Source organism: Procambarus clarkii, chromosome 14, assembly GCF_040958095.1.
Source record: "Procambarus clarkii isolate CNS0578487 chromosome 14, FALCON_Pclarkii_2.0, whole genome shotgun sequence".
Classification (NCBI taxonomy): domain Eukaryota; kingdom Metazoa; phylum Arthropoda; class Malacostraca; order Decapoda; family Cambaridae; genus Procambarus; species Procambarus clarkii.
Window position 1 is genome coordinate 35,514,304 of NC_091163.1, and position 144,179 is coordinate 35,658,482.

The 144,179-nt window shown below is 47.2% G+C and overlaps 5 protein-coding genes across 7 annotated transcripts in view; 2 read left to right on the forward strand and 3 right to left on the reverse strand.

Moving 5' to 3' along the window:
• Positions 1 to 5,512: 5,512 nt before the first annotated feature.
• U2A (small nuclear ribonucleoprotein polypeptide A'-like U2A) lies at positions 5,513 to 21,554 on the reverse strand. Its single transcript, XM_045761991.2, has 6 exons — positions 21,346 to 21,554; positions 19,511 to 19,658; positions 16,517 to 16,709; positions 14,124 to 14,283; positions 11,768 to 11,902; positions 5,513 to 5,922 (listed from the first exon to the last, which is right to left on the reverse strand). Exons 1-6 carry the CDS (start codon positions 21,425 to 21,427, stop codon positions 5,894 to 5,896), a joined length of 747 nt encoding a protein of 248 aa, XP_045617947.1. The 5' UTR covers positions 21,428 to 21,554; the 3' UTR covers positions 5,513 to 5,893.
• Positions 21,555 to 22,823: 1,269 nt separating this feature from the next.
• On the forward strand, positions 22,824 to 59,902 carry VhaSFD (V-type proton ATPase subunit VhaSFD). Of its 2 annotated transcripts, XM_045761958.2 has the most exons (12): positions 22,834 to 22,958; positions 23,729 to 23,854; positions 29,649 to 29,730; positions 33,395 to 33,581; positions 36,122 to 36,340; positions 40,080 to 40,187; positions 42,845 to 42,945; positions 47,507 to 47,660; positions 48,052 to 48,161; positions 56,078 to 56,305; positions 57,255 to 57,368; positions 58,957 to 59,902. In XM_045761958.2, exons 1-12 carry the CDS (start codon positions 22,901 to 22,903, stop codon positions 59,012 to 59,014), a joined length of 1,545 nt encoding a protein of 514 aa, XP_045617914.1. In that variant the 5' UTR covers positions 22,834 to 22,900; the 3' UTR covers positions 59,015 to 59,902. The 2 variants fall into 2 exon arrangements, with proteins under 2 accessions (XP_045617923.1, XP_045617914.1); XM_045761967.2 differs by lacking the exon at positions 23,729 to 23,854 and having other exon boundaries at positions 22,824 to 22,958.
• Positions 59,903 to 61,012: 1,110 nt separating this feature from the next.
• On the reverse strand, positions 61,013 to 70,035 carry LOC123770277 (astakine). 2 transcript variants are annotated; one of them, XM_069324464.1, is made up of 5 exons: positions 69,880 to 70,035; positions 63,651 to 63,805; positions 63,554 to 63,604; positions 62,479 to 62,591; positions 61,013 to 61,925 (listed from the first exon to the last, which is right to left on the reverse strand). In XM_069324464.1, exons 2-5 carry the CDS (start codon positions 63,799 to 63,801, stop codon positions 61,794 to 61,796), a joined length of 447 nt encoding a protein of 148 aa, XP_069180565.1. In that variant the 5' UTR covers positions 63,802 to 63,805; positions 69,880 to 70,035; the 3' UTR covers positions 61,013 to 61,793. The 2 variants fall into 2 exon arrangements, with proteins under 2 accessions (XP_069180565.1, XP_045617935.1); XM_045761979.2 differs by lacking the exon at positions 63,554 to 63,604 and having other exon boundaries at positions 63,690 to 63,805.
• Positions 70,036 to 93,366: 23,331 nt separating this feature from the next.
• Positions 93,367 to 94,246, reverse strand: LOC138364790 (uncharacterized). The gene is made up of 2 exons (XM_069324764.1): positions 94,165 to 94,246; positions 93,367 to 93,947 (listed from the first exon to the last, which is right to left on the reverse strand). The coding sequence occupies exons 1-2, from the start codon at positions 94,244 to 94,246 to the stop codon at positions 93,367 to 93,369; spliced, it is 663 nt and encodes a 220-aa protein (XP_069180865.1).
• Positions 94,247 to 123,188: 28,942 nt separating this feature from the next.
• LOC138364603 (WD repeat-containing protein 35-like) overlaps positions 123,189 to 144,179 on the forward strand; it is a 57,095-nt gene continuing 36,104 nt past the window's right edge. Inside the window, 10 exon segments of the mRNA XM_069324465.1 lie at positions 123,189 to 123,318; positions 124,473 to 124,584; positions 127,573 to 127,739; positions 129,914 to 130,016; positions 132,553 to 132,713; positions 133,426 to 133,591; positions 135,474 to 135,622; positions 137,181 to 137,399; positions 140,344 to 140,479; positions 142,059 to 142,187. Coding sequence (XP_069180566.1) covers positions 123,295 to 123,318; positions 124,473 to 124,584; positions 127,573 to 127,739; positions 129,914 to 130,016; positions 132,553 to 132,713; positions 133,426 to 133,591; positions 135,474 to 135,622; positions 137,181 to 137,399; positions 140,344 to 140,479; positions 142,059 to 142,187 — 1,366 coding nt within the window. The 5' untranslated portion in view covers positions 123,189 to 123,294.

A 144,179-nucleotide genomic window follows, 5' to 3' on the forward strand; every position in this document is an offset into this window, starting at 1 on the left:
GCACAGGCAGTTAACAACCAGTTAGACCAGTTTAATCCCCAGGCAGAACGAGACATTTGACACGTTTTCTTAGGTGTTTGCGTTTATATTGATGACCAAACCACACACCAGAAGATGAAGAGATGACGTTTCAGTCCGTCGTGGACCATTATCACGTCGATGGTGACAATGGTCCGGGAGGGACCTAAATGTGGTCGTCTCCTCACCTCTTGGTGTGTGGTTTGGTCATCGTGGCTTCAACAACGTTATTGTGACTCATTGTCTGCGTTTATATTATACTGTTAAGATTATGCGTCAAGGAAAACAATGGAAAAAGAATACAATATTAAATAATATAACAGCATATTATGAGACAGCTAACTCTTAATTAAAAGTTAATTGCACATTCACATATACATAGAAGAGCGACCTAGTTTATTCATCATTGGCAACATTTAAAAGCAGATTCCATACATTAGCCTTTGCAAGTCTTTATGATGTGGATTTTCTGGAGGATGGGGGGACCTTGCTCTCTTATTAACCCACTGTAGTTTTGTTCGTGCCCTTTAGGGTATGTCCCCATATGGATATGTTCTCATACCACTTCTTATCTCCCATGCAGCTGCATTTGTGAGTCTTGGTTCATGAACTGGGTTCCTCCCCCTCTGCACAGATTTGTCTCATCATGCCTTCTGTCATGTTTGGCTCAAAAGCATCTTCAACTGCAAACAAGTTGCACTTGGCCTTGTAGTGGGCCACAAGCCCCATGCCCATTTAGTGGAGGTTCTCCATTTGTGTGCGATTCAGGAGACATTCTCAGAGCAGTGCCAGGTTGGTCTCGGTTCTTCGTCTGAGGCCTATAACTACTGTACGTGGTCGTCTGCTGTTGCCCCCACAGATGCCATTCCCAAGTTGTGCTCTTGCAGTATGCTGTGACAGACTCCTATATTTCTTTCCATTCCAGCCCGCTGGTCACCTTTGATTCTTGCCAAGAATCACTTCGTTGCTTTCTGTCGTTTTCTTCCTCATTTTTTCCATATCCTAGCTGAGGTAGGGGGGCCTGCGGGGCGCTCCAAGCAACAGCCTGTTGGAGCAAGTTATCACACGGGAAGTAGAAGAACTCCCGAAACACTCTCCAGGTAGGGATTTTGGGGTTCTGGTTGCTGAGGTGCAGTGTGATCTGCATTGTGACTCAGATACTGCAGTGTTCTTGGCATTGCTCAGGGGTGGCCATTGGTAGGGAGTTCCTCTCCTCAGCCTCTACATGGTATGCCTGGACATACTTGTGGTATCTCGAGCTCATCAGGCTAGTGTTCACCCACGACAATATCACGAGGAGCTACTCCACTGTATGCTCTTCTACTCTGCAGCTTTACTCACGATTAATTGGATAAGGTATGTTGGCAGACACCCCATCCTTGCAAATGATATCCCTCTTTCATGTCCTAAGAGATTTTCATGTACTTTCATGTACCTTGGATCTCTCCTTTATTTGGTACTTTCTGTACTCGACCGATACATTCCTTGTCTCACATGTCAATGTCCACCATATCCAGGTTCACCAGATGGCTTTGAGTGAAGTCAGGGTTAGGGGGCATGGGTAAACTGAGTAAAGATGGAGGGAAGGGAGCGGGAGGGCAGACCAGAGGCGGACGTGCAGGGACAGGAGGAGGGGGAGGGGGGTGGACAACCGAGGGTCAAGGACAGCAGCAACCGAGGGGAAAGCGGGGAGACCAAAGAAACGTCCATAGCAGGAACAGGGGGCGCAACCACCGACATGGGAGGGGATGGAGCAAGAATGTCAAGAGGTAGGGGGCGAGGAAGAAAGGGAAGCCTTCTTACCCGCCAGGGAGGAGGAAGGAGAGGAGCCAGGCTTTCGCTTCTGATTCAAAGAGACAGGCGTCCCAGCAACAATGTACTGGGTAACAGATTCAAGTATCTCAACAGGAGAAGCAGATCGAGAGCAAACACGATGGCCGTTGGGAGAGCGATGAACATCAGCCCGCACTGACAGGCGGTGTGGAGAGCTAAGAGATGGAGGAAAAGGATGGGAAGGAGGATCGGAGGGAGAAGACACAGGAGACATGACAGACTGGGTAGAAAGAAGGGGAACCCCAGACAGAGAGCCATGAGGAGAACCCTTCGGGACAGAACTCAAAGGAACAGAGGAGGAGGCAGTGGGCGTGTCTGGGTCTGAGGTCTGGAAACGGTTGTGAGTCTGAGGAAGGTGGGAAGAAGAGGAAGAGCGCAACACGCGAGCATAAGAATGGGAGACTGCGAACGTGGCACCTCGCTTCAGGAAAAGACAATTGTCCCGGTGCTTCAAATTGAGGATGGCTGCCTCAAGCTTGTAATGTATACACACGCGGGAGAAGGTAGGGTGGGCCTCACCGCAATTGAGGCAGCGAGCCTGGGGAGAAGTGCACTCCGACTTAGAGTGACCTTCATCCCCACACACAGGACAGAGAGAGACAGTACCAGAGCAGCGGGGAGCTCCATGCCCAAACCTCCAACACTTATTACAGAGCCGAGGAGAAGGAATGTACTCCTGGACGGAGCACCTGGCACCAGCAAGAATGATAGGGTGGAAGGGTCCTACTATCAAAGGTAATCTTCACAACCCGAAGGGGTTGACAGTGACGACCACGAGGGGGACGAGTAAACGAGTCTACCTGGAGGACAGAATGGCCCTGAGCGTCTTTGAGCTTTGATGTCCAAAGGGTTTGGAAAGGATGGGGGAGATGAAATTCAGGAAGAGGATGCGGGTGTAGAGAGAGGTTTGAAAGTTCGATGGCCTGTCCACCATGGGTTGACGTGCGTGTGTCATTTGTTTGCATGTGTGTTATGTTGGGATGTCAGTACATTGGCTGGGGGGGGCTGGTGTTTGTGACCTAACTGGTGTCTGGAAGCCCTAGAGCCGATGGACTTGGCTGAAGGAGATTAATCTTAGCAAGATCAGGATAGTTACACTTCTGGTAGCACAAAAAAAAGGGTTTTGTGTTTATTTTTTAGTCATTTTATTTATTTTTTATTTATCAATTTATTTATTTATTTTATTTATTCTTCATTAAGTGTAGATCGGGTCCGGGATGGGCCACTCATGTGGGTCGTCTGGCAGGCCACTTAGTATTTGAGGTCTTGGAAAGGCCTGATCATGGATGTGTCTGATCACTTACTGTTGGAGTATGATTCTTGTGGTTGTGTGTGGTGGTTGATGGATCTCGTAGTCGCTGGTGGTGTTTACTGTTTCGTGGGGATCTTCGGGATCTGGGACATACATGTGCTTCATGCGGTACAGCTGCCTTCTGGCCAGGTAGTTGAGCCTGGGCGTCGAGGATATGCCGAATATCTTTGTGGCAGCCCTTTAGATTCTGAACACCGGTTGCAACATAGTGCGGGAGGAGAAAAGTGCCAACACTGGCATTCAGCCGAGCGATCTTGGAGACCCGAACAGTCTCGCCAAGGCAGGATAAGGCGGCCAAGCAGGAGGCTGCATCCTGAGGAGCAGCAGCAATGGCACGTGTAACGAGATGAGTGGGGTTGAAGGTAACAGAGGCATCTACTGAATCAACAAGGTGTCTATGGAGGGAGAAATCGTCAGGTGTAGAATCAAGAGGGAGGAGATCTATTTGTAAAGGAAAGTATTTGGCCCATGAAACGGGACCAAACAAGGCTTGATATGCATCAGTACGGGAAGGAATCGAGCGAGTGCGGCAGTGGCAAGGACGGCATTGAGAACCCCCAGAAAGAGAGAGAGCGATTAAAAGGCGCAGTAGTCACAACTAAAGACTGAGCTGTGCCAGGGGACGAGGTGGTCACCACTGGGGGCTTGGCGCTTGACCTAACCACAGGGAAGGGAGGGAAGCCGAGGGGAGTAGTCAGGAGTCAAAGGAGGAGCAAGGTCGGGGCCCAATGCAGCAGGGGCTATAGAGCCTGGTCTTCCAGCACAGGCCGATTCGGGGGCTTGGTCGCCCACCCCACGAGCCCGAGAAGGTATAAGAGGAAGATTAATTGACATACAAACGAGGAAAGACTTTCATTCACAAATGTGCCCCCGCACCCACCACGGAGCCACAATTAGAGGCAGGACACCCAACAAGAGACTTATTGCCGATCTTGCCAGGGCCCCCCCAGGGGTGTGTTGTGAGTATATGCTCCACAAATGCCACCTTAAGAACCGTCAGTCCGTCGAGATCGGGTTCAGTGATGAAAGGAGGATTGACAATAAAAGGTTCCCCTCGCTCGAGATGTTGGATACTACAGTACTACGGGTGCAAGAGTATGTCTCCTCAAACACCCGGGCATCAAAATAAAAGAGGACCAAAAGAATGATCAAAACAGGCAAAAGGTCGGCGGGAAATGACAATTTGAAAGGAGAAAAGGGGAGAGAAAAATTAAACACGAGGAAAAGGAAAAGATGTCTGGCACAATTGGTAAAGACAGCAGCAGGAGTATAAGGCTGCAAAAGGACAGAGGACTGACCCATGGAGCATCACACTCCAGCAGCCGCCCACTAAGCCCCACTCATGGTGACAATGGGCCAGACAGGGAGGGGGGATTTCTTTTTAAAGTCATGGATGGAATTAGCTTCAACAAACTCTTCAATACATTCCACTTGCTGACTACCATTACAAGGAATGAGAACGTCCTTACATCTCTTTGACTTAATTGCATGTCCAGCTTTCACTTAGGTCCCTTTGTCCTACCTCTAATTTAAATAGGCTTCCTTTGTCCACTTTGTCTATTTTCCAAAGATCTTGTATGTAGTTATCATATCCCATTTCTTCTCTCGTCTTAAGGTTCTCTCAACCTGTCTTCATAGCTGAGGCATCTCAATTCAGGGACTAATCTAGTTGCAAACTTCTGAATATTCTACTGTTTCTGTTTATGCTTCACATGGTATGGATTCTATGCTGGTGCTGCATACTCATGTAATGGACTCACGCAGGTGGTGTGTATGGACTTAAAAACCTTACTGTTTAAATTCTTAAATGAGTTTCTGATGATAGTGATGAGATTATGTCTATTCCCAAGTCTTTTTTCTCTAATTTTTCTTGTAAATGCTTTTCTCTTATGGTGTACATAAATACGGGTCACCTATCTCCCTTACCTATTCTCATTACTTTACACATATTTGGAATCAATTCCAGGAGCCATTTATCCCCCAACTTCTGATATTAGTCAGAATCTTCTTGCTGCACTCTCCAGCCCTCCTCTGTTTTTAGTCTCGAATCATCTGTGAACGCCGACATGTACGAGCTCACTCACTCTGGTAGGTTATTGACATGAATAATAAGGCAGACGTCCTCTAAAGGTTCCCAATGTCAAGAAAACGGAACAGTACGTCACTGTCACAAGCCGCTTCCATTTTCTAGGTCAGTACGACAATGTCTGGCCTTATGTAACGCATGCGAACGCAAAGCGATGTTCTTTGTAGCAGGACAGGTTGAATAAAGCCCAAAGGTCCTAAGACCGAACTCTTCCCAATTAAACTTACTCTGAGTTACCATTAAAGGATACAAAAATATCAGCAGCAGGTTCGTTTTGTTTTTATTTTTTGTAATAATTTATGAATATGAAAATCGTTTGCACTTCACTTCTCAACCATTTAATTTGAAACAAAAAAATTATCTAGAATTTACTCTTGAAAGATGCATACAAACTGTATTAATACAAACAAGGAGTCAATAAATACAGCAATTACCAGTATCTGTTCTTATCATTGCGTGTATCATTGATATCGGCCCATTATTGCAGTATTATATTGAAGAAAACAAGTGTACTTACCACATTAACTAGTCAAACATAGAAAAAAAAATAGCTGAAATATTTATATTCTTAAGTTTAAGACAAACAGATGAAAATCTTTCAAATGCTGAAAATACTTTTATTTTCTTGTACTGATGAAAATGGTTCAGTTGTCATCCTCCTCGTCATTGTGCCCTGAAACAGAGAAGCTATGAGTTTTCAAACCATTTTTATATTGCATTAAAAAGATCATATTTGCTCTCAGTAACTGTGCTAGATTATCCTACATAACCCATTGCTTTTACACTCGAGAGATTTTCAACCTATTTAAGCAAACGACTTAATAAGATAGAAATGAAGTACAGAATAGAAATAAATAACCCAATCAACAAATTAAATTAAATATCATTACTTTTAAGCGCCCAGGACAGACCAAAATGTCATCACTTTCATGGATGATTTGTTGTAGACACTTTACTGTGATGTATTTTCTGCCAGATATAGAGAGCCACAGAGAGAAGTGTCAGGTCTGACCTCCAGTACTGCTGAATTCTGAGTAACTGTATTTCATAATTGCTTAAAAGAGCAAGGTTGAGAGTGAGATGAGCATCCACAAGAGTGCAGCAAGAAGTATAGTTTTCCTGAGTTAATCATGAGTGGTCTACAACAGGTTTGTTCATCACTTAAGACACCCAAAGGTTACTGTCACATGACCAATACAGCATTTGAAAAAGGAACACAGAAACAGCATTAACGAAATGAAATTGTGCAAGGATATTTTGAAGAGATCTGACAAAAGTGAAGCCAGAGTATGTCTTTCAAGATCAGAATTGAGTATCAATCACACAGTCCTAATGCAACACAAAAGCTCAATATATGAGGCATGAAAACAGTGATTTTCCTCAGCTGTTGCTTGTTTTCTGATCCCCACCTCACAGAAAAATCACATTATCGTGATATATCAACGAGAAAATCCACTCATTCAACGTTGACCAACGACATTGAAACACTCGACGTGTGCAGCTTCTACCCTCACAATGAGAAAATGAGCGAGATATTCTCATATCTCCCACCTGAGTGTTTTGGTTTCCAGTAGAGACGCGTGGGTCTAGAAAGATATCGTGTCTCCCAAGGCCTGATTACTCATACCACTCAACACCTCACAGAAACAAATAAAATCACAATTTCACAATATAGAAAATTCTGCCTGTCAGTTGATCACCAGATGTATAAATCAAATACTGTACTAACTTTTTGTAACCTTGGCAATTATCAGTACGTGTACTATTGTTAGAGGGATCTTACCTGGAGGGTTTTGAGAGTTGTTCTACTCCCCGAGCGCAGCCTGGGGCCAGGGGGGAGGATGGGATATTTAATTCATTAACAAAGGTAATTGCATATTTACTGGAAGAATCTAATTTGGGTTAATTGTTTCAAGAATGGGTTATAAACTAAATTATACTGAGACTTTAATTTTTGTCTTTGGTCCATTACAAAATATCAGTGGCTATTCACAATTAAGCACGGAACTCGGCTAAGGATAGTTTAAACTATCCTCAATGTAACTCAAAGCATCAAAGCGATAAGGCAAATGTCATGAATCTGGTGAATATCGTCAAACTTTCTAGCAAAAGGATCAAGTGCGTTCTGCCCGAACTGAGTTAATAAACCTCAAACATTGACTGTATAGTACATATCTTTTTTTTTAATATTTATGATTCAATACATGTTTTGTCCTAAAACTCATTCTATTGTTCTCACCACATCTTTAATCAAGAAGTAAAATATTCACTTTTGCACAGTGACTCCAGTAATGACAGGGAGCACACCTTCCACATACACCACATTGATGACTATGTTGTTATTGTTTGTGTCACCGAGAAGAAGACTACAATTTCTATTCTAATTAGTAATATACAGTACATGGAAGAGGACGATGCAGGTCAGAACTCGGTCAAAACTGTAGATGTGAATATCTCACTTCAGCCTCACGTTAGTATAACCTGCTTGTCATTTGTGCTCAATAAGGAGGTAAAATGTACACCCTCATGGAGAACACGAAGTATACTCAATTCAGTATACTTACTATATGGTGAGTAAACTGTATACAGAACACAAGAAGAAAGGAAATTGCAGTAGGCCTGTTGACCTATGCAAGGCAACTCCTATTTATTCCAAAACAAACTCACTCGACTATCTGTTTAACCTTTGCTTGGAACAAGAGCATGCTCTTACGTCTATTATGTTACCCAGTAATTTGCTCCATACATCTACATATCTCTTCCCACCTCACTATCACAAGAATTTTCCCACATTCAAATTTATAAGTCATATGACACATTTAAAACAAAACAAAATCCTAAAATACTGTATTCACCCAGCCAGCCTCTCAATGTAACATTGTTTGGCCTAACCAGAAGCGCATGAACCCAAATAACCCATTTAACCCATTGAGACCGATGCACAGAATAAGTAAATATTACGACTGTTTAGTTTTTACGAATAGGTCACTTTTTAACAAATTGGTAAATTCCATTAAAACAGCCATCTATTAGGTGAGAGGATGGGTTATGTATTAAGATTATTGTATCACAATACCTGGGCCAAATGTATTCTTCTCCATATCTTTCAACAGTACTGTACCTTCATTAACCCTTAAACTGGGCATGGCGTATATATACGCATATGGCCCAATAGCATCATAAGTTAAATTTTTCAAACTTGTTCTAACGCTTTCAAATTTTTTGTGCATAATTTACTAAGCAAACACTCCAACTTTGTCTAAATGATTATCAACATAACTTGAAAAATAAGGAAATTAAAAATAATTATAAAGTTTAATATTGAAAATTTCAGATTTTCAGATCAGCTGCAAAAATATTAAATATCTGCAATTGTTCATTAAGTGTTATTATGCTCTCAGAATAGTATATGATCTTCATTTTAAGAAATTTACAATATAGATTTTCAGTTTAGTTTACTGTAAAAAAAATCGTTAAGATGGCATTTGAAATATGCACCAAATTCAGACAACAAAATTATAACTCAAAATGTTTAGTGTTTATGAAAAATCCATCCAAATAGGACTGTAGAACAGAGAGCGGTGAACACTATATGTAAAAATGGTAAGAATCGGTCAGAAAATTAATTTTTTGAAGCTGGCTCAATGTTGAAACTCTAGTTTTAGAGATAATTGAAGTTGAAGTTATCGACAATGTATAAGGTAGTTAATTCATTAATTTACTTGTATGTTTTAATAAACATTGTTTGGCATTCGTACTCGAATATGTGAAAGTTGTAGGTCAATATGTGTTGAAATGAAGTCAAGAAAAAATAACCCCCCCCCCAAATAAAATATAGGGATAATTATAATGATTTAGGGGATATATTTAGGGTATACTTTATATAATTCAAAAAGTCCTAATCTGGTCCCGAATCATCAAAATCTAAAACAAGGAAAATAGAGTTTGAAATCTGTGAAAAAATCAGCCAAAAAAAATTCAAAGTCCCAAGTTCTGCCAGTTATGACTGTTTTATTTGTTGACCAATTTAATTCTTTCTTAACATAGGAATGGAAAAGTATACATTCTCCCTGTTGTAGAGGTTACAACAAAATCAGATAATAAAGAAGAAAAAAAAAATTCCCCTAAAAAAAAAATTTGTGGACATTGGTGAAAGTATTACTATTGAACAATGTATTTGTATGATATATAACAAAATAAAGCATAATAACATACTCACTCATTATTATTTGTGTTATTATGTATTACTCAGCAATGTTATGAAAGCACCAGCTGCATATCCACTTTGTGGACACTTCAACCTACTATTCTGCTTCTTTGTGCATCGGACAGGTGCTTGCATCTCCTTATTACTCCCTTGTCCCTCGGTTCCACTTAAAAGGAGCTGTTCTCCTTATCGACAAAACATTCTTCTTTAACCCTTTAACTGCGCGGCCTATAAATATGACTTCCCCCCAGTGCGCAGGATATGAAACCTTGGGAAAAAATTATTTTTTCCTCGGAAAGTGTCAAAAACCCCTCCCTGTACTGTATATTCGTATAGCAACGCAAGTTCGAAATTGTACTTACTTTGGCTGCTATGGGGTCCGAAAGGTGGGCTGTGACGTCATAATTCCCCGTGCGCCAGAGCAGTATGCACCCGGGGCCGGTGGGGCGCCCAAGGCGGGGCGCGCGAGTTGCCGCAAATATATTTTTGCACATTTTTTGCGCACAGTTCAAAATACATTTTATTTGTTTTTACATGCTAATCCTATGTATAATGAACACGTACACTATATTATGGCAGTAAAACATCCGTACTGTCCGAAGACACTGTGTTACGTGCATGACACTTGTGTACACATATGTTGCACATATTTACCATGTATCATGCTAATTTATGTATATATACAATCTATGTACAGACTATACACTGTCACACACTATATACATTCACCATCAACACATTCAGAACACCGCGAGTGTGAGCAGCCACACCCAGCCAGCCCTCCCTCACTCCTCCAACTCGCCAACATTGCTCCTCCAAATCATACAGTTATTCACACCAATGTTTCATGTTCATTTATGTATATTTACAACATATGTACACACGCTACACTGTCACACACTATATACATTCACCATCAACACACTCAGAACACCGCGAGTGTGAGCAGCCACACCCAGCCAGCCCTCCCTCACTCCAACATCTTACTCGCCAACATTGCTCCTCCCACCATACTGTTATTGTATTTATTACACAATTTACACATGTTATATATACCTATCTACATGTTTTATTTACCAGAACTATGCAAGTAAGCCGGTATTGTGTCCAAACAGTATAGTGGCCACCATACACTGCATGACAAATCACACAGCAGACAGCAGACGACGCCACGATTACGTCACCTCCCTCACCAAAATAGCTCCTCACAACATATTCCTGGTGCTGTTATTACACTATTCCACACACACTGTATATACCCATGTATATGTGTGTTCCCCATAGCGAACCACAAAGCTAGTATGGTGAGCAAAACAAGAGTGGCTGCCACACAGTGAGGCTACCTCAATTCTCTTCCTTCCTCCCTCCCTCACCAAAATTTCTCCTTCCTCCGCACAACGCTCATTATAACCACACTGGTCACTAATATCTGTAAATGAATAATTGACCACAAGTTTATTTTGAAAAGGAACCTAAAAAGTCGTTTGAAGATTCCTAGATGGACGAAATAATGCTGTGGTGCTGTGGCTAACGCTGTGAACATCGTGAACAGCATTGAATCACTGATATTTGAACATTGTACCCAGTCATTATCACACTCGGGCTCTTCTATAATACTATCATGGCTAAATAAAACAGATTATATATATATTTTAACAATATTAGGCAATGCTGTGGTCACACGCTGAACAGCAGTGCTGTGCGCTCATGCTGCGAGCGCCAGTCTTGGTTGCTCACTCACTACTGAGGCTCTGACACCCGGCAATGTGGACCATGATTTGTTTTTAAGATGGCGTCTGTTTACAAGAGCCCTGAGGAAGCTGATGTGAACCCCATGTAGCCGCGGGAGTTTTGAATGGAACGTGAAAAATAAAAACACCCAGAGGCGCGTTGCGCACCCGAAGCCTGGGCCTGCAAGCGCGTTGCGCAGTTAAAGGGTTAAAAAAAAAATTGTCTAAAATCCATTTCTAAAAATATTGGGATGAAACTTTCACGACACTGAAGCCAAAAAGTTTGAGATTTGTTAAACATTTAATATTAATTTTCACATACTTAATTAAAATATATTTTCACCCAGCCCAGGCTTATAACCCCATTTACAGCCTAAGGTGTAGAAGTGTAAGGGTTAATGTGACTATTGAAAATAAATAATTCATTCAAATTATTTGCTGACAAAAAGTAATTAATGCTCTGAAGTTAAAATCTGAAGACAAAAATGACAGACTATATATAATACATGAAGTGGAAGATTAATTACATTGTAATTAATTTTACAAATTTTAAAAACAGCAGTCGGTACAGTGTCACTTACGGCGCTTTCCAGCTTGTGATCGGCTCGGTATGTTGCCAGTGCGAAGCATGTGCTGAAGCCTCTCCACTTCCTCCATTGAGCGAGCATTAGCTATAGCTTGACGGATGGCAGCTTGATCCTCTGCTGTCATTTGACCTGTCCAGACACAAACACAACTTTATACAAGATATTTTTATATATTGTACAGTACTGTACATGCAAATCGTACAAAATGTAGTCAAAATATGACACCTATATATAAATTTGGAGAATATGTAGCCTCCAATTGATTTTTATATAATCAAGCATTGAATGTGATGAAATGCCTTTTCCGATAGGCCCTCAGTATCTCCCGAAGCTAAGCACTCGTACCGCCATGACTTGTGAAGATGCTCAAGGTCTTTGACAAACACACTCACCTTCAGGATGCCAGGACCAAAATTATGCTGGCTCTTTAAAATGTGAAGGCAGCACAGAGATCACAGATCATCTCAAAACTGAAGAAAAGCACAAGTGCAAGAAAACAAGCAACTGCTTGAAGAAAATGAGGTAGCCTGGTGTATCAAGGCCAATGAACGTGCTGGTGGATAAATATCATAACGTTGATGCACCCGACTACCATCGGGTAGCCGCCCAGGTCAACCAGGCCTCCAGCACACTAATGAGCCAACTTAACCAAATCCTTCCACAATGGGTGGAAGGGAACAACACCGGGAAGAAACAAGGGACCACTAGAAAATGAGGACTGAGGGACCACTAAAAAATGGCACTTCATTACATGCACCGTGATGTTGACCAAACCACACACCAGAAGATGAGGAGACAACGACGTTTCAGTCCGTCCTGGACCGTTATCTTCTGGCGTGTGGTTTGGTCATCGTATCTTCAGCCACGTTATTGTGACTCATCGTCTGCATTTAAGGTGATATCTGGAGAGGCCTAGACAAGGAAAACCTCAGAGCCAGGACAAAACCCACCCAGCACCAAAGCAAACAATCCAGCAACTCTCAGCAAATCACCCAAGACCACAGATCGGAAACAACACTGCACTCAGCCAGGGAATGTTAGGACACATAGCTGGGCATAGCTGTGGTACAAAGTACCACTTTATAAGTAATAATCAATCAAAGGAGAGCTAAAAAAAATCACCTGCTGGAGATCTGGAAGCATCTGAAAGATATAAAGACAGGAAAGAAGAGTGCAGAAACCCCAGGATTGAACATCCACCAGAAAAACAAAATCCTATTGCCTGCAAAGTAGGGCATAAGAGGCAAAAATTCCACCTTCCCTGTTCAGAGATTGCCCAGACAATTTAGCTAAATCAGCCTCCACAAGACTGGCATATTAAGAGGGTGCCAAGAGGAAAAGGGTGTCCTACTGGCTCCACTGAGACTACAGTGGTGGCCTAATTGCCATCAGGTCAGTGGCTAGTTTCCTCACCAGTTACAGAACAATAACTGGCAATTAAGTCACAGAGGTGTTATTGAGAGATCGTTGGTGTAACAAGTAATGGCCTCTTTCCAAGTTAAATTTAGAGAACTCTCCACTTGCTTCCCTCTCCAATTATGTGAAAAGAATGTTTACAAAGTCCCTTGTCACAGTAAGGCAAAGGTCACCAAGAGACTGCTATCTTAGCAGTATTCTGGCTGTTGGCTCCAGGGTAATCATGAGGACTTTGATCAATAAAAAAATGTTCAGTGGTGCAATTCTAAAGGAACAAAAAACCAATGATCTTCAACTTAAATATATTATATGATACAGTATATGCTAAAGACCTTGCCATTAGTACTATGACTTACACAGGGAGGAACATGACTGCTAATTACTCGACTGAGATAAGTTGCAGCCCATCTACGGTGAACTACAAGGAGCAAAAACTTGGTTTCACAGCATCATCATGAACTTATTTTGGCTCACTATTTCTTGACTGTACATACTGATCCATATGTTTATGGTTCACATACATATCACCAAAGGCAGACAAGCTGGGATCACCCAAAAGTGGAGCAGCCAGATGGGAAGGTTGAGAGCATCCGTTGAGCAAAGAATACACATCCCTAGGAAACAGACCACAGGCCTGTAGTATGAAGGCTGAGGGCATATCTATATACCATACGTATATTGTGGTGAAACCAGTATGGTTTCACCACTCTTTTTTTGAAGAGTGGTGAGTTGTTTCAATGCCTTCCTAATAGGTGACTGACAAATCATACAAAATGACTGACAAGAATAGACTGCCAACAAAATAAAGATTCAGTAAGTGGTATTTTATGACTCCCCTTAGATGACAGAACTGGTGACATAGCAGGCAGGAAAAATTAAAAGTTAAAATTGTATATATACATTAGCTTCTTGATAGAAACAAACAAAATCTAACCCAAAGTAGGCCGGGAGTCCAAGATGCCACCAGCACCAGGCAGAAACGTTCTGGCTTTCTTCGCTTCCTTTTGGATCTCCTTCCCAAGTTTGCTTTTGAAAAGCTTTTTGGCCATTTCTCTTTCCCGGAGCCGCACCCGGCGGAAGTCAACCACACGAACCTGAAATAAGACAATAAAGCACTGTTCACTCTGAGACCATAACTAGCCATCAAAGCCAATTTAAGATCAGCACAATGATTAAAATGAACTTACCTAATAAATACTAAGATAATAATCAGCAAGCCATTTGCCATCCATAGCAGCACTATCATAAGAAAAGTTAGTTTAAAATAATTTCTTGAGAAAGGGTTACTGTGAAGTTATCTTATCTTGAGGTAGTTCTGAGGATCATTGTCTTCATGGCCCAGTCTCCACCCAGGCCTTCTGCTAGGTGGTCTGGTCAACCAGGTTGTTAGATGCCGCTGGTTGAAGTCTCGTGTATCAATTACAGCCCGGTTGATCAGGTATCCTTTGAAGGTGTTTTTACATTTATCAAGTGAAAAGTTCATTTTTTTTTAATGTTGAAGGATTTCCCCATTTTGTTCTAAACTGTTCTGTAACAAGTGTAGAGTTCCTTCTCAAGTTTGGGTGACTTCCCTCAATGTGATCTTGCTACTTTTACATCCAATTTTCCTGCCTTCCCAAATGCATTTGTTTGCTAAGGTAAATGCCTTCACTTCAACATACTGTATCTGTATGCTTGTTAGGGTATTTGCAACAAAAAATCCCTGTATTTCAACACATGCTTACTAAGGAAAATCCCTGTATTTCAACACATGCTTACTAAGGGAAATCCCTGTATTTCAACACATGCTTACTAAGGAAAATCCCTGTATTTCAACACATGCTTACTAAGGGAAATCCCTGTATTTCAACACATGCTTACTAAAGAAAATCCCTATATTTCAACACATTCTTACTAAGGAAAATCCCTGTATTTTGTACCCATTCAAAATGTGTGCGCGGTTGGTTGTGTACGAAATGGACTCTTAGGACCTCCAGTGAGAGGCAACCATCTTGGAAAAAATTCCCAGAATGCCTTAGGGCTACTGGCTGGGTTAGTACTGAGTGAGCAACCATAGGTGGTGCACGCACCCCTGCGCCCAAACACCTGTCCGACGCGGTGTTCAAAGATCGTGCTCTGTCGGTGAAATTCAAACCTTATTGTTTGAAGAACATAAGGGTCATGATATTGGTGAAGCTAGGCGCAATAAGGACCTAACACAAAGGTCGGATGCAAGTGATACAGCACCTATGAGGACGATACAGCAGGCGTATCCAGTTGGAGCTCTGAGCGCCACCCTTGCCCACCTATGCCATCTCCAATTTATACAGACGATACATAGATGAATTATTTTCTCCGTTCAGTGATGATGCATCTGATACAAGTAGCATAGATGAACAGCGTTAGCGGCTTCCACGGTGGTGTTTTCCATAGATATTTTCAAGAATACCTGAATCTCTTCTAGATTGACTGACACTCTTCAAGGGTGGCTGAATTTCTTCCTGTGTGGGACCTTACAAAGCGATCTTTTCAAGAATACCTTACAAACTGATCTTTTCCTATAATTCTTTCAATACTACCTTATGCTTTACAAACTTGGCCACATACCACCTACAAGTACTAAAGCCAAGGAAGTATGCGAGTGTGTTATTTGCAAGCACACAGAACGAAGAAACAGTAAGCAAAAATCTATCTGTACCTGGTGCAACGAGAGCGAAGTCGCGCTGTGCACCATGGACTACTTCACTGATTATTACTCACTTCCGAAGTACTGAGTGTGTAATACAGTGTGTTACTGTGTAAATAGTGTGTGAAACTGTACATATTGTAATTTTAGTGAAATTTTAACAAGTAATATTGCGACAATAAACATTTATTGTGGACACATTACTGACACATGTATCACAGTTCCATGGAACATTATGAACGTTCTACTGTATACATATTGTAAAGGACACAAATATGCATCATTTACGATAAAAAAAAATTCATTGGAAATACATAGAACAAATAATTTAAAATATATTTGTGGTAACTCGCGGTGCTTGAATGGCCCGCGCAACCGTGTCTGGGAGCTTCATGCACGGGCGACCAGCCCCTCATGACGTCACAGTGCACATTGTCCATGTCCTCACGGCCAAAGTAAGTGGAATTTGACATTTATTTTTACACAGACATGTTCAGGGAAGGGAATTCATCATTTTAATAAGAAAAAATAATTTGTTGGGAACACTTGATTTCATGCGCACGGGGAATTTCACAATAAACTCGGCGCATCACAGTGGTTAACACATGATGCAACAAAAGCATCATATACCAGTATTACAAATTTTTTGTTAAATGGGTTACCTGTGGAAGCTTGTTGATGACATAGAGACGGTAGTGGTCACGAGTGGTTACGGGGTTACCCAGCAGGGACAAGAACTCCAGTCTCTTCAGTCCTGCCAAGTTGTCCAGATCTGCCAACTCCTGTACCAGATTATTAGTCAGGTACACACACTGGAGGTTAGGCACTGTCTCTGCTAGTGTTTCTGAAATTCGACTAAAAAGGAATATAAATTAACACTCAAACATGTACATTATTTACAACATGTAGCAGGGCACTCCCTGAGAACCATCTACAAGCACAAGAGAAAACAAAGATTCATAACAATTACTGTACAAAGTTCATAATACATCAACCTCCCATCCTCACCCAGTTTTTCGTTTCTTTCACGTGGGGTGAAGGGGCTCAAATTGGGCGGCTCTCGAGTAAGGGGGTGTGCCGACTCGGGCAACGGGTAACCTGGGCTACCCGGCAATGGACAAGCACATCACGGTTAGGGTATTTACGCTGCCACAATGATGGTTTGCCTTGTTACAAAACAATCACTAATTTTCTGTAAGCAGTGGCCTCTCTTCTTGCGATTATGCTTGAGGTGGAATTATGGTGGTTTTTTCTTAGTTTCTCAGATGCCTACACTTCCCTCATCTCGTACAGAGAACTAGATCGTCATCCAGGCTCCTGAGAGGCAAGGGTTATTCTCAGAGGTCTGGTGCTCCTCCCTAGGGATTGACTAGACCAGTGCTTATCTTGAGGAGCAACTGAGGGAGCTCTCTAGACAAGGGTGTTTCATTGCATTTAACATTTCGCTTATAGCTCTTCATTTAATTTTGTTCTTCTAATTCATTATACTGATACAAAGGACCACATGGTTTGCGAACTTGAGTTATCCAAAAGTTCCAGTTTCCCAATTGGGGTTGGGGAGTCACACTACAGGAGCTAAGTTCGGGTAGGAAGCGGTCCTGCGCTCGCTGGCTGAGCTGGGCTGGGCTGGGCTGGGCTGGGCTGGGCTGGGCTGGGCTGGGCTGGGCTGGGCCGGGCCGGGCTCACTCTGATAAGCCTATCACACTGGACCCCATTAGCCAGATTTGTGTCTTAAATTCTGGATGTACATGATCATATATATTTTTGTTTACAGATTTTGTTTAGTAATATTATTAGGATAATAAAAAGTTATAAAAATACTTGTTTCATGAATGCTTTATTGTATTAGATGGAGATTCTCTGGCTGGCAATCTACCAAGCTAGCCACCTGGGGGGAGGAGGGCAGCAGTAAGGGGTTGAGTTCTTGCTCTTTGGTACCACCTCTCCTGAGGGAGAAGTGGATCAGGACTTCTCTTATTGGTGAGTGCAAACAAAATACTGTCTCACTTATGCTATGAACCTGTCTATTTTACCCCTTAGATTTTTTATTTTTGTATTATTTTTTCTCTCCATTTCTTGTTTACGAACTTACACGATAACCGACGAGTCTCGTCCCCAAAACAGAAACCAAGTGGTGCTCTGTATATCTTTTATATAAAAAAAAAATTCCTCACTGTAATACAATCAGCCACATGCTTTACAAATGCCATTTTTCCAAAAATGCCTGTTATCCAATTTGGGTTAGTTCAAATAACTGGTGGGCCAGCAGTGTGAATAAAAATGAGCAATAAAGATGGTGGTAGTTTACCCATTGACCGTACACAGCACCACTTGGTCATACACTAATGGATGGCTCAGAAGCTTTCAACTCTGCCATGGCATTAGGTATATTAGAGTACATAGTAAAAGTCTGAGGTTACCTCAGCACCATTAATCTCCACTTCAGTCAACCCAACACTATCAGCATCCAACACCACATTTTCAATGTAAATAACAATGCTCCATCATTCCTCCATCTTCAAGTTAACAAGCGGATCGCAACTTTGGTGTTGGTGAATACAAACAAAACACCGCCGAATTTCTGCAAAAAAAAATTGTCAATTTTTTCCTCTATCTTTTCAGAATGATGAACCACTTAACCGAACACAACAGGTCATCCATTCAGTCTCGGTCCCGAGGGGTTCGGAAAGCATGTGGCTGAAAGCATGTATCTTTCACTCACAGGTAATCCTCTTGATTACCTGTGGACTATTTCAAGTTCTTCTATTTCAGTCTTTCCTGGTCTGTGAGCTTGACCGCAGGCTTGGTCTGTGAGCTTGACCGCAGGCTTGGTCTGTGAGCTTGACCGCAGGCTTGGTCTGTGAGCTTGACCGCAGGCTTGGTCTGTGAGCTTGACCGCAGGCTTGGTCTGTGAGCTTGACCGCAGGCTTGGTCTGTGAGCTTGACCGCAGGCTTGGTCTGTGAGCTTGACCGCAGGCTTGGTCTGCGAGCTTGACCGCAGGCTTGGTCTGCGAGCTTGACCGCAGGCTTGGTCTGCGAGCTTGACCGCAGGCTTGGTCTGCGAGCTTGACCGCAGGCTTGGTCTGCGAGCTTGACCGCAGGCTTGGTCTGTGAGCTTGACCGCAGGCTTGGTCTGCGAGCTTGACCGCAGGCTTGGTCTGTGAGCTTGACCACAGGCTTGGTCTGTGAGCTTGACCACAGGCTTGGTCTGTGAGCTTGACCACAGGCTTGGTCTGTGAGCTCGACCACAGGCTTGGTCTGTGAGCATGTTCGTCTTGGTTATACATACTTCCACACAGCCAGATTGATCTGGTAACTTTAGTAATTAAATAGTCTTGAAACCTTCCACTGTTGTTCCAGTACAGTAACTGTATATTTGTTGACAATGTCGAAAATCAGCTGGAACCATGAGGAGGATTCAAACCTGCAGCCTGCATCAGGTTGATGCCTCAGGACCCCTAGAGGATTCAGGTGAATCCCAGGTTACATTACTTCAGCATATCTTGGTCCAGTGGTTGATGGCGTGTGCACGAGTGTGTCCAGGAGTAGAGGTTTGAATCCTCCTCACGGCCCCTACTGATTTTCTCAAATTTGTATTATTAATATTGAACAAAATTACTTCCATATATCAGCTGGATAAATAAAGACATACTCACACAATTCTGTTATTATTTAGAAGCAAAGTTTTGAGTCTCTTTAAGAGCGGAAAACCGTCAAGCTTCCTGATATCATTGTCACTGAAGTCAATGGTATCAAACTGATCCAGCGTCGCACCAAGATTCTCAATAACAGGAATTTTATAGCCTGCAAAAAAAAAATGGAAACCATGAGTAAAGAAATTAAATTCAAAAAGAAAAGATAATTATGGAAGGCACATGTGGCCATGCAGCCAGGATAGGTTGCCAGAGTGTAGGAACCGTGCCTAACCACTTGGACCATTGGGGATTGAAAGCTCATCCTGCAAGATTCAGGACCTTTGTTATACACCAACTAACTCTTGAAATCTAAAAAAATCTGAAATTCTCAATAATGTAATGAGTTTATGTAAAGTATCATTTTGAGCAAATAATTCTGCCACCTCGTGACGTACACAAGTTTCCAACTTGTGATGGGGACGCATTCCTAATTTTCAATTAAAAGTTGACAGGTTTGAACTTGGACCACAATTTTCCATAAGCATAATACTACATATGAGAGAGTCATTTCTAAAGTACCAATGTTTGGTATGTATAGAGTACATACCATTTCATTCAACTGGGCCCCTCAGAGTCTCGAACCACTGACCACAATAGCAGGTAACTAACCACCACACCACTGAACACCCACAATAAAGGAGGATCTCAAAGACACACACAACTAGTATCCAACTGAGACTTGAGGTCTCCCCTGGGGGTGCCACTTCAGCATGAAGGTTTACATGTGACATGTAAAGGTGACATGATAGAGGTTTACAAGTGGATGAATGGACACAACAAAGGGAATATTAATAGGGTATTAAAAGTATCAACACAAGACAGAACACGAAACAATGGGTATAAATTGGATAAATTTAGATTTAGGAAAGACTTGGGTAAATATTGGTTTGGTAACAGGGTTGTTGATTTGTGGAACCAATTACCGTGTACCATGGTGGAGGTGGGGTCCCTCGATTGTTTCAAGCGCGGGTTGGACATGTATATGAGTGGGATTGGGTGGTTATAGATAGGAGCTGCCTCGTATGGGCCAATAGGCCTTCTGCAGTTACCTTTGTTCTTATGTTCTTATTGTTTGGAACATAAAACAATAATGGAGAGTATTCAGATATCTCGCATGCTATTTATATCCCACCACCCTGATAATGACAGGGTGGACAAAGACAAATTATTTAGCATGGGTGGAACAGAAACAAGGGGACACAGGTGGAAACTGAGTACCTAAATGAGGCACAGAGACATTAGGAATATTTTTTTCATTGTCAGGGTAATTAATTAAATGGAATGTATTAGGCAATGATGTGGCGGAGGCTGACTCCATACACAGTTTCAAATGTAGATATGAGAGAGCCCAGTAGGCTCAGGAGCCTGTACACCAGTTGATTGACAGTTGAGAGGCGGGACCAAAGAGCCAGAGCTCAAACTCCTGCAGGCACAACTAGGCAAGTACACTGTGGGAACAAGCATAGAGAGAAGGCCCAAGAAATTCACAAAAGCACATAAAGCCAGTGGGGACTCATGAGCATGAAGCCACAAGAGCAGAGGGGATACCCGCTGGACGAGCCTCTGGCCTCAGGCTGAGTCAGGGAGTAGAACAACCCACAAAACCCTCTCCAGGTATGCTCCAGATATGAACAATGCCTAGCCCCCAGTCCTGAGAAAATTCTGCGAGGAAAGGCACATTCAGGCGAAGATCTGATTTCCAATCCATACTTCCATCCCTAAAATAGAACAACAGGTAAACCCACCCATTTGTACAATACCCGACGACAGTAATGTTGGCTGTTGATGTTTGTTACCTCTGAGGATAAGTTCTCTATCCCGGAGTGGGTTGATGTGTTGCGCCGACTGGATAATGAGCTCAGGTGTGAGTTTCACCATTGTGTATGACTTGTATAGAGAGCACAAGTGAATAACTTCAAGTAATGTGCAGGTGTGTTGGAGACCAGACAGCAGCAGCAGCAGGCGCGTCGCACCACCTCGCTCCACCAACGTTAGTTTACATCCTGGAGTGAACCTGTCTGATGGTTCCATTTATTACCTCAAACATAAAATCATATAATTTCAAATTAGCTTCTTAACTGGAAGGCATTATATACATATATAATATTTAGTCATAATATTTTATATAGCACTCATAATATTAATAAATAATAATAATGTGTCCCGGTAGTACAGTCGGGTTCGTTCCCAACTCATAATAGACAATACCAGAGTTCGAATCCCGAGCGGAACAGAAATGGTTGGGCGCGTGTCCTATCGCCTAAGACACCTGTTCACCTAGCAGTGAATAGGTAGGAGTTAGTCCGCTTGAGCAATTATAGGGGGGAGGGAGGGAACTATGAGGGGAAAGCGCCAAGCCATTACGACTATATAGCACTGGGAAGGGGTCAGGATAAGCTTGCGGGCTATTCATGCCCGTGCCACCTCTTTGGTGGCTTAATCTTTATTAGTCATAATCAGGATAAGGATTTGGGATGGGACGGGGGAAAGGATTGGTGCCCAACCACTTGGACGGTCGGGGATTGAACGCCGACCTGCATGACACGAGCCTATCATGTATGAATACACTGGCTGCCTGTCCCCCGACACAATGAATTATTTTAATATAATAAACAAAAATCGTGGCTCAAGCGCCTCATAGGAAATGTATATGTTTATCTCTCAGAATGTTCGGTAATAAGTTTATTGCTTGTGATGTGTGTCTATGTATGTATTAACACGATGTACTGAACGGGGTGATAATAGCTTGAGCTACCTCATCCCTTTGTGTGTATTTTACCTCAATAAACTTATTTCAATTTCAATTTCAATTTTTCAAAGCGCCTCGTGACTGTCATTTGAATTTAGTTACTTGTGGGAGATCAGCAGACTGGTCGTCTGCACCACAACAATATGTCCGATTCCCTTAACATAGATATAAACACTATTTAATTGTACATTTTGCCACCATTTACAAGTATTTACATATGCACCGTGATTGAGTAGAAATATATAAATATTTTTATTTTAATCTTGTCGAGAAAGGAATTCTGAAATAAACTGAAATCTTACAAAGAAAATTCTTATTTAACAGTTCCGGACAAAGGCTAATCTATGACAGACAAAATTACCAACATTACAGAAAAGTAACTAAAAATATATTTGTTTAACTTGGAATAGTTAATTTTTTCTTCACCATAAGTATGCTTATAAATAATATATTTTCATATATAATTTATACAGTATAGTGTAGTAAGCAAAAAGCTGCATATTAGATTTATACATTTATATGAAGGGTTGGCAGCCATAAGGAGGTGCATCCCGTGACTTCAGTAGACATCCGCCACAGGTGATCGCTGCTGCTACGACAACATGTCCAAGGTTCCCACCCCCATGGCAATGCCCACCCTCCCGGAGGACATAGACAGAGGTAGGGGGCGGTGTGACTGAGGTTAAGCTGTCACTGGTGAACCTTAAGATAAACAGGCGGTACTCAGGTGGGTGTCGGGGTTTGCTCGACTTAGGGCACTGTTGCCCCAATTTCAACTTTCTTTATATCTAATTAACTAACCTAGCCTTAACTAACAATATTAACCTATTGGCAACTCGTCGTAATGATGTGTAAAACTCGCCAAGAAGGTAACATGGTACAACAGATTTTCTCTGCTTGATAATGATAATTCGTAATCAGTCTCCGTGGTGCAGTGGTAAGACACTCGCCTGGCGTTCTGCGAGCGCTTTGTCCTGGGTTCGTATCCTGGCCGGGGAGGATTTACTGGGCGCAATTCCTTAACTGTAGCCTCTGTTTAACGCAACAGTAAAATGTGTACTTGGTTGTAACAACGATTCTTCGCGGCGGGGATCGTATTCCAGGGACCTGCCCCTAGACGCTACGCATACTAGTGGCTCTACAACAATGTAACAACTCTTGTATATATCTATAAAAAAAAAAAAAAAAAAAAAAAACTCACATTCACCTCCTCTGCCCTCCACCCTCCTCCACCCCCCTTAAAAGTAAAAAACAAAAATTCACTTTTACTGCCATTCCCATTGTTCAGCATGAAAGGGGGAAACATTCTTACTATAGTTACACTCCTTATGGTTGCCCACTAAGAGACAGGTAACCAGTTAGACTTACCAAGGTCCCCCATAGCCTTCTCCACAACACTTGCCTAACTCCAGGTACCTATTTACTGCTAGGTGAGCATAAGCATCATGGGAAAGGAAAAAAGTCCAAACATCTCGTCACAACCAGGAATCTATCTGGGGTCCAGTCAGTTGTGGGCCAACTGATAGTCACTGCGCTGCAGGTCACTGATGTATACGGTAACATAGCATCTTCTTTTATGTGTGTGTGTGTGTATATATATAATGGAAACATGTATATACCATGTACAGTATGACATCTAGTTTGGCTCATAAAGATGGGTCTAATCATGGGGTGTATTTCTCTGCTATGTATTTGGGTTCTTTAAAAGTATCGTCAATATGAAAGCTTTTCACCACCTTATGTCTTCACGACTTTCTGAGTAACCCTAATTTAACCCTAAATCAACCTAACCTAATCCCAACCTTAAACCCAACCTTAAACCCAACCTTAAACCCATCCCTAAACCCATCCCTAAACCCATCCCTAAACCCATCCCTAAACCCAACCTTAAACCCATCCCTAAACCCATCCCTAAACCCAACCTTAAACCCATCCCTAAACCCATCCTTAAACCCATCCCTAAACCCATCCCTAAACCCAACCCTAAACCCAACCCTAAACCCATCCCTAAACCCATCCCTAAACCCATCCCTAAACCCATCCCTAAACCCATCCCTAAACCCAACCCTAAACCCAACCTTAAACCCAACCTTAAACTCATCCCTAAACCCAACCTTAAACCCATCCCTAAACCCAACCTTAAACCCATCCCTAAACCCAACCCTAAACCCAACCCTAAACCCAACCCTAAACCCAACCTTAAACCCAACTTTAAACCCATCCCTAAACCCATCCCTAAACCCATCCCTAAACCCATCCCTAAACCCAACCTTAAACCTGTCCCTAAACCAACCCGTTCTCGCACTTTCGTATAGTCAATATTGACTTATTAAATACGTGCATATGTGACATACTAAACATACTAGTTTACCTTGAAAAGCTTCATAGAAAATACCGACCTTACCTAACCTTCTTAGTATGTTAAGATAAGCATCTTATTGCTTCGTAATTACAATTATTACTTGACCTATTATAGGTATAGGTTAAGTAATAATTGTAATTACTAGTAATAATTGTAACCTATTATAGGTATAGGTTAAGTAATAATTGTAATTACAAAGCAATAAGATGCTTATCTTAACATACTAAGAAGGTTAGGTAAGGTCGGTGCTTTCTATGAAGCTTTTCAAGGTAAACTAGTATGTTTAGTATGTCACATATGCACGTATTTAATAAGTCAATATTGACTGTAAGAAAGTGCGAGAACGGGTTGCCCTAAACCTATCCCCAAACCCAACCCTAAACCCAACCTTAAACCCAACCCTAAACCCAACCTTAAACCCAACCTTAAACCCAACCCTAAACCCAACCTTAAACCCAACCCTAAACCCAACCTTAAACCCAACCTTAAACCCAACCTTAAACCCATCCCTAAACCCATCCCTAAACCCATCCCTAAACCCAACCTTAAACCCAACCTTAAACCCATCCCTAAACCCATCCCTAAACCCATCCCTAAACCCAACCTTAAACCCATCCCTAAACCCAACCTTAAACCCATCCCTAAACCCAACCTTAAACCCATCCCTAAACCCAACCCTAAACCCAACCCTAAATTCAACCCTAAACCCAATCCTAAACCCAATCCTAAAACCAATCCTAAACCCAACCCTAAACCCAATCCTAAACCCAACCCTAAACCCAACCCCAACCCTAACCCCAGGGTTGCTTTTTGGTCTTACCAACATTGTAAGTGGTTTCATGAATATATATATCATATTATAAGCATTAGTAACAGTTAATGCAACACATAAAACCTTCAGAACTGAAGGGCAAGAGCTACGAAGAGAGATTAGAGGCATTAAATATGTCAAAACTAGAAGATAGAAGAAAAAAAGAGGTGATATGATCACTATGTACAAAATAGTAACAGAAATTGATGAAATTGATAGGGAAGATTTCCTGAGACCTGGAACTTGAAGAACAAGAGGTCATAGATTTACACTAACTAAACAAAGATGCCGAAGAAATTATAATGTACGATTACGTTACGTTGTTGGGTAGATTAGATACACATTGTTTAGTGAGTTTTCATATTTATTTAGTAGTCTTGATTACAGCAGTCAGTTGGTGGCATTGTCGTAAACGTTCAGACGGAGTTTGGAGCAGAGCAGAGAGCTGAGTGAGGCCGGAGTCGCGGAGCTCTATGTGGGAGTGTGGTGGCTCAATTGGGAATTGTGAGTGTCTGAACTTGGGGAACGAGAGTGTGGCGGCTCGGTTGGGAATTGCGAGTGTCTGAACTCGGGGAGCGAGAGCATTGTAGCTCGATGCGGTTGTAGTCTGCTGTCTACTCTGTGTCGAAGCTGTAGCGTCTTGGGTCAATTAGAACTGTACATGCCGAGTGCTACATTGTTGACTGTGGGAATTGTACTGTCCGCTATTCCGATTGATGAAGATTAAGCCACCCAAAAGGTGGCACGGGCATGAATAGCCCGTAAGTGGTTGCCCTTTTGAGCCATTACCAGTATCATTAGCTGATACTGGAGATCTGTGGAGGTGCGACTGCACCCTGCGTGACGGGAGATGTCTCCCGTCACGCTATTCCTCATATCGCTTGCTTATATGGTGACTACACCTCAGCTCCCTCCAACAAGATGAGAATAATATTATCTGTAATTGGGGAAAGGATTGTAGCTTCTGTAATTAGTGCTAATTAGTTATGCTATTAAGATAATGAGTTAATGGAGCGAGTATAAGGGTTACTCGCTACAAAATATAAGAAAATTCACTTTCGCAAAAAGAGTTGTAGACGGTTGGAACAAGTTAGGTGAGAAGGTGGTGGAGGCCAAAACCGTCAGTAGTTTCAAAGCGTTATATGACAAAGAGTGCTGGGAAGACGGGACACCACGAGCGTAGCTCTCATCCTGTAACTACACTTAGGTAATTACATGATCGATGTGCACCAAAATTTTAGAATTATCTCGGCTGACTGATGTGATGTAATGTAATGTAATGTTCCAACAACAGCCACTCTCCAACTTTTGGTTGGATAATCATCTGCCACAGATGTCAGGGAAACACTCCATCAGATCACTTTTTGTATCTGAAGAGAGTTCCTGACATTCATGAATTTCAACTACATTATTACAGTTTTACTTTACCGTTGCTTGAAAACCATTCAAATTACAAACAAAATTTTAAATAACATACAGTACTTCTAAAATCTGTATTAACAAAACCCGTTTTAACTTGTATATACAATATATAAATAAACTTAAGTATATGAATGAAAACTATTTCCAGCCCATACACTCCCAGTACGCCTAAAATTGCTTCAATTTGTATTGTCTGTATTGCTTTTGTTTGTGTACCTGTCTTGTAATGTTCAGAACTGTGGGTATTAAACTAGCTGTAATCAGGGTTATGTTGAACATGTAGTGAAATATTAGAATATAAATTCTCTCTGTCCAGCTCCTCCCATATGTCATTGGACCAGGGAGAGTGGCCTTTAGCCGGTGTCCTTCTGTGTTAATGTAATGAATGTTTAGACCACTCGTACACGCTTTGTCAGGGAAGCCATCCTTCAGAAACGAGTGTACGCCATTCATAAATTATGTTGTTTCTTAAATAGTTTGGTATAGCCTATTGCCTATGTAGTTTTTAAAAATTAATTTTGGTTGTGTATCAATGCATTAACATCACTGTGTATGTATAAATGAGTATTTTATAAGAGGCTGTACATGATCGAATTGGTTATGAAGATGATTGTGTTTGCTGTGTTTGGGGTTATCTAATCCAGCACTGTTGACAGAAGTGGGAAAGTGGGGTAAGAAATTTGAAGTGGAACAGACCATAATGCATTTGTATTCATATAGTGTGAGGTTTCCAGCCATAAAGCAAAAAGTATTCCATTATATCCTCCTGGCCCGGGCACCATTAGCAGAATGGGGAGTCTGGTAGCTGTAGACAATATTCACCTAGTCGTATTCGCCTAGTTGTGCTTGCGGGGGGTTGAGCTCTCCTCTTTTGTCCCGCCTCTCAACTGTCAATCAGTCAACTGTTACTAACTACAGCTAACTTTTTTTTCTCCACTCACACGCCCAGGAAGCAGCCCATAACAGCTGTCTAACTCCCAGGTACCTATTTTACTACTAGGTAACAGGGGCATCAGGGTGAAATAAACTGCCCATTTTGTTTCTGCCATCACTGGGAATCGAACCCGGACTCTAGGATTACGAGTCCAGAAAGCTGTCCACTTGGCTATCAGGCCCCTGATGTTAGTGAAGATGTTCTGCTGGTATTGTATGCTCGGTTCTTGGCTAATTAATAATAATAATAATTTTTATTCAGGTAAAAGTACATACATACAAAATGAGTTACAAAACAGAATGTTGGAGTTCTAGATAGAGCTACAGTACATACTATGCCTAAAGGCACAATATGCACAGCATTTTAGGCAAACACATTAACAGTAGTGTTCAGCCACTGATCCTGATGTCATGCCCGTGGCAGGAAAAAGCATCAGTGCCCATTGTGGCCGGTTGAGCGGTCAAAACTGCTGGAGCAAGCTCCTCCCTCCATAACATTATGTTCCATGTTAATTACTATTGCCAATGGAAAACATATAAATAATGTTACTGATAAAAACCTCTGAAATGAATTGTAACAATCTGCTGTACTGTATATGATGATGGCAGAGTGTTGTGTAGATAAAACACCTGCGAAGGTATGAACCAAAGTTTGGTGATGACTGGAATTATGTCTTGTGGTGAGCATCCAGCCCGAGCAGGGTCAACATCTGGCCAGGAGTTATGGTTTATGAGATTTACCATAGTTGGAGAGAGAGAACCTGTTAGGCTTATCAAGGTACCCCAAGACCAACTACTGACCTTCTCCAGGATGCAACCCAACACAGTTGCCTAACACCCAGGTACCTATTTGCAGCTAGGTGAACAGTGGCATTAGGTGAACGAAAATATGACCAATTATATCTGTACTACCTGGGGATCAAATCCGAGACCCTCACTTGTGAGTCGAGGATGTAGACCACTGGTTTACACTCATGTTTAAAGTTTCACATCATAAATATGTGGAACATGTTTCTAATACAGTATAACAAGGTTATAGACATGAACAGGAATTTAGCAAAATATTAACTGCCTGAAGAATGCAACTACACTAGAATCTGGTGTCAAGCTACTTGTACTCAGTCACAGACTGTACATTAACGACTGGATATTCTTAAGAGTTGTCTTAAAGTTCAACAGTTGCGAATATTTCTGGGAGCACTCTGCCCAAGCACTTGGGCTGGTCGGTAGAGCGAGGGTCTCGCTTCATGCAGGTCGGCATTCAATCTCCGACTGTCCAAGTGGTTGGGCACCATTCCTTTCCCCCGTCCTGTCCCAAATCCTTATCCTGATCCCATCCAAGCACTGTATAGCTTGGTGCTTTCCCTGATAATTCCCTTCCCTCTCAGTAACTCTTGTGATGCTCAACATTGATCAAGCCAAGCCTTAGAGAAACGCCGCTACAAGTCTCAGAGACCCCTCCTTAACTGCTGGGAGTCAGGACCAGAATATAGCTCTCTTCATGAAGTAAGACGTCTTGGGGACCAGAGACGTACCCAAAACTGAGAACTCCCCCACAAGAGAGTACTGTACAAGTACAACACAACGAGTAACTATTGAAAGAAATGTAACAAGGCAAATGATCATTGTCTTGATTATGGATATGATGAAAAGCATGTCAGATGTGCATAGTTTGTGGAATATAGAAGGTTCTCTTGTGTTGTATTTTGATCTTTAAAGAGAATGAAAAATTTGGTCTCTTTTTTTTTTTTTTTTTTTTTTTTTTTTTTTTTTTCTCTCTTTATTAATCCTCTAAACTTAACTTGTCCTAATTATTATGCAGGTGTGGCAGGGGCAACAAGCGTGTTGGTGCAGCGAGCCAATGAGATCCGCCAGCAGAAGGTCAATTGGCCCTCATACCTCCAGTAAGTGATGATTATAACTACTTTCTCCCAGGTCATCCTGTACTAGCCAGCCCCATGAATTCTGGTACAGTATCTCTGTATCTTGTATTGTTTCTCTATGCCTTGCCCAACTTGGTGAAACATTTATCACATAACCTGTCCTCTCGATAGGTTGTGTTTTTTACGTTACTGATACGATAATGACATTACAAATGTATCCTATAATGAAAAGTAATGGGTCTGTTAAGTCTGACCTCGGGCCAAGCTTGGGGAGTAGAAGAACCCCCGAAACCCTCTCCAGGTATGCTCCGGGTAATAGCTTACAAATACAGTACAGTACTGTATCCTTCCAAGTACGAATCCCTCCAGGGGCATGTGATTCTCCTGGCTCCATGGTGGCTGGCCCAGCCTTGGTTTCAGGCATTGCTTGCTCAGTGTCTGAACCCGAGAATTTTTCCACGGGTCCACTTCTTTCAGCAGGTCGGGGCAGTGAGGTACCATGCTGGTTTGCCCTACTCATCCGCTCTTTGCGTTTGGTGTTTTTGATGCGAGTGTATCACCATTTATATGGTGATCAGGTGACTTCTCTGATGATGTCCCACCTGTGGTCTTCCTTTCGGCGACAGTATGAAGTCTCGTGGCATTCCTTTTGCCATTCCCTTTCTCATCGTAGGTTGTCTTCCATTTCTGATTGTGTTTTTTGTTCTTTCTCTCCTGGCTTTTTCAGGACCGGCCTCTTATGCCGAATACTGTCGCATCTTATCGTGCGGTGCTGGCAGAGCTGCTTCAGATTGCGTTCGGAGTAGATGTCACTTCTGCTTCGTTCCGCAAGCTCTCTCGTACATTTTTTCATCTCCGGTCTGCTCATGCACCGCCTGAGCCATGCTGGTCTTTGGAGTGCATGCTCTCTATTCTCTCTTCTCCTCTGTTTGTTGTGGCCCCTTCGGTTCAAGATTGCTTTGGAAGGCTTTGTTTTTGTTGGCTTTGGCTTCTGGGGGTTGGGTTGTGGAGCTTCATGCTCTCCTCCAGCACAGGGGTTTCTGCTCTTTTGATTCTGGTGATCGTTTTGTACGTTTGCAGCCATTTCCTTCTTTTCTGATGAAGAGTGAGACAGCGGGCTTCTGTAGTGGTCTGTGGGTTATTGACGCTTGGTTAGTCAGGCAGGGGGTCCTTCGTGTTTTGTGTCTGGTTGCGGCTCTCCACCATTATCTGCACACCGTGGGTTCTGTGTCCGGGGACGCGCTTTGAGTAGATCCAGTGTCCCTCGTTCCTTGTTCCAGGGCTCGGGTCTTTAGTCTCCATGGTATAGTGGTAAGACACTCGCCTGGCGTTCCACGAGCGCTTTGTCATGGGTTCGTATCCTGGCCGGGGAGGATTTACTGGGCGCAAATCCTTAAGTGTAGCCTCTGTTTAATGCAACAGTAAAATGTGTACTTGGTTGTAACAACGATTCTTCGCGGTGGGGATCGTATTCCAGCGACCTGCCCGAAATGCTACGCGTACTTGTGGCTGTACAAGAATGTAACTCCTCTTGTATATATCTAAAAAAAAATAAGGTTGTCCGCAGGGTTATCAAGTCTAGCCAGCATTCGGTCTAACCTCGTGCTCGTAATGTGCGCAAGTTTGCGGCTCTTGCTTTCATTTTTGGTAATATGTGGGGCTGACATTTGGGCACGGGGGTTTTGGAGGCCGAACAGGGTCCTGGCCGCTTGTTATCTTGTGAACATTCTAGGTCCTCTGTGGCCTTATGTGGCCTTGGGCCATCAGTTGCAGCCGGTTGTCCCATGTTTGTGGGACAGCAGCACCGCATGAGGCATGCGGTGCTGCTGCCTCCCCGGGCAAGTTTCCTTTTTTCTTCTCTGTGGGTAGATAGCTTCAGGGAGCCGTAGGGGTTTTCCCCAGAAAACCAGCATTGAATGTAATGAAATGCCATTATCTGGGTTGAGCCACGGAGGCTCCCTGACACCCTCCCTCCCTCCCTCCGGTTGGCATTTATATTTTCATTTATTTTCAGTCTCCAAACAGCACTTGGTCACCCAGGGCGGTGCCCCCCCCCCCCCCCCCCCCGGGCGCTGGCTTAGTGGATGTTTCCTTATTTGTTGTTTCTTCTTGGGGGGGGGGGGGGAGTTCTTGGACTGTTTGGTCTTGGGTTGCAATGTTTTACCAGTTGGTGTTTGTAATGGTCCTCCTACCTTTCTGTGTGATACCTCTGGTCAATGGCAGACATAACTAGACACTCACAAAGTGGAGTGTTTCATAAGCCATTGCTCCCATCACCTCTCTGAGAGAACCAGGTTCTGGCTCGTGGTTCCCGGTAGGCTCAAAACTCTAATTAACTGATGCTCTAGACTACTATAATGGATATCAGTCAGTTAGCTTCAGGGAGCCGTAGGGGCTCAACTCAGAAAATGGCATTTCATTACATTCAACGCTGGATTTTTTGCATACAAATGTACAATTCTAAAAGTTTTCCCCTATTGGACAGGTGAGGTGACAATTTTGGTGATAGCTCAATTTTGAGGGTTAATACATGCCTCTTGTCCTGCATGCCTCTTCAGCAAATGTTGAACAAGATAGAGCTTGACATAGCTTGGGCCTCGTAGCCTGGTGGATAGCGCGCAGGACTCGTAATTCTGTGGCGCGGGTTCGATTCCTGCACGAGGCAGAAACAAATGGGCAAAGTTTCTTTCACCCTGAATGCCCCTGTTACCTAGCAGTAAATAGGTACCTGGGAGTTAGTCAGCTGTCACGGGCTGCTTCCTGGGGGTGGAGGCCTGGTCGAGGACCGGGCCGCGGGGACACTAAAGCCCCGAAATCATCTCAAGATAACCTCAAGATAGCAGTGATGTCACGAGATACGACAATGGTTTTTCATGTCATGTGATCTAGGCTGGTGGTGATGGAACTTCACAAGGATTGCATTCTGGTAGTTCATTATCTCATCAGATGTAGTTCCAATCATCCTATTCCATTTGAAGACACTGGATAATCTTGTTTCTGATGTCTATATATATTCACCTAGTTGTGCTTGCGCGGTGTTGAGTTCTGGCTCTTTGGTCCCGCCTCTTAACTGTCAATCAACTGGTGTACAGATTCCAGAGCCTACTGGGCTCTATCAAAGCAACATTTGAAACTGTGTATGGAGTCTGGCTCCACCACATCACTACTTCCATCTGTTAACTACTGACTCTGAAAAAATTCTTTCTAATATTTCTGTGGCTCATTTGGTTACTAAGTTTCCACCTGTGTCCCCCTTGTTTGTGTTCCATCCATGCTAAAGAGTTTGCTTTTGTCCACCCTGTCAATTCCCCTGAGAATTTTGTAGGTGGTTATCGTCTCCCCTTACTCTTTTGTTTTCCAGGGATGTGAGGCTCAGCTCCTTTAGCCTTTCCTCGTAGCTCATTCCTCTCAGTTCCGGGACTAGTCTGATGGCATACAGTACCTCCGAATCTTCTTCTAACTTTGTCTTGTGTTTAACTAGGTATGGACAGTATGGACAGCTTAACTAGATGTGTATTTAGTCCTCTGTGCAGTCCTTTTGCGGAGAGACAAAAAAAATGGGGCCTTAAATTTCTCCTTGTAGTTTAGCCATTGTTGCTGCTGTTCACGGATATTATACCATGTATATTTAGCTATAAAGAATTATATAGCAGGATCTGAATATGACTTTACATATTTATCACAGGTCCCAAATGATCACCCAGGAAGATTATGAGGTCATTATCGCAGTAGAAGTGCCTGGTCAAAATCGGCAGGTTCGTCTGAACACACAGCGTTACCAAGTGGCCCGCACCTTCATGAACCTACTGGGTCACATCAGTAAAGACCAGACCATCCAGTACATCCTCATTCTCGTTGATGACATTCTCTCCGTGAGTACTGTATTAGGCTCTCCTTTTGCATGTTATACATAACAGGCAAAACTTTGGGGATATTCTTTCTGGAAGTATTAGGCCTTTCTTTGGATGTTGTTTTATAGAGAGCAAGACTTTCAGGCTTACTAAGGTTTCAAAATTATTTAAATAGAATTGGTCATTTGTCAGAGAAGATGACAGGTAATGTGTGTTAAAATATTCTATATATATATAAAAATATAATTAATTATACTCTTGTAACTTCTGAAATTTTCATTATTGGGACAGAAAGCTTAAATTTATGCTTAGTGAGTTTGCCTGTAAACCAATACAGTACAGACATTTTCCAGGATGCTACCTAACATACAGTTGCATACCTTGCATACAGTTGCATGACTCCTAGATATCTACCTCTGTTTACTGCTAGATGAAGAGGCATTAGGTGAAAAGAAACATGCCAAACCATTTGTCCTACCTGGGGATCAAACCCGACTCCCTCAGTTGAGCCAAGAACGTAGATCACAACGCTACAGGACCCATATTTATTGGGTTTGACTGTGTGCAATCAAACAATACCCAAGCAGTGCAGCTTGGGTATTGTTTATGTACTTCCCAAAAATTGTACATTTTTTACTTTGTTTTTTCTTTTTACATTGACTAGTTTGCAGCTTTGCTTCTCCCCTAGGTAATTTGTTAGTACAGTAATAGCAACTGAAGCTACATACAGCCACTGTTGTATGTGTTTCCTCATTGTGCAGTAACCAGATCATCCTGCATTAGACTTGCCTTTTTGACCAAAGGATGTAGATTACATAACTCAAGCTACCCATGACCTGACTGATTTATAATGTACCTTGAGGTGCTTCCGGGGCTTAGCGTCCCCGCGGCCCGGTCGTCGATCAGGGCTCCTGGTTGCTGGACTGATCAACCAGGCTGTTGGACGCGGCTGCTCGCAGCCTGACGTATGAGTCACAGCCTGGTTGATCAGGTATCCTTTGGAGGTGCTTATCCAGTTCTCTCTTGAACACTGTGAGGGGTTTGCCAGTTATGCCCCTTATGTGTAGCGGAAGCATGTTGAACAGTCTCGGGCCTCTGATGTTGATAGAGTTCTCTCTCAGAGTACCTGTTGCACCTCTGCTTTTCAACGGGGGTATTCTGCACATCCTGCCATGTCTTCTGGTCTCATGTGATGTTATTTCTGTGTACAGGTTTGGGACCAGCCCCTCTAATATTTTCCACGTGTAAATTATTACAGTGTAGATTAATTATTGTAGATTATTATTATTAATGTAGATGAATATCATACATATTTATGAGAGTTTGGCCAATTGGGTGCCTACACAGATGGCATTCATTTCATTCGCTTGGACCATCAGAGATTCAGACTCGGACCTGTTGTCCCATCAACCACACGGATGCTCACAGTAAGGAAGGATCTCGGAAGTAACTAACTGGTCTCCAATGGAGACGTTAAACCTTCCCAGGAGCATCAGTAAGGTATTTGGAGGTAATCCACCCTTTCATCCATGTCATGCAAGATGCAAGCCACAATAGTGTGGGTAATAACATAGCATTTATTATACCCCCAGCTTAACTAGTTGGTCACTCGTGTATATGTAGAGTTTCCACAGCTGAATGCTGAAAGTTGTTTGGTAGTAATTGTTCTTGAAGTTGCAATTTTCAAGAAGTCTTCTTTGTCAATTTTGTAAATTCCTTTTAGGTATATCACAGTCAGGAACTTTTTCCCCATAGCAACTTAGGGGAGGCATAGTTTACTTCAAGCTTTATTTGTTGCATCGATGCGTTCTGGTGAGTTTTCCCCAGTTTAATTATGAATCATTGATCCCCCTGCATCTGTCATCTCGTATTGTGGTCCTGGCTCCCGGTTGCAGCGGGTGAGTCTCGGAGGCCTGGTGTGTTGGGCTAAGCCTTGGTGGTACCGGAGATAAGCTCAGGGAGCTACTATGGGGGTTCCACAAAAAAGGGCATTTGCACTACACTTAATGCTTCATTTGTTTAGGGGGGGGGAGTGGATAATTTGGGATTTCATTGTACTGTACTTTAAACATTTATGTAAAAAAGAGCCTAGATTAAGTGCTTGCCATCTGTGTATGCACCCAATTGGCCAAACACTCATAAATTTAATGATTATAATTTGTTATTCTCTTTATAAAGACCGTAAATCACCTGTATATTATTTGGTCGATCTAGCGATTTGGGAGACTGAAAGTCAGAAAATTTGAGTGCACTATTTACCAGAGGAAAGTGGTCTATGTCCTCGGATCACAACTGAAGAATTCAAATACAATATCCAAGCAGGACACACATGGTTGACATGTTTCCTTTCAACTGATTCATCTGTTCATTTAGCAGTTGAATATGTACCCAAGAGTTAGGTAATTATTGAGGGTTTCATCCTGGGTAAGGTCAGCAGTTGGCATATGGGGGCTTCAATAAAGTTAAGTTCAGGCTTCCTGTCTCTGACAACAATGCTGTAATTATTTTGCATTGTTACATCTTATTCCAATCTTGTAATTTTTTTCCATTTTGTTTTCCAGGAAGAGAAGTCTCGTGTTGAAATTTTTAAAGAGTGTGCACGTAAGAATCGGGAGAGTATGTGGAGTCCTTTTCTTAACCTGCTGACACGACCTGACACATTCATAATCAACATGACTGCTCGCATCATTGCCAAGTTGGCGTGTTGGTCCCGTGAGCCCATGGATGGTTCAGACCTTACCTTCTACCTGACCTGGCTTAAAGATCAGCTCCGCACACCTGTACGTTCAATCTGATTTGTCCTTTTTGCTCTATTGAAGTGTTTGTCCAGTCACTTAGCCTGATTGGTACAATGAAGGCTTTGTTTCTTGCAGGCTAGCATTTGATTCCCAATGGTCTAAATAAGTTTGTCAACCTTTGTATCCTTACAATAATTGTCATGTTTTAGATAAAAACAGGACTTCAGTGTCAACTGAAAGGAGACAGATTCTTTCTTTGCTCATGATGCTTTCTAAATGAGAATAATTAAACAAGATTTAATAAAAAACTCACTTGCATGTGAGGGGGGAAAATAAAGGGGGCAGGAAATTAGTTTTTCAAACTTGCTCAAGCACTTTCAAAATTTTTATACATAATCTATTGGGCACATGCTCCAAATTTGTCTAAATGATCATCAACGTAACTTGAAAAACAAGAAAATTAAAAATAATTATATAATTAAATATTAAAAATTTCAGATTTTCAAATGAGCTTCAAAAATAAAAAATATCACATTGTTAAGTTTGTGTTATTATGATCTCAGAATAGCATATGATCTTCATTTTCCTAAGTTATAATTATAGGATTCAGTATAGTTTAGTGTAAAAAAAATTGTCAATATGGCATTTAAAATATGCATCAGATTTAGATCAAAAGAATCATAACTCCAAAAGTTTAGAGTTTATGAAAAAACAAGCCTACAAAATTGTAGAACAGACAGCTGTGCACATTATATGTAAAAATGGTGAGAATCGGTCTAAAAATGGATTTTTGCAACTGACTCAAAGTTGTAATTCTAGTTATAGAGATAATTGCAATTGTAGTTATCGACAATGAATAAGGTACTGTAATTCTAGTTCATTAATTTACTTGTATGTTTTAATTAACATGGTTTGGCATTTGTACTCGAATATATGAAAGTTGTAGGTCAATGTGTGTTGAAATGAAGTCAAGATAAAATAACCCCCACAAACTAACAATATATACTATTAATTATAATGATTTAGGGGATCTATATGTAGACTTTATGTAAGTAATAAAGCCCTAATCTGGTCCTAGTCATCAAAACAACCAAAAGAGAATAGAGTTTGAAATCTGTGAGAAAATCACCCCAAACAATTCAAAGTCCCAAGTTCAGCCAGTTGTGACTGATTTATTTGTTGACCAATTTCATTGTATCTTAACATAGTTAGGGAAGAGTATGCACTCTACAGGTCGTAAAGGTTACAACAAAATTAGATAATAAACAAAGGAGAAAAAATTGCCTATTTTTTTTTTTTTTTTTGCGGGGGGGGGGGGGGGGACATTGATGAAAGTAACAAATATTAACATTGGACAATGTATTTATATGATATATAACAAAATAGAGGCTAATAACATACTCATTATTATTTGTGTTATTATGTATTACTCAGCAATGTTATAAAGGCACCAACTGTATATCCACTTTGTGGACACTTCTTACTACTGTTGTTATTCTTCTTTAAGTGTCGGACAGGTGCTTGCATCTCTTTATCACTACATTATTCCTTAGTTCCAGTTAATAACAGCTGTTCTCCTTATCAACAAAACTTTTTTTTTTTTTTTAAATGGTCTAAAATCCATTTCTGAAAATATTGGGATGAAACTTTCATGATGCTGAAGCGAATAAGTTGGAGATTTGTTTAACATTTACTAGTAATTTTCACATAATTCAAATATTTTTTCTTTTCCCGCCTCCTTAACACTTTCGCCCAGCGACGACTCAGCATTGAGTCCTCCGTAAAACGGGCAAGTCTAGCGAGGACTCAGCATAGTCCTCCATGCGGCAACAGTAGCGGCATTTTCGGGAAGATTTTTTCCAGTTTTGGATATTATATGCATATACTCTTGTAGGGAATTTCATTGCGAATACATTGATATGAAAATGAAAGACCTAGGACCAGAATTGAGGTAACAAAGTTGAAAACAGAATTCCCATTTTATTGCTCTTTATTAGCACTCATGGGGGTAACACTCTGTCACTTTCTTTGTTTGCTGTAGGTAACCCCAGGCTTTTGGACTTTATATTTGCATATACTCCTGTAGAGAATTCTATTGCAAACTCAATGATACCAAAATGAAAGACCTAGGATGGGAATTGAAATGTCCAAAGTGAAGAAAGTGAAGTGCAGAGAGAGCTCTTGCCCGCTCCCGGGTAAGAAACTCACTTTCTCGCCGGGCTTTTGGGACTTATATTCATTTAGTCCTGTAAAGAATTCTATTGCGAACACATTGATACCAAATTGAAAAACCTAGGATGAGAATTGAGATGACAAAGTTGAAAAAAGTATACACTTTTCAGAATTACCACGCCCTCTAATGTAATGAGAGGAGCTTGGGGTGGCGTGGCGCTCTCTTTCTGGTAACCGCGGCCTGTTTTCATCATGTCGGCGGGTGGAGATCGCTGTTGTTTTGATATTATATGCATATAGGCCTGTTGGGAATTCTATTGCAAACACATTGATACCAAAATGAAAGACCTAGGATGAGAATTGAGGTGACAAAACTGAAAAAAAGAGTGTAAACATTTTATCACTCTTGTGCGCTCCCGGCGGGCAACTTTCTCTCACTTTCTCTGTTAGTTGCGAATGGTAAGCTGGGCTTTTGGAGTTTATATGCATTTAGTCCTGTAGAGAATTCTATTGCGAACACATTGATACCAAATTGAATATCTTAGGATGAGAATTGAGCTGACAAAGTTGTAAAGATTATACACTTTTCAGAATTTTCCGCGCTCTCCCTCGCGTTCTCGCAGAATGCCCAAAATGCCCTAGGGTAGTAGGGAGGTCCCGCGCCCGGTGAGCGAAAGTGTTAAGTTATTTATCAGTATCTCTAGCGGAACCCCAGTTAGAAAGGCTAGTCTAAATGGTTGGGCGCCTTTCCTTTCCTTTGACCTCAAATCTTAGTTTCTTGTCATAAGCCTTTCAAGTGCTATAAGTCATACTGGCTTAGTGCTCCCCATGTTACTGACAACACACAGTGTGTGTGTTGTCAATTTTCAATGAACATGAATTTTTAGTCATAATACAATGCTCCATTTACAGAGCATGTCTCTCGTGTGTATGGCGTTTAGAGAACCATGTGCTTGCTTATATGTACATTGGGTGAGATACAGCTCTCTGACCTACCTTGCATTGACCTAACTTGCGCTGATTTCGGGGATCAACGTCCCAGTGGCTCGTGCTCTTGACCATGCCTCCTAGTGCTTTTATTCATGGAACACTTTACAGTATGTCACGACATTCAAGTTGTGATATATTTTGTTTCTTAAAGTTGTGGATACAAGGGGTTTTGACAGCCTCCTCTTTTAGTACATTCCCCCTTGCCACCAACCAATGTCCTCTTCTCCATGAAATGTGGTGTCCAGTTTCATTCATTCTTATATTGTTATGCTGAGTATAGATAGGAGCTGCCTTGCGTAGGCCAATAGTTCTTCTACAGACAAGCCAAAGAACAAGTTTGTCTGTTGATAACTTGATCAGTCAGCCTATTGAATGCCACAGTCCACATGCCCACATGATCATTACAACCTGGCTGATCCAGCACTTCCTGCAGGAATTTATTCCTTTGACTACTGTATGTTTTACTGTAAAAAAACATTTAATTATTTATGTTTTTCCAAACTTTCATTATGCTTGGAGACCATTAATATATTAATCAAAAGTGTTCAATTTTATGATATTAAATAGTCTGAGGTGAGTAAGAGGAGCTTGAAGATTAACACGAGCAAAATATTCCCAGAACAACGAGTACATACAGTCAGTGGGCCGTTGTCTGCAGATGATGCTGCGAGTGGAGGAGTATCGCACCATTTTCTACCAGCTGGATGGTGTCGTTACCATTGTCCAGGTTAGTTATTGAATTTTCTTTCATGTAATACACGTATATTTTTTATCTTCCAAATCCCAATAGAAACCAATTTAAACCAACCCACACAAGTTATAATCAGGGATCCTAAAACAAAAATGGTAGAGCACTTTTCCACTCGCCCAATGGCGCTATTTAGCTACCAGTTGATAGGTACTCGAGAGTTAGTCAGCTGTTGTGGGGTTGCATCCTAGGGAACGTCAGTACAGTAATTTGACCTTGGGGAGACTTCGAAAGGAGCCGAAAATACAGTATATGTATACAAAGCATTTTCTTGACAAAACAAATTATATCACTTTTATTCATCCTTTCACCGTGTATCCCTGAGTACTGTATGTCCTTGTGTGTAAAATATGCATTTATGATACATATTTCTTCTATTATGCATACATTTCACCATCAAGTCATTGTTGTTTGGACTTCATACTGGCTTTTGTAGCACAGCAGCCTACGTCCTTCACTAACAACCGAGGGTCCCAAGTTCAGTCCCCAGTGAGACAGATGTTTAAGCATGTTTCTTTTCACCTGATGCCATCTTTCACCCAACAGTAAATAGATACCCAGGAGTTAGACAGCTATTGTGGGTACAATAGATGGCTAATTTTCTCATTGATACATCATGTTAGTGTGATTTCCCCTTCCTGGGGAAGGTCAGCAATAGTTGAACTAGGACAAGGGTGGGCAACATTTTTAATTTTACGTGCCAAATTTACAAAATCTTTGATGGAAAATTTTCTTGCATACCAACTGAAATTTTTGGGAATATATTATGATGTCATGTTTTAAGTTTTAAGTACAGTATTGGGAGAACCCATTCAAATAATACAAAAATCACACTTGAGCGGTAAAATCAAAGAATAATCTAAGAACGATTATTGCATGTCATATAAGATAGAACGAGTGTAAAATTTAGTGACAGAATTTTTACCTAAAAGTCGTTCTACCCTGTTAATAGCATGGATATTTTTTCATAGCCTGTAAGTGATCAAATAAATTTTCTAGAGAATAGATGCAAAAAACTAATTTAATTTATTATAGATTATGCATGACAGCAATGGATACTGTATATGGATATTCATGAATAGCAATTGAATGACACCTTTAAGCATCATTGGAACATTAAGGTTGTCTGGGGCGTGTGCCTGGGAATATCCAGTGCATAGATTCGAATCCTCATCACGACTCCTACCAATTTTCTCATTGACACATTGTGTTAGTGTGATTTCTCTCTGTGTGAGTATTGGAACATTTACTGTTAAAGTACCAGCAGCTTTGGAATGGGAAGTGTTAATGGAGATTCACTTAAAATTCTTAATTTCATATGCCCTCAGGAAGATGTGAGAGTTATAATGAATCAGTTATTGGGACTATAACTTAGCAGAGAGCAAAGATATGCATGTTTTAATGAGGGTTTCATGCAGTCAGAGAATTACCTGAAGCCAAAGCCACCCAGTGTCTTAGAATCATGTAAGTAAATAAGAAATATAACATTTGTTCACTACAATGTTGGTGCTGAATGTAGAACATGAAAAAGACATTATTTTACTTGGAAAGTTGTTATTTTATAACAAAATGAAAATAGGTGGTCCCTGCCCTCAGCGGGCCAAACCATACACGTGCTCCAATAATTTGTTTAATTAAGAGATTCGTTTATAATGCTTAACGTGTTAACAGTGCTTACCGTTTTACATTCCAAGTGAAAGACAGATATAAATTTTATTGTGACCACATTTCAAGGAATATGGCTTATGAATGAGCAAATGTGTAGTTTTGCATCGCCAGTGTCCAGACACTTTGAGGCTACCACAGTATCGCAGGTCTGCGAACACGCACACACGATTGGTTAGTTCTCTAGCTGAGCCGGCAATGCTATTGGCTAAATGATAAGATGAACAATGCTACCTTCTGGTCAAATGAAAAGTAGTAGTGACCTCTGTTGAGCCGCAGACCAACCAGCCTAAAATTCCTTGTACAGTAAGTTCGTACGAACACCTGTCTGAATTTTGCGTGGGAATGTTCTTACAGAGTTACTATGAACCTTTGTGACACAGACATTTAAGAAAAAATACATGATTAAGTGAATCTAGGTCCTAGTTGTTAACCGAGCAGAAAGTTGTGTTCAAGGGAAAACTAGCAGGCTTAAGATGAGCTGTGGAAAGAAAAAGCCTTAATCCTGATAATAGGAGTCACTGTCATAACAAAATATTAATTAATAAACATATTGCTTTCTTATTCCATTTTTCTCTTAATTCTGCCATTATAATTTTTCTTACCATCACAATCTTCATTCTCTCTCCCTTTATTTGCTTGGCTTCCCATTGTCAGGAAGAGAAAGCTGGTGTGACTTATCACAGTCTCCAGGTCAACTACTGATCTTCTCCAGGATGCAACCCATAACAGTTGCTTACCTTCCAGGTTCTTGTTTACTGCTAAGTAATCAAGGGCCATCAGCTGAAAGGAAATTTGGCCAAACATCTCATCTTGCCTGGGCATTGGACCCAAGACTATTCTACCGACTGCTCTACAAGCCTCCAACTTCTTTCATTCCACATTTATTTTCATGCTACTCGACATGAATAATATAATTTATGATGATGAAGACTTCAGTTTGTGTGGTAACTTAAATTTCATGTGAACAGGTGCTCAGTACTGGGAAGCTCAACTTCCAGATACAGTATCAACTGACCTTCTGCCTCTGGGTTTTGACGTTCAACACTGCCATTGCCGAGAAGATGAACAAGTAAGTTTCACATGAGGGTATCTTGAGGCCCCCATTACATTTGTGCTTCACTGTCAGAGTAGATACATGTGTTGAACACACTCAATTACTCTTAGCTCCATGTGCAGGCTACTGTTTCTTTATACCAGTTTTGGCTATGGCTGACACCCCCCCCCCCCCCCCCCCCACACACACACACACACACACACACACACACACACACAATCACCGTCAAAAGGGAAGTAAAGTGTTTTTTATCAGAAGGTTGATAGATGCATGTCATTATTGGAATTATGTGCATGTTATCGATTGCAAACTGATAGAAGTCCCAGTTAGTTTGGTCCCAGATTCAGATCTGGTTGAGCCTAGTTTGGGATTCCAGGTCGGCTTCACTTTCTCTGCCTCCTGTGGCTCTGTTATGCCTGCAGCACTGTTGCCATCTGGTGTTGGACCAGCCCCGGGTGACTTGGCGATATATTGAGCAGTGTGCACGAGCCTGAACTTTGCCTGTATGGAGTTTTCGCTGGGCAGGGTTTGGTAATGGGCATTGTATTGGCTCCTCCAGTTCTGCACATGTCACCTCTGCCAGAACCATCAGGTTCGGGCCCTGTTTGTTCTTCACTGACTCTTGCATTGCCGGCTTCTTCCTCTTGTATTTGGAGTCCAATTCTATGGGCCCTTCCTCCCTGTAACTCAACGTGTTCATGGGACACCTCGGCTCTGGGTTGGGGTTTTGTGACTAATGCTCACCGAGACCTCCCAGGGTGATTGGACGAGCATGCTTCTTCAGGTGCACAGCACATGTGTGTGCTGCAGTGTGGCAGGCCGTCCAGAAGGTTTGTCTTCCTCCTGGTTTCTATTCTCCAGCTCCATTCAGACTTGCTCGCCGGTGGTATGATGCTTCATTCACTAAACTGCCTGAGGTCGCCTCATTCTTTCCTCCTTTGGGTCTGGACTCAGAGTAGTTCAGCTTTTTTATTCTCTAGAACTGGTTCTCTACATGGGTTGTGTGTTGGATGTATCCATTGTTCTCACAGACATTTTGTCTCGTTTCCATCCCATTTCTATAGTGGACCTCCAAAAACCTCCAAAGAATACCTGATCAACCAGGCTGTTATTCATACAGGCTGTTATTCATGAGGCTGCGAGCAGCCATGTCCAACAGACGCCCAACTGGGAGGCCTGGTCAGAGACCAGGCCTCCGTGGTTCATTGATTCCCGGAAGCTATTCAAGATAGACACAAGGTAGGTAGACCATCAACACCATGTCCTTCAGTTGGTTCAGCGAGATGTTCAGTCATCGCAAGGTGCTGCTTTTCACATTGGCATGGAACTAATAGTTTCCTTCATACATGTCTTCATTCTCTGATCCTGAGGCTCCTTAGTGGCCGACTCAGCCTTGGATTTTGGCTCTTCTGGCCCTGTGTCCAAACCCTGACATTAGTCTGCAGCTCCATCTCTCATTGGATTGGTTCGGTGACATAACTAGCTGGTTTAAAGTTTCCTCTAATCTTAATGTTTGTAGTTTTTTACTCAGGTTTTTCACCATTTGTTTGATGGGCAAGTGGGTGAGCTGGTAGTCTCCCCACCTGCATCTTTCGCCACGGTGACAGTTTGAAGATTCTTGGCTCTCTTTTCATCTTTTCCTTAAACTTGGTCGCTTGTCTCGGTTCCGGTGAGGTTTCTTCTTTTTTTTCTTGGGGGTTTGTCATTTGGCATCGTGTGCCTAATATTGTTACATCCTATCCTTCAGCTTTGGCAGACTTGCTTTTGTTGGTTTTCTACATCAGTATTTTCTTGGCGCTATTTTTTAAATTGTCTGATGCATTCTTTCACCTCTGGCCTGCTCTTTCTCCACCCAAGCCATCTTGGTTGTTGGATAAGGTAATGGTTTGTCTTTTCTCTCCTCAGTTCTCTGTTACCTCCTTCACTCTGTGGTGCCTTTTGAAGGCTCTTTTCTTATTAGGCCTTGCTTTCAGATGCCAGGTTACGAAGCTTGATGCTCTCCTATGGAAGCAGGGGTTTTGTTCCTTTGGCCCTAGGGTAACAGTTTCTTTGTTTCCAGCTTTCTCCTTGTTTTCTGGCAAAGAACGAGACGTTTCCCTTCCTGAGGGATCCTTTGGTTATTGATGTGTGGTTTGTTCAGCCTGAGATGCATCATTTGTTGTCTGGTTGCGATGGTTCAACTCGACCCGGACTGCATTGGAAGACACTTGGTTTGTGAATCCCGTTTCTTTGGTTGCCTGTCATAAAGCTTGTTTCTCTCGGGTTGTCCGCGGACCCATTAGTCTACCCAGCCTGCGATCTACCCTCAAGCTCATGATGTTTGTAATTTGTGCCTCTAACTGCGGTGTTTTTCGACATGTCTTTCGCCGATATCTAGGCACAGGATTTTGGAGGTCTACAGGGTCCTAGCGGCTCAATGCCTGTTCAGTGCTCTTGGTCCCTGTTGGGCTTGTGGCTTTGGGCCTGGTTTCCTGTCCAGGTCTCTCCTCTTTGAGGGTGTGAGTGTTACAAGGAGACTTACCAAGGAGGAGAGTAAGTCTCTTACTCTCCTTGTGTACACTTCTGTGTTACTCTCCTCCTCCTCCTCTGTGGCTAGGAGGAGGTAGTTAGAGGGAACCACCGTTCGATCCTTCTTGAAAACCAGCATTTGAATGTATTGAAACTCCTATTTCTGGCTGGGCCTTGGTGGCTTCCTGGTCCCCACTGCCAGGTGCATCAGTTTGTTCTGGACTGAGGAATATTGACAGGAGAAGTAATTCCCACTAGTGCTGCCTCTTGGTGGTGGTCAGCTGGGGTTGGTCTAGCAGGGGTTCAAACTGACTACTGGGTGGATTGTTGGCAGAGTTGCTTACTGCTTCATTTCTTTCTCTGTGAACCTTGCAGTTGTCCGTTTTACTTTGCTTACTTTTTGGATGTTTTCTTGGTGAAGATGACCATATTGGTCCGCTGCTCCCTGCACCTGTGGTGGGCAAATGAGGGCAAGATTCTGGTTCAAGTCTGTGGTAGGTTATTGTGGACTCCAAGGGCTGATGTGGCTCGGTGTGTGGAGCTATATGGGTACAGGTAGCTTACAGTGAGCATCCAAGGCCCAATCAGGGAGAGGCATTTCATTACATTCATTGTTGTTTCTGGTGGTGGGGAGCCCCGTAGGGTCCGGGGAGCCTTTGGGTCTTGCCTAGAAAATGGGGTCTCATTACATTCAATGCTGGGGGTTTTCTGAGCTTTTCTGGGGGAAGCCCCGTCGACTCCCTGGAACTATCCAGGCTGATACGGATATATTAGCTTTCTGGCATCAGTCAATGTGCATGGAGTTTTTGCCTACTGGGGACCACGAGCTAGAGCCTGGCCCCCCCTCAGAGAGGCACGAGGAGCAATGACCTATAGAAACTCCCGTGTGGTTGGGAGCATTCTATATCTGCCATCAACCGAGTCTGGCACCCAGAAAGGTAGGCGCCCCAGAACAAATCCCTATTCTAGTGAAAGGAATAGGGAATCCTTTTAAAGTGAAAATATTGCTTCCGAAAGCCAAACAACTGAACAGACCTCTCCAAGGAAAATTAACAAATGAGCATGACATCATCACGTTGCCACGCCACTGTCTGCGCATCCCCCCTCCCCCTGAGAGGGGGGGAAGGGGGGAGCCCCAGACCCTCACACCGGTGATCCACCCTTCAGTTCTTGGCTGATATGCTACTGGCAAGATCTTGTGCCTCTGGCTCCTGCTTTGGTCTCAGTTTTTGTGCCTTATGGTATGGTCTGTCTCTACAGGTAGTGTGTGAGCCAGGAGTAATATTCTATGGTACTCGGGCTGTATGCGCCTAGGGTGTCCTTCCCTAGGTGCCCAGTAAGTACTGTCCTTGGGGCCACCTTCCACAAGTCACCTTGGGATCTATTTTGGCTGTGTCTTTTACTGCTCAGTACTTGGCCGCCCTTGGGGTCTACTGGGGTTTTCTTGCCCTTGTGTGTCCCTGGGTAGGGGGTAGTTTTCGTCACTGGTAGGGGGCGCGGGGTACTGCACAGCTAGTTTTCACCAATTACAGCGGCCGGCTCTGTTCTACCTGGCTACGTTGTCCTCTTGCGGGATTTTTCTTTTGTTTTTGTTTCCTGTGTGGTGGTGGGAGGGGGGTCTGCCTTTGGTTGGTTGCCCCCTATCTGTAATTGGGCAGTATTTATATATACATATGTGTTCTTGGTGGTACCCTCTGCTAGGCCCCCCTACATGTCCGGCTCCGGGAAACCTTCGGTTCTCTCCCAGAAAATGCCGTTTCATTACATTCAACGCTGAGTTTTTGTTTTGATCTTTAAACATTATTTGCATACTTTACCTTTACTTCAGTAGTCCCTTAGTGTTACAGTACTATATTTTGGCAAATATTTTCATCTATTTACCCTACTTACAAAACTATATTATTAATTGTCTCTCGGGACAAATACAGTACAACTTTTAATAATGCCGTTTTGATCATACTGTATTTAATTTTTTTCTTTAGAAAAAAAGTGTTTTTTTTTTCTACAACTGTTAGAGTAAGTGGAAAGCTTTGTTGGTTGTTTGTATTGTATATGTTTAATTTTTTAGGTACAGTGTAATTCCCACCCTGGCAGACATCCTGAGTGAGAGCATTAAAGAGAAAGTGACCCGCATTGTCTTGGCAGTTTTCAGAAACCTCATTGAGAAGCCTGAAGACCCTGTGAATGCCCGAGAGAATTGCATTCAGATGGTCCAGTGTAAGGTGAGGGGCTTGCTCTGTGTTCTCCTTGTTTATACACTAAATGTTTACATATAATTACTCTATTAAATAATGCAACCCATACATGAATGGAAGTGACAATGTTTTGGTCCTTCCTGGACGTCTATCACGTCATAAGGAAGGTGAGGGGACAAGTAGTGAGGGGAGAGGAGGGGACAGGTAGTGAGGGGAGGTGAGGGGACAGGTAGTGAGGGAAGGTGAGGGGACAGGTAGTGAAGGAAGGTGAGGGGACAGGTAGTGAGGGGAGGGGACAGAAATGGCCAGAAATGTGGTGTTGCAGTGCAAGGGTTAATTTGCAGCTGTTGGCATATTATTGGTGAGTAATCAAAGACAAATGCTGTAAGGGTTTAGCAAATATTGTTTTTATTTTCAGGTTCTGAAGCAGCTGGAGATTTTAGCACAGAGGAAATTTGAAGATGAAGACATTACTTCTGATATTGAATACCTGAATGAGAAGCTGCAGAATTCTATTCAGGATCTCAGGTAATTTCCAGAACTGTCCCCTGGATATTAACTTTTATTAATATTTTTAAAAGCTGAAACCCCAAGTAGTATCACCAAATGAAAACACAAGAACATGATGTACTGTGGGGTTTTCTACTTTGCTTTCCTGAACTGTGATGCGTGCAATGTCACCAATGTACGTGTGGCAGACGCTTCGCGAGGCTGTCGGAATCTAGCAGAGAAAATACGAGAGCAAGCGTACAGGGCCTGGTAGCAAGGTCGAGTAAGAGTCCTTGAGGGTCTCTTCTCAGACTAGCCTCACCTGTGCCTGATCGACATTGGTTGTTGGAATCTCCTCAATGCTTGAAACACTTTAAGGGACTCTTAGGGGCCTCATCACATTTATAGATTAGTGAATAATAGGCAACTCGGTGTTGTAGACACCCGGAGCTGAAGGCTTAAGTAATGTAATGACAGTATTCAGAAATGGTTCAACAGAAACACTGCATAAAGCTTAACAGTAGTTTATTTACAAACATAACCACTAATACAATGGGTGCTTGATTTACTTTAGATTGGCGTCAGAAAAGCTATGGTCACATTAGCGAGACTCTTGACGTCTGACTAATGGATTCTGATCCGCTCATGGAGAAACACCTAGCTTAACACAATTGACAGTCAATCATTAATGCGGCAAACCTAACTGCCTGTGTGCAAAGGGTCATTGGTGTTCCTTCAGGATACTCGGGTAATGATGATGCACAATAAATCAACAATAGCACTGTCAATGGGACAGGCAATAATCTTGCACAGTAATTATGTCACACAATAACTAAATGTGTGGTGTATGTAAAACTCACTTTCACAGATGAGTGTAATGTTGTGATACCACACAGATGAACACGCATACACGTCAGGTGTCTAGGTCTCCATCTATACCTGTGTCAGGTATGAGGTAGTAAGAACTGTGGTTGACCACTCAGGTCAACACACAGACACACACAATAAAGAAACAAGATCTTGTAATTACAGGTATGGCTACCTCGGTCGGTCGGCCGAGCGGACAGCACACTGGACTTGTGATCCTGTGGTCCTGGGTTCAATCCCAGGCGCCGGCGAGAAACAATGGGCAAAAGTTTCTTTCACCCTACGCCCCTGTTACCTAGCAGTAAAAATAGGTACCTGGGAGTTAGTCAGCTGTCACGGGCTGCTTCCTGGGGGTGGAGGCCTGGTCGAGGACCGGGCCGCGGGGACACTAAAAAGCCCCGAAAACATGTCGAGATAACCTCTCCCATTCACTCACTCATGCACATTCATGCAAGACCTCGTAGGTGGCCTGACAGCTGGTTTCGCTCATTATGACATGAGAACACTGATGACAGGCATTTCCCAACACTACCGTACTTGACACGGAGGGTACTCGCAGGAGGGCGTGCTGTATGCCTAACAGACACACGCCCCTGATGGCACTGGCGCATGAGTAATGGTGTGACGGGCGGTGATGTCACGTAGTGCAGTGAGGGAGGAGCAGGTGGTGGCTGGCTTCACGTTTTGGTCTGAGTGGCAGCTGGCTACATGCTCTGGACTGAATGACAGCAGCGGCTACAGTTATATTGTACCATGCAGGTACACTGTGGTAAAGTCACACACAGATTACTTAGGCGGCAGCACTTAGTTCCCTCTACGCCACTGATTTACTAACAAACGATTTTGATCTCACAGGTGTTACCTGGTATCAGTCTGTTTTGCTCTGGTGATTCGCAGACTTCTGTCACTCTAGATGATTTCTAAACAATATAAACAATATAGTCACAGTCACGATTCCAGGTAAACGCTGGTGTATCAAGCAGAATGCAACTGCTAACAAATGAGTTTAAATTGATGGTGAGGAATGGACGGTGTTCTGGCTATTGGTCGATAGACAGAAGGACACGTCAACCACATACGAAGTTCCTCACGAGATTACTCTTGCAAAGGGTTGCACGATTCCTTGAGGCACAAACACCAGGTCTACCAAGTAACCAATGGCGTTGCAGCAAAGATGCTGAAACCAATGATATTGATCGTTACGTGATCGGTAGAAGAGTGACGTTATGACACCGTCACGACTACGTCAATGTTGTTATTCTTCATCGTGGTGGTTGAGATTGACCCCAGAGGTAAGAGCTTATCTCTTGCCTTGCTGGCGTCCCCTCTCTCACATGCCTGGCACCTTCCACTGTGTACTCCCTGACACTGGCATGAATGCTTAATTCCTCTGTAGCTACTTTCTGCCTGGACATACGGCGGCCTCCGTATGATATAAGTATTCCTGGTTATGTGGGCATCCTAATGACACAAACATGACAGTTTCCATCCAGGGTTAACAGAGATAAGGCTTGTGTACAAGATAGGTGCACTGTGCACTGCAATGAGCCATTCAAGTCAGCTGTGGGAGAATCTTGAGAGACCATACTTTCACATGTATCTTGGAGAAACTACTAGTCCATATGTATTATTATTATTATTATTATTCTAACTCTTTTTCTGAGCAAGGCTCGCTCAGTTGCTTCCCCCGAGTCATAGCTCTGGGTCCACCAAGATCACTGCTAGTATGTCCAGCCCTGAGTGCTCAGGGCTGGACATACTAGCATACTAGAGGGCTTTGTGGGACCCCTAAAGCTCCATGAAGACAAGTAATCTTGGAAATGGTCTTGTTACATAGTCCAGGGGCGAGGAACAAATTCAAGAGCATACCTGAATCCACTTGATATGACACTATCAAACCACTTGACTAACCTAACCAAACCCTTAACCAAACTAACTTGACTGGGCATCAGAAAATAACATGATGTTTAACAGTGATAAATTCCAGGTACTCAGGTACGGTAAAAATGAGGACCTTAAACATAATACAGGGTACAAAACACAATCAAATGTACCGATAGTAGGAAAACAGCATGTAAAGGATTTGGGAATAATAATGTCTGACGACCTAACGTTTAAGGAGCATAACCAAGCAAATATTGCGACAGCCAGAAAAATGATAGGATGGATTACGAGAACTTTCAAATCCAGGGATCCCATCACAATGGTTGTACTCTTCAAGTCACTTGTGTTGTCCCATCTTGAGTACTGCTCAGTACTCACTTCCCCCTTCAGAGCAGGAGAGATTGCTGAAATAGAGGGAATACAGAGAACATATACGGCACGCATAGACGCAATAAAGCACCTAAATTATTGGGACCGTCTCAAAGCCCTCCAAATGTACTCACTAGAAAGAAGACGAGAGAGATATCAAATAATATACACCTGGAAGATACTGGAGGGCCAAGTACCAAATCTACACAGTAAAATAACAACGTACTGGAGTGAACGACATGGAAGAAAATGTAGAATAGAACCAGTGAAAAGCAAAGGTGCCATAGGCACAATCAGAGAACACTGTATAAACATCAGAGGTCCGCGGTTGTTCAACGTCCTCCCAGCGAGCATAAGAAATATTGCCAGAACAACCGTGGACATTTTCAAGAGGAAACTAGATTTGTTCCTCCAAGGAGTGCCGGACCAACCGGGCTGTGGTGGGTATGTGGGCCTGCGGGCCGCTCCAAGCAGCAGCCTGGTGGACCAAACTCTCACAAGTCGAGCCTGGCCTCGGGCCGGGCTTGGGGAGTAGAAGAACTCCCAGAACCCCATCAACCAGGTATCAACCCTTCAAACGCTCCATCATATCTCTAAAATAGCCGAGACACATTCTGAAACTACTGTACTAGCAACTACCTCCTACACCAACCACTACCATGAGGTAGCACTAGCTAACACTTCTAGGTTGGGGATAGGGGGGGGGGGGGCACACTTTGGCCCTCACTCAGTTTTTTTGTCCAAGGCTTTGCTGAGCCTCAGGTTGGGAGTTTGAAGATTTGTTATTTTTCTGCCTGTTTGGGAGGCAAGTGGAAGACATCTTAGTGTTACTTTTGCACCTGTTTTCAAGGCTGCAATATGAGATGACATTAAGGTCTTTCATTCAGTGTTTAGCTTGCCATATATAGTCTCTTCAGTTTGGGTTGGTGATAGCCTTCCTGATATGGCTTTATGTGCTTTGCCATCTTATGCCTTATATTGTTGCCATCTTATGCCTTATATTGTTGCCATCTTATGCCTTATATTGTTGCCATCTTATGCCTTATATTGTTGCCATCTTATGCCTTATATTGTTGCCTCTTATGCCTTATATTGTTGCCATCTTATGCCTTATATTGTTGCCATCTTATGCCTTATATTGTTGCCATCTTATGCCTTATATTGTTGCCATCTTATGCCTTATATTGTTGCCATCTTATGCCTTATATTGTTGCCTCTTATGCCTTATATTGTTGCCATCTTATGCCTTATATTGTTGCCTCTTATGCCTTATATTGTTGCCATCTTATGCCTTATATTGTTGCCATCTTATGCCTTATATTGTTGCCTCTTATGCCTTATATTGTTGCCATCTTATGCCTTATATTGTTGCCTCTTATGCCTTATATTGTTGCCTCTTATGCCTTATATTGTTGCCATCTTATGCCTTATATTGTTGCCATCTTATGCCTTATATTGTTGCCTCTTATGCCTTATATTGTTGCCATCTTATGCCTTATATTGTTGCCATCTTATGCCTTATATTGTTGCCTCTTATGCCTTATATTGTTGCCATCTTATGCCTTATATTGTTGCCATCTTATGCCTTATATTGTTGCCTCTTATGCCTTATATTGTTGCCTCTTATGCATCGTCCTTGTTAGAGCCTCGTTCACTTTTTGGGTCAAGTTGGCTAGAGCTATAATTTGAGAGCCTGCTCGTGTGCACCAAGTTGTTTTTGGGCCACGTGTTTGTGTGTTTCTCCATTGCCATGTTGAAGGTTGAGTTCTCGAGAAGACTGTATACACAAAGCTCCATTTTGGCTGGTGTTGGCTTCAGGAAGTACCGTTGGTGAGCAGTATGCTCTATTGCATTTATGGTGATTTGCCTCGGTAATCAATTGTTCTCTGATCCCCATGTGCTTTATAGAGAAAACAAGAGCATAGAGGTCCTTGTTCTCCCATATGCAATGAGTCTTTTGGGGTACCTGGCATTGTCTACCTCAACTACTAGTGTCCAGTGATTCAGCACAGGGTAGCTACAGTGTTCAGAAAGGGGCATTTCTTTACTTTCAATGTTATATTTTTGTGGAGAACCCCGTCAGCTCCCTGGAGCTATCGGTCTAATGTATGCTATATTAGTCTGGGGCTTCAGTCATATGGAGTTCTGCCTACTGGGTAGAGTCAAAAAGATTTTGTCCCTCAAGTGGGGTTTCTCACTTGTTTTCAGTTCTATAACGGGACTGTGTGGATCTTTGATTCATTCTGGACGTATCCCGTCTGAACCACTGAATTCCTTGCCCCTTCTCTTGGATAACTACTCTGTCTCAGATCTGGCTTTTCTTGGAGCTGGGTTCTTTGATAGTGTGTCTAGACCTCCAGGATGCATATTGGCATGTCCTCGTTCACCTGGGTTCAGGGACTGGTTAGGTTTTGTGGTGGGGCAGCAGGTTTACCTCTCTCGCTGCCTTTCCTTTGGGCTGAATCTGGCACCTCCCGTTTTCATGCATCTTACCCGGGTCGTGGTGGCCTGTCTGCGTCTGCTAGGTGTTCGGGTTTTGGCCTACCTCGATGACTGAGTGGTGTGAACTCCCAGCTGGTCTGCTTGTCTGCTCGCCGGGGGGTTTGGTTCTTTCCCAGCTCGCCGGGTTCAGGTCCCTGTTGAACTGGAGGAAGTCCCATTTGGTTCTGTCCCAGGTTCAGACTTCAGTGGGCCTTATTTGGGATTCTCAGACGGTGCTCATGTGTCTCCTTCCTGCTACGTTGCTCCGGCTGCAGTCCCGCCTTCAGCTGTTCTTGAAGAGGTCCTGGATCACTCAGCGGTTGCTCGAGCAGCTGTGTTGGATTTTGAACTTCGCCGCGCTGGTTTACCCGCTGTGTCGGGTGTGGCTTTGCTGTCTGTTTTGGTTCCTTTGGGGAACCAGAAAGTCTCCACTCTTGCAATCGTTGGGTTCGTGTGCCAGGAGCCTTGTGTCAGTTGTTGAGTCTCCTGCTTCCTCAGGGTTTTTCGGGGTTCGGTGCCTTGGCACCTACTGGAACCCTCGCTCGATGTGTTCACAGATGCCTCGTCATTCGGGTGGGGCTTTGTAACCAGGGCTTACCAGTCCTTCCAGGGGCAGTGGGTTCCGTCATTCCCACAGCACGGTGCGGGAATTTGCGGCAGTGTGGCTTTCGCTGTGGCGGATTCCGCTAGCTTGAAGCTCTACGATTTGGCTACATTCAGACCCCGGTGGTCCATTGCCTGACCCACGGGGGTCTCTCTTCGGTCCTTAGTTCTTTGGGGCTGGTCACTTCAAGTAACTCTTCTGCTAAGTTCTTGGGGCTTAGCTCTCTGTGCGGTTCACATCAGGGGCGTGTCCAATGTCCTGGCAGACGGTCTGTCTTGGTTCAATCCTCTGTTCACGGCATGGACGGTCAATGCCGATTCCTTCAGTTGACTTTGCCAAATGTTCGGGCCCCCAGAAGTGAACCTCTTCACGTCGGCGTGGTCGAGGCGTTTCCCAGTATATGTGGCACCCTTCCCCGACTGTGAAGCCACCTCCGTCGATGCTTTACGGCAGGACTGGTCAAGGTACCTTTCCTCCGGTACAGTTTTTTTTTTTTTTTTTTTTTTTTTTTTTTTGAGATATATACAAGAGTTGTTACATTCTTGTACAGCCACTAGTACGCGTAGCGTTTCGGGCAGGTCCCTGGAATACGATCCCCTGCCGCGAAGAATCGTTTTTTCATCCAAGTACACATTTTACTGTTGCGTTAAACAGAGGCTACAGTTAAGGAATTGCGCCCAGTAAATCCTCCCCGGCCAGGATACGAACCCATGACATAGCGCTCGCGGAACGCCAGGCGAGTGTCTTACCACTACACCACGGAGACTGTAAAGTTGGAGTGGAGTTGTTGCTTCGGGTTCTGTCTCGGCTGAAGTCCTATCCGGGGAGGGTTCTCCTTCTGACCCCATGGTGGTTGGCCCAGCCTTGGTTTTGGGCCCTTAGCAGCTTTGTGTGACTTTGGGCCGTCAGTCGCAGCCAGTTGTCCCGTCTTCGTCATGAGGAGCGCAATGCTGCCGCCTCTTGGGTAAGTCCCTCTTTTACTTATCTTTGGATATCTAGTTCCAAGGAATCAATGGGGCTTCCCACAGATAACCAGCGTTGAATGTAATGAAACGCCATTTCCTGGGTGAGCCTCAGAGGTTCCCTGGCACCCTCGCTCCCTTCGGTTTTTGTTTTCGTTTGCTCAGTAGTCGGACTGGTGGGTGAGCAACCAGCTCAGATGGGTGGGGGCACCCCCTCCCTCTCCCAGGAGTGCGAACAAGCGTTGCGTTGGTTTTTTGACGTTTTGCTTGTTGCATTTTTTGGGGTTCTTGGGCTCTGTTTGGTCTTGGGTTGCAATTTTTTACCAGTTGGGGTTTGTTTTGGGACACCTACCTTTCTGGGTGTCTAACCCCGGTCAATGGCAGACATGAAGACACTCTCAAGGAGTGGAGTTTTCATAGGCCATTGCTCCCTGCGCCTCTCTGAGGGAACCAGGTTCTGGCTTGTGGTTCATGGTAGGCAGAACTCCATGCAACAGATGCTGCAGACTAATATAGCATATATCAGTCTGAGAGCTTCAGGGAGCCTCCGGGGCTCACCCAGAAAATGACGTTTCATTACATTGAACGCTGGGTATTTTATGGGATGGTTCACTATTCATCATTGCAACATGAAACTAGAGGTGGAACACTAAGTGCTAAGGTACAGTGATTCATGCTTACTTACCCACGTTCTGCTTGAATTATTGCTGTATACTATTATCTTTTTATATTCATTTTTTTTTTTTTTGAAAGAAAATCTTGTAACAATAAAGCTTTTGTTTTGACAGTTCATTTGAAGAATACTGCTCCGAAGTCAAGTCTGGACGCATGGAGTGGTCTCCAGTACATAAGAGTGAGAAATTCTGGCGTGAGAATGCTGGACGTCTGAACGAGAAGAACTATGAGCTTCTGAAGATTCTCATTAATCTCCTGGAGACGAGCAAGGACACATTAGTTTTGTCGGTTGCTTGTCACGACATCGGTGAATACACAAGACACTATTCCCGTGGCAAAAGGTTAGTTACACATGTATTCAATACCAAAGCATGTCCTGGAGCTTAGTGCCATTATTCAATGCACTCACTAAAATGATTTATGTTTATTTACATCCATGTTTTATAAAAATCTCTTGCACTGTTGGCAGAAAAAATAGTAACAAGAACGTTTAATTCCAGGATGGAACGAAATGTTGTCATTTGCATTACATTTAATATGTGTGGATTGGGTTATTAATTTCTTGCACTTTGTTGTTTATTAACACTTTCGCTGACCCAGCAGGCAACCCGCTGCGCACCTCAAGGTCGGCCGAGCGGTGCACGTGAACTCAACACCACTCGATAGTTCGCAATAGAATGCTGTAAAGGGATATTTCTATATAAGAACATGTGTTTAACTTTTCTATACTTTCGACAAAAACTCGATAACTTATCTCTCATACGTGTTTGTCAATGCTTTCGTCGCGGATTGGCTGTTCTTGATCAGTATCCATCTGGAAGTTAGTTTGCAGTGTTTATAAAGCCAGTAACAACAAATACCAAAGATAAAATAACCAAATGAGGAAACGTTTCGACTTGAGGGGAGGCTGTGACTGTCACGAGTGAGGTCACAAAAAGAGTGAGCCTGCAACGTGGGTGGGTGCCCACATGGCGGGGTCAGGATGCCACGTTGGGTATACAGAGAATGGGCAGAAGTTGGCGTGCATTTTAAAACAAGTCCCATAGTATTCGGACAATAACTGGAATTTCTACAAATTGTTTAAATTAACGATGCCGCTTGCATCGTTGGGCATACTGTACTCTGTATTTTGGTTCCATGACGGAATATGCGGCATTGGGCAGCGAAAGGGTCAAGTTACTTGTCTTTTCTATCAATATTTTCTTGTCCGTAATTTAACTATTTTTTCATTCCTTATTTTTTCATACTAATCCATAAATAATTTGTAAGGATAATATGTTGTGTTTGCAGAGTGCTGGAACAGCTGGGAGGGAAACAGTGGGTTATGCATCACCTGACGCACGCCGATCCTAACGTGCGCTACGAGGCCCTCTTGGCGGTCCAGAAGCTCATGGTTCATAACTGGTAAGTTAATTAAAATACAAGTATTCTTACTGGTGCATTTAGTGCTCTTGTCTGGGAGGGCTTCTGTGGCGGTTCCCTGTCGGTAACCAACTGGAGAGCTCTGCACATGTCACACAAGGACCTTACAAGTCACAAAAACTCCTATTGCCCAAATTTAGCTCACTCAAGAAGGCAGGAAGAGCAGGGGGATGCCAGATCACCCTAACTGAGAGAATAAGCCACCAGAAAGATTGTGAAACACTGCAGACAATGGCAAGGTAAATATGAACAACTCTGAAGATTAGGCACCCAGTTGTAGGCTGTTTCCCTGCCAGTTTGACCCACACCGCCCGGGGACAGTCTGGCACGCTCCCTTCAGTCTTCTACCTGGCGTGATCCTCTTCACATGTACTCCTCATGTCACCTTTGTCCTTTGGGTCTTAATTTTTTTCAGATAAGTGTCGGCCATCCTTAGGACTCGATCCTGCGGGGGCCATTTCCTTACGTTTTTCCAATGATTTTGGGGCTCAATGTCCCTGCGGCCCAGCCCTTGACCAGACCTCCTGGTTGCTAGACTGGTCAACCAGGCTGTTGGATGTGGCTGCTTGCAGCCTGATGTATGAATCACAGCCTGATTGATCAGGTAGAGTAGTGAGCAGTGCTCACTGCACACAGGCAAGTTTCTAGCAGTGAGGAACAACCTAACTATTGTATGCCTAGTTTTCAGAGCTGTTCATATTTTTCTTGCTGTTGTCTGTTTTGTTCTGCTCTACCTTTCTGCTTATTCTCTCGGTTATGGTGATCTAGCATCTCCTCGCTCCTCACTGGAAACTGCAGGTTTTGGCCTCTGGTATTTTATGACTGACAAAGGCCTGGTGTGGCATCTTTGGCACTATCCAAGTGGTGAGGAATCCACCAGAAAGAGGAATTGCATTACATTCAATATTGGTTTGTGTGTATGTAATTACCAAAGTGTAGCTACAGGATTAGAGCTATGCTTGTGGTGTCCTGTTTTCCCAGTACTCTGTCGTAAAGTTCTTTGAAACTACTGACGGTTTTAGCCTCCACCACTTTCTCACTTAATGTGTTCCAACCGTCTACCACTACTACAGAAAACTTTGATTTTTTTGGGCACCTGTGTTTCCTTAGCTTGAATCTGTGACCTCTTGTTCTTGAGGTTGTAACTTTCAGGAATGCCTCTGTCAGTTTGGTCAATTCCTGTTATTATTTTGTAAGTGATGATCATATTACCTCTTTCTTCTATCTTTTAGTTTTGAGATATTTAACACCTATAGCTCTTGTTTTTCAGTTCTGGAAGCCATTTTGAAGCATGCCTTTGCACCTTTTCCGGTTTATTGATGGGCTTCTTGAGATAGACCTGCTGCATATTCCAATTTTGGTTTATCAAAATGGAAATATGGAGCGGTTGTATGATGGTGCCCATATCTCAAGAAGCACATCAATAAACTGGAAATGGCACAAGAGCACGCTTCAAAATGGCTTCCAGAACTGAAAAACAAATGTGTGTGTTACCTGCACTTCTCTTAAAGAAATGATAGTGATGTTGAGCAAGTACTAAAAGTTACATGTCTTTACGTCTCCACCACAGGGAGTACTTGGGTAAGCAGCTGGAGAAGGATGCCAAGGAGAGTACACCCCGGACCTGAGTGCCAGACACCCCGGCCCTGAGTGCCAGACTGGTGCACACAAGCAAGACAAAAGTAAACAATAGAAATGGTCAGTGTTAGTGTCAGATATATACCGGGTAATGCTAACAACAGCTACACTTTTCATTTGAATAGAATTTAAGTTAAGAGTTATATTTTATAGCTGTGAATTGTATAAGTGCATATTTTGGCATAAACTTTGTTAGTGTGGTTATTATCATAGCATTTGTATATATATATATATATATCAGACTATATGTAGAGGTTTTATGTCGGTGGTCTTGCTAATTACTCCAAAGCAAATGGACACGAGCAATAGTATTAGTGCTGTTCTATAACTTAATATTTGAATGTCTTGTGAATATCGAGTCTGTGCAGGTGTTGTACATCAGAATTAACCCCTAAATGGCGCAGCTATTTACAAGTGCTACATTGACGTACACACGTCTAAAAAAATTTTATGAATCAAATGGGATAAAATTACATTTGGTGATCGTAGCAGTGTGTAGGGTTAAGGCTCGGACTCTCCTGGTACTTAACGCAGGTAATTAATGTTGTAAAACATTCCGTATCTTGAGGTAATGTTTGGAGCGGTGCATGGAATGAAACTCGGCACACAGGTTTAACTCCAGGCATTGCTCCAAACATTTTCTCATAGATATGTCACACTTGTGATTTCATCGTGCATTCCTTATCTTGTAAGCATATTATCCAGGGGAAAGATTAATTATTGTATTAATACAGGGAGGGCAGTAGAAGTGAGCCATTATTCTGTTGTTTCCTAGTCCTTTGCTGTGTATAAGAGAGTAATCTTTAGACTACAATGCACAATTTTTTTTAAGGGTGTTGTATTGAAATGTATATAATGAAGTTGTTTCTCAGTTGTCATTATTCTTTCTTATTATCCTTCTATAATACATAAACTAATACAATACATAACCAATAATAAGTGATGTATCACCATACATCATTTAAGTGTCTTGGGAGGACAGGTGTATAAAGGTGTAGGAGAGAAAGCTCAAGTGTAGCATCTCAAGGCCTGGGAATGGCTTGACACACTACTGCGTTACACAGGACCTGTAGTGTAGGGGTCACCCAAGCCAAATCACAACCCAGAGATCTCGAGATCCGATTCCCAGAATGGATGGAGACATTTGGCCATATTACCTTTCACCTGAAGCCTCTGTTTACTTACCAGTAAGAGTATACTTGATGTGGCTGATACTTGTGAGTTAGGCAATTGTTGTAGGTTGCATCTTGCGTGTGGCCAGTCGTTGGCCTAGGTGGACCAAGATGAACTGAACAAGTCTTTATATCCCCAACAATGGAAAGGGAAGGGAACTATCAGGGGGAAAGTGGCAATCCTTTACAACTGTATAGCACTTGGAAGGGATCAAGATAAGGATTTGGGATGGGATGGGGAAGAAGGAATGGTGCCCAACCACTTGGACAGTTGGGATTGAACACCGACCTGCATGAAGCGAGACCGTCGCTCTACCATCAAGTCAAACTGGTCAGGTACCCAATACCCAACAAGAGTCATATTTCCCATATTGTGAAAACAGCAAGTGGATTTGGCTAAAATCTGACTCGTCCCCATTTTCAGCAATTGGTATATTTTCACACACCAGGAGGATAGTGGGCTTCTGGTGTGCCTCAGAGGCATTCAGTGAAAGGAAACTTGCCCAACCATTGCTGTCCCACTTGGGAATCGAACCCGCAATTTCCAAGTAAGACTTGAGAACGAAGCCAACTGTACTACGATACCCGCGTTATGGTTTCCTGTTGTTGAGAAGAGAAAGCCTTACGTCTTAACGAGGTAGTCCAAGATACTCTTGATCTTCCCCCCCTACTTGGTGAACAGAGGCATCAGGTGAATGAAAATGTATCACCATTTCTGTCCTGCCCGGGGATTGAACCCGGGACCCCTTGGCTGAGAGCCGAACATAAAGACCACTCTGCTACAAATGGATAATTTTGGTTCAATAATGGATTCACTGCAGATTCATATATTTATTTTCATGCAGGTAAGTACATGGACTTACACACACAGGTTCCACATGGTAGGGACATAATGTGTTCACTCATGATGCACGAACAGCTGTTGAACATGGTGTTATATACACAAGAAGCAACACGAGTGTTTACTACATAATACAAATCATATATTATAGCACATCAATATAAAATACAATTCCCAGATAGGGAGTCTTTGGTACAAAGTCAGCCTCATAGGCCTAAAGTCTCAAGAGATTTAGTTTCTTGCAAAACATGAAGAGAAAAATACACTGGGAAAGATGTAATAAAGCTTAAGAAGCCCATATGACCTTAAATACACATGGTACTGTATTGCTTAATGACAGTACAGTGGTGTGGGTGTACTACACATGAGTGTCTTCCTGTGTAGTACTAAGACTCCCTGTCTCACACAAGCCCGTTCATCACTGGTTAAGAGTCTTACGGCCACTGGTGTCTTAAGCACATCACATGTTACAGCGACTTAAGCTTCAGAATCCCAGATATGATTTGTTTTTAATCTTAATTGTTACTGTGACAGGTACGAGTATAAGCTGAAGCATTGTGATGATTCAGGGGCTCCGGGAACCATACTTTTGTCGCTGATAGGTAAACTAGGCAACTACCTAGGCCTATAAAATCTTATATATAAACTATGAAACAAGGCACATTGTTCAATAAGTGGCAATGAAGAAAGTTTGGGTGAACTGCTTGTTTGTTTCCCCCAAAGTCGCCGGGTATTTTCTGGGCACGGGCGTAGATGTTAGTGCCTGATGCCCAGAGTGTTGTCCTCTGGTGCGAGACGTGTGGGCGGCTGGCAGGTCCTGGAGGTCCTGGAGCACTCCAGCCCTGCACGGCACGGGCACATGCCCAGGTACGCGTCCTCAACCTTGATCTGTGGGCACAAATATTACTTGTATTTTGTTCTTACCGCTGCAGGCACCAACACTCAGTTACCAGGGACACGTACACTCACACAGTCACCAGGGACACGTACACTCATACAGTCATAAAGGGAGAGAAGAGGTCATAAAGGGAGAGTAGAGGACATAAAGGGAGAGTAGAGGTCACAAAGAGAGTAGAGGACACAAAGGGAGAGTAGAGGACACAAAGGGAGGGTAATAGAGGACACAAAGGGAGGGTAGAGGACACAAAGGGAGAGTAGAGGACACAAAGGGAGGGTAATAGAGGACACAAAGGGAGGGTAGAGGACACAAAGGGAGAGTAGAGGACACAAAGGGAGAGTAGAGGACACAAAGGGAGGGTAATAGAGGACACAAAGGGAGAGTAGAGGACACAAAGGGAGGGTAATAGAGGACACAAAGGGAGAGTAGAGGACACAGAGGGTAATAGAGGACACAAAGGGAGGGTAATAGAGGACACAAAGGGAGAGTAGAGGACACAAAGGGAGGGTAATAGAGGACACAAAGGGAGGGGAGGTAACTAACCTGGAGGCCGTTGGGGTAATGGAGTGTCATGTCCTGTGAGCCACCAGGGTAGTAGCAGTGGTGTCCGAGGTCCCCCAGCGGGGTACAGGAAGGGATGCTGTACCTCATCTGACCTGTACACAAACAACACTCCTGTAATCAACCTCTTCTCTCACCTAACACCTCAGAGGTTAGAACCATGATATTAATAAACCTGTAATCAACCTCTTCTCTCACCTAACACCTCAGAGGTTAGAACCATGATATTAATAAACCTGTAATCAACCTCTTCTCTCACCTAACACCTCAGAGGTTAGAACCATGATATTAATAAACCTGTAATCAACCTCTTCTCTCACCTAACACCTCAGAGGTTAGAACCATGATATTAATAAACCTGTAATCAACCTCTTCTCTCACCTAACACCTCCTCAGAGGTTAAAACCATGATATTAATAAATGCGTCTTTGGAGTCGGCCGCCCGATGGAATGACCTGAGAACGGGTTGCAGTTTGAGGCGTGTGTAAACTGGTTTTTCAGTCATAAACAGGAGGTTTTGGCGCCTGGGTTAATGAGCATTTGGCCTTTGTTGGTGAGGACAGTATGTGCAACCTGTCCTCAGGCCAGGCTCGTTAAAGCTGTGGTCATCCTCCAAGGAGCATTCATCACTTTTATAGCATCCTGTATTATAAAATGAGATTGGAAGCTATAGATACTCTGGGATCTTGATGGGTTGACATGATGAGTAAGGTGGTGACCTGAGGATGAGTGAGGTTATGACCTGAAGATGAGTGAGTTGATGACCTGAGGATAAGTAAGGTGATGACCTGAGGATGAGTAAGGTGATCACCAGAGGATGAGTAAGGTGATCACCAGAGGATGAGTAAGGTTATGACCTGAGGATGAGTAAGGTGATGACCTGAGGATGAGTGAGGTTATGACCTGAGGATGAGTTAGGTTATGACCTGAGGATGAGTAAGGTGATGACCTAAGGATGAGTAAGGTGGTGACCTGAGGATGAGTTAGGTGATGACCTGAGGATGAGTAAGGTGATGACCTGAGGATGAGTAAGGTGATGAGGGAGGTGTGGACGTACCAACGCGGCAGCAGGCGGAGGGGCCGCAGGAGGGGGTGCTGGTACAGTGACCTGAGGATGAGTAAGGTGGTGACCTGAGGATGAGTAAGGTGGTGACCTGAGGATGAGTAAGGTGATGAGGGAGGTGTGGACGTACCAACGCGGCAGCAGGCGGAGGGGCCGCAGGAGGCGCTGCTGGTACAGTGGTTGGCCAGGGTCACGCCACACATCATCACCAACAACAACAATACTCCACTGCGCTCCATCATTCTCCTGTCGAGGAGGAAACTTATACAGTACGTAAACAATGCAAACTGATTCACTTAACTAGAAACGTAAACATTGCAGCTGTCTTGCCAAACTACTAAGGTAAAGGATGCAAGCCATCCACCTAACATATAGAGGACGATGCACTCACAACCTTAAAATTTCGGTGCTTCGATTTAAACTAATTTTTGGCAATTTTAGCAGATTGGTTGAATCCGCTCAAAATGGGACGTATTAGGGGAGAGGACTCTGCGCTGCTCACACACCATCCACACTGCTCACACACCCTCCACATTGCTCACACACCCTCCACACTGCTCACACACCCTCCACACTGCTCACACACCCTCCACACTCCTCACACACCCTCCACACTGCTCACACACCCTCCACACTGCTCAAACACCCTCCACACTGCTCACACACCCTCCACACTGCTCACACACCCTCCACACTCCTCACACACCCTCCACACTGCTCACACACCCTCCACACTGCTCACACACCCTCCACACTGCTCACACACCATCCACATTGCTCACACACCCTCCACACTGCTCACACACCCTCCACACTGCTCACACACCCTCCACACTGCTCACACACCCTCCACACTGCTTACACACCCTCCACACTGCTCACACACCATCCACATTGCTCACACCCTCCACACTGCTCACACATCCTCCACACTGCTCACACACCCTCCACACTGCTCACACACCCTCCACACTCCTCACACACCCTCCACACTGCTCACACACCCTCCACACTACTCACACACCCTCCACACTGCTCACACACCATCCACATTGCTCACACACCCTCCACACTGCTCACACACCCTCCACATTGCTCACACACCCTCCACACAGCTCACACACCATCCACATTGCTCACACATCCTCCCACACTGCTCACACACCCTCCACATTGCTCACACACCCTCCACACTGCTCACACACCATCCACATTGCTCACACACCCTCCACACTGCTCACACACCCTCCACACTGCTCACACACCCTCCACACTGCTCACACACCATCCACATTGCTCACACACCCTCCACACTGCTCACACACCATCCACATTGCTCACACACCCTCCACATTGCTCACACACCCTCCACACTGCTCACACACCCTCCACATTGCTCACACACCCTCCACACTGCTCACACACCATCCACATTGCTCACACACCCTCCACATTGCTCACACACCCTCCACACTGCTCACACACCCTCCACATTGCTCACACACCCTCCACACTGCTCACACACCCTCCACATTGCTCACACACCCTCCACACTGCTCACACACCATCCACATTGCTCACACACCCTCCACATTGCTCACACACCCTCCACACTGCTCACACACCCTCCACACTGCTCACACACCCTCCACACTGCTCACACACCCTCCACACTGCTCACACAACCTCCACATTGCTCACACACCCTCCACACTGCTCACACATCCTCCACACTGCTCACACACCCTCCACACTGCTCACACACCCTCCACACTGCTCACACACCCTCCACACTGCTCACACACCCTCCACACTGCTCACACACCCTCCACACTGCTCACACACCCTCCACACTGCTTACACACCCTCCACACAGCTCACACACCCTCCACACAGCTCACACACCCTCCACACTGCTCACACACCCTCCACACTGCTCACACACCCTCCACACTGCTCACACACACTCCACACTGCTCACACACCCTCCACACAGCTCACACACCCTCCACACAGCTCACACACCCTCCACACTGCTCACACACCCTCCACACTGCTCACACACCCTCCACACTGCTCACACACCCTCCACACAGCTCACACACCCTCCACACTGCTCACACACCCTCCACACTGCTCACACACCCTCCACACTGCTCACACACCATCCACACTGCTCACACACCCTCCACACTGCTCACACACCCTCCACACTGCTCACACACCCTCCACACAGCTCACACACCCTCCACACAGCTCACACACCCTCCACACTGCTCACACACCCTCCACACAACTCACACACCCTCCACACTGCTCACACACCCTCCACACTGCTCACACACCCTCCACACAGCTCACACACCCTCCACACTGCTCACACACCCTCCACACTGCTCACACACCCTCCACACTGCTCACACACCCTCCACACTGCTCACACACCCTCCACACAGCTCACACACCCTCCACACTCCTCACACACCCTCCACAGTGCTCACACACCCTCCACACTGCTCACACACCCTCCACACTGCTCTTACACCCTCCACACTGCTCACACACCCTCCACACTGCTCACACACCCTCCACACTGCTCACACACCCTCCACACTGCTCACACACCCTCCACACAGTGCTCACAGAGTGTGGAGAGTTATAGGTGGATGACGATAGTGAGAGTGTGGTTGGGGGAGGTGGGCGGATGCAGGTGGATAGTGGGAGTTAGTGGGAGGCAGGATAGGGATTTCCTCCGTTAGCCAAACTGATTACTATAAGTCCCCAGGTGTGGTGGTGGGAGAGTCCCCAGGTGTGGTGGTGGGAGAGTCCCCAGGTGTGGTGGTGGGAGAGTCCCCAGGTGTGGTGGTGGGAGAGTCCCCAGGTGTGGTGGTGGGAGAGTCCCCAGGTGTGGTGGTGGGAGAGTCCCCAGGTGTGGTGGTGGGAGAGTCCCCAGGTGTGGTGGTGGGAGAGTCCCCAGGTGTGGTGGGTGAGTCCCCAGGTGTGGTGGTGGGAGAGTCCCCAGGTGTGGTGGTGGGAGAGTCCCCAGGTGTGGTGGTGGGAGAGTCCCCAGGTGTGGTGGTGGGAGAGTCCCCAGGTGTGGTGGTGGGTGAGTCCCCAGGTGTGGTGGTGGGAGAGTCCCCAGGTGTGGTGGTGGTGAGTCCCCAGGTGTGGTGGTGGGTGAGTCCCCAGGTGTGGTGGTGGGAGAGTCCCCAGGTGTGGTGGTGGGAGAGTCCCCAGGTGTGGTGGTGGGAGAGTCCCCAGGTGTGGTGGTGGGAGAGTCCCCAGGTGTGGTGGTGGGAGAGTCCCCAGGTGTGGTGGTGGGAGAGTCCCCAGGTGTGGTGGGTGAGTCCCCAGGTGTGGTGGTGGGAGAGTCCCCAGGTGTGGTGGTGGGAGAGTCCCCAGGTGTGGTGGTGGGAGAGTCCCCAGGTGTGGTGGTGGGAGAGTCCCCAGGTGTGGTGGTGGGTGAGTCCCCAGGTGTGGTGGTGGGAGAGTCCCCAGGTGTGGTGGTGGTGAGTCCCCAGGTGTGGTGGTGGGTGAGTCCCCAGGTGTGGTGGTGGGAGAGTCCCCAGGTGTGGTGGTGGGAGAGTCCCCAGGTGTGGTGGTGGGAGAGTCCCCAGGTGTGGTGGTGGGAGAGTCCCCAGGTGTGGTGGTGGGAGAGTCCCCAGGTGTGGTGGTGGGTGAGTCCCCAGGTGTGGTGGTGGGAGAGTCCCCAGGTGTGGTGGTGGTGAGTCCCCAGGTGTGGTGGTGGGTGAGTCCCCAGGTGTGGTGGTGGGTGAGTCCCCAGGTGTGGTGGTGGGTGAGTCCCCAGGTGTGGTGGTGGGAGAGTCCCCAGGTGTGGTGGTGGGTGAGTCCCCAGGTGTGGTGGTGGTGAGTCCCCAGGTGTGGTGGTGGGTGAGTCCCCAGGTGTGGTGGTGGGTGAGTCCCCAGGTGTGGTGGTGGGTGAGTCCCTAGGTGTGGTGGTGGGTGAGTCCCCAGGTGTGGTGGTGGGTGAGTCCCTAGGTGTGGTGGTGGGTGAGTCCCCAGGTGTGGTGGTGGGTGAGTCCCCAGGTGTGGTGGTGGGTGAGTCCCCAGGTGTGGTGGTGAGTCCTCAGGTGTGGTGGTGGGTGAGTCCCCAGGTGTGGTGGTGGGTGAGTCCCCAGGTGTGGTGGTGAGTCCTCAGGTGTGGTGGGTGAGTCCCCAGGTGTGGTGGTGGGTGAGTCCCCAGGTGTGGTGGTGGGTGAGTCCCCAGGTGTGGTGGTGGGTGAGTCCCCAGGTGTGGTGGTGGGTGAGTCCCCAGGTGTGGTGGTGAGTTCTCAGGTGTGGTGGTGGGTGAGTCCCCAGGTGTGGTGGTGGGTGAGTCCCCAGGTGTGGTGGTGAGTCCTCAGGTGTGGTGGTGGGTGAGTCCCCAGGTGTGGTGGTGGGTGAGTCCCCAGGTGTGGTGGGTGAGTCCCCAGGTGTGGTAGGTGAGTCCCCAGGTGTGGTGGTGGGTGAGTCCCCAGGTGTGGTGGTGGGTGAGTCCCCAGGTGTGGTGGTGAGTCCCCAGGTGTGGTGGTGGGTGAGTCCCCAGGTGTGGTGGTGGGTGAGTCCCCAGGTGTGGTGGTGGTTGAGTCCCCAGGTGTGGTGGTGAGTCCTCAGGTGTGGTGGTGGGTGAGTCCCCAGGTGTGGTGGGTGAGTCCCCAGGTGTGGTGGTGGGTGAGTCCCCAGGTGTGGTGGTGGGTGAGTCCCCAGGTGTGGTGGTGGGTGAGTCCCCAGGTGTGGTGGTGAGTCCCCAGGTGTGGTGGTGGGTGAGTCCCCAGGTGTGGTGGTGGGTGAGTCCCCAGGTGTGGTGGTGGGTGAGTCCCCAGGTGTGGTGGTGAGTCCTCAGGTGTGGTGGTGGGTGAGTCCCCAGGTGTGGTGGGTGAGTCCCCAGGTGTGGTAGGTGAGTCCCCAGGTGTGGTGGTGGGTGAGTCCCCAGGTGTGGTGGTGGGTGAGTCCCCAGGTGTGGTGGTGAGTCCCCAGGTGTGGTGGTGGGTGAGTCCCCAAGTGTGGTGGTGGGTGAGTCCCCAGGTGTGGTGATTGATGAGTCCCCAGGTGTGGTGGTGGGTGAGTCCCCAGGTGTGGTGATGGGTGAGTCCCCAGGTGTGGTGGTGAGTGAGTCCCCAGGTGTGGTGGTGGGTGAGTCCCCAGGTGTGGTGGTGGGTGAGTCCCCAGGTGTGGTGGTGAGTCCTCAGGTGTGGTGGTGGGTGAGTCCCCAGGTGTGGTGGTGGGTGAGTCCCCAGGTGTGGTGGTGGGTGAGTCCCCAGGTGTGGTGGTGGGTGAGTCCCCAGGTGTGGTGGTGAGTCCCCAGGTGTGGTGGTGGGTGAGTCCCCAGGTGTGGTGATGGGTGAGTCCCCAGGTGTGGTGGTGAGTCCCCAGGTGTGGTGGTGAGTGAGTCCCCAGGTGTGGTGGTGGTGAGTCCCCAGGTGTGGTGGTGAGTCCCCAGGTGTGGTGGTGAGTCCCCAGGTGTGGTGGTGGGTGAGTCCCCAGGTGCAGTGGTGAGTGAGTCCCCAGGTGTGGTGGTGGGTGAGTCCCCAGGTGTGGTGGTGGGAGAGTCCCCAGGTGTGGTGGTGGGTGAGTCCCCAGGTGTGGTGGTGAGTCCCCAGGTGTGGTGGTGAGTCCCCAGGTGTGGTGGTGGGTGAGTCCCCAGGTGTGGTGGTGAGTGAGTCCCCAGGTGTGGTGGTGAGTGAGTCCCCAGGTGTGGTGGTGGTGAGTCCCCAGGTGTGGTGCTGGGTGAGTCCCCAGGTGTGGTGGGTGAGTCCCCAGGTGTGGTGGGCGAGTCCCCAGGTGTGGTGGGTGAGTCCCCAGGTGTGGTGGTGGGTGAGTCCCCAGGTGTGGTGATGGGTGAGTCCCCAGGTGTGGTGGTGAGTGAGTCCCCAGGTGTGGTGGTGGTGAGTCCCCAGGTGTGGTGGTGAGTGAGTCCCCAGGTGTGGTGGTGGGTGAGTCCCCAGGTGTGGTGGTGAGTGAGTCCCCAGGTGTGGTGGTGGTGAGTCCCCAGGTGTGGTGGTGGTGAGTCCCCAGGTGTGGTGGTGGGTGAGTCCCCAGGTGTGGTGGTGAGTGAGTCCCCAGGTGTGGTGGTGAGTGAGTCCCCAGGTGTGGTGGTGGGTGAGTCCCCAGGTGTGGTGGTGAGTGAGTCCCCAGGTGTGGTGGTGAGTGAGTCCCCAGGTGTGGTGGTGGTGAGTCCCCAGGTGTGGTGGTGGTGAGTCCCCAGGTGTGGTGGTGGTGAGTCCCCAGGTGTGGTGGTGGGTGAGTCCCCAGGTGTGGTGATTGATGAGTCCCCAGGTGTGGTGACTAATGCCTCCCGTACATAGTAAAGTTCAACTAACCTGAGTGTGAACTTGCTGAACACTTGGTAAAGAAGACTGTTAGAGGGAGAGAGAGACGACACCAACACCTCCCCTCAACGTCCACTTCACGACTGACATATACCTGGTGATCTAGTGTGTTATATAGTCCAGTGAAGATCCACTCCACGGTTACCAGATACTGAATTATAACAACTTTAATACTCAATAATCCATCACCGGATGTAACACTTAATACACAGATATACAAGAACAAGAATACAACTTGGAGTCGCTAAATACAATGGTTCAGCAGCAGGAGCACCAGCTGGGTGTAATATGTTGTAGGAGGTGTGGCAGCGGCATGTGGCAGCACCGGGCAAAGGACTTCCCACTGTGATAATGTTGACGTCACGCACATGGGCACGTGCCCAGGTGGACGGAAGGACAGCTGACAGCATGCCCAGGGCATTGTCAGGCAAGTATGAAGATCAGGGGCAGGGGTGAGGGCTGACAGCATGCCCAGGGCATTGTCAGGCAAGTATGAAGATCAGGGGCAGGGGTGAGGGCTGACAGCATGCCCAGGGCATTGTCAGGCAAGTATGAAGATCAGGGGCAGGGGTGAGGGCTGACAGCATGTCCAGGGCATTGTCAGGCAAGTATGAAGATCAGGGGCAGGGGTGAGGACTGACAACATGCCCAGGGCATTGTCAGGCAAGTATGAAGATCAGGGGCAGGGGTGAGGACTGACAACATGCCCAGGGCATTGTCAGGCAAGTATGAAGATCAGGGGCAGGGGTGAGGGCTGACAGCATGCCCAGGGCATTGTCAGGCAAGTATGAAGATCAGGGGCAGGGGTGAGGGCTGACAACATGCCCAGGGCATTGTCAGGCAAGTATGAAGATCAGGGGCAGGGGTGAGGGCTGACAACATGCCCAGGGCATTGTCAGGCAAGTATGAAGATCAGGGGCAGGGGTGAGGACTGACAGCATGTCCAGGGCATTTTTTTTTTTTTTTTTTTTTTTTTTTTTTTTTTTTTTTTTTTTTTTTTTTTTTTTTTTTTTTTTTTTTTTTTTTTCTACCACAGACGTGGCCACAGACGTGGCCAAGCAAGGCGAGGCAACATGCCCAGCGAGGCGAGGCAACACAACATGCCCAGCGAGGCGAGGCAGCACAACATGCCCAGCGAGGCGAGGCAACATGCCCAGCGAGGCGAGGTAACACAACATGCCCAGCGAGGCGAGGCAACACAACATGCCCAGCGAGGCGAGGCAGCACAACATGCCCAGCGAGGCGAGGCACCACAACATGCCCAGCGAGGTGAGGTAACACAACATGCCCAGCGAGGCGAGGCAACACAACATGCCCAGCGAGGCGAGGCAACACAACATGCCCAGCGAGGCGAGGCAACACAACATGCCCAGCGAGGCGAGGCAACACAACATGCCCAGCGAGGCGAGGCAACATGCCCAGCAAGGCGAGGCAACACAACATGCCCAGCGAGGCGAGGCAACATGCCCAGCAAGGCGAGGCAACACAACATGCCCAGCGAGGCGAGGCAGCACAACATGCCCAGCGAGGCGAGGCAACACAACATGCCCAGCGAGGCGAGGCAGCACAACATGCCCAGCGAGGCGAGGCAACATGCCCAGCGAGGCGAGGTAACACAACATGCCCAGCGAGGCGAGGCAACACAACATGCCCAGCGAGGCGAGGCAGCACAACATGCCCAGCGAGGCGAGGCACCACAACATGCCCAGCGAGGTGAGGTAACACAACATGCCCAGCGAGGCGAGGCAACACAACATGCCCAGCGAGGCGAGGCAACACAACATGCCCAGCGAGGCGAGGCAACACAACATGCCCAGCGAGGCGAGGCAACACAACATGCCCAGCGAGGCGAGGCAACATGCCCAGCAAGGCGAGGCAACACAACATGCCCAGCGAGGCGAGGCAGCACAACATGCCCAGCGAGGCGAGGCAACACAACATGCCCAGCGAGGCGAGGCAACAAAACATGCCCATCGAGGCGAGGCAACACAACATGCCCAGCGAGGCGAGGCAACACAACATGCCCAGCGGGGCGAGGCAACACAACATGCCCAGCGAGGCGAGGCAACACAACATGCCCAGTGAGGCGAGGCAACACAACATGCCCAGCGAGGCGAGGCAACACAACATGCCCAGCGAGGCGAGGCAACACAACATGCCCAGCGAGGCGAGGTAACACAACATGCCCAGCGAGGCGAGGCAACACAACATGCCCAGCGAGGCGAGGCAACACAACATGCCCAGCGAGGCGAGGCAACACAACATGCCCAGCGAGGCGAGGCAACACAACATGCCCAGCGAGGCGAGGCAACACAACATGCCCAGCGAGGCGAGGCAACACAACATGCCCAGCGAGGCGAGGCAACACAACATGCCCAGCGAGGCGAGGCAACACAACAGAGCCACACACAAAAGTTAGCTTCAGTGTCACACAGGATGAGCGTCATCACTAGATATGTCAGTCAAGGCCACGGCCCATATCTGCGAGACACACGTGTCAAGGTGAGGCACATGTGTCAAGGTGAGGCACGCGTGTCAAGGTGAGGCACGCGTGTCAAGGTGAGGCACGCGTGTCAAGGTGAGGCACACGTGTCAAGGTGAGGCACACGTGTCAAGGTGAGGCACATGTGTCAAGGTGAGGCACACGTGTCAAGGTGAGACACATGTGTCAAGGTGACGCATATGTGTCAAGGTGAGGCACGCGTGTCAAGGTGAGGCACATGTGTCAAGGTGAGACACACGTGTCAAGGTGACGCATATGTGTCAAGGTGAGACACACGTGTCAAGGTGAGGCACATGTGTCAAGGAGAGACACACGTGTCAAGGTGACGCATATGTGTCAAGGTGAGGCACGCGTGTCAAGGTGAGGCACATGTGTCAAGGTGAGACACACGTGTCAAGGTGACGCATATGTGTCAAGGTGAGACACACGTGTCAAGGTGAGGCACATGTGTCAAGGTGAGGCACACGTGTCAAGGTGAGGCACATGTGTCAAGGTGAGACACATGTGTCAAGGTGAGGCACATGTGTCAAGGTGAGGCACGCGTGTCAAGGTGAGGCACATGTGTCAAGGTGAGACACACGTGTCAAGGTGACGCATATGTGTCAAGGTGAGACACACGTGTCAAGGTGAGGCACATGTGTCAAGGTGAGACACGTGTCAAGGTGAGACACATGTGTCAGGGTGAGGCACATGTGTCAAGGTGAGACACATGTGTCAAGGTGAGGCACATGTGTCAAGGTGAGACACATGTGTCAAGGTGAAGCACATGTGTCAAGGTGAGGCACATGTGTCAAGGTGAGGCACATGTGTCAAGGTGAGACACACGTGTCAAGGTGACGCATATGTGTCAAGGTGAGACACGTGTCAAGGTGAGGCACATGTGTCAAGGTGAGACACACGTGTCAAGGTGACGCATATGTGTCAAGGTGAGGCACGCGTGTCAAGGTGAGGCACATGTGTCAAGGTGAGACACACGTGTCAAGGTGACGCATATGTGTCAAGGTGAGACACACGTGTCAAGGTGAGGCACATGTGTCAAGGTGAGGCACACGTGTCAAGGTGAGGCACATGTGTCAAGGTGAGACACATGTGTCAAGGTGAGGCACATGTGTCAAGGTGAGGCACATGTGTCAAGGTGAGACACACGTGTCAAGGTGACGCATATGTGTCAAGGTGAGACACACGTGTCAAGGTGAGGCACATGTGTCAAGGTGAGACACACGTGTCAAGGTGAGACACATGTGTCAAGGTGAGGCACATGTGTCAAGGTGAGACACATGTGTCAAGGTGAGGCACATGTGTCAAGGTGAGACACATGTGTCAAGGTGAAGCACATGTGTCAAGGTGAGGCACATGTGTCAAGGTGAGGCACATGTGTCAAGGGGAGGCACACGTGTCAAGGTGAGACACATGTGTCAAGGTGAGACACATGTGTCAAGGTGAGACACATGTGTCAAGGTGAGGCACATGTGTCAAGGTGAGACACATGTGTCAAGGTGAGACACATGTGTCAAGGTGAGGCACATGTGTAAAGGTGAGGCACATCTGTCAAGGTGAGGCACATGTGTCAAGGTGAGGCACATGTGTCAAGGTGAGACACATGTGTCAAGGTGAAGCACACGTGTCAAGGTGAGACACATGTGTCAAGGTGAGACACATGTGTCAAGGTGAGACACATGTGTCAAGGTGAGACACATGTGTCAAGGTGAGACACATGTGTCAAGGTGAGACACATGTGTCAAGGTGAGGCACATGTGTCAAGGTGAGACACATGTGTCAAGGTGAGGCACATGTGTCAAGGTGAGACACATGTGTCAAGGTGAGGCACATGTGTCAAGGTGAGGCACATGTGTCAAGGTGAGGCCTCTCTTTCAGTAGAAAATACATAATTATCATACACCATTATCTTTCCCGTCCCAGCCAGGTGTGTGACCAGCTCCCTGCTGGTGTCCACACCGTCCCCGCCAGGTGTGTGACCAGCTCCCTGCTGGTGTCCACACCGTCCCCGCCAGGTGTGTGACCAGCTCCCTGCTGGTGTCCACACCGTCCCCGCCAGGTGTGTGACCAGCTCCCTGCTGGTGTCCACACCGTCCCCGCCAGGTGTGTGACCAGCTCCCTGCTGGTGTCTTCCCCGCCAGGTGTGTGACCAGCTCCCTGCTGGTGTCTTCCCCGCCAGGTGTGTGACCAGCTCCCTGCTGGTGTCTTCCCCGCCAGGTGTGTGACCAGCTCCCTGCTGGTGTCTTCCCCGCCAGGTGTGTGACCAGCTCCCTGCTGGAGTCTTCCCCGCCAGGTGTGTGACCAGCTCCCTGCTGGTGTCCACACCGTCCCCGCCAGGTGTGTGACCAGCTCCCTGCTGGTGTCTTCCCCGCCAGGTGTGTGACCAGCTCCCTACTGGAGTCTTCCCCGCCAGGTGTGTGACCAGCTCCCTGCTGGTGTCCACACCGTCCCCGCCAGGTGTGTGACCAGCTCCCTGCTGGAGTCTTCCCCGCCAGGTGTGTGACCAGCTCCCTGCTGGTGTCTTCCCCGCCAGGTGTGTGACCAGCTCCCTGCTGGTGTCTTCCCCGCCAGGTGTGTGACCAGCTCCCTGCTGGAGTCTTCCCCGCCAGGTGTGTGACCAGCTCCCTGCTGGTGTCTTCCCCGCCAGGTGTGTGACCAGCTCCCTGCTGGAGTCTTCCCCGCCAGGTGTGTGACCAGCTTCCTGCTGGTGTCCACACCGTCCCCGCCAGGTGTGTGACCAGCTCCCTGCTGGTGTCTTCCCCGCCAGGTGTACTCACCTAGTTGTGTTTGCGGGGGTTGAGCTCTGGCTCTTTGGTCCCGCCTCTCAACCGTCAATCAACAGGTGTACAGGTTCCTGAGCCTATCGGGCTCTGTCATATCTACACTTGAAACTGTGTATGGAGTCAGCCTCCACCACATCACCCCCTAATGCATTCCATTTGTCAACCACTCTGACACTAAAAAAGTTCTTTCTAATATCTCTGTGGCTCATTTGGGCACTCAGTTTCCACCTGTGTCCCCTTGTGCGTGTTCCCCTTGTGTTAAATAGACTGTCTTTATCTACCCTATCAATCCCCTTCAGAATCTTGAATGTGGTGATCATGTCCCCCCTAACTCTTCTGTCTTCCAGCGAAGTGAGGTTTAATTCCCGTAGTCTCTCCTCGTAGCTCATACCTCTCAGCTCGGGTACTAGTCTGGTGGCAAACCTTTGAACCTTTTCCAGTTTAGTCTTATCCTTGACTAGATATGGACTCCATGCTGGGGCTGCATACTCCAGGATTGGCCTGACATATGTGGTATACAAAGTTCTGAATGATTCTTTACACAAGTTTCTGAATGCCGTTCGTATGTTGGCCAGCCTGGCATATGCCGCTGATGTTATCCGCTTGATATGTGCTGCAGGAGACAGGTCTGGCGTGATATCAACCCCCAAGTCTTTTTCCTTCTCTGACTCCTGAAGAATTTCCTCTCCCAGATGATACCTTGTATCTGGCCTCCTGCTCCCTACACCTATCTTCATTACATTACATTTGGTTGGGTTAAACTCTAACAACCATTTGTTCGACCATTCCTTCAGCTTGTCTAGGTCTTCTTGAAGCCTCAAACAGTCCTCTTCTGTTTTAATCCTTCTCATAATTTTAGCATCGTCCGCAAACATTGAGAGAAATGAATCGATACCCTCCGGGAGATCATTTACATATATCAGAAACAAGATAGGACCGAGTACAGAGCCCTGTGGGACTCCACTGGTGACTTCACGCCAATCGGAGGTCTCACCCCTCACCGTAACTCTCTGCTTCCTATTGCTTAGATACTCCCTTATCCACTGGAGCACCTTACCAGCTACACCTGCCTGTCTCTCCAGCTTATGTACCAGCCTCTTATGCGGTACTGGTACATAAGTGTGACCAGCTCCCTGCTGGTGTCTTCCCCGCCAGGTGTGTGACCAGCTCCCTGCTGGAGTCTTCCCCGCCAGGTGTGTGACCAGCTCCCTGCTGGTGTCTTCCCCGCCAGGTGTGTGACCAGCTCCCTGCTGGTGTCTTCCCCGCCAGGTGTGTGACCAGCTCCCTGCTGGAGTCTTCCCCGCCAGGTGTGTGACCAGCTCCCTGCTGGTGTCTTCCCCGCCAGGTGTGTGACCAGCTCCCTGCTGGTGTCTACACCGTCCCCGCCAGGTGTGTGACCAGCTCCCTGCTGGTGTCTTCCCCGCCAGGTGTGTGACCAGCTCCCTGCTGGTGTCTACACCGTCCCCGCCAGGTGTGTGACCAGCTCCCTGCTGGTGTCTTCCCCGCCAGGTGTGTGACCAGCTCCCTGCTGGAGTCTTCCCCGCCAGGTGTGTGACCAGCTCCCTGCTGGTGTCCACACCGTCCCCGCCAGGTGTGTGACTAGCTCCTTGCTGGTGTCTTCCCCGCCAGGTGTGTGACCAGCTCCCTGCTGGTGTCTTCCCCGCCAGGTGTGTGACCAGCTCCCTGCTGGAGTCTTCCCCGCCAGGTGTGTGACCAGCTCCCTGCTGGTGTCTTCCCCGCCAGGTGTGTGACCAGCTCCCTGCTGGTGTCTACACCGTCCCCGCCAGGTGTGTGACCAGCTCCCTGCTGGAGTCTTCCCCGCCAGGTGTGTGACCAGCTCCCTGCTGGTGTCTTCCCCGCCAGGTGTGTGACCAGCTCCCTGCTGGTGTCTTCCCCGCCAGGTGTGTGACCAGCTCCCTGCTGGTGTCTTCCCCGCCAGGTGTGTGACCAGCTCCCTGCTGGAGTCTTCCCCGCCAGGTGTGTGACCAGCTCCCTGCTGGTGTCTTCCCCGCCAGGTGTGTGACCAGCTCCCTGGTGGTGTCTACACCGTCCCCGCCAGGTGTGTGACCAGCTCCCTGCTGGAGTCTTCCCCGCCAGGTGTGTGACCAGCTCCCTGCTGGTGTCTTCCCCGCCAGGTGTGTGACCAGCTCCCTGCTGGTGTCTTCCCCGCCAGGTGTGTGACCAGCTCCCTGCTGGTGTCTTCCCCGCCAGGTGTGTGACCAGCTCCCTGCTGGTGTCTTCCCCGCCAGGTGTGTGACCAGCTCCCTGCTGGTGTCTTCCCCGCCAGGTGTGTGACCAGCTCCCTGCTGGTGTCTTCCCCGCCAGGTGTGTGACCAGCTCCCTGCTGGTGTCCACACCGTCCCCGCCAGGTGTGTGACCAGCTCCCTGCTGGTGTCTTCCCCGCCAGGTGTGTGACCAGCTCCCTGCTGGTGTCTTCCCCGCCAGGTGTGTGACCAGCTCCCTGCTGGTGTCTTCCCCGCCAGGTGTGTGACCAGCTCCCTGCTGGTGTCTTCCCCGCCAGGTGTGTGACCAGCTCCCTGCTGGTGTCTTCCCCGCCAGGTGTGTGACCAGCTCCCTGCTGGTGTCTTCCCCGCCAGGTGTGTGACCAGCTCCCTGCTGGTGTCCACACCGTCCCCGCCAGGTGTGTGACCAGCTCCCTGCTGGTGTCTTCCCCGCCAGGTGTGTGACCAGCTCCCTGCTGGTGTCTTCCCCGCCAGGTGTGTGACCAGCTCCCTGCTGGTGTCTTCCCCGCCAGGTGTGTGACCAGCTCCCTGCTGGTGTCTTCCCCGCCAGGTGTGTGACCAGCTCCCTGCTGGTGTCTTCCCCGCCAGGTGTGTGACCAGCTCCCTGCTGGTGTCTTCCCCGCCAGGTGTGTGACCAGCTCCCTGCTGGTGTCCACACCGTCCCCGCCAGGTGTGTGACCAGCTCCCTGCTGGTGTCTTCCCCGCCAGGTGTGTGACCAGCTCCCTGCTGGTGTCTACACCGTCCCCGCCAGTTGTGTGACCAGCTCCCTGCTGGTGTCCACACCGTCCCCGCCAGGTGTGTGACCAGCTCCCTGCTGGTGTCTTCCCCGCCAGGTGTGTGACCAGCTCCCTGCTGGTGTCTTCCCCGCCAGGTGTGTGACCAGCTTCCTGCTGGTGTCTTCCCCGCCAGGTGTGTGACCAGCTCCCTGCTGGTGTCCACACCGTCCCCGCCAGGTGTGTGACCAGCTCCCTGCTGGTGTCCACACCGTCCCCGCCAGGTGTGTGACCAGCTCCCTGCTGGTGTCCACACCGTCCCCGCCAGGTGTGTGACCAGCTCTCTGCTGGTGTCTTCCCCGCCAGGTGTGTGACCAGCTCCCTGCTGGTGTCTTCCCCGCCAGGTGTGTGACCAGCTCCCTGCTGGTGTCTTCCCCGCCAGGTGTGTGACCAGCTCCCTGCTGGTGTCTTCCCCGCCAGGTGTGTGACCAGCTCCCTGCTGGTGTCTTCCCCGCCAGGTGTGTGACCAGCTCCCTGCTGGTGTCTTACCCGCCAGGTGTGTGACCAGCTCCCTGCTGGTGTCTACACCTTCCCCGCCAGGTGTGTGACCAGCTCCCTGCTGGTGTCTTCCCCGCCAGGTGTGTGACCAGCTCCCTGCTGGTGTCTTCCCCGCCAGGTGTGTGACCAGCTCCCTGCTGGTGTCTTCCCCGCCAGGTGTGTGACCAGCTCCCTGCTGGTGTCTTCCCCGCCAAGTGTGTGACCAGCTCCCTGCTGGTGTCCACACCGTCCCCGCCAGGTGTGTGACCAGCTCCCTGCTGGTGTCTTCCCCGCCAGGTGTGTGACCAGCTCCCTGCTGGTGTCTTCCCCGCAGGTGTGTGACCAGCTCCCTGCTGGTGTCTTCCCCGCCAGGTGTGTGACCAGCTCCCTGCTGGAGTCTTCCCCGCCAGGTGTGTGACCAGCTCCCTGCTGGTGTCCACACCGTCCCCGCCAGGTGTGTGACCAGCTCCCTGCTGGTGTCTTCCCCGCCAGGTGTGTGACCAGCTCCCTGCTGGTGTCTTCCCCGCCAGGTGTGTGACCAGCTCCCTGCTGGTGTCCACACCGTCCCCGCCAGGTGTGTGACCAGCTCCCTGCTGGTGTCTTCCCCGCCAGGTGTGTGACCAGCTCCCTGCTGGTGTCCACACCGTCCCCGCCAGGTGTGTGACCAGCTCCCTGCTGGTGTCTTCCCCGCCAGGTGTGTGACCAGCTCCCTGCTGGAGTCTTCCCCGCCAGGTGTGTGACCAGCTCCCTGCTGGAGTCTTCCCCGCCAGGTGTGTGACCAGCTCCCTGCTGGTGTCTTCCCCCGCCAGGTGTGTGACCAGCTCCCTGCTGGTGTCTTCCCCGCCAGGTGTGTGACCAGCTCCCTGCTGGTGTCTTCCCCGCCAGGTGTGTTGACCAGCTCCCTGCTGGAGTCTTCCCGCCAGGTGTGTGACCAGCTCCCTGCTGGTGTCTTCCCCGCCAGGTGTGTGACCAGCTCCCTGCTGGAGTCTTCCCCGCCAGGTGTGTGACCAGCTCCCTGCTGGTGTCTTCCCCGCCAGGTGTGTGACCAGCTCCCTGCTGGTGTCCACACCGTCCCCGCCAGGTGTGTGACCAGCTCCCTGCTGGTGCTTCCCCGCCAGGTGTGTGACCCAGCTCCCTGCTGGTGTCCACACCGTCCCCGCCAGGTGTGTGACCAGCTCCCTGCTGGTGTCGTTCCCCGCCAGGTGGTTGTGACCAGCTCCCTGCTGGTGTCCTTCCCCGCCAGGTGTGTGACCAGCTCCCTGCTGGTGTCTTCCCCGCCAGGTGTGTGACCCAGCTCCCTGCTGGTGTCCACACCGTCCCCGCCAGGGTGTGTGACCAGCTCCCTGCTGGTGTCTTCCACGCCAGGTGTGTGACCAGCTCCCTGCTGGTGTACACACCGTCCCCGCCAGGTGTGTGACCAGCTCCCTGCTGGTGTCTTCCCCGCCAGGTGTGTGACCAGCTCCCTGCTGGTGTCTTCCCCGCCAGGTGTGTGACCAGCTCCCTGCTGGTGTCTTCCCCGCCAGGTGTGTGACCAGCTCCCTGCTGTTGCTCTTTCCCGCCAGGTGTGTGACCAGCTCCCTGCTGGTGTCCACACCGTTCCCCGCCAGGTGTGTGACCAGCTCCCTGCTGGTGTCCACCTTCCCCCGCCAGGTGTGTGACCAGCTCCCTGCTGGTGTCCACACCGTCCCCGCCAGGTGTGTGACCAGCTCCCTGCTGGTGTCCACACCGTCCCCGCCAGGTGTGTGACCAGCTCCCTGCTGGTGTCCACACCGTCCCCGCCAGGTGTGTGACCAGCTCCTGCTGGTGTCCACACCGTCCCCGCCAGGTGTGTGACCAGCTCCCTGCTGGTGTCCACACCGTCCCCGCCAGGTGTGTGACCAGCTCCCTGCTGGTGTCCACACCGTCCCCGCCAGGTAGTGTGACCAGCTCCCTGCTGGTGTCCACACCGTCCCCCGCCAGGTGTGTGACCAGCTCCCTGCTGGTGTCCACACCGTCCCCGCCAGGTGTGTGACCAGCTCCCTGCTGGTGTCACACCTGTCCCCGCCAGGTGTGTGACCAGCTCCCTGCTGGGTGTCCACACCGTCCCCGCCAGGTTGTGTGACCAGCTCCCTGCTGGTGTCTTCCCCGCCAGGTGTGTGACCAGCTCCCTGCTGGTGTCCACACCGTCCCCGCCAGGTGTGTGACCAGCTCCCTGCTGGTGTCTTCCCCGCCAGGTGTGTGACCAGCTCCCTGCTGGTGTCCACACCGTCCCCGCCAGGTGTGTGACCAGCTCCCTGCTGGTGTCCACACCGTCCCCGCCAGGTGTGTGACCAGCTCCCTGCTGGTGTCTTCCCCGCCAGGTGTGTGACCAGCTCCCTGCTGGTGTCCACACCGTCCCCGCCAGGTGTGTGACCAGCTCCCTGCTGGTGTCCACACCGTCCCCGCCAGGTGTGTGACCAGCTTCCTGCTGGTGTCTTCCCCGCCAGGTGTGTGACCAGCTCCCTGCTGGTGTCCACACCGTCCCCGCCAGGTGTGTGACCAGCTCCCTGCTGGTGTCCACACCGTCCCCGCCAGGTGTGTGACCAGCTTCCTGCTGGTGTCTTCCCCGCCAGGTGTGTGACCAGCTCCCTGCTGGTGTCCACACCGTCCCCGCCAGGTGTGTGACCAGCTCCCTGCTGGTGTCCACACCGTCCCCGCCAGGTGTGTGACCAGCTCCCTGCTGGTGTCCACACCGTCCCCGCCAGGTGTGTGACCAGCTCCCTGCTGGTGTCTTCCCCGCCAGGTGTGTGACCAGCTCCCTGCTGGTGTCCACACCGTCCCCGCCAGGTGTGTGACCAGCTCCCTGCTGGTGTCTTCCCCGCCAGGTGTGTGACCAGCTCCCTGCTGGTGTCCACACCGTCCCCGCCAGGTGTGTGACCAGCTCCCTGCTGGTGTCCACACCGTCCCCGCCAGGTGTGTGACCAGCTCCCTGCTGGTGTCCACACCGTCCCCGCCAGGTGTGTGACCAGCTCCCTGCTGGTGTCCACACCGTGTGGTAATGTGTGTGATCTCTGAGGGTTTTGTTCCATGTCTAAATGTCTTAACTATTGGCCAGTGTTAGAGTAGGAGTTATAGTGGTGATTAGCATAATTTTGGTCTCAATAAACTTTTGTAAAATTTCCCGTCTGTGTCAATTGTTGAATCCTCTTAGCCTTTTGGCTATAGTGGGCTGACAAGCGTCCCAAAATTAATGACAGTCCTAGAAAGTACTCTCCAAGTCAAGCAATGTTTCTTGCCTCGTTGCTTGATATAGTCTCAATGGTCAAGGCAGATGGTGGCAGCGTATTAATCCTGTGTAGCATTTCCTTGTTGGCAGTGTACCTTTGGTTCCGGTGTAACCATCATATGTCAGCTCATATTACAGTGTTCAATAACAGTGTTACCAACTGCGACCAATGGGAAGTGTTACTCAGGATAAGTAGTAGTGTTACATTATTAGTTAGTTTATATTTTATAGTGGTGTTACAACCGCCATATTGGAACAACATCTGGCTACCCCCCCCCCCCTGCCCCCCTCCTCCTCAATTTGAATAATTCAACTCAATTCAAAATAGGTGCATCTTGTCGCCTCTCAAATACAACCCAAACATTTCCTCGACCAGGCCTCCTTTTTGTTGCACCCCCCAAGGAAGCAGCCCGTAGCAGCTGTCTAACTCCCAGGTACCTATTTACTGCTAGGTAAACAGGGGCATCAGGGTGAAAGAAACTATGCCCATTTCTTTCCGCCTCCACCGGGGCTCTAACCCGGAACCTGAGGACTACGAACCCTGAGCGCTGTGCACTGAGCCTTGAGGGCCCGACATGTTCTACACATGAAGGTGTGTGTGGCGTGAGCGTTCAGCACAGGAGTGCCTAACGCACTCTACACCTCTCATCACGCACGCTTCCCAAACATCTTCCAAATGCGCACTACAAGTGTACTTTGTTTTTTTGCTGTTAAACGCGCGCCTGGAGGAGCGGGAACGGCGGCGCAGGAGGAGCTGCGCGGGTCAGCGGGGCCGCCGGCCGCGGTCCTTCCCAGAACTGGTCCACTTCACCTCCTCTGGACCCCTTGTGGGGGAGGGGGGAGGTCTGGTCGAGGGGGGGGGTCTGGTCGAGGGGGGGGGGGAGGTCTGGTCGAGGGGGGGGAGGTCTGGTCGAGGGGAGGGGGGAGGTCTGGTCGAGGGGGGGGAGGTCTGGTCGAGGGGGGGGGGAGGTCTGGTCGAGGGGGGGGGGAGGTCTGGTCGAGGGGGGGGGAGGTCTGGTCAAGGGGGGGGAGGTCTGGTCGAGGGGGGGAGGTCTGGTCGAGGGGGGGAGGTCTGGTCGAGGGGGGGGGAGGTCTGGTCGAGGGGGGAGGGAGGTCTGGTCGAGGGGGGGGGGAGGTCACAGGGTGGGTGGGTGGTTCACCTATTGGCCCTATGCTACGTAGATCCTATTTATATCTACCCAAACTTATTTATATATATGTCTAGCCTGCGCTTGAAACAACCCAGTCATCCCACGTGTACTGTTTTACCTGTTAATCTGTTCTACAAATCACCAAAACTGTTCCCATGCCAGTATTTATCCAGGTCTTTCCTGAATCGAAACTTATCAAATTTATATAAACTATTTTGTATTTTATTTTGCGTTCCATATTAATATTTCATTTGTTAAACGCTTTTAGCCGTTACCATACTTGAAAACCCTCCAGCTGCTAGTTTCCTCAAGTGTATGAATTCCTGCTTCCTCATACCCTTAATCACTAGACCTACTAGAATCACTGATAGTACTGCCTCTGATCTTGACCACATCTGGACCAACATAACCTCTCCACTTACTTCAGGGATAATCACTGATAGTACTGCCTCTGATCTTGACCACATCTGGACCAACATAACCTCTCCACTTACTTCAGGGATAATCACTGATAGTACTGCCTCTGATCTTGACCACATCTGGACCAACATAACCTCTCCACTTACTTCAGGGATAATCACTGATAGTACTGCCTCTGATCTTGACCACATCTGGACCAACATAACCTCTCCACTTACTTCAGGGATAATCACTGATAGTACTGCCTCTGATCTTGACCACATCTGGACCAACATAACCTCTCCACTTACTTCAGGGATAATCACTGATAGTACTGCCTCTGATCTTGACCACATCTGGACCAACATAACCTCTCTACTTACTTCAGGGATAATCACTGATAGGACCACAGACCATTACCCCACATTTCTCCTAACTAACGTTAATAAACCAACTCTAGAGATAAGGAAGATAAGCTTTAGGCTCCACAATGAAACTGCTATAAGCAACATTATTGCTGCTGCTAACATCAGCATACACATAACTGCTAAGTACAGTCTTCGTGGTGTAGTGGTAAGACACTCGCCTGGCGTTCCGCGAGCGCTTTGTCATGGGTTCGTATCCTGGCCGGGGAGGATTTACTGGGCGCAAATCCTTAACTGTAGCCTCTGTTTAACGCAACAGTAAAATGTGTACTTGGTTGTAACAACGATTCTTCGCGGCAGGGGATCGTATTCCAGGGACCTGCCCGAAACGCTACGCGTACTAGTGGCTGTACAAGAATGTAACAACTCTTGTATACATCTCAAAAAAAAAAAAAAAACATCACCTGGGAGACTGAATTATGTGACATAGTGAACATCAACCGAGCAGTGCAAACATATCTTCAGAAAACTCTGAGCCTGTATAACTCTCACTGTCCTATGCTAACGAAACAAGTCACAACTAAAAGGCTAAACACTTCATGGCTTACAAAGGGTATACGAAAATCTATTAATAAAAACCATGACCTTGAGAAGAAGTATAGGTTAGGAGTCGTCTCCAAAGAAGTTTCAAAGATTTACTCATCAATGCTGTCAAAAATAATTAGGAGAGACAAAATAAAATACTACGAAAATAAATCTTACCAAATTAAAGGCAACATTAAAAAAACATGGAGCACTATCTCCCAAATATTAGGTTCAGAAAAGATTTCAAATAAAAAACCAATTCTCCTATCCAATGACGATGGTGCGCCTCAGACACTGCTACTGAATTCAATAGGTTCTTTTCATGCATTGGTACATCCCTTGGTCATGATATTCCATCCTCACTCACTAATATTAAAGACTACCTTACAGGTAACTATCCACAGTCTCTGTACCTAACTCCCGCTACTTCCTCTGATGTTAATGAGATAATCCTTTCCCTTAAAACAAAATAAAGTGCCCTTGAGGAGATACCAACTCTTATTTACAAAAAAGCCTCCAGATCTTTAGCCCCTGCTATTGCATTGCTCTTCAACAAGTCACTTGAACTCCAAACCTTTCCAGATATTCTAAAAAAAGCGAGAGTAACGCCTGTCCACAAATGTGGTGATCTCACAGATGTTAACAACTACAGACCTATATCAATCCTGCCAAACTTGTCAAAAATATTTGAAAAACTAATCTATAAGCAGCTTTACTCTTATCTAGCCAAACACAATATACTTAGCTCTTGCCAATATGGCTTCAGACCCAAAAAAGCAATAACGATGCACTTATTAGTAAGATTAACTTGATTCACGCAGCTCTTGATAAAAGTGAGTTCTCTGTTGGGTTATTTGTGGACCTGCGTAAAGCTTTTGACACTGTCAACCACCAAAACCTTCTTCATAAATTACATCATTAAGGAGTCAGAGGACACTCCCTACAATACCTCAAATCCTACCTTACTGACAGGCTCCAGTATGTTTCTTTGAATAATTCAATTTCTCCCACCCTACCCATCAACATTGGTGTTCCTCAGGGCAGCATACTTGGCCCTCTCCTCTTTCTCATCTACATTAATGACCTTCCAAATGCCTCCCAACACCTCAAACCAATTCTATTTGCTGACGACACAACCTTCATTTACTCCAGTCCTGACCCCCTTGCTCTAAATGCCACAGTAAATACTGAGCTAAATAAAGTCCATCTTTGGCTAACTGCCAACAAACTCACCCTTAACATTGACAGAACTTTTTATATTCTGTTTGGCAATAAATCCTCTAATCAAATAAATCTCAAAATAAACAATACCCAAATTTGTAACAAATTAGATGGCAAATTCCTTGGCGTTCTCATTGACCACAAGCTGAATTTCCAGGGACACATTCTAAATATATCAAAAAAAGTTTCAAAAACTGTTGGCATTCTTTCTAAGATCAGATATTATGTACCCCGCCCTGCCCTGGTGACTCTATTACTCCCTTATCTATCCATATCTCAACTATGGTATTTGTGCTTGGGGCTCTACTACCCAAAATCACTTACGTCCTCTAATTACTCAACACAAAGCTGCTATTAGGACAATATCCAATTCTGGCCCCAGACATCACTCGGTACCCTTACTTAAATCTTTGAATATGTTATATATTAAGTCACTGCACATCGTCTCATGTGTACTCTATATATTTAAAACTCTGAACTGTAATGCCAATCCTGACCTTAAAAGCTTCCTAGAAGGTTGTAACAGAACCCATGGGCACCACACCAGAAACAAATACCTATTTGATATTCCTAGAGTGCGCCTTAACCAAACTTGAAATGCTCTACAAATCAAGGGGCCCAGAATGTGGAATGACCTTCCCAACCATGTCAAAGACTGTACCTCTCTCAACCAGTTTAAGATAAAAACAAAGTACTACCTAATTAACTCCCTGTAACCACCCTTACCCCTAAATGTCAACCCATGTCTTACTATTTTATTTTTGTAAATGCTGTTTGTTGACCAACTTGTATATTGGCTACCATGTTCCCCCTTTTTTAAATTTTATTATTATTTTTTCTTTCAACGCATTTCATACTTTAAGCTTAATTACTTTAAAGTTATAGTCTAAGTGTTTGTTCCCACCTCACCTTGCCCGACACGCTATGTGTACTGGTGGCTCTAGGTATTGTATGTACTACCTCTACCTCACCTTGCCCGACACGCTATGTGTACTAGTGGCTCTAGGTATTGTATGTACTACCTCTACCTCACCTTGCCCGACACGCTATGTGTACTAGTGGCTCTAGGTATTGTATGTACTACCTCTACCTCACCTTGCCCGACACGCTATGTGTACTAGTGGCTCTAGGTATTGTATGTACTACCTCTACCTCACCTTGCCCGACACGCTATGTGTACTAGTGGCTCTAGGTATTATATGTACTACCTCTACCTCACCTTGCCCGACACGCTATGTGTACTAGTGGCTCTAGGTATTGTATGTACTACCTCTACCTCACCTTGCCCGACACGCTATGTGTACTAGTGGCTCTAGGTATTATATGTACTACCTCTACCTCACCTTGCCCGACACGCTATGTGTACTAGTGGCTCTAGGTATTGTATGTACTACCTCTACCTCACCTTGCCCGACACGCTATGTGTACTAGTGGCTCTAGGTATTGTATGTACTACCTCTACCTCACCTTGCCCGACACGCTATGTGTACTGGTGGCTCTAGGTATTGTATGTACTACCTCTACCTCACCTTGCCCGACACGCTATGTGTACTAGTGGCTCTAGGTATTGTATGTACTACCTCTACCTCACCTTGCCCGACACGCTATGTGTACTAGTGGCTCTAGGTATTGTATGTACTACCTCTACCTCACCTTGCCCGACACGCTATGTGTACTAGTGGCTCTAGGTATTGTATGTACTACCTCTACCTCACCTTGCCCGACACGCTATGTGTACTAGTGGCTCTAGGTATTGTATGTACTACCTCTACCTCACCTTGCCCGACACGCTATGTGTACTAGTGGCTCTAGGTATTGTATGTACTACCTCTACCTCACCTTGCCCGACACGCTATGTGTACTAGTGGCTCTAGGTATTATATGTACTACCTCTACCTCACCTTGCCCGACACGCTATGTGTACTAGTGGCTCTAGGTATTGTATGTACTACCTCTACCTCACCTTGCCCGACACGCTATGTGTACTAGTGGCTCTAGGTATTATATGTACTACCTCTACCTCACCTTGCCCGACACGCTATGTGTACTAGTGGCTCTAGGTATTGTATGTACTACCTCTACCTCACCTTGCCCGACACGCTATGTGTACTAGTGGCTCTAGGTATTGTATGTACTACCTCTACCTCACCTTGCCCGACACGCTATGTGTACTAGTGGCTCTAGGTATTATATGTACTACCTCTACCTCACCTTGCCCGACACGCTATGTGTACTAGTGGCTCTAGGTATTGTATGTACTACCTCTACCTCACCTTGCCCGACACGCTATGTGTACTAGTGGCTCTAGGTATTGTATGTACTACCTCTACCTCACCTTGCCCGACACGCTATGTGTACTAGTGGCTCTAGGTATTATATGTACTACCTCTACCTCACCTTGCCCGACACGCTATGTGTACTAGTGGCTCTAGGTATTGTATGTACTACCTCTACCTCACCTTGCCCGACACGCTATGTGTACTAGTGGCTCTAGGTATTGTATGTACTACCTCTACCTCACCTTGCCCGACACGCTATGTGTACTAGTGGCTCTAGGTATTATATGTACTACCTCTACCTCACCTTGCCCGACACGCTATGTGTACTAGTGGCTCTAGGTATTATATGTACTACCTCTACCTCACCTTGCCCGACACGCTATGTGTACTAGTGGCTCTAGGTATTGTATGTACTACCTCTACCTCACCTTGCCCGACACGCTATGTGTACTAGTGGCTCTAGGTATTGTATGTACTACCTCTACCTCACCTTGCCCGACACGCTATGTGTACTAGTGGCTCTAGGTATTGTATGTACTACCTCTACCTCACCTTGCCCGACACGCTATGTGTACTAGTGGCTCTAGGTATTATATGTACTACCTCTACCTCACCTTGCCCGACACGCTATGTGTACTAGTGGCTCTAGGTATTGTATGTACTACCTCTACCTCACCTTGCCCGACACGCTATGTGTACTAGTGGCTCTAGGTATTGTATGTACTACCTCTACCTCACCTTGCCCGACACGCTATGTGTACTAGTGGCTTTAGGTATTATATGTACTACCTCTAGCTTTAACTCTAACACAATGTTTGTACTGTAACTCTGCAACTATGTATGTACTCTTCCTAAATATATTATTATTATTATTATTATTATTATTATTATTATTATTATTTCTGTGTTGTTTGTCAAGACTTCTCTGGTGATGGTCTGGTTGTGGGAAGACATTATATGTTCCTTAATGGAGCCCTGTTGTTAGCGCATAGTTAATCGCCTGGAAAGAGACGTTGTTGTCTTGCCTATATACTGAGATCTTTGGGGCTTACAGTCCCCAAGTGGACATGTGAAGACATAGACGACGTTGGTCTCCTTCAAGGCGTTCTGCTTGGTGTCTGGGGAGTTTCTCATGAGTAGGTTGGCCGTTTTTTGGGTTTTGAAGTAAATTGTCAATTGTATTTTCTGATTTTTGTCTTTAGGGATAACGTTGCTATTAATAATATCTTTGAGGACCCTTTCTTCTGTTTTATGAGTCGAGGAAAGAAGAGAGTTCTAGAGGAGATCTCTGGGGTATTTGCCTGAGATGTTACTCTATGATAATATTGTTTCCTTTGAAACAATCAAACATTTAACTAACGTAGAATAACCCTCTCAGGAACCAGGTAGGAGACATTCCAAGTGTTGTACTTCAGGCAACATATGTGAGACCAAGTGTCGATTATGCAGCTCTGGGCATAGAACCCCACCATAAGAAAGTGCACAACGTATGTGAGACCAAGTGTTCATTATGCAGCTCTGGGCTTAGAACCCCACCATAAGAAAGTGCACAACATATGTGAGACCAAGTGTCGATTATGCAGCTCTGGGCTTAGAACCCCACCATAAGAAAGTGCACAACATATGTGAGACCAAGTGTTCATTATGCAGCTCTGGGCATAGAACCCCACCATAAGAACAGTGAACGAGGCTGGTTCGTTAGGTAAGACTGTGAGGACACTTGAGGAGAACCACAATAGCCAAGTTGACCCAAGAGCAACACGAGACAAACTCCCAAGATAAACACGGAGAAGAAAGAGGACATATCCAGGCTGACTGAGGTGCCGACTAGAGGGGCACATGAGTCACGGCGGCTGTAAGGACCCAATTGTTTAGAATAAGGATGAGGTGTCGACGGTGTGGGAACAGTTGGGCAGCAACATGTCCACTACGTCACGTGACCTTGATCTTGGCCTGTGGGCGGTGCTGCTCCCCGCTGCTCCCCGCTGCTCCCCGCTACTCCCCGCTGCTCACTCCTCTACTCTCATGGTTGTGCTTGCGGGGGTTGAGCTCTGGCTCTTTGGTCCCGCCTCTCAACTGTCAATCAACAGGTGTACAGGTTCCTGAGCCTATTGGGCTCTATCATATCTACATTATAAACTATGTATGGAGTCAGCCTCCACCACATCACTGCCTAATGCATTCCACCTGTTAACTACTCCCACACTGAAACAGTTCCTTCTAACGTCTCTATGAGGGGGGCGGGGGCGGGGGCGGGGGGAGTGAGGGGGGGGGGGCAGAACACCTGGGGCACTACGCACCTATCACCCCCCCTATTATCAAGGAGGGGTGGGTGAGGGGGCAGGAGGGGGGTGAGAGGTGGAGTCACCAGTGGAGGTGGCCCTGGTGGCTAGCCTCCAGGTGTGGCCCTGGTGGCTAGCCTCCAGGTGTGGCCCTGGTGGCTAGCCTCCAGGTGTGGCCCTGGTGGCTAGCCTCCAGGTGTGGCCCTGGTGGCTAGCCTCCAGGTGTGGCCCTGGTGGCTAGCCTCCAGGTGTGGCCCTGGTGGCTAGCCTCCAGGTGTGGCCCTGGTGGCCAGCCTCCAGGTGTGGCCCTGGTGGCCAGCCTCCAGGTGTGGCCCTGGTGGCCAGCCTCCAGGTGTGGCCCTGGTGGCCAGCCTCCAGGTGTGGCCCTGGTGGCCAGCCTCCAGGTGTGGCCCTGGTGGCCAGCCTCCAGGTGTGGCCCTGGTGGCCAGCCTCCAGGTGTGGCCCTGGTGGCCAGCCTCCAGGTGTGGCCCTGGTGGCCAGCCTCCAGGTGTGGCCCTGGTGGCCAGCCTCCAGGTGTGGCCCTGGTGGCCAGCCTCCAGGTGTGGCCACAGGATGTGCGATGATTGAGCATGGCGCACCGCGCCAGTCATTTATCTTCTCTGGCATGTGCTGGTTCTTCACACTCATGGTGTGGAACCGCTCTAACAAGTCCTACATTACCTTCGATTCTATCTCTTCTGAAATTTTTCCGTACACAATTTAGTTTGTTATGTAGCTGTTAGATCCTCCAGAGTAATACCAACGGTCCTCATGCTGTTGGGTCATTGTTTACCTCTTGGGGATGGCGTCGTTTGCTGCTCTCTGTATTGCTCTTACTAAATCTTTTTCCATTTCTTGGGTGTTGTCAGGAGTAGTGTGGTTTGGTGCCAAGCTTCAAGAGATTCCTGTAACTTGGTCCAATCTGCTTTGATAAAGTGCCATCCGGCCTCGCGAGCTGGAGGTGTGGCCATAAGTGTTATATTAATAACTGGTCATGTAGCAAAGTTGTCACTGGTGAGAACATGATGAACTGACCAGTGACACGACTCATTGTGTCATTGTCTTGCTGCTGGACACAAACGTTACGTCCAGCTTCCCCCTCCCCCCCCCCCACCAATGTATTCACCTAGTTGTGCTTGCGGGGGTTGAGCTTTGCTCTTTCGGCCCGCCTCTCAACTGTCAATCAACTGTTACTAACTACTTTTTTTTCCCCACACCACACACACACACACACACACACATACACACACACACACACACACCAGGAAGCAGCCCGTGACAGCTGACTAACTCCCAGGTGTTGGACGCCAGTACAACCTAATCATTCTACAATAACATCAACCGATGTTACACTGGTGGCAGCGGTGGGATGGTCCCATGTACAAACTGACTGATAAGTTTCTTGGTCCTTACAGAGTTCTTGAGCATATCACAGGTAATAAGTACAAGCTGGAAAACCTAGCCACTAGAGAACAAGTACATGAGCATCTCAACCACATGAAATTAGTCCGTCTGACTGTCGACGATGACACCCCGACTCCTGTCCCTGACAACGTACTGTGTGGCCCTACCACTGTGACACCCACTTCGGTGTCTGACACGCCCAGCGATACTACCCCACCACGTACTCACACATACAATCTTCGGTCCAGACCTGTTATTTCGACAGTACACCACCAACAGTCTGATGATTCATCTTCGTGTGACTGTGGTGTTCCAGTCTGTAAGGGACAATGGATGCGTTCTATCTGCTCCCCTCTCCCTGCCTGTTCGTACATGGCAGAGGGAGACTACGTTCGTGATGGATTAGCAGCTGTGAATTCATAGTTTTATGGCTAGATTTAAGAGTGATTGCAACATTGTTTCGCACCCCTCGGCTCAATGTATATAGCCCCTTCCACCTCAGGTATCTTTGTTCATAGTTCATTAATCTTGTCGTGTCTCTATACACTATGAAGGTCCTCGTGTTCCTGCCACGTTCATGCTCTCCATATTTTAGTGGAAATGTCGCTTATCCTATGTATTGCCATGTGATATATTGTGCCTACGTTAGTGTCTACCGTTTATAATCTACTTACCAGGTAACACTGTGGCTGACCATCATGAACTCCTACGCGCACCTTCTGGTCCGCTGCCTCTACCGCTACTGCCTCTACCTGCAGCCGGACCTCCCGCCTCCAGTGTGTGCAGACATTTAGCTAGTTAACAATGATGCTCCATGGACAGCTTAGCTTTAGGATTATATTTAAGCATTGTCCTTATTATTCATGCATGTCCGAGACGGTGTTGGACGTCTCAAAAAATAAGCTTGTTTGTTTACGACCACTATAGGTAAATGTTTTCCTGTATATATTGTTAGTTAGGTACACGCCCAAGGGTTGTCAAATTTGTCAAGCAGATCGCCGAGGACGCCGATGATAGCGTGCCGAGCGGTGTTGGACGCCAGTTAGTCGCCATGGACATACACATAGGGTGACCTAATACCCTCTTAAGCTAAACAACTTAATAGGTATCAACAACGTGTCAGCAGATTTGAATGCAATCTGGCCTGCGCCTGCAGACCTCAGACCTTCAGACACAGCCTGGGCATTGGAGCGTGTGCACGCGCTCCCTTACTCTAGCTAGCTCCTGGCCCGGTGTACAAGATCTATATATATTTATAATAATACTAAGGAAAAGCAGTGGATGTTTGGTACTCCAATTCCTGCCCACAACCTAATCATTCTACAATAACATCAACCAATGTTACACAGGTACCTATTTATTGCTATGTAACAGAGGCATCAGGGTGAAAGAAACTCTGCCCATTGTTTCTCGCCGGCGCCGGGAATCGAACTACTGACGACAGTAGTTGGTCATCCCGTGGTCCCGGGACCACAGGATGACGCATCCAGCGTGCTGTCCAGTCAGCCAGCGGCCGTGTAATGTGGGTTGGCTGCTGTACACACTGAAGATGGCCATCACTGAGCTCCTCATAGTGAGATTAACTGCCATAATGTCGACGTTCTCACCACACTCAGGCAGGTCTGGGATCGCCCTGGCATTGATAGGGTTTATTATTAGTACTGACATGCCTCTGGTGCCACTTTGTACGATTGGGCAGTGATAACCTTGATATCCTGGGATACTGATACTTCCTTCTGTCCTGGTGAGCCTTTCTTGGACTAGAACACTATCACTGTTGTCCTTCAGAGGCACTGCTCTCAGTGTTGGGGCTTTGTGATTGTCCTTCAGAGGCACTGCTCTCAGTGTTGGTGCTCTGTGATTGTCCTTCAGAGGCACTGCTCTCAGTGTTGGTGCTCTGTGATTGTCCTTCAGAGGCACTGCTCTCAGTGTTGGTGCTCTGTGATTGTCCTTCAGAGGCACTGCTCTCAGTGTTGGGGCTTTGTGATTGTCCTTCAGAGGCACTGCTCTCAGTGTTGGTGCTCTGTGATTGTCCTTCAGAGGCACTGCTCTCAGTGTTGGTGCTCTGTGATTGTCCTTCAGAGGCACTGCTCTCAGTGTTGGTGCTCTGTGATTGTCCTTCAGAGGCACTGCTCTCAGTATTGGTGCTCTGTGATTGTCCTTCAGAGGCACTGCTCTCAGTGTTGGTGCTCTGTGATTGTCCTTCAGAGGCACTGCTCTCAGTGTTGGTGCTCTGTGATTGTCCTTCAGAGGCACTGCTCTCAGTGTTGGTGCTCTGTGATTGTCCTTCAGAGGCACTGCTCTCAGTATTGGTGCTTTGTGATTGTATCCTTAAATGTTCCGTTGTATAATCTTGAGATTGTCGTTATACAGTTAGAGTTGAATCCATAGAGTCCAAGATAGTTTGTAAAGTGCTGATCTCCCCGACGGCTTGTGTCTTCTTGGCAGGAGTGGAGACTGGCATTGGCTGCTGAAACACTTCAGTCTCGTCACCTTCTACTTCGTCGACCTTTTCAGGTAGGACTTGTACAAGTGTGGAGGAAATAAGCTCAGTAGATTGTGTTTATACCTCTGTTAACATTGCCTTCCTTGAGTGAGTGAGTGAGGGAGTGAGGGGTCTGGTCCAGTGCTGGGAATGTTTCGTCCAGCATCTTGCTGAAGGTCTCTGTCACGGAGGCTCTACCATTGGAACAGTGGTCACTTGATGCACCTTTGGCTGCCTTTCTTTTGTCTTGGTGGGTGAGGAGACTGTGGGTTGGGTCCTGGCGTCTTTGCTACACCCAGCTACTGGAGCATTTGAGGGTGTAGGGGTCGTCATTCATGCTTGGGACGTCTTGGAGGCAATAGCAGGTGTATTCATTTGCTGCCCTGATCTGTTCGGCTGTTGTTGTCTTGTGGAGTAGTGCTTTGCTTTCTCCAGTAGTTGGAGGTCCTGTTCTTGTTTAGACTGGAAGAATTGGTGCTTCAGTCTGTTGCTGATTTTTATTTTCATTTATTCGGACTTGTCGAAGAGTGTTCCACTGGCTCTTACCCCAAGGGTGTGGTAGTGTGTGGTCCTGGAGCTGTGGCTCTGGGGTGCTGGGGAGACCCCAAGGGTGTGGTAGTGTGTGTTCCTGGAGTTGTGGCTCTGGGGTGCTGGGGAGACCCCAAGGGTGTGGTAGTGTGTGGTCCTGGAGTTGTGGCTCTGGGGTGCTGGGGAGACCCAGCATCCCAGAGCCACTGCTCTGCTCATTTTAAAATGAGCGGGGGAATTCTGGGAAGGAGAAAAAACATTTACGCAGCGCTCAGTGAGTCCTGCGCGCACCGTGGTGGGGGGGGGGGGGGCACATTTAAGCAAACTCTCCAGGATTTTCCCCCTCAGTCCTACACAGCTCCGCTATGCTCCGCTCGAAACAATGTCCACTTTAACCCTGAGTGCAGACCCCTATAGCAAGTACTGCCCGGTCCGTGCCATGCCGAACTACATAAGACGACGGGGCATGGAACCAGGACCTGTCTTCCTAGGCGAATCGGGCGCCCCGGTCACCAGACAAGATTTCACATGGGTGCTCCGGGTTGCCATTCGAGCGCTAGGACTGCCTCCAAACGATTATGCTCCTCACTCCTTCAGAATCGGCAGGGCCACGCAGATGTCCAAGGATGGCCTGGCGCCGGCAGCAATCAGAGCAGTCGGCAGGTGGAAAAGTGATGCGTTCCACTCCTACGTCAGGCAAGACGTCATTCCACTACCTAGATAAGTTACTTCTGCGGCCAGCGGGCACCTCACCCTTCGGGTGGGTGGGGGACCGGCTTCGTTGGCCTGCGGAGTGGGGGGTGCTGCGCCGGGTCCCCAAGTCTAGGGCTCCCCGCAGCTACTTACCATATGTCAAGTACTCACTTGTAGTGCAAGTTGGGGGTTGCAGACTTTACATGTAAACTAGGCACTAGCATATCATTACCCCTGGAAATTCTTATCTATTCTTTTCTATGCCCTCTGTGTATACAGAATATATTTTATACATACTGTACTGGCTGTGCCACTCAATTAACTCTGGCATTGTTTTTAATTATAGTATTAAGCTGATTGCGAGTACTGCAACATTGCTTCGGCTAGCTGGCACTAGGCACGGTTAATGTCCTACGACTCATTCCCTTAGTTGCATCTTGCAGTACTGGCATTCTCCTCAGTCATGTTACACGACATCTTTTATTGTGGTACAGCAGTTGCTCTGTAAACATTGCTTAATAAATTAAGGTCCCCCACTCCTGACTTGTTTTTTCTCCCCGATCAGAATGGCTCTTAATAGAATTAACTGGAAAGCCAATCCACTGCACCAAAATATATTTGCTTATAGGACCTTACCTCTTCAATATCTTGGAGTCATAATAGACAGCCAGTTGAAATTCACTCAGGAAATTGAATATCTTCGACAACGTTGTAAAGCCAGAAACTCGGCTTTGCGCTCCCTGACAAGTCTTAGAGATGGTGCATCTCTACCAGTACTCAAAATGTACTACGTTCAGTTAGGTCACTCACTGACTATGCTGCTCCTGCACTTACATCCCTCAGTGATAACCAATGGGAGAAACTGGAAGTGTCTCAAAATGATGCCATCAGAACAATGCTGCGAACAATGCAGAACAATACTACCCTTTCAAGCCTGACAAAAAGATATCCAGAGACATTGCAGTAGCCATACACAGACTCAGACTTGGTTACAAGTGCTGCTGGGAGATAATAACCCAATAGTTAAAGAGTGTCATATCTGTGGAACAGAAGCAGAGGCGCCACTATTGCACTACTTACTGGAATGTGAAGCTACTGAAGCCCTGCGCATCAAACTTAACATTAATCCAACGACAACAGCTGCATTAGATGCATATTCCACAGCAACTTCAATGGTTAGAAAAGCAGTTGAAGAATGAGACGCACTAGTGAACATTCTTCGTCTACATCCGCCACCAAGAACACTGCTTTTCCCAAAGCGGTGGGTTTTCTGATGGAAGAAAACGTAGGTGTGTGGAGATGCGTCTAACTGCCCAACCTGCGCGCGCAACAGCCAGTGTTTATATAAACTTTGCCCGCGGTCTGGTGGGTCCCTGTTCCCGCCACGCACGCAGCTGCCTCACTTACAAAACGTATTAACTTTGCAATTTTGTAGTATTGGTTTATTCACAATTTCTTGTTTAATTTTGGCTATTCTTAATTGACAGTTTATTCCAGTCTTATTTTGAGCACGATTGCTTACAGTTGGACATACTACTTCTGCTGCAGTTCTCCTGGTGCGCCGTTGATGTTATTTACTATATTCATATACTGTATTTAATTCTACCTTATTTCTTGTCTTGTCTTGTGAATTTGCAGCCTTCGCCTATTTTCTTTACCTTACACTTTCCTGAGTTGAACTTTAGCAGCCTTTTTCTAGACCTTTCCTCCAGTTTGTCCAGGTCTTCCTGTAGTAGTGAATGTCTGCGATCACCTGCAAGGTGACTTAGTGTTGACTACAAGACGACTTCTTGATGTCTGCACGATGCTTTCTTGTTGGCGCCTTCCTGTCTCAGGATGATTGCCAGATGATCTCCAGCTGGCGTCTGGACGACTTCAAGACGAACCCCAGACGACTCCTAGCTGCTTTTCATGTTGACTGGTGGCAATATATTATTTATTACATTGTTATATATTTATTTAAGTTCTTTTCTATTCAGTTCGGGTTTATGGTTGCCTCACTTCACCCCCCCCCCCCCTCTGCTATTATTTGTAAGTATTGAGTTTATTCTGGGTCTTTCTGCTACTTTATTATTGCTTGAAGACTACTTTGCTTATGGTGTTTGGTTTCATGAGCGGAGTTGGCTGAGTTATTCTCCACTTGTTACTATTTGCTATTGATGTTTTGATGTTAGTTATAGTCACTTTTTGGTGTTAATGATCTCATGTCACTTCCCCTTTTGGCTTCCGGCCTCGCCTGACGCCACGAATGTTGTTATTATTGTATCATACTATTATTAATTCAAGTTCTTTATTATTGGGTCCAGGTTTTAGTTGGCTTACTTCCTCATCCCTCTGCTTTAGTTATTATCGTTATCTCTGGATTACGGCTTGTTATTGTTTATGCTTTTTAGCATAACGGTCTTTAGGGTAATGAGTGCTATGCTGGCGGCGGTAGTTCTCATACTATAGTATTACTTTCACTTTCTTTACTGCCTTACTCCCCTTTTATGGGCCACATTTTTGCACTACTGCCTTTTCCTTAGTCAAAGGCATCCGTAGTCACGCCCCTTAGCTGGGCCCGTCAGTCATGCCCCTCGGCCGGCCCCGTCCTAGGCCCCTTAGCTGGGCCAGTCAGTCATGCCCCTCGGCCGGCCCCGTCCTAGGCCCCTTAGCTGGGCCCGTCAGTCATGCCCCTCGGCCGGCCACGTCCTAGGCCCCTTAGCTGGGCCCGTCAGTCATGCCCCTCGGCCGGCCCCGTCCTAGGCCCCTTAGCTGGGCCCGTCAGTCATGCCCCTCGGCCGGCCCCGTCCTAGGCCCCTTAGCTGGGCCCGTCAGTCATGCCCCTCGGCCGGCCACGTCCTAGGCCCCTTAGCTGGGCCCGTCAGTCATGCCCCTCGGCCGGCCACGTCCTAGGCCCCTTAGCTGGGCCCGTCAGTCATGCCCCTCGGCCGGCCACGTCCTAGGCCCCTTAGCTGGGCCCGTCAGTCATGCCCCTCGGCCGGCCACGCTCTAGGCCCCTTAGCTGGGCCCGTCAGTCATGCCCCTCGGCCGGCCACGCTCTAGGCCCCTTAACTGGGCCCGTCAGTCATGCCCCTCGGCCGGCCACGTCCTAGGCCCCTTAGCTGGGTCAGTCAGTCATGCCCCTCGGCCGGCCACGTCCTAGGCCCCTTAGCTGGGCCCGTCAGTCATGCCCCTCGGCCGGCCACGTCCTAGGCCCCTTAGCTGGGTCAGTCAGTCATGCCCCTCGGCCGGCCACGTCCTAGGCCCCTTAGCTGGGCCCGTCAGTCATGCCCCTCGGCCGGCCACGTCCTAGGCCCCTTAGCTGGGCCCGTCAGTCATGCCCCTCGGCCGGCCACGTCCTAGGCCCCTTAGCTGGGCCAGTCAGTCATGCCCCTCGGCCGGCCACGTCCTAGGCCCCTTAGCTGGGCCCGTCAGTCATGCCCCTCGGCCGGCCACGTCCTAGGCCCCTTAGCTGGGCCCGTCAGTCATGCCCCTCGGCCGGCCACGTCCTAGGCCCCTTAGCTGGGCCCGTCAGTCATGCCCCTCGGCCGGCCACGTCCTAGGCCCCTTAGCTGGGTCAGTCAGTCATGCCCCTCGGCCGGCCACGTCCTAGGCCCCTTAGCTGGGCCCGTCAGTCATGCCCCTCGGCCGGCCCCGTCCTAGGCCCCTTAGCTGGGCCAGTCAGTCATGCCCCTCGGCCGGCCACGTCCTAGGCCCCTTAGCTGGGCCAGTCAGTCATGCCCCTCGGCCGGCCCCGTCCTAGGCCCCTTAGCTGGGCCCGTCAGTCATGCCCCTCGGCCGGCCACGTCCTAGGCCCCTTAGCTGGGCCAGTCAGTCATGCCCCTCGGCCGGCCACGTCCTAGGCCCCTTAGCTGGGCCCGTCAGTCATGCCCCTCGGCCGGCCACGTCCTAGGCCCCTTAGCTGGGCCCGTCAGTCATGCCCCTCGGCCGGCCACGTCCTAGGCCCCTTAGCTGGGCCCGTCAGTCATGCCCCTCGGCCGGCCACGTCCTAGGCCCCTTAGCTGGGCCCGTCAGTCATGCCCCTCGGCCAGCCACGCTCTAGGCCCCTTAGCTGGGCCAGTCAGTCATGCCCCTCGGCCGGCCACGTCCTAGGCCCCTTAGCTGGGCCAGTCAGTCATGCCCCTCGGCTGGCCACGTCCTAGGCCCCTTAACTGGGCCCGTCCGTTAAGCCCCTAGCCGGGACCCCAGTGGTACCCTTAGCTGGCCGGGGCCCGCCCTGTTTGTGGGCTGACGGTCCTACGACCTAGTCTATGGAAGGAGTATTTGCGCTTAACATTATCCCTCTAGTGCTTATGTCTCTCTTTTACACTTTTCTTGGTGGAACCTTCACAATATATATTACTATATATTGCTTATTCATAGTACTCCTGCTCGCTAGTTATTATCCAGTGCTATCTTTGCGCTTACACTGTTTCACTTCAACTTTCTCCTTACTATCCGCACTTTTTTTCCTGTGGCTTATTATCGTTATTTATTATGTACTAAATTATTGTAAACTTATATCATCACGGTTACAGTCCAGAATATTGTTTATATTGAGTTGAAGTATTATACGGCATCGGCTTCCCAGCTCCCAAGTTTTGTATTGTTTGGTATAACTCTGTGAGTTCATAGTATTGCATTATTACGTATTTTCATGTATTAAATTTGTCTATTTTAAAAAATCCTAATCTGTGGACCAATGTCGTTATCTTTGTCACGTTTATCTCTTAATGTATTTTAAAATGGCTTTGGCCTGCTCCCCGGCGGTCATCGTGCCCGCCTCTAGGAACGACCCGTCCTGTAACGGGTTCTCGGCCCAGCTGCTAGTACTGGTTGATACCTGGTTGATCAGGTATGATCAACAGGTACTGGGGGGGGGGGAGTATTGCCCTAGAGATGCCCGAAACGCTTTACGTAATAGTGGCTTTAGGCATTGTATGTACTAGCTCTACCTATAAGTTAAACAATCCTTGTAAATATTTATTGTATGTATGTACCTTACCTAAATAAAATTGTATTGTATTGTATTGTATTGAAGGAAGATTGTGGCGTCGGCGTCCCGCGGTCAACATCGCTGCCGCCCCTGGGTGCTGCACCCCGGGGCCTAAGTTATTATAGTTCTATATATATATTCATTATTTACTAGACTAATTTATAGTATTTATTATAGGCCTGGGCCTTACTGTTTACTATTTTCCACCATTTCTACGTGACACTATCGACATTGTCTCTCATATATTACTATATTATTATATTAATTACATTAATTCCTTTACATTTCTGGATCCCAGCCTTATTGGTGTCCATTTGTCTATGACTCAGACCTACAGGTCTTGTTGAAGGTCTTGGGGAACTGCTGCTCGCAGAATGTTCATTGACACTCTAAGACTGAACTCATTGGCGCCTCTTAAGGCAGTATCTTAGGCTAACTATTCAGCTCTACCATGTATTCTGAGGCCAACATACGATAGAGATCACTGTAACGGTCTCAGTTACCATCCTTATAATGTGTTGTGTTCGTGTCGGTCCGGACACACGCATGTCGCAGTTATGCTTTAACACATGTGTTGTGTTCGTGTCGCTCCGGACACACGCATGTCGCAGTTATGCTTTAACACATGTGTTGTGTTCGTGTCGCTCCGGACACACGCATGTCGCAGTTATGCTTTAACACATGTGTTGTGTTCGTGTCGCTCCGGACACACGCATGTCGCAGTTACGCTTTAACACATGTGTTGTGTTCGTGTCGCTCCGGACACACGCATGTCGCAGTTACGCTTTAACACATGTGTTGTGTTCGTGTCGCTCCGGACACACGCATGTCGCAGTTACGCTTTAACACATGTGTTGTGTTCGTGTCGCTCCGGACACACGCATGTCGCAGTTACGCTTTAACACATGTGTTGTGTTCGTGTCGCTCCGGACACACGCATGTCGCAGTTACGCTTTAACACATGTGTTGTGTTCGTGTCGCTCCGGACACACGCATGTCGCAGTTACGCTTTAACACATGTGTTGTGTTCGTGTCGCTCCGGACACACGCATGTCGCAGTTACGCTTTAACACATGTGTTGTGTTCGTGTCGCTCCGGACACACGCATGTCGCAGTTACGCTTTAACACATGTGTTGTGTTCGTGTCGCTCCGGACACACGCATGTCGCAGTTACGCTTTAACACATGTGTTGTGTTCGTGTCGCTCCGGACACACGCATGTCGCAGTTACGCTTTAACACATGTGTTGTGTTCGTGTCGCTCCGGACACACGCATGTCGCAGTTACGCTTTAACACATGTGTTGTGTTCGTGTCGCTCCGGACACACGCATGTCGCAGTTACGCTTTAACACATGTGTTGTGTTCGTGTCGCTCCGGACACACGCATGTCGCAGTTACGCTTTAACACATGTGTTGTGTTCGTGTCGCTCCGGACACACGCATGTCGCAGTTACGCTTTAACACATGTGTTGTGTTCGTGTCGCTCCGGACACACGCATGTCGCAGTTACGCTTTAACACATGTGTTGTGTTCGTGTCGCTCCGGACACACGCATGTCGCAGTTACGCTTTAACACATGTGTTGTGTTCGTGTCGCCCCGGACACACGCATGTCGCAGTGTCGCTCCGGACACACGCATGTCGCAGTTATGCTTTAACACATGTGTTGTGTTCGTGTCGCTCCGGACACACGCATGTCGCAGTGTCGCTCCGGACACACGCATGTCGCAGTGTCGCTCCGGACACACGCATGTCGCAGTGTCGCTCTGGACACACGCATGTCGCAGTTATGCTTTAACACATGTGTTGTGTTCGTGTCGCTCCGGACACACGCATGTCGCAGTGTCGCTCCGGACACACGCATGTCGCAGTTATGCTTTAACACATGTGTTGTGTTCGTGTCGCTCCGGACACACGCATGTCGCAGTGTCGCTCCAGACACACGCATGTCGCAGTGTCGCTCCGGACACACGCATGTCGCAGTGTCGCTCCGGACACACGCATGTCGCAGTGTCGCTCCGGACACACGCATGTCGCAGTGTCGCTCCGGACACACGCATGTCGCAGTGTCGCTCCGGACACACGCATGTCGCAGTGTCGCTCCGGACACACGCATGTCGCAGTGTCGCTCCGGACACACGCATGTCGCAGTGTCGCTCCGGACACACGCATGTCGCAGTGTCGCTCCGGACACACGCATGTCGCAGTGTCGCTCCGGACACACGCATGTCGCAGTGTCGCTCCGGACACACGCATGTCGCAGTGTCGCTCCGGACACACGCATGTCGCAGTGTCGCTCCGGACACAAGCATGTCGCAGTGTCGCTCCGGACACACGCATGTCGCAGTGTCGCTCCGGACACACGCATGTCGCAGTGTCGCTCCGGACACACGCATGTCGCAGTTATGCTTTAACACATGTGTTGTGTTCGTGTCGCTCCGGACACACGCATGTCGCAGTGTCGCTCCAGACACACGCATGTCGCAGTGTCGCTCCGGACACACGCATGTCGCAGTGTCGCTCCGGACACACGCATGTCGCAGTGTCGCTCCGGACACACGCATGTCGCAGTGTCGCTCCGGACACACGCATGTCGCAGTGTCGCTCCGGACACACGCATGTCGCAGTGTCGCTCCGGACACAAGCATGTCGCAGTGTCGCTCCGGACACACGCATGTCGCAGTGTCGCTCCGGACACACGCATGTCGCAGTGTCGCTCCGGACACACGCATGTCGCAGTGTCGCTCCGGACACACGCATGTCGCAGTGTCGCTCCGGACACACGCATGTCGCAGTGTCGCTCCGGACACACGCATGTCGCAGTGTCGCTCCGGACACAAGCATGTCGCAGTGTCGCTCCGGACACACGCATGTCGCAGTGTTGCTCCGGACACAAGCATGTCGCAGTGTCGCTCCGGACACACGCATGTCGCAGTGTCGCTCCGGACACACGCATGTCGCAGTGTCGCTCCGGACACACGCATGTCGCAGTGTCGCTCCGGACACAAGCATGTCGCAGTGTCGCTCCGGACACACGCATGTCGCAGTGTCGCTCCGGACACACGCATGTCGCAGTGTCGCTCCGGACACACGCATGTCGCAGTGTCGCTCCGGACACAAGCATGTCGCAGTGTCGCTCCGGGCACACGCATGTCGCAGTGTCGCTCCGGACACAAGCATGTCGCAGTGTCGCTCCGGACACACGCATGTCGCAGTGTCGCTCCGGACACACGCATGTCGCAGTGTCGCTCCGGACACACGCATGTCGCAGTGTCGCTCCGGACACAAGCATGTCGCAGTGTCGCTCCGGACACACGCATGTCGCAGTGTCGCTCCGGACACAAGCATGTCGCAGTGTCGCTCCGGACACACGCATGTCGCAGTGTCGCTCCGGACACACGCATGTCGCAGTGTCGCTCCGGACACACGCATGTCGCAGTGTCGCTCCGGACACACGCATGTCGCAGTGTCGCTCCGGACACACGCATGTCGCAGTGTCGCTCCGGACACACGCATGTCGCAGTGTCGCTCCGGACACAAGCATGTCGCAGTGTCGCTCCGGACACACGCATGTCGCAGTGTCGCTCCGGACACACGCATGTCGCAGTGTCGCTCCGGACACACGCATGTCGCAGTGTCGCTCCGGACACACGCATGTCGCAGTGTCGCTCCGGACACACGCATGTCGCAGTGTCGCTCCGGACACACGCATGTCGCAGTGTCGCTCCGGACACACGCATGTCGCAGTGTCGCTCCGGACACACGCATGTCGCAGTGTCGCTCCGGACACACGCATGTCGCAGTGTCGCTCCGGACACACGCATGTCGCAGTGTCGCTCCGGACACACGCATGTCGCAGTGTCGCTCCGGACACACGCATGTCGCAGTGTCGCTCCGGACACACGCATGTCGCAGTGTCGCTCCGGACACACGCATGTCGCAGTGTCGCTCCGGACACAAGCATGTCGCAGTGTCGCTCCGGACACACGCATGTCGCAGTGTCGCTCCGGACACACGCATGTCGCAGTGTCGCTCCGGACACACGCATGTCGCAGTGTCGCTCCGGACACACGCATGTCGCAGTGTCGCTCCGGACACACGCATGTCGCAGTGTCGCTCCGGACACAAGCATGTCGCAGTGTCGCTCCGGACACACGCATGTCGCAGTGTCGCTCCGGACACACGCATGTCGCAGTGTCGCTCCGGACACACGCATGTCGCAGTGTCGCTCCGGACACAAGCATGTCGCAGTGTCGCTCCGGACACACGCATGTCGCAGTGTCGCTCCGGACACACGCATGTCGCAGTGTCGCTCCGGACACACGCATGTCGCAGTGTCGCTCCGGACACACGCATGTCGCAGTGTCGCTCCGGACACACGCATGTCGCAGTGTCGCTCCGGACACACGCATGTCGCAGTGTCGCTCCGGACACACGCATGTCGCAGTGTCGCTCCGGACACAAGCATGTCGCAGTGTCGCTCCGGACACACGCATGTCGCAGTGTCGCTCCGGACACACGCATGTCGCAGTGTCGCTCCGGACACACGCATGTCGCAGTGTCGCTCCGGACACAAGCATGTCGCAGTGTCGCTCCGGACACACGCATGTCGCAGTGTCGCTCCGGACACACGCATGTCGCAGTGTCGCTCCGGACACAAGCATGTCGCAGTGTCGCTCCGGACACACGCATGTCGCAGTGTCGCTCCGGACACACGCATGTCGCAGTGTCGCTCCGGACACACGCATGTCGCAGTGTCGCTCCGGACACAAGCATGTCGCAGTGTCGCTCCGGACACACGCATGTCGCAGTGTCGCTCCGGACACACGCATGTCGCAGTGTCGCTCCGGACACACGCATGTCGCAGTGTCGCTCCGGACACACGCATGTCGCAGTGTCGCTCCGGACACACGCATGTCGCAGTGTCGCTCCGGACACACGCATGTCGCAGTGTCGCTCCGGACACACGCATGTCGCAGTGTCGCTCCGGACACACGCATGTCGCAGTGTCGCTCCGGACACACGCATGTCGCAGTGTCGCTCCGGACACACGCATGTCGCAGTGTCGCTCCGGACACAAGCATGTCGCAGTGTCGCTCCGGACACACGCATGTCGCAGTGTCGCTCCGGACACACGCATGTCGCAGTGTCGCTCCGGACACAAGCATGTCGCAGTGTCGCTCCGGACACACAGCATGTCGCAGTGTCGCTCCGGACACACGCATGTCGCAGTGTCGCTCCGGACACACGCATGTCGCAGTGTCGCTCCGGACACAAGCATGTCGCAGTGTCGCTCCGGACACACGCATGTCGCAGTGTCGCTCCGGACACACGCATGTCGCAGTGTCGCTCCCGGACACACGCATGTCGCAGTGTCGCTCCGGACACACGCATGTCGCAGTGTCGCTCCGGACACACGCATGTCGCAGTGGTCGCTCCGGACACACGCATGTCGCAGTGTCGCTCCGGACACAACGCATGTCGCAGTGTCGCTCCGGACACAAGCATGTCGCAGTGTCGCTCCGGACACACGCATGTCGCAGTGTCGCTCCGGACACACGCCATGTCGCAGTGTTCGCTCCGGACACACGATGTGCAGTGTCGCTCCGGACACACGCATTGTCGCAGTGTCGCTCCGGACACACGCATGTCGCAGTGTCGCTCCGGACACACGCATGTCGCAGTGTCGCTCCGGACACACGCATGTCGCAGTGTCGCTCCGGACACACGCATGTCGCAGTGTCGCTCCGGACACACGCATGTCGCAGTGTCGCTCCGGACACACGCATGTCGCAGTGTCGCTCCGGACACACGCATGTCGCAGTGTCGCTCCGGACACACGCATGTCGCAGTGTCGCTCCGGACACACGCATGTCGCAGTGTCGCTCCGGACACACGCATGTCGCAGTTATGCTTTAACACATGTTTCCTATACTTGATTTTCTTTTATTTATATATTGATATGATACTATATATATTGGTCATATATATATAGATTATTTTGGTCTGACCTATTGTTTTATATTATTATATTGGAGTATATTTGAACTGAGTTATTACTTCCTAGTTTCCCTCCTGGTTTAACTTCTGCCTTCGCCACAGATACGGTCAACCCGTTCTCGCAAATTTAATAAGTCAATATTGACTTATTAAATATGTGCATGGTTACCAGCCCCCCCCCCCTTTTTTCACTTGTTCGGGTTTTCTTTTCTTTTCCCGCTAAAGTTCTGCTGGGTTTGTTAGTTACCTTACTTCGCTACAGTCTAGTTTCCTGGAAGATCTTATTCTCCTGCTTTCCCCTTAATTTTGCTCTAGACGCTCCTATCCTCTGTTCCAGTGTTCCTTTCCCAGTTTTCCTCGGGGTGTCATCCTGGCTTTATCATTTAATGACAGTTGCCCAGTTTGCTGCCGGAAAACGTCCCCCCCCCCCCTCTTACAACCTTATTCCAGCAGTACCCTTAAGAGGGTAGGGTTCTTGCCCGTCACGTTCCTACTGCTTGCCCGCTCTGCCCACCCTTACTGCCTTAATACTTCCAGAACCGACTACGGAAGGCGCACAAGGTACACCATTGATGAACGAGGAAAAAGGGATGGAGCCCGAGGGCAGACTACTGCACCCATGAGGTCGACACCACCCTCACCGCTGGGGGGCGGCCGCACCGACAACGACGGCCACGGGGTCGACCCTGGGGAGCCGGCCTCGGTGTAGGCGGCTTCCCACACCCGCCCTGGGGCCAGCACTACAGGATTGGTCCCTGTGAGGGCGGGCTCCAGCGATGACCCGGGCACAGCGCCCCCTACTCGGGTGCACATCCCCGCTGTACGATCACCTCACAAGGACATGACATGGGGGGGGGGGTACACCATGCCTCTGTACGCTCTGTGGATCGTCGCCATGATGCTCCGTTGACCTCACCAAGGACGCTGTTTAACTTGCACCATCTGCCTAGTAGAACCGGTTGGGTACCTTTTTCAGTCAGGAGGAACCCGGCTGTTTTTAATGCCCTCTCCGGGGATGCGGGCACGGTCGCTGTCACGGAAACGATTGGGCATATTCCTAGTTAAAGGTTAGCGAGGAACACTCGCCTCGCAAGGTCTAGTTGGTGCAGGGCTCTTGCCTCACTGTGCCCATGACCCGTCCCCATGGCGCCCGTTCGCCTCGTCAAGGACGCTGTTTCACTTGTAGCATCTGTCTAGTAGACCCGGTTTGGTAACTTCTACAGTCAGGGTAACCTGTCACGGGCACGGTTACAGTCACAGTGCGAGTAGTCACATTCCTGGGGTCAGAGTCACGAAGCAGTTACGCAAACACTTAAGAACCTATAAATCTTTTCTCAATCTTTGGCGGCTTTGTTTACAATTATTAAACAGTTAATGAGCTCTGAAGTACCAGGAAGCTGTTTAAAACAATAACAACAGTTGGCTGGGAAGTTTCCATGCTTGTAAACTGTTTAATAAATGTAACCAAAGCCGTCAAAGATTGAGGAAAGATGGACACGTTCGTAAGTACTTGCATAACTGCTTCGTGAATCTGGCCCCTAGTTACAGCGGCCAGCCGCCGCTCGCCCTTCAGGGTTGGGTGTTCCGCGCCGCTGGCCCTCGCGGGGTGGCGGTGCTCCGCAGGAACCCCTAAGGTGATAAGCCTGCTGATACCTAAGAAATATTAACATGAATTGTAATTAGTGTAAATTCCAATAATGCAACTTTCAATTACTAACTATAGATGTAACTATTAATTGTAATTGATTTAATACTTTATCATTATAATGATTATTCATTATATTTATTCTTTACTACTTTATTGTTATATAAATAGATATTCTAAAAAAAGCGAGAGTAACGCCTGTCCACAAATGTGGTAATCTCACAGATGTTAACAACTACAGACCTATATCAATCCTGCCAAACTTGTCAAAAATATTTGAAAAACTAATCTATAAGCAGCTTTACTCATATCTAGCCAAACACAATATACTTAGCCCTTGCCAATATGGCTTCAGACCCAAAAAAAGCACTAACGATGCACTTATTAGTAAGCTTAACTCGATTCATACAGCTCTTGATAAAAATGAGTTCCCTGTTGGGTTATTTGTGGACCTGCGTAAAGCTTTTGACACTGTCAACCACCAAAACCTTCTTCTTAAATTACATCATTATGGTGTCAGAGGACACTCCCTACAATACCTCAAATCCTACCTTACTGACAGGCTCCAATGTGTTTCTGTGAATAATACAATTTCTCCCACCCTACCCATCAACATTGGTGTTCCTCAGGGCAGCATACTTGGCCCTCTCCTCTTTCTCATCTACATTAATGACCTTCCAAATGCCTCCCAACACCTCAAACCAATTCTATTTGCTGACGACACAACCTTCATTTACTCCAGTCCTGATCCCCTTGCTCTAAATGTCACAGTAAATACTGAGCTAAATAAAGTCCATCTTTGGCTAACTGCCAACAAACTCACCCTTAACATTGACAAAACTTTCTATATTCTGTTTGGCAATAAATCCTCTAATCAAATAAATCTCAAAATAAACAATACCCAAATTTGTAACAAATTAGATGGCAAATTCCTTGGCGTTCTCATTGACCACAAGCTGAATTTCCAGGGACACATTCTAAACATATCAAAAAAAGTTTCAAAAACTGTGGGCATTCTTTCTAAGATCAGATATTATGTACCACGCCCTGCCCTGGTGACTCTCTATTACTCCCTTATCTATCCATATCTCAACTATGGTATTTGTGCTTGGGGCTCTACTACCCAAAATCACTTACGTCCTCTAATTACTCAACACAAAGCTGCTATTAGGACAATATCCAACTCTGGCCCCAGACATCACTCGGTACCCCTACTTAAATCTCTGAATATGTTAGACATTAAGTCACTGCACATTCTCTCATGTGTATTATACATATATAAAACGCTAAACTATAATGCCAATCCTGATCTCAAAAGCTTCATAGAAGGTTGTAACAGAACCCATGAGCATCACACCAGAAATAAATACAGTTTTGATATTCCAAGAGTACGACTTAATCAAACTAGAAATGCTCTACAAATCAAGGGACCCAGAATGTGGAATGACCTTCCCAACCATGTTAAAGACTGTACCTCTCTCAACCAGTTTAAGATAAAAACGAAGCTATACCTAATAAATTCCCTGTAACCTACCTTACCCCTCTGTTGTCAACCCATGTATGTTTCTTATTTTTTTTTGTTTTTCAAAACAACGCTGTTTGAATGTAATTTTCTGTAATGATTTGTAATTGTATTTGTGCTGCTTTTTCAACCATGTTCCCCCCCTCTTTTACCTCTATTTTTATTTGTACTCAACACATCTTATTCTTTTTACCCATTAGTTTTAAGCTTTAGTCATTAATGTTTTTCCTGCCCGAAACGCTTTGCGTAATAGTGGCTTTAGGCATTGTATGTACTAGCTCTATCTATAAAGCCAACAAACTTTGTAAAATCTCTTTATGTGTGTACCTTACCTAAATAAAAATTATTATTATTATTATTATTATTATGCACTACAGTCACTAATTATTTATCATTCATCCTAATTAGCTACTTGATACATTAAAATGATTGCTTATCATTATACAATTTCTTATTATTATATAATAATTATTTATTAATTTATTATTAATTTATTATTTACTATTATAAAATAAACAAGTCCCCACTCTGAGCGCGTTTTCTTCCAACCTCAGAAATGTTATTAACACAAGACTAGAGCCAGTGCGCTAAAACAGAAGCGGGTTAGAAACAGGACAAAAGGAGGAAACCCCACCTCCATATAAAACTTTGACCCAAATATTACAGTAACAAGGTTATCGCGGATAGCCTAACATAATTACGGGCTCACCATAGACCGTGCTACATGGACATTTCGTTGTGAGTAGCTAAATCTAAGACAACAACAACAACAATGTCACCAAAGGGGAATATGGTGTAGAGAAAAGGGATAAGGAGACATTGATGATGAGGGAAGTGCAGGAAGAGAGGAGGAGCTATGGCAACTTCTTCTCCGGAAGATGTTAATACTGCCATGTGTCTGTGTGTACATAGCTAGGGGTATTATCCTGGTCCAGCTCTCTCTCTCTCTCTCTCTCTCTCTCTCTCTCTCTCTCTCTCTCTCTCTCTCTCTCTCTCTCTCTCTCTCTCTCTCTCTCTCTCTCTCTCTCTCTCTCCCTCTCTCTCTCTCCCTCTCTCTCTCTCTCTCTCTCTCTCTCTCTCTCTCTCTCTCTCTCTCTCTCTCTCTCTCTCTCTCTCTCTCTCTCTCTGTCTCTGGCTCTCTCTCTCTCTCTCTCTCTCTCTCTCTCTCTCTCTCTCTCTCTCTCTCTCTCTCTCTCTCTCTCTCTCTCTCTCTCTCTCTCTCTCTCTCTCTGTCTCTCTCTCTCTCCCTCTCTCTCTCTCTCTCTCTCTCTCTCTCTCTCTCTCTCTCTCTCTCTCTCTCTCTCTCTCTCTCTCTCTCTCTCTCTCTCTCTCTCTCTCTCTCTCTCTCCCTCTCTCTCCCTCTCTCTCTCTCTCTCTCTCTCTCTCTCTCTCTCTCTCTCTCTCTCTCTCTCTCTCTCTCTCTCTCTCTCTCTCTCTCTCTCTCTCTCTCTCTCTCTCTCCCTCTCTCTCTCTCCCTCTCTCTCTCTCTCTCTCTCTCTCTCTCTCTCTCTCTCTCTCTCTCTCTCTCTCTCTCTCTCTCTCTCTCTCTCTCTCTCTCTCTCTCTCTCCTCTCTCTCTCTCTCTCTCTCTCTCTCTCTCTCTCTCTCTCTCTCTCTCTCTCTCTCTCTCTCTCTCTCTCTCTCTCTCTCTCCCTCTCTCTCTCTGTCACAGTAAGTATCCCAGGTCGGGGCAGTTTTGGGGCTTTCCCACCCGGAGATTGCAAATATTGCAGGTCAATTCCGGTTCCTGTTTGGGGGGGGGTCTCCCCTCTGTGGGGGGGGGTCTCCCCTCTATGGGGGGGGGTCCCCCCTGGGTGGGGGGGGTCACCCCTGGGTGGGGGGGGGTCACCCCCACCCTGCTACCTACCCTAGCGAACGTTTTGAATGATCAACATGTAAAAATTATGAATGCGTGTGTGGGGTCGGCCGCTGGATGTAATGGACTTGAGTCGAGGACGGACTGTGTGTAAACCATTTTTCATTCATAAACAGCTGGGGAGAACTCTATCAACATCAGAGGCCCGAGACTGTTCAACACGCTTCCACTACACATAAGGGGCATAACTGGCCGACCCCTCACAGTGTTCAAGAGAGAACTATCAACATCAGAGGCCCGAGACTGTTCAACACGCTTCCACTACACATAAGGGACATAACTGGCCGACCCCTCACAGTGTTCAAGAGAGAACTATCAACATCAGAGGCCCGAGACTGTTCAACACGCTTCCACTACACATAAGGGACATAACTGGCCGACCCCTCACAGTGTTCAAGAGAGAACTATCAACATCAGAGGCCCGAGACTGTTCAACACGCTTCCACTACACATAAGGGACATAACTGGCCGACCCCTCACAGTGTTCAAGAGAGAACTATCAACATCAGAGGCCCGAGACTGTTCAACACGCTTCCACTACACATAAGGGACATAACTGGCCGACCCCTCACAGTGTTCAAGAGAGAACTATCAACATCAGAGGCCCGAGACTGTTCAACACGCTTCCACTACACATAAGGGACATAACTGGCCGACCCCTCACAGTGTTCAAGAGAGAACTATCAACATCAGAGGCCCGAGACTGTTCAACACGCTTTCACTACACATAAGGGGCATAACTGGCCGACCCCTCACAGTGTTCAAGAGAGAACTGGATAAGCACCTCCAAAGGATACCTGATCAACCAGGCTGTGACTCGTACGTCAGGCTGCGAGCAGCCGCGTCCAACAGCCTGGTTGATCAGTCCGGCAACCAGGAGGCCTGGTCGACGACCGGGCCGCGGGGACGCTAAGCCCCGGAAGCACCTCAAGGTAACCTCAAGGTAAGGTAGGGGTTTGGCGGGTGCATGCATAAAGCAAAGGCATTTATTTTGTATGTTGTATCTGTATTTGTATACTTAAAGCAGTTAAGAAGGAAACAACGTTAACGTTTTGGAAACAGGAATATGAAAAAACCACATGATTGACCATGTTACAAAAGAACTAGGAAAGATATACTCATGAATGCTTACAAGTACAATATTAAGAAGAGCCAAACTTTCCTGATATGACAATAGATTCAAAGAAATATAAAAAGCCTATGGAAAGTCATCTGTAACATCCTAGGATTTAAACAACGATCACACAACAAGCAGATGAAACTCCCCAAGGATGGTTACACACTTGTAACTGACTTATAAACGATAACTTAACTTAATGGCGTCTTTTCATACCCAATTGTTGCACACCTTGCCAGAAGACTCCCAGAGACCCAGACACACCTTACTGCACATCTCTCCGCCAGCTCTCCTATCTCCAATATTAGACATTATATTATTATAAAGACATTACAGCCATAATTCACTCACTTTAAATTCAAATGTTTATTCTGGTAAGAGTACATATATATATGCAGAGTTACACACATAATGTGTGATTAATAGATAGATCTAGTACATACAGTACCTAAAGCCACTAATACACACAGCGGTGCCGGCAACATAGCGTTAAGCCAAAGCTGTCTTGAGGTTATCTTGAGATGATTTCGGGGCTTTAGTGTCCCCGCGGCCCGGTCCTCGACCAGGCCTCCACCCCTAGGAAGCAGCCCGTGACAGCTGACTAACACCCAGGTATCTATTTTACTACTAGGTAACAGGGGCATAGGGTGAAAGAAACTTTGCCTATTGTTTCTCGCCGGCGCCTGGGATCGAACCCAGGACCACAGGATTACAAGTCCAGCGTGCTGTCCGCTCGGCTCCCATTAACTCCCAATAAAAAGCTGGGAACACTGCTGAAATATAAAAGTATTAATGATATATAAGAGAGCTGCCCCTGCTCTTGCACCACCCATACCTCGGATATTCAACAAATCTCTAGCGTTATACTGTTCCTGATATCCTTAAACAAGCAAGAGTGACGTCAGGTAATTACCTAAGTGTAATTACAGGATGAGAGCTACGCTCGTGGTGTCCCGTCTTCCCAGCACTCTGTCATGTAACGCTTTGAAACTACTGACTGTCTTGGCCTCCACCACCTTCTCACCTAACTTGTTCCAACCGTCTACCACTCTATTTGCAAAAGTGAATTTTCTTATATTTCTCCGGCATCTGTGTTTAGCTAGTTTAAAGTTCCAGGTCTCAGGCATTCTTCCCTATCAATTTTATCGATTCCTGTTACTATTTTGTACGTAGTGATCATATCTCCTCTTTTCTTCTGTCCTCTAGTTTTGGCATATTTAATGCCTCTAACCTCTCCTCGTAGCTCTTGCCCTTCAGTTCTGGGAGCCACTTAGTAGCATGTCTTTGCACCTTTTCCAGTTTGTTGATGTGCTTCTTAAGATATGGGCACCACACAACAGCTGCATATTCTAGCTTTGGCCTAACAAAAGTCGTGAACAATTTCTTTAATATTTCCCCATCCATGTATTTAAAAGCAATTGTGAAGTTAGAAAGCGTGGCATAGGCTCCTCGCACAATGTTCTTAATGTGGTCCTCAGGTGACAGTTTTCTACTGTCATAAAGGAGACGAGACAGCTGACGTAACACAGAAGAAGCTTCTCCACCCACAGGGTTATAAACCCATGGAACAGCCTACCCGCCGAAGCCGCAAATGCCAAAACACTGTTAGGGTCTAAAGTCCACCTGGAGAGGATTATCAAGGCAAATGAAGGGACCTTCGACAAGCCGCCGGCTTCCTGTCCTCCTCGAGGCCACTAGTGTTAGTGGCCCTCAAGTAAATTTATACGGTAGAATGAAACTGTTTATGAGAGAACATAACATTGATATTCTTGCAAAGCAACTAACACTAAGCCTCAAGCCTATCATCACTCAGCAAAAGTCTGCTATCAGAACTATAACAAACTCTGTCTTCAGACAACACTTAACCTCTCTGTTTAAGTCCCTGATTCAACCCGTCCTCTTAAAAATAAGCAGGCGATGAATCACAATAACGTGGCTGTTGACCAGACCACACACTAGAAGTTGAAGGGACGATGACGTTTCGGTCCGTCCTGGACCATTCTCAAGTCGATATCAAAAATAAGTAAAAAATAACGTCGCTTCTCGCCCGTACGCGCGCTATGGCCAAAAATGGACGTAATTTGAAATGAAATCGGCTCACGAAAGTGACGTACTGTCCCGTTTTCTGTTGGAGTCCTCCGGGTTACTCGGTTAGGTTAGAAGAAACTTTTTGAATTGGAATTGGAATTTTTTAAATTAACGTTTTTCATGACGTTTTGAAACCTTACGAGAATTTCCTGTCCTCCTATCCTACCAGAGGACCCTTAACTTACTGTTTTATGAAAAAAATCAATTTTTTAAATTTTTTTCATATTGAAATTACGTCCATTTTTGGCCACAGCACGCATACCAGCGAAAAGCGACATTATTTTTCATAGGACGGATTGACCGCCCTAGGATGGGTATGGGGTACATGCCCCATACCCTTAAAGCTACTGCTAGTATTACTTGACTTTTGTTAAGTCTGTTATGTAATATTTAATTTCTAGTATTATAGTTAAAATTAGTTCTTTCTGCGCTAGGATATGAGTAGTTCTCACGGCTGAAGTTGTGTCCTTGCACTTGATCTTGAACTGGGAATATATATGTGTTGAATACAAGCGTCTCTAGGCCAAGGTTGACTTCCTCTCCGCTCCCCCGTCACACACCCTTCTACCCGGGGAAACACCGCACCCCTCCCCACCCCGCCCTCACTGGTCACGGCCAAGGTTATCACATCCCACCTGACACCCCCCCCCCCCACTCCCCCAGGGTGCCGGGAGTCCGTCCATCCCCCTGACACCTCCACACTCCCCCAGGGTGCAGGGAGTCCGTCTATCCCCCCCCCCTGACACCCTCACACTCCCCCAGGGTTAAGTGGGACACTCTATGCACCTGGCACCCCTCCCTCCAGGATTTGGGGGAGGTGGGGGGGCACCGTCTATCATAATAGGAAGTAAAATTTCCAAGACCAGTGATGCAACTATTTTGTTTTTGTCGCTGTTAAGTGGCCAGGTGCATCCTGATTGGCGCCTCTCCAGTTGGTGACCAAACCACTCACCACAAGATGAGCAGACGACCACGTTTCGGTCCGTCTTGGACCATTCTCAAGTTGATCGTCTTGATAATGGTCCAGGACGGACCGAAACGTCGTCGTCGTGGTCTCCTTATCTTCTGGTGTGTAGTTTAGTCAACATATTTCAGCCATGATATTGTGACTCGTTGTCTACAATGAAGAGGTCAAGATAGGTTAGGTTAGATAAGGACAGGCTAGATTATTTAAGCTTAGATTATCTCAAAAATATATATCTCAAAAAAAAAAAAAAAAAAAAAAGATTAGGTTTGGTTAAGTTAGTTTAGTTTAATTGAGATAAGGTTCAATTAAGTTAGGTTACCAGAGGAACCTGTAGCCCCAAACATGGTGAACTACCAGAGGTACCTGTAGCCCCAAACATGGTGAACTACCAGAGGAACCTGTAGCCCCAAACATGGTGAACTACCAGAGGAACCTGTAGCCCCAAACATGGTGAACTACCAGAGGAACCTGTAGCCCCAAACATGGTGAACTACCAGAGGTACCTGTAGCCCCAAACATGGTGAACTACCAGAGGAACCTGTAGCCCCAAACATGGTGAACTACCAGAGGAACCTGTAGCCCCAAACATGGTGAACTACCAGAGGTACCGGTAGCCCCAAACACGGTGAACTACCAGAGGAACCTGTAGCCCCAAACATGGTGAACTACCAGAGGTACCTGTAGCCCCAAACATGGTGAACTACCAGAGGAACCTGTAGCCCCAAACATGGTGAACTACCAGAGGAACCTGTAGCCCCAAACATGGTGAACTACCAGAGGAACCTGTAGCCCCAAACATGGTGAACTACCAGAGGTACCTGTAGCCCCAAACATGGTGAACTACCAGAGGAACCTGTAGCCCCAAACATGGTGAACTACCAGAGGTACCTGTAGCCCCAAACATGGTGAACTACCAGAGGAACCTGTAGCCCCAAACATGGTGAACTACCAGAGGAACCTGTAGCCCCAAACATGGTGAACTACCAGAGGAACCTGTAGCCCCAAACATGGTGAACTACCAGAGGAACCTGTAGCCCCAAACATGGTGAACTACCAGAGGTACCTGTAGCCCCAAACATGGTGAACTACCAGAGGAACCTGTAGCTCCAAACATGGTGAACTACCAGAGGAACCTGTAGCCCCAAACATGGTGAACTACCAGAGGAACCTGTAGCCCCAAACATGGTGAACTACCAGAGGAACCTGTAGCCCCAAACATGGTGAACTACCAGAGGAACCTGTAGCCCCAAACAAGGTGAACTACCAGAGGAACCTGTAGCCCCAAACATGGTGAACTACAAGAGGAACCTGTAGCCCCAAACATGGTGAACTACCAGAGGTACCTGTAGCCCCAAACATGGTAAACTACCAGAGGAACCTGTAGCCCCAAACATGGTGAACTACCAGAGGTACCTGTAGCCCCAAACATGGTGAACTACCAGAGGAACCTGTAGCCCCAAACATGGTGAACTACCAGAGGAACCTGTAGCCCCAAACATGGTGAACTACCAGAGGAACCTGTAGCCCCAAACATGGTGAACTACCAGAGGTACCTGTAGCCCCAAACATGGTGAACTACCAGAGGTACCTGTAGCCCCAAACATGGTGAACTACCAGAGGAACCTGTAGCCCCAAACATGGTGAACTACCAGAGGAACCTGTAGCCCCAAACATGGTGAACTACCAGAGGAACCTGTAGCCCCAAACATGGTGAACTACCAGAGGTACCTGTAGCCCCAAACATGGTGAACTACCAGAGGTACCTGTAGCCCCAAACATGGTGAACTACCAGAGGAACCTGTAGCCCCAAACATGGTGAACTACCAGAGGTACCTGTAGCCCCAAACATGGTGAACTACCAGAGGTACCTGTAGCCCCAAACATGGTGAACTACCAGAGGTACCTGTAGCCCCAAACATGGTGAACTACCAGAGGTACCTGTAGCCCCAAACATGGTGAACTACCAGAGGTACCGGTAGCCCCAAACATGGTGAACTACCAGAGGAACCTGTAGCCCCAAACATGGTGAACTACCAGAGGTACCTGTAGCCCCAAACATGGTGAACTACCAGAGGTACCTGTAGCCCCAAACATGGTGAACTACCAGAGGAACCTGTAGCCCCAAACATGGTGAACTACCAGAGGTACCGGTAGCCCCAAACATGGTGAACTACCAGAGGAACCTGTAGCCCCAAACATGGTGAACAACCAGAGGTACCTGTAGCCCCAAACATGGTGAACTACCAGAGGAACCTGTAGCCCCAAACATGGTGAACTACCAGAGGTACCTGTAGCCCCCAAACATGGTGAACTACCAGACGAACCTGTAGCCCCAAACATGGTGAACTACCAGAGGTACCGGTAGCCCCAAACATGCTGAACTACCAGAGGAACCTGTAGCCCCAAACATGGTGAACTACCAGAGGTACCGGTAGCCCCAAACATGGTGAACTACCAGAGGAACCTGTAGCCCCAAACATGGTGAACTACCAGAGGAACCTGTAGCCCCAAACATGGTGAACTACCAGAGGAACCTGTAGCCCCAAACATGGTGAACTACCAGAGGTACCGGTAGCCCCAAACATGCTGAACTACCAGAGGAACCTGTAGCCCCAAACATGGTGAACTACCAGAGGTACCGGTAGCCCCAAACATGGTGAACTACCAGAGGAACCTGTAGCCCCAAACATGGTGAACTACCAGAGGTACCTGTAGCCCCAATCATGGTGAACTACCAGAGGAACCTGTAGCCCCAAACATGGTGAACTACTAGAGGTACCTGTAGCCCCAAACATGGTGAACTACCAGAGGAACCTGTAGCCCCAAACATGGTGAAATACCAGAGGTACCTGTAGCCCCAAACATGGTGAACTACCAGAGGAACCTGTAGCCCCAAACATGGTGAACTACCAGAGGAACCTGTAGCCACAAACATGGTGAACTACCAGAGGAACCTGTAGCCCCAAACACGGTGAACTACCAGAGGAACCTGTAGCCCCAAACATGGTGAACTACCAGAGGAACCTGTAGCCCCAAACATGGTGAACTACCAGAGGAACCTGTAGCCTCAAACACGGTGAACTACCAGAGGAATCTGTAGCCCCAAACATGGTGAACTACCAGAGGAACCTGTAGCCCCAAACACGGTGAACTACCAGAGGAACCTGTAGCCCCAAACATGGTGAACTACCAGAGGTACCGGTAGCCCCAAACATGGTGAACTACCAGAGGAACCTGTAGCCCCAAACATGGTGAACTACCAGAGGTACCGGTAGCCCCAAACATGGTGAACTACCAGAGGAACCTGTAGCCCCAAACATGGTGAACTACCAGAGGTACCTGTAGCCCCAAACATGGCGAACTACCAGAGGTACCTGTAGCCCCAAACATGGTGAACTACCAGAGGAACCTGTAGCCCCAAACATGGTGAACTACCAGAGGTACCTGTAGCCCCAAACATGGTGAACTACCAGAGGAATCTGTAGCCCCAAAAATGGTGAACTACCAGAGGAACCTGTAGCCCCAAACATTGTGAACTACCAGAGGAACCTGTAGCCCCAAACATGGTGAACTACCAGAGGTACCTGTAGCCCCAAACATGGTGAACTACCAGAGGAACCTGTAGCCCCAAACATGCTGAACTACCAGAGGAATCTGTAGCCCCGAACATGGTGAACTACCAGAGGAACCTGTAGCCCCAAACATGGTGAACTACCAGAGGAACCTGTAGCTCCAAACACGGTGAACTACCAGAGGTACCTGTAGCCCCAAACATGGTGAACTACCAAAGGAACCTGTAGCCCCAAACACGGTGAATTACCAGAGGTACCGGTAGCCCCAAACATGCTGAACTACCACAGGTACCTGTAGCCCCAAACACGGTGAACTACCAGAGGTACCTGTAGCCGCAAACATGCTGAACTACCAAAGGAATCTGTAGCCCCAAACACGGTGAACTACCAGAGGAACCTGTAGCCCCAAACATGGTGAACTACCAGAGGAACCTGTAGCCCCAAACATGGTGAACTACCAGAGGAACCTGTAGCCCCAAACATGGTGAACTACCAGAGGTACCTGTAGCCCCCCCATCCAGTGGGCAGCGGTGGATAAGTTACACCGCCCCCATCCAGTGGGCAGCGGTGGATAGGTTACACTGCCCCCCATCCAGTGGGCAGCGGTGGATAGGTTACACCGCCCCCATCCAGTGGGCAGCGGTGGATAGGTTACACTGCCCCCCCATCCAGTGGGCAGCGGTGGATAGGTTACACCGCCCCCCCATCCAGTGGGCAGCGGTGGATAGGTTACACCGCCCCCCCATCCAGTGGGCAGCAGTGGATAGGTTACACTGCCCCTCATCCAGTGGGCAGGGGTGGATAAGTTACACCGCCCCCATCCAGTGGGCAGCGGTGGATAGGTTACACCGCCCCCCATCAAGTGGGCAGCGGTGGATAGGTTACACTGCCCCCCCCTATCCAGTGGGCAGCGGTGGATAGGTTACACTGCCCCATATCCAGTGGGCAGCGGTGGATAGGTTACACCGCCCCCCATCCAGTGGGCAGTGGTGGATAGGTTACACCGCCCCCCATCCAGTGGGCAGCGGTGGATAGGTTACACTGCCCCCATCCAGTGGGCAGCGGTGGATAGGTTACACCGCTCCCCATCCAGTGGGCAGCGGTGGATAGGTTACACCGCCCCCCATCAAGTGGGCAGCGGTGGATAGGTTACACCGCCCCCCATCCAGTGGGCAGCGGTGGATAGGTTACACCGCCCCCCATCCAGTGGGCAGTGGTGGATAGGTTACACCGCCCCCCATCCAGTGGGCAGCGGTGGATAGGTTACACCGCTCCCCATCCAGTGGGCAGCGGTGGATAGGTTACACCGCCCCCCATCAAGTGGGCAGCGGTGGATAGGTTACACCGCCCCCATCCAGTGGGCAGTGGTGGATAGGTTACACCGCCCCCCATCCAGTGGGCAGCGGTGGATAGGTTACACCGCCCCCATCCAGTGGGCAGCGGTGGATAGGTTACACTGCCCCCCCATCCAGTGGGCAGCGGTGGATAGGTTACACCGCCTCCCCATCCAGTGGGCAGCGGTGGATAGGTTACACCGCCCCCCCATCCAGTGGGCAGCAGTGGATAGGTTACACCGCCCCTCATCCAGTGGGCAGGGGTGGATAAGTTACACCGCCCCCATCCAGTGGGCAGCGGTGGATAGGTTACACCGCCCCCCATCAAGTGGGCAGCGGTGGATAGGTTACACTGCCCCCCCCTATCCAGTGGGCAGCGGTGGATAGGTTACACTGCTCCATATCCAGTGGGCAGCGGTGGATAGGTTACACCGCCCCCCATCCAGTGGGCAGTGGTGGATAGGTTACACCGCCCCCCATCCAGTGGGCAGCGGTGGATAGGTTACACTGCCCCCATCCAGTGGGCAGCGGTGGATAGGTTACACCGCTCCCCATCCAGTGGGCAGCGGTGGATAGGTTACACCGCCCCCCATCAAGTGGGCAGCGGTGGATAGGTTACACCGCCCCCCATCCAGTGGGCAGCGGTGGATAGGTTACACCGCCCCCCATCCAGTGGGCAGTGGTGGATAGGTTACACCGCCCCCCATCCAGTGGGCAGCGGTGGATAGGTTACACCGCCCCCATCCAGTGGGCAGCGGTGGATAGGTTACACCGCTCCCCATCCAGTGGGCAGCGGTGGATAGGTTACACCGCCCCCCATCAAGTGGGCAGCGGTGGATAGGTTACACCGCCCCCATCCAGTGGGCAGTGGTGGATAGGTTACACCGCCCCCCATCCAGTGGGCAGCGGTGGATAGGTTACACCGCCCCCCATCCAGTGGGCAGTGGTGGATAGGTTACACCGCCCCCCATCCAGTGGGCAGCGGTGGATAGGTTACACCGCCCCCCCCCCTATCCAGTGGGCAGAGGTGGATAGGTTACACTGCCCCCCCATCCAGTGGGCAGCGGTGGATAGGTTACACCGCTCCCCATCAAGTGGGCAGCGGTGGATAGGTTACACCGCTCCCCATCCAGTGGGCAGCGGTGGATTGGTTACACCGCCCCCCATCAAGTGGGCAGCGGTGGATAGGTTACACTGCCCCCCATCCAGTGGGCAGCGGTGGATAGGTTACACCGCCCCCCATCCAGTGGGCAGCGGTGGATAGGTTACACCGCCCCCCATCAAGTGGGCAGCGGTGGATAGGTTACACCGCCCCCCATCCAGTGGGCAGCGGTGGATAGGTTACACCGCCCCCCATCCAGTGGGCAGTGGTGGATAGGTTACACCGCCCCCCAATCCAGTGGGCAGCGGTGGATAGGTTACACCGCCCCCCATGCAGTGGGCAGCGGTGGATAGGTTACACCGCCCCCCATCCAGTGGGCAGCAGTGGATAGGTTACACTGCCCCCCATCCAGTGGGCAGCGGTGGATAGGTTACACCGCCCCCCAATCCAGTGGGCAGCGGTGGATAGGTTACACCGCCCCCATCCAGTGGGCAGCGGTGGATAGGTTACACCGCCCCCCATCCAGTGGGCAGCGGTGGATAGGTTACACCGCCCCCCAATCCAGTGGGCAGCGGTGGATAGGTTACACCGCCCCCCATCCAGTGGGCAGTGGTGGATAGGTTACACCGCCCCCCATCCAGTGGGCAGCGGTGGATAGGTTACACCGCCCCCCATCCAGTGGGCAGCGGTGGATAGGTTACACCGCCCCCCATCCAGTGGGCAGCGGTGGATAGGTTACACCGCCCCCCCATCCAGTGGTCAGCGGTGGATAGGTTACACCGCCCCCCATCCAGTGGGCAGCGGTGGATAGGTTACACCGCCCCCCATCCAGTGGGCAGCGGTGGATAGGTTACACCGCCCCCCCCCCCCATCCAGTGGTCAGCGGTGGATATGTTACACCGCCCCCCATCCAGTGGGCAGCGGTGGATAGGTTACACCGCCCCCCATCCAGTGGGCAGTGGTGGATAGGTTACACCGCCCACCATCCAGTGGGCAGCGGTGGATAGGTTACACCGCCCCCCAATCCAGTGGGCAGCGGTGGATAGGTTACACCGCCCCCCATCCAGTGGGCAGTGGTGGATAGGTTACACCGCCCCCCCCCATCCAGTGGTCAGCGGTGGATAGGTTACACCGCCCCCCATCCAGTGGGCAGCAGTGGATAGGTTACACCGCCCCCCCCCCCCATCCAGTGGTCAGCGGTGGATAGGTTACACCGCCCCCCATCCAGTGGGCAGTGGTGGATAGGTTACACTGCCCCCCATCCAGTGGGCAGTGGTGGATAGGTTACACCGCCCCCCATCCAGTGGGCAGCGGTGGATAGGTTACACCGCCCCCCATCCAGTGGGCAGCGGTGGATAGGTTACAATTTTAATAAACATATTATTTCATGGTTAATTTGTCAAAATTTATAATAAGTATACTTAAATAGAATATTATAAATGATAAAAATTCGGTGTTCTGTAGTACATGAGAGACTAAATTATTTAGTTTATTATGAAGCGATCAATGAACTCCAAAAAGATTGCGAGAGTTAAGTCCATGACGTCACGTATTCACAGTATTCATATATGTATATACATGTATAAATAAAGATGTATTTTTTATAATCGTTATGTTAAGGAAGGGCAAGTTTGGATGAGTTAGGTTAGGTTATGTTAGGCTAAGACAGGGTTATTTAATGGGTAGTGATGACGTAGAAGGGTATATCTTTGTGAGTCCCTTTTTGAACCGCACCTGAGTGACATTCCTGTGTTTGTTGATGTTGTGAGGCGGGCTGAGGGCCGGCGGGAGACATGTTCATATATCTCAGTAAGAAGGTACTGTCACTCACCGTCACTCACTGTCACTCTCACTCTCCTCACTGCTCGTGCAGGTGGTGAGGGGCTGCAACATGTGCTCTTACACCTATGGTGTTAGAGAGTGTCCTGGTGTGTGGTGCTGACCTCTCTGTTACCATGGTTACACATCCTCTATCAGAATACAAATATAATAATAATGACAATAAATATTAATATTCTATTTAACAAATACCAGAGGGTTTAATTAAAATGTTTATGTATATCCATATCTCGCTTATATATCTGCATATGGGGGGGATGGGGCAAATGGGAGGGACCTTTGACAAGCCACCGGCTTCCTGTCCTCATCGAGGCCACTATATTAGTGGTCCTCAAGTAATTGAAGTAAATATATTATTATATGCAGTCCCCGTGGCACAGTGGTAAAACACTCGCTAGGCGCTTTGCGAGCGCTTTGGCCTGGGTTGGTATCCTGGCCGGGGAGGATTGACTGGGTGCCAGTCCTTAACTGTGGCTTCTGTTCACCCAGCAGTGAATGGGTGCCTGGTTGTTAAACCATTTGGCGGGTCGTATTCCGGGGGAAAAATTAGGATTAAGCTCGTTGGTTACCGCTGTTGACTTAATACAATTTATCTCGGGTTTGATTCTCAGGGATACAAGTTGCCTCGTGCCCAAGATTGTTTGCTAATGGAGTTTAAAACCTACCCAACCCAACCCACAAACTCAACCCAATACAAACCCACCCTACCAAACCAAACCTCTCAAAACCTAACCCCTAAACCTAACCCAGCACAGACCAACCCAAACTAACACAGTGTAACCCAACCGAGCCTAACTCAACCTAAGATAAGCAAACACATCCTAATGTAATTTACATGAATTTACCTGAGGGCCACTAACACTATTGGCCTCAATGGGGACAAGAAGTTGGTGGCTTGTCAAAGGCCCTGCCATTGTTGTTGAGGATTTTTTTTTAACTTTATTTTGACAGCTGTACAAAAATGATATATTTGGGTCTTGTAGCCCAAGAGAAGGAATGTTGGTGTAGGTTTAGGGGATGGTGTCCCGTGGAGGCTTCCTTAGCTAACCATGTGGATAGCTCAGCAAGCCACAGAGAAAACATGCCAGAAAAAGGAATTTCATTACATTTAGCACCGGATTTATATTTACAGATTGCTATCCCCAACAACACTCGTTTACGATGTGTGGGGTGGAACAAAGATCAGGGATACATCGCGTGTGGCGGAGATGATGGCTTGTTGAAGGTCCTCAAGCTGGAAGCTGGTATGTACACGCTGATGGTTGTTCTAAATGTTTTAATACATTCACCTTATTTTTGAAAGCTGATGCATTGTTGCTTTACATTATGGCTGTACAGAAGGTTCTTGTATATAAATCATACCACTGTGCTTGAATGATTACAATCTCCATGAAAGTGTAGTATAATGCAGGACTGGATGATAATGTATTTATTTATTTATTTATATACAAAATACATTGGATTGAGAAAGTACATACATTGAGGGTTTGAGTGTAACATGTTTGCAAAGCCACTAACACAAATAGAGCCCAATCGAAGCCCAGAGACGTTAGAAGGAACTTTTTCAGTCAGAGACGTTAGAAGGAACTTTTTCAGTCAGAGACGTTAGAAGGAACTTTTTCAGTGTCAGAGTAGTTAACGGATGGAATGCATTAGGCAGTGATGTGGTGGAGGCTGACTCCATACACAGTTTATAATGTAGATATGATAGAGCCCAATAGGCTCAGGAACCTGTACACCAGTTGATTGACAGTTGAGAGGCGGGACCAAAGAGCTAAAGCTCAACCCCCGCAAGCACAAATAGGTGAGTACACAGCATTTCAGGCAGGTCCTAAGCTAAAGAATAAGGATTACAGAATTTGAGTTAAACATAATTATTACATTACAAATTGATAGAATAGATTATATTGATGGAGTTGAATGTCTTTAAGTACTAAATTGGATTAGTTGGTAGCACAAGGTGGGACACTATGAGGATGAAATTAGGTACTTTTTGGACTTTTGTGTAGAGTATAGGTTGGACAACTCTTTTTTAATTCATTAGGAAGAGAGCCATAGACTGGGTCCTTTTATTTGGATGGAGTGTTTGCACGGATGTAGTCTGACTCGGGGTTCTGTTACATCTGTCAGGGAAGAGTTTCAGATCAGGATTACCATTTAGGAATAAGGTTTTGTTTATGTAAGAATAATGGTTATTGGTTTGTGACCTCTGATATTCCCTATACATATTTCAACATACTATAATGATATACCAGTGTGACCACTGGATCAGACGCCCAGTGTTGTGTCCGCTCAGCCACCGGCTCCCCGAACAGAATGTTGTACAGAACAGTATACAGTAGTTGTGTTCTGGCTTTATGTGGTTTGCTTTAGAGTGGTAAATATTCAGTTGTGTTTGTGATGCTTGTTATTATAGTGATATAAACACACAATATGGAGTTTAAGATGTGTATTCTTTTTACCCATTAGTTTTAAGCTTTAGTCATTAATGTTTTTCCTGCCCGAAACGCTTTGCGTAATAGTGGCTTTAGGCATTGTATGTACTAGCTCTATCTATTAACCCAACAAACTTTGTAAAATCTCTTTATGTATGTACCTTACCTAAATAAAAATTATTATTATTATTATTATTATTATTATTATTATTATTATTATTTGATATAGTTTAGTTACAATGTTTGATGTTGGAATGGTATGACGGTGTTGTGACAAGTAGAATCGTAAGATGCTGATGATGTTGGTGATGGTAACATCTGGAAAGACAGCGGTTCGTGGTAGTCCGTAGTTCTGTTGCTGCTACCTGGTGTGTGGCTGGCAATGCTGTGATTTAAATGGTGCCCATATATTCCCGTCCATCCGACTTCTGTTTGAGACCCAGGTTGCTTATAAGTTAGTTGATGGGAACCATCAACCAACTTATAAGCAAAGTTGACTGGGATCTATTGGATGTCATTAGTATTTCATGGAATCCCTGAAAATGTTCTGTTTGTCTTCTTTGTGGGAAATTCGAGTTGCTCTTGAACATTCAGAAGGTCTGCCCATCCCTTGGGAACTGACCCACAATGGTCAACTAACACCCAAGTACCTATTTACTGCAAGGTGAACAGAGGTAACGGGTGTAAGGAGATGCCCCCAGCTGTCTTTCCCTGCCTAGGATCGTAAGTTGAATCTATTGTTAATAAAGTTAATATATTGCAGAGGCTATTACTGGTATGTGGGATTCATGTAAATGTGGAATTCTTTGGGATCATTTATGTACTGTAGGTGCTACATTATTTCTAATGGAGCTTGCTACATGTGCAGGTTTTGCGATGTGGGTAACTTGTACTTGCACTTTTATTCATCAGTACAGAACGTTACCTGGTAAGGTGTTGTGGGTGTGGTAATCCATTGACTCCAATGGTTGGTTTATTTTGAGTTGGATGAAAATGAAGGTGTCACTCGGTTGATACAACTCTATCTCCTTAAATATCTTTAATGTTATTAATGTTTAATTTCATTAAAATGTTTAATGCAAAAGAAGCAGTTTTGGATGTAATAAGCATATTTTTAATAATAATATAGCTTATTCTTATTATAAGTCACAAAAATTAGGCTGTAAAGTTTTATAAAATGCCTTTCTGATATCATTCTGCTTCTCCATAAAGTTATGATCTGTTGTGTGTGTAAGGGTTTAGGGGCAGATCTGGGGTGCCTCAGGATGCTGGTTCCATCCCTGTCCTTCTCTAAAGATTTTCTCATCCCAGCGAGCCCATACATGATTCATGGGAGTCACTGAAGAAAGTATCAATCTTGAAGATACTCTGGCCTCTCAGTGCTTCCTACAATTGCTCTTTGATCTTCCCCTCCCCCTTTCCCAAACAAACAAAATTACCAGGTAAATAAATACTACTGGAACAAAAGTGGATGTGTTCAAGAGTCAATTAGACAACTTCCTGCAGGAAGTGATGGATAAACTAGGTTATAATGGATTTGTGTTCCTGTGGGTTGCTCCAAGCAACTGTCTTTTAGATGAAATTATCACAAAAGACAAGCCTGGCCCCCATGTCTGAATGGGAAATAGACGAACTATTGGAAGTGACTCAAGGTAAACTCCAGATACGCTACTGTGTGACTGCCACTGACAGACTTTGATGAACATCAATCACCTCATTTGTTTACTTTTGTTTCCCACCACCAGGTGACAGCAGTGAATTTGATTCCATTCCTTAATATGAATTATACACTTGTAGGTAAGGATGCAAAGATTAAGGGTTTAGCAGCTCCCTCAAATCTGTCCATGAACCAAACTCTTGAGGGTCATACTGGAACAATTCAAGTTGTTACTTGGAATGAATCTCATCAGAAGCTGACGTCATCCGACCAGAGCGGCCTCATTATTGTATGGATGCTCTACAAGGTGAGACTAAATTTAGATTGTAACACAGTTAAACTCCAAATATTGAGCCTTTGAATATTGTAAACATCACTCCCGAATATGAGGATAATCTCATCAGAGGGCAATGTTTGACTCTTGCCGTCTGTACACCTATTTTGGAGTTTGGTGCAGTATGAACACGGAGGAGTGTTAGGGCCCACCCCCTTGCATAGATGGGGGGAAAGGTGCAGTATGAACACGGAGGAGTGTTAGGGCCCGCCCCCTTGCATAGATGGGGGGAAAAGGTGCAGTATGAACACAGAGGAATGTTTGGGCCCGCCCCCTTGCATAGATGGGGGAAAAGGTGCAGTATGAACACGGAGGAGTGTTAGGGCCCGCCCCCTTGCATAGATGGGGGGAAAGGTGCAGTATGAACACGGAGGAGTGTTAGGGCCCGCCCCCTTGCATAGATGGGGGGAAAAGGTGCAGTATGAACACAGAGGAATGTTTGGGCCCGCCCCCTTGCATAGATGGGGGAAAAGGTGCAGTATGAACACGGAGGAGTGTTAGGGCCCGCCCCCTTGCATAGATGGGGGAAAAGGTGCAGTATGAACACGGAGGAGTGTTAGGGCCCGCCCCCTTGCATAGATGGGGGAAAAGGTGCAGTATGAACACGGAGGAGTGTTAGGGCCCGCCCCCTTGCATAGATGCGGGGAAAAGGTGCAGTATGAACACGGAGGAGTGTTAGGGCCCGCCCCCTTGCATAGATGGGGGAAAAGGTGCAGTATGAACACGGAGGAGTGTTTGGGCCCGCCCCCTTGCATAGATGCGGGGAAAAGGTGCAGTATGAACACGGAGGAATGTTTGGGCCCGCCCCCTTGCATAGATGGGGGAAAAGGTGCAGTATGAACACGGAGGAGTGTTAGGGCCCGCCCCCTTGCATAGATGCGGGGAAAAGGTGCAGTATGAACACGGAGGAATGTTTGGGCCCGCCCTCTTGCATAGATGCGGGGAAAAGGTGCAGTATGAGCACGGAGGAATGTTTGGGCCCGCCCCCTTGCTTAGATGGGGGAAAAGGTGCAGTATGAACACGGAGGAGTGTTAGGGCCCGCCCCCTTGCATAGATGCGGGGAAAAGGTGCAGTATGAACACGGAGGAATGTTTGGGCCCGCCCCCTTGCATAGATGGGGGAAAAGGTGCAGTATGAACACGGAGGAGTGTTAGGGCCCGCCCCCTTGCATAGATGGGGGGAAAAGGTGCAGTATGAACATGGAGGAATGTTTGGGCCCGCCCCCTTGCATAGATGGGGGGAAAAGGTGCAGTATGAACACAGAGGAATGTTTGGGCCCGCCCCCTTGCATAGATGGGGGAAAAGGTGCAGTATGAACACGGAGGAGTGTTAGGGCCCGCCCCCTTGCATAGATGGGGGGAAAGGTGCAGTATGAACACGGAGGAGTGTTAGGGCCCGCCCCCTTGCATAGATGGGGGGAAAAGGTGCAGTATGAACACAGAGGAATGTTTGGGCCCGCCCCCTTGCATAGATGGGGGAAAAGGTGCAGTATGAACACGGAGGAGTGTTAGGGCCCGCCCCCTTGCATAGATGGGGGAAAAGGTGCAGTATGAACATGGAGGAATGTTTGGGCCCGCCCCCTTGCATAGACGGGAGCGGGGAAGACGGGAAGAAAGACTGGCGGAGATGGTGAGTGAGTCTGGATGTGATGATTGAATGTAGACAACACAAGGGATGTGGTAAGGGACAAGACTGAGTCAAAGCTATTTGTATGGAGGCAGTGAATGTATTTGTAATGTTTATGATAATTGACAAGGATCATAATACATATTACAAAGCTGTGGTGTGTTACTGTGACTAGTGGAGTGTGGTAGTGCGTGTTTCTCTGTGATGCTACCTGTATTTACACATAGTGTGAATGATTAAACAAAGAAGTAAACTCTGAGAAAAACTCGTGCAAATGATCGTTGCCTAGGGTGAACAACCCTAACCTTGATGCACCCAACTGCCACCAGATGGTAGCCCAGATCACCAGTGGTACTGGCCAGCCACCCACCTCACTCACTCACTCACCTGGGGCAAGTTGAGAGTATCATAGGTCAGTAGTTGACCTAGTGGGGGGGGGGTCCTTGATAGGCCTAAATACAGGCCTCCTGTTGTTGACAATAGGAAGCGAGATATTCAACAATATATTGTATCCTTTCAGGGTTCGTGGTACGAAGAAATGATCAACAATCGTAATAAGTCTGTGGTGCGAGGCATGGCGTGGAACACTGAAGGACAGAAGATTTGTATTGTATATGAGGATGGTTTGTAATTACAGCTTTTACTCTAGCCTGCAAATGTATTTTGGTGTATTGCTACACAGTTTCTTGATTTAAAATAAACTCACACTGTAAAGATATATTTTGGTTTAGTGATATACAGTTCATGTATAAAAACACACTCACACTGGACACTATCAATTATTATGATAAATTAAAGAAGATGAGCAAGTTTTAAGTGTAGTAGGTAGCTCTGTTCCTGTAATTACCTGAGTGTAATTACCTAAGTGTAGTTACAGGATGAGAGCTACGCTCGTGGTGTCCCGTCTTCCCAGCACTCTTTGTCATATAACGCTTTGAAACTACTGACGGTCTTGGTCTCCACCACCTTCTCACCTAACTTGTTCCAACCGTCTACCACTCTGTTTACAAAAGTGAATTTTCTTATATTTCTTCAGCTGCTTTGTTTAATTAGTTTAATTCTATAACCTCTTGTTCTCGAAGTTCCAGGTCTCAGGAAGACCTGGAACTTCTATCAATTTTATTGATTCCTGTTACTATCTTGTATATAGTGATCATATCTCCTCTTTTTCTTCTATCTTCTAGTTTTGGCATATTTAATACCTCTAAACCCCTCCTCGTAGCTCTTGCCCTTCAGTTCTGGGAACCACTTAGTGGCATGTCGTTGCACCTTTTCCAGTTTGTTGATGTGCTTCTTAAGATATGGGCACCATACAACCACTGCATATTCCAGCTTTGGTCTAATAAAAGTCGTGCACAATTTCTATAGTATTTTTGCCATCCATGTATTTAAAAGTAATTCTGAAGTTTGAAAGCGTAGCATAGGCTCCTCGCACAATGTTCTTAATGTGGTGTTCAGTTTTCTATCTAGAACAACCCCTAGAGCTTTTTCTTTCTTTCTTTATCAGAAGTCTTCAAAGATTTTCCACATAATATATAGGTTGTGTGGGGTCTATATTCTCCTATTCCACATTCCATAACATGGCATTTATGCACATTAAATTCCATTTGCCAAGTGGTGCTCCATATACCTATTTTGTCCAGGTCTTCTTGAAGGGCATGACAATCATCTAAGTTTCTTATCTTTCCTATTATCTTAGCATCATCAGCTAACATGTTCATATAATTCTGTATTCCATCTGGCAGATCATATATGTAGACAATGAACGTCACCAATGCAATAACTGAACCCTATGGTACTCCACTTGTGACATTTCCCCAGTCCGATACATTGCCTCTGATTACTGCCCTCATTTTGCTATCAGAAAATTTTTCATCCATGTTAGAAGCTTACCTGTCACCCCTCCAATATGTTCCAGTTTCCAGAACAACAACTTATGTTGAACTCTCTCGAAAGCCTTTTCTGAGTGGGGGAGCCCCTATGGCTCCCCGGAGCTATCCAGGCTGATATGGATATCCCTAACTTTGGCATCAGTCGATGTGCATGGAGTTCTAGGCCTATCTGGGACTACGAGCCAGAACCTGGCCCCCCCCCCCCTCAGAGAGGCACGAGGAGCAATGGCCTAAAGAAATCCACATGTGATTTTGAGGCATTCTATATTTGCCATTGACTGGAACAGGCACCCTGAAAGGTAAGCACCTCAAAACAAACCCCTATTCTGGTTAAAAACGACGAAAATAGACAAACAAGTGGACAGAACTCCCCAATTGAAAACGAACAAACAAGCATGACGTCACACGAGCTGTGCCGCATGTCTGCTCGGCTCCCCCCTCCCCAGGAGGGGTAAAGGGGGAGTTAAATTAATTTAATGATAATATGATACAGAAGAGCCTAACAAGATAAAGGCTATATACAAGGTTCAGATATCAGTGAACCCAATGATGATGTTCACAGCACAAGACTTTTGTAAAGTTCATTGCCAAGGTGAGATAAAGTTTGACAAGAGCCAGGTGTTCAAGCAGTGTTGTGTGTGGACCCCGACTGGTGACTGCTCAGAGTGGGATGCTTAATTTCTCTCAGTGTTTTAGTGTATGTTCACTTTATAGTTTGAATAGTAGGGGACAGGAAGCCTGTTAGGTTTATTGAGGTCTTTCCTTGGGCCAACTACTGGTCTTCCCAGGATGTAACTTACAACAGTCGCATAACACCTGGATAACTATTACTGCTGGGTGAACGGAGGCATCGGATGAAAGAAAACATGCCCAGTAATATCTGTCCCACCCAGGGATTGACCCCAGTATCCTTAATTGTGAGTCAAGGATGTAGACTACTGTGCTACGGGGTCCATCATGAGGCATGTTACCATTAGTGATAATAAGGCTGTCCTCCTCAACCAATATGAACGAATGTTATCATGTTGTACCTGTTTTACATAAGCACTAATTGTGCAGTATATATACATAGAGTACACAAAATATGGAGTAATATTGTACATGTTCACCACTGTATATGCATAGTTTAATTTTGTAAAGATTACAAAGGGAGATTTGTTTAATAAATGTAAATTCTAATTGTAGTATACTGTAATACATAGGGCATTTACAGTATTTTGTTTCATTGTTTTGTATATTAAATATTTTCATTTTCATGTACCCTCAGGCGCAGTAATTGTAGGAAGTGTGGACGGGAATCGTATCTGGGGTAAGGAGCTGAAAGGCCAGCATCTGATGGGTGTTGAATGGTCACCTGATTCTAGCCTCCTGCTCTTCTCACTTGTCAATGGAGAAGTACACGTGTATGATAATACTGGAGGTTTTGTCGTAAGTGTACAGTTTTATACGCAGTGATATCACAAGAACATTATTTATCTCAGAGAAAATATTGAGACCTTATGATGAGATCGAACACGCATCGCTAGACTCTGCAAACACGTGCGCTAAGAACTGAACTCATAACAGTCCACTGGTAATGCAAGTGGCTGGAAAGTCCAGGGATGTAGGTCTGATCCTATCATACAGCCTCAAAATTTGATCATACTGGGTTATGGTTTTGATAGTAAAATGAACGCATTGAAAAACATTTTGCGTAATGAGATAAATTTTATGAGGTAAAACATTAAATTTGTTAACACTTGTTGACTAAACTACACACTGAAAATTGAAGACGACAACGTTTCGGTTCGTCCTGGACCATCATCAAGTCGATCGTGAAATGTCGTCGTCTCTTCAATTTCTAGTGTGTGGTTTGGTCAAAATTTTTCAGCCACGTTATTGTGACTTTTCATCTGTTAAGACTTGTGTTTATTGTAAGTGTGTGTTTCATAATGTTACATAATTATAAAGTAAAGGTCAGCAATGTATCCTATGTTAACAGTGAAACAATATGTAATAAATTATAGTTAACGTGTGTTTTAAATTTTGAATAAAATAATTATATTCTTTCGACAGGATATAATTTGTAATGACTGGTATATACCAATTCCAGTGTATGGCATTGTAGGTTCTGTACTCTTATAGTCATTGCATGTTTCAGAGCCGACTGAACATCCAGTGCTTGGGTAGTATGGGGTTGGGGGCGGTCGTTGTTGGCCTGACGTGGTACAATGGACGTAATGGCTATGTCGAGCCAGACTGTCCCACGCTAGCCATATGTTATGATAATGGAAGGATGCAAATAATGCGCAACGAGAGTGATGACGGTAAGGGAATTTAGTTTTAAAGCTTTACGTCATCTTTAATACTAGTTAAACAGCACAGAATCTGTACATCAGTTGATTGACAGTTGAGAGGCAGGACCAAAGAGCCAGAGCTCAACCCCCGCGAGCACAATTAGGTAAGTCCTGGCTAAATAATTAGTCTGGGAGTTGGCAGGCCACACTTGTACCTGGATTGTACCTGGATGGGGTTTTGGAAGTTCTTCTACTCCCCAAAACTGGTCCAGGGCCAGGCTTGACTTGTGAGAGCTTGGCCCAACAGGCTGTTATTTGGAGCGGTCCGCAGGCCCGAAAGTGCCTGGATGTGTACTTTTTCGCTACCCAGTTCTATGTAGACCGATTAAGTAAACTGGTTGTTTCTCAAAACACATTGTTGTTGATTTAGGGATGATGACAATCCTAAAATCAGATACACCCTGTTCCTTGAGATCTCTTTCTCTGTGCAGAGTTTCATGCTTTCACTTTTAATGTAGTGCCACCTGAATATCACCTGAATATCACCTGAATATTGCTGTCTGTTTTAGCTGATGTGTTGTTGCCGTCCCTGGCAGTGATTGTCAAGGGCCCTCAGTGTTTCAAAGTATTCTACTCTGTCTCTGTGTACAGCAAGCCAAACAACAGCTTAAAGAAAATTAGGTACTCGAAGGTAACGAGACAAACTGTGATCACCATGTGGTATATAACCCAACCATGATACATCTGACCACCTCTGGTCAGATGTATCATGGTTAGGTTATATACCATATGTATATGGTTATACATGTGGTATGTACATGGTTAGATTATACATCTTGTATCATGGTATATTACCTAACCATGTTACATACCACATGTATAACCATATACATATGGTATATAACCTAACCATGATACATCTGACCAGAGGTGGTCAGATGTATCATGGTTTGGTTATATACCACATGGTGATCACAGTTTGTTCACGTTGAATTCCATCTGCCAAGTGTTAGTCCATACACTTATTTTGTCCAGGTCATCTTGAAGGGCACAACAGTTGTCTAAATCTCTTTATCTTCCCTAGCACTTTAGCATCACCAAACATGTTCAAATAATTCTGTATTACCTCTGGTTTTTTATAGAGACATTGAACATTACCAGTGCTTGAACTGGTGCTGGTGGAGTACCCTGTGGTACTCCACTTCAGTACCACTTTGTGGTACTACATTTCTCCAGTCTATGTAAGTCTATATCAGTCTATATAAGTGGCTAAACAAGAATGTAAGAACTCTTGTATATATAAAATATAGTGCCTCTGAATACTGCCCTCATTGGTTTTCTAGTGTTTGAGTACCACGTTTGTCAGCAAATCATGTCTGTAATTTTGTGGGTTTTGTAGATTAAGACTATGTTTGGCTTTTTCCATATACTGTATCTGCTAAGATTTCTGTTTTTAAAGAGGCCTGAAAAATGATTTGGAGTGGAATGCTCAACTCGGCTCTGCATTCCCTAAGAACTCATGGTGAGACTCCAATCTGGGTGTCTCAGGTGTAGTCTGAGTGCAAAAAAAGTGGTTTCTACTTCATCTCTAGACACTTACTGGTACATTGCTCTCTGAAATCCGTATTGTGTCTTGTTCTCTGAAAACCTCATCATGTACAAACTCACTTTAGAACTGTTCATTTAATGTTTTGCACATTTCCTTATTGTTCTCTGTGCATCTGTTCCCAATATTTGACCTCTAGAGTTTATCCTTTGCATGTAATTTGCTTTTAATAAATTTATAGAATAGGCCTGGTTCATGTTTTTTTTGCATTTGTTTGTGCCATTCCTACATTGTATGTTGGGTTATTTGTTTTCAGCCGTGTTTTTGACTTCTTCTCTGTTTACACTTGATACACTATTATTTCAGTACCTGTCCTGATAGACACCGGGATGAGTGTGTGCGCGTGTCAGTGGAATCACGATGGAAGCGTGATGGCAGTGGCTGGCATCCTTCATCTCTCAGGCATAGGCGAGAAGGATTGCAATGTTGTCCAGTTTTATACTCCCTTTGGTGAGGTAAAATTTGCAAAACAATTTCCAGTGTGTCTTGCATAATTATTGACTATATGTGACATATAAATACTGTAGCTTACTAAGTAACCATTGTGGTCTGATCCTCTGTATTTTTATCAATAAAATATTATTGTCGTCGTTATTGAGAAAAGAGGTTGGAGCCTTGCGGGGCGATTCGAACCTGGACCCTGGGGGGAGGGGACTCCTATTCCACGCCAGAGTACTTACCTGAGTTTATTTGAGAGCAACTAACACTAGTGGCCTTGACGAGGACAGGACGCTGGTGGCTTGTCGAAAGTTCCCCCCATTTGCCTTGATGATCTATTCCAGCTGTACTTTAAACGTTAACAGAGTTTTGGCATTTAGGGCTTCAGCAGATAAGCAGTTCCATGGGTTAATAACTCTGTGGGTAAAAAAGCATCTTCTGTTCTCATGTGGGTAATGTGAGTGCATGCTTGTAATGTGTAAAACCTTGATTTGGTATCAGGTTGATGCCTCGGGAACCCTAGAGGATTCAGTTGAATCTCAAGTTGCATTACTTTACAGTGTATTATGGTCCAGTGGTTTAAGGTGTGGGCTTGGGAGTACCCAGGGTGCATGTTCGGATCCTCCTTTTGGTTCCTGCTGATTTTTTTTGTTGATACATCACATTAATATGATCTGCATTGTTGTTATTATTATTATTATTGTAACTGATGATGGTTAGTCAAGAAATGTTAAGGTTAGGGTGGAATTAGAAGACCATATCTTTCTTATTTCTTTATTCCACAAAAAAGCTACATGCTTCCATTTAAACTCCAATCACTTGGGCTGGGCGGTAAAGCGACAGTCTTGCTTCATGCAGGTCGGCGATTACTTTATAGACCGTCCAAGTGGTTGGGCACCATTCATTTTCCCAGTCCCATCCCAAATCCTTATCCTGACCCCTTCCCAGTACTATATAGTCGTAATGGCTTGGTGCTTTCCCTTGATATTTCCCTTCCCTTCCCTTCCATGTATCAACATAAGGTAAAAGACATGAAGTAATTGAAAACAAAAAAGAATCCTCCTAATAATATGAATCTAACATAAGCAATACTAAAGACCACAAATCACTCTCAGACCTAACAGATGGGAAAGAAGTCTACAGCAAGACTGAAGATTGCTGCTAAAGACATCATAAATCTCATTGTGTTGCAGAATGCAGAACTGTACAGTACTGGTCATCCAGCCAAAGGCATTAGGTGTGAGGTCCTCTTGTGCAAAAGAGGTAACTCACAACAATTACCAATTATTTACTGCTAGGTGAACAGAGACAAATGAGTGGACCAGCCATTTTTATGAAGAGGCAGATCAAGAGAAATGGGCTGAAATCCCAGCACTAAAGCTTTCTATACTTATGGAGAGAGACCAAAGAGAAGTCTTCATAGCTAGCTGTAGTGGAACATTGATTACACTGTATTACTATAATGCATAAATGTTTAATGGTGTAGTGGATAAGAACATGTTTAATGCACCATAGATGTGACATTGGTATTAATGCTTTGTTTATATGATTTACACAAATATATTCTCATTGCAGCATCTGCGAACCCTAAAAGTGCCCGGAAAGCAAATTACTGCTTGTTCCTGGGAGGGTGGATCACTTCGGATTGCATTGGCCGTCGACTCCTTCATCTACTTTGCCAATATCCGTCCAGACTACCGATGGTGTTTTTTTGCCAACACGGTTGTGTATACATATACGAAACCTGAGCGTTCGGAGGCTTGTGTAACGTTTTGGGATACACGCAATAATGAGGTGGGTGATGAACTGTCTTTAAATATGCAGACGAGTCACAATAACCTGGCTGAAGATATGATGACCAAACCACACACCAGAAGATGACGATGATTTGCTTCGTCCTGGATCGTTATCAAGTTGACAATCAACTTGATAATGGTCCTGGACGGACCGAAAAGTTGTTGTTGTCTCTTCATGTTCTGGTGTGCTGTTTGGTCATCATCATGCCTTTAAATACATTCTCTTTGTAGCTTTGCATTACACATCAAAGCCAGAGGTAATATCTAGGCTCTTACTAACTCTCCGACTCGATTTGCTCATCAGACGCGCATGTGTACTATATCTTCTTGCAATGGCTTTAAATCTGCTACCACTTTATTAAGAATCCTTCCCCCACATGTGCTTCGTTTCTCACAGGAGAGATGACAGTATCAAGTTCAAGAGAACATGGCTATAGTTTTAGTGACGTTATACATGTTAAATATTCCATTTCTAACTACAAACAACACTGAGATGCGTCTTCAGAAGTTACCAATATTGTTCATTGATAGAACCTATGTTACCCCAAAGATGGTTTCTGGACTAGTTTGTTAACACTAGCTAAGTAGTGTTTTAGCACTAGCTAAGTAGTTTGTTAACACCTGCTTGGTAGTCTGCTAGCACTAACTAGGTAGTTAACACTAGCCAGGTAGTTTATTAGTACTTGCTAGGTAGTTAGCACTAGCTAGGTAGTTTGTTAGCACTTGTTAGGTAGTTTGATAGCACTAGCTAGGTAGTTTGTTAGCACTTGCCAGGTAGTTTGTTAGCACTTGCTAGGTAGTTTGTTAGCACTAGCTAGGTAGTTTGTTAGCACTTGCCAGGTAGTTTGTTAGCACTTGCTAGGTAGTTTGTTAGCACTAGCTAGGTAGTTTGTTAGCACTTGTTAGGTAGTTTGTTAGCACTAGCTAGGTAGTTTGTTAGCACTTGCCAGGTAGTTTGTTAGCACTTGCTAGGTAGTTTGTTAGCACTAGCTAGGTAGTTTGTTAGCACTAGCTAGGTAGTTTGTTAGCACTTGCTAGGTAGTTAGCACTTGCTAGGTAGTTTGTTAGCACTTGCTAGGTAGTTAGCACTTGCTAGGTAGTTAGCACTTGCTAGGTAGTTAGCACTTGCTAGGTAGTTTGTTAACACTTGCTAGGTAGTTTGTTAGCACTAGCTAGGTAGTTTGTTAGCACTTGCTAGGTAGTTTGTTAGCACTTGCTAGGTAGTTTGTTAACACTTGCTAGGTAGTTTGTTAGCACTTGCTAGGTAGTTTGTTAACACTTGCTAGGTAGTTTGTTAGCACTTGCTAGGTAGTTAGCACTTGCTAGGTAGTTTGTTAGCACTTGCTAGGTAGTTTGTTAGCACTTGCTAGGTAGTTAGCACTTGCTAGGTAGTTTGTTAGCACTTGCTAGGTAGTTAGCACTTGCTAGGTAGTTTGTTAGCACTTGCTAGGTAGTTTGTTAGCACTAGCTAGGTAGTTTGTTAGCACTTGCTAGGTAGTTAGCACTTGCTAGGTAGTTAGCACTTGCTAGGTAGTTTGTTAACACTTGCTAGGTAGTTTGTTAGCACTAGCTAGGTAGTTTGTTAGCACTAGCTAGGTAGTTTGTTAGCACTAGCTAGGTAGTTTGTTAGCACTAGCTAGGTAGTTTGTTAGCACTTGCTAGGTAGTTTGTTAGCACTTGCTAGGTAGTTTGTTAGCACTAGCTAGGTAGTTTGTTAGCACTTGCTAGGTAGTTTGTTAGCACTTGCTAGGTAGTTTGTTAGCACTAGCTAGGTAGTTTGTTAGCACTAGCTAGGTAATTTGTTAGCACTAGCTAGGTAGTTTGTTAGCACTAGCTAGGTAGTTTGTTAGCACTTGCTAGGTAGTTTGTTAGCACTAGCTAGGTAGTTTGCTAGCACTAGCTAGGTAGTTTGTTAGCACTTGCTAGGTAGTTTGTTAACACTTGCTAGGTAGTTTGTTAACACTTGCTAGGTAGTTTGTTAGCACTTGCTAGGTAGTTTGCTGGCACTAGCTAGGTAGTTAGCACTTGCTAGGTAGTTTGTTAGCACTTGCTAGGTAGTTTGTTAACACTTGCTAGGTAGTTTGTTAGCACTAGCTAGGTAGTTTGTTAGCACTAGCTAGGTAGTTTGCTAGCACTAGCTAGGTAGTTTGTTAGCACTTGCTAGGTAGTTTGTTAGCACTTGCTAGGTAGTTTGTTAGCACTAGCTAGGTAGTTTGTTAGCACTTGCTAGGTAGTTTGTTAGCACTTGCTAGGTAGTTTGTTAGCACTAGCTAGGTAGTTTGCTAGCACTAGCTAGGTAGTTTGTTAGCACTTGCTAGGTAGTTTGTTAGCACTTGCTAGGTAGTTTGTTAGCACTAGCTAGGTAGTTTGCTAGCACTAGCTAGGTAGTTTGTTAGCACTTGCTAGGTAGTTTGTTAGCACTAGCTAGGTAGTTTGTTAGCACTTGCTAGGTAGTTTGTTAGCACTAGCTAGGTAGTTTGTTAGCACTAGCTAGGTAGTTTGCTAGCACTAGCTAGGTAGTTTGTTAGCACTTGCTAGGTAGTTTGCTAGCACTAGCTAGGTAGTTTGTTAGCACTTGCTAGGTAGTTTGTTAGCACTTGCTAGGTAGTTTGTTAGCACTTGCTAGGTAGTTTGTTAGCACTAGCTAGGTAGTTTGTTAGCACTAGCTAGGTAGTTTGCTAGCACTAGCTAGGTAGTTTGTTAGCACTTGCTAGGTAGTTTGCTAGCACTAGCTAGGTAGTTTGTTAGCACTTGCTAGGTAGTTTGTTAGCACTTGCTAGGTAGTTTGCTAGCACTAGCTAGGTAGTTTGTTAGCACTTGCTAGGTAGTTTGTTAGCACTAGCTAGGTAGTTTGAGCTACAAGTTTTGGCAGTTATTAGTAAGTGATGACATGTAATTCAGTGGTGGTGTTATTAATACTTGTGTCTAAATCTTCTCGCCAGCATTTTATCAAACATATCAAGTTCTTGATGGGAATGACATCCTCCGGAGAGCACTGTGTACTGGCAGTTCGCACAGACGATGGTTCGGGACAGTTTGGTCTCATCATTTGTAATGCCATTGGAACACCTGTTGACAGTAAGTGGTGCACATATATCTTTTTAACAGTATTTTGATCATTGTATGCATAGCTTCTAATTTCTATTTACAGTATACTGTACTACTAACAAATATTTTTCAGAACTAGCCTGCTAAGTTTTTGTCACCAACATGAGAGGACAATTGCTGGCTTTGGCCGTTGCTTCTGCTTTGTCCAGGCTGGTTCACCCAGCTCCTGTTCAGTCAGCTCTCAGATTCTGTCCTTAATTTCAGCTCCTAAGTAACTTGGCTGTGGACCCACAGACACCATCAGGTCTGGAGTTGCTAGAAGCAGATTTGGGGGTTGTGCTCTTTGGAGATTTCATGAAGACTATAGCCTACTTTCCCTTCCTTCACTTCTTTATTTTCCCTGGGATATTCCTGATGTGTTCCTGGGATTCAGAGGCCTCCCTTGTTGATGCCTTCTTTATGCCCTTTAAAGGTCTTAGGGTTCTGAGGGGATTGTGGCTCCTTTCCTGGTCCATTGCCTTTTGTATGAGGAGGGGTTTTGTATTTATTTCATCATTGTTCTTTTCTAATTTCTTGGCTCTGGTTTTGGCGTTCGACCGGGATCCTGGTGGCTCGTTACCTGGTCGCTGTTCCTGATCCCCCGTCAGGCTTGTATTGCATTTTATTGGGTTCAGGTTCTCTTCTTCATGAGATTAATCTTCATTCTCCTCCCTGGTAAGTCCTGGTTTTTTTATTCTCTTTACTCACCTAGTTGTGGTTAGTTAACTTATAGAAGCCACTGTTCCACCTCTCCAGAAAACCAGTGTTGACTCTAATGAAACATTTCTCTGGTTTTGGATCTTAGTGGTTCCCTGGGCTTTCTTCCCCTTTCCAGTTGCATCATTTGGTTGTCTTAGCCTTTGGACTGAATAGTGTTGACATGGGAGCTAGCAGCTCCTGGAGTGCTGCCACCTGTTACTTTGTCAGCCGTACTAGGTGGTGAGGGGGGGGGATAAGGGGGGCTGAGCTGACTACTGGATGGATCGTTCACAGTTCTTTGCTGCTTCTGTTTTCTTTTCTATGTGAACCTTGCAGCTGTCTGTTTTGTTTTGCCATGTTCTGGATGCAGACGACGTGTCACAATAACGTGGCTGAAGATATGAAGACCAAACCCACACACCAGAAGATGAAGAAACTATGACGTTTTGGTCTGTCCTGGACCATTATCAAATAGTATAAGGACTCCATAATGGTCCAGGACGGACCAAAACATCGTCGTTTCTTCATCTTGTGGTGTGTGGCTTGGTCATCATGTTGTAGATGTTTGCTATGGTGAGGGTGATTATAAAGAGTCCCCTGCTCCCTGCTTCTGTGTGAGGTGGGGGTGCCAGGTTCTGGCACTGGTCGTCAGTAGTCTAATAAAGACTCGTAGGGCTGCTGTGACTTTCATGTGTTGTGGCCAGGCAAACAGAGATGTTTCATTACACTCAATTCGGTTGTTTTTTTAAGTTGCAAATTTTTCTCATATCTGATAAAGTTAGATATATGATATACAGTTCTGTGTTAAAAGTAGCCTGTTCTAGTTTACATGTTTTTATCCTAATTTGTTTTGTCTTTTGTTTTTTTTCAGGCAAGTACATAGATATAGAGCCACACTATCTGGCTATGACAAACAGTTATGTGATGGCAGCCTCAAAAGAAAACTTCTATCTGTGGCATTTCAAGACACCTAAGGCACATAGTTCCATAGAATTAACAAGTAAATTGAGAGTGTTTTTTGTACAACTTTCTCTTTAATTGTAGTCTTTATTTTCTGTATTAATAGAATATAATCAAAATAACAAATTAGAGGTGGTAGAAGAAAATATTAAATGTTCAGACAAAACCTTCAAGGTCTTCTTCTTCTCTGACTGCTTTATACATCACATTCTCACTCTCAATGAACCCTGTTCTCTTGAATTTCTGATTGTCTCAACACATTATATTTGGTACAAATTGTTTAGTGGAACATAGAAATGTTCGATTAAGTGAGGATTATTCATCTAAGCAGTCACCGAGGCGAGTGTCGGGAGGTGGCTGTCTTATCATCCATGATGCACCTGATCAAAGCGAAACTGTTGTATAGTGCTTTAAAACTTTTAATCAAACATAAATACAACATGATATTTTACAAATTATATTATAAAATACCTATTGTGTAGGCATCTGTCAATCCCGTGGGGTTATGGAGTTGTGTCCTGTGTGTCTAGTTGGATGCAACATCTGCTGTGGCTGTGAAGTCCAACCAGAGAATGGCAGTCCTGACCGCAGCAATCGCAGATAAACGCTGAAGCGGGTGCATCTGTCAGTGGTCGAGACTTCTTCTGTAGTCTCTTATCCTCCACCTGCCTCCTCAGTTCGCACTCGAATTACCAGAGACCCTTCTGCACTTTTGCATCTCCAGGCAGATCTGTCCGCAGCTGCTGCCTCCCAAGTGTTGATGCTAATGTTCATCTGCTTGAGGTCACGTTTGCAGGCATCTTTGAAACGCAGCTGGGGTCTTCCGGTGGGCCTCTTTCCTGATGCCAGTTCTCCATATAACAGGTCCATAGGTATGTGGCCATCTTCCATGCATGTGACATGTCCCAGCCATCTCATGCTTCTCTGCTTCAGGAGAGTGAACATTGAAGGGATTTGTTCTCTCTAGTACTGTGTTGTTGGTGATGCGGTCTCTCCACATGATGTCAAGGATGCGTCTCAGGTTCCTCATGTGGAAGGTATTGAGTCATCTCTCCTGGTGAGAGTGCAGGATCCAGGATTCCGAGCCATAGAGAAGTGTACTCACCACACATGCCATGTAGACTTGTGCCTTAGTGTGTACTGTCAGTTTGGCATTTTCCCAAACGCACTTTGTGTGCCTGGCCAGTGTTGTTGCAGCCTTCCTGATACGCCTGTTGAGCTCAGTGTCCAAGGAAATGGTGTCCGAGATTGTGGAGCCCAGGTACACAAACTCGGACAACATCTTGTCCAATCACCTGTGCCTTCTTCAGGCTGATTGTCAGGCCGAATGTGGAACAGGCTGCGGCAAAGCGGTTGAGTAGCTGCTGCAGACCTTCTGCTGTGTGTGTGGTGATGGCTGTGCCGTCAGCGAAAAGGAAGTCCCTGAGGATTTGCATCTGTACTTTTGTCTTTGCTCGAAGTCTGGATAGATTGAAGAGCTTACCATCAGATCTTGTACAGAGATAGATGCTTTCTGTGGATGTTCCAAAGGCATGCTTGACGAGGATCGCGAAGAAGATACCGAACAGGGTTGGAGCAAGAACACACCCCTGTTTAACACCACTGTTGATGTTGAATGGTTCAGAAGTTGAGCCATCGTACACGACTGTGCCCGTCATGTCCTTGTGAAACGATTGTATCATGCTGACTAGGGTGGGTGGGCAGCCAATTTTGGCCAAGATCTTGAAGAGTTCGTCGCTGCTCATGAGGTCGAAGGCCTTTGTAAGGTCCATGAAGGTGATGTACTGGGCTTTTCTCTGCTCGCTGCACTTTTCTTGAAGCTATCTCAGGGAGAACACCATGTCAATGGTCAACCTCTCTGCTCAGAAACCGCACAATGACTCTGGGTACACTCAGCAAGAATCTGAAGCCTGACCAAGACGACCCTGGCGAAGAGTTTGCCAATAACGCTGAGGAGGGAGATGCTGCGATAGTTGTTGACATTGCCTCTGTCACCTTTATTTTTGTAGAGAGTTATGATGTTCCAATCTCT

Excerpts from the sequence above, each read along its gene's own strand:
- U2A (XM_045761991.2), bottom strand. The coding sequence starts at position 21,427 with ATGGTGAAACTCACACCTGAGCTCATTATCCAGTCGGCGCAACACATC. Across the intron at positions 14,284-16,516 it reads TCATCAACAAGCTTCCACAG|GTTCGTGTGGTTGACTTCCG; the intron begins GTAACCCATTTA and ends GTCTTATTTCAG. Across the intron at positions 11,903-14,123 it reads GGACTCCCGGCCTACTTTGG|GTCAAATGACAGCAGAGGAT; the intron begins GTTAGATTTTGT and ends GTGTCTGGACAG.
- VhaSFD (XM_045761958.2), top strand. The coding sequence starts at position 22,901 with ATGTCCAAGGTTCCCACCCCCATGGCAATGCCCACCCTCCCGGAGGAC. Across the intron at positions 29,731-33,394 it reads AATTGGCCCTCATACCTCCA|GTCCCAAATGATCACCCAGG; the intron begins GTAAGTGATGAT and ends TATTTATCACAG. Across the intron at positions 40,188-42,844 it reads GTGTCGTTACCATTGTCCAG|GTGCTCAGTACTGGGAAGCT; the intron begins GTTAGTTATTGA and ends TCATGTGAACAG.
- LOC123770277 (XM_069324464.1), bottom strand. The coding sequence starts at position 63,801 with ATGATGGAGCGCAGTGGAGTATTGTTGTTGTTGGTGATGATGTGTGGC. Across the intron at positions 63,605-63,650 it reads ATCACCTTACTCATCCTCAG|GTCACTGTACCAGCACCCCC; the intron begins GTCACCACCTTA and ends ACTCATCCTCAG. Across the intron at positions 62,592-63,553 it reads CTCCGCCTGCTGCCGCGTTG|GTCAGATGAGGTACAGCATC; the intron begins GTACGTCCACAC and ends GTTTGTGTACAG.
- LOC138364790 (XM_069324764.1), bottom strand. The coding sequence starts at position 94,246 with ATGCTGGACGAAACATTCCCAGCACTGGACCAGACCCCTCACTCCCTC. Across the intron at positions 93,948-94,164 it reads GGAAGGCAATGTTAACAGAG|ATTATACAACGGAACATTTA; the intron begins GTATAAACACAA and ends GACAATCTCAAG.